Consider the following 102032-nt stretch of genomic DNA (forward strand, 5'->3'; position numbering starts at 1 on the left):
TCCGTTGCAATAAACAGTTCGTCCTCTCGGCTCCATGGGGTCTCCATGCAGGCATCCAGCAAACCTGCTTCACACTGCCCATGGCCATTTCCAAAACACAAGACTGTGTTGCAAACTCAATGACCCTCTCTTTCCTGCATTTTTATACTCCATAATACCAGATAGAGCACCAATTTGTTATTCCAGGGGGGAATAAAGCAGACTTGGAAGAACAGGACACTCCTTGAGCACTCAGGCCCCTTCAAAGAGTCTACATTCTTCCTGTTGTCCCAGTGCAGGTCAGCTGGCTCAATCTCAAAAGTTGTTATCTCTCAAACAATTTGCAGGTGAATGGGAAGCAATTTAGGCCCAAAGATTTCATTTTTTTTCTGTGCCATATCCTTCTGCTCCCAACAATACATTTCCACGCAGTGCAACCCTGCACAGCTTCTCAAGACACTGACATAACAGCAAGCTTCTCACACAAACTGCTAACCCAGGCCAAGCAAAGCTCTTTCTCACCCTCATAAGCCAAACCTCACGGTCCATAGTTCTTACTGCATTCAGGTCTTTCAACTCTGACCAGAATAGTCCATCAAGCTGTACTTACAGCACTGCAAGACATCTCTTAGGCCAAGGTTTCAAATCCACACTCCGCTTGAAAATCAGCTCCGAAAGGCCAAAGCCACACAGTCAGGTGTCTAGCAGCAACACCACTCCTCGGTACCACTTTACTGTTGCAGTCGGGTTCACATAGTTGGTAGAAATCACCCAACCAAGAGCAGCTTCTGGGAAAGAGAGGTTTATTTTGGCCTACAGACTCAAGGGGAAGCTCCACGATGGCAGGGGAAAACGATAGCATGAGCAGAAGGTAGACATCACCCCCCTGGCCAATATATGGCGGACAACAGGAATAGGAGAGTGTGCTAAAAACTGGCAAGGGAAAACTGGCTACAACACCCATACCCCCACCCCCACAACAATACACCACCTCCAGGAGGCATTAATTTCCAATTGCCATCAGCTGGGAACCTAATATTCAGAACACCTAAGTTTATGGGGGGGACACCTGAATCAAACCACCACAGGCGCTGAGGGAGTGAGGTGGGTGGCGAGGACAGAAGGCTGGGAGAAAGAAGGCGAAACAAAAAGAAAAAAAAAATATTCAGTTGCCCTTCAAAGTGTGAATAATTAAACAAACTGGTCCATTCTCACCATCGACTAGTACTTGGTAATGAAAAGGAGTGCACTATTACTACAGGCAACAATTTGACATGGTGAGTGATCTCCAGGGAATTCCATTGAGTGAAAAATGCCAATCTCAAAGTGAGGCACATCGTGTGACTCTATTTTTGTGCCAACAGTGAGATCACAGACGCAAGAGGAGAAGAGTGAGTGGTTCTCAGGGTCAGGGGTGGGAAGTGTGGCTGTCAAAGGAACGGCACATTTCAGGTGGGTATCAGGATGATTGCAGTGGCAACTCCTGACCACACATATAGCATAGTTGCATAAACCAAACAAGGGCTGTTACTCCTTTTTTTTTAACAGTATTTTTATTTATTTATGAGAGTTGGAGAGAGGGAGAGAAAACTGGTATGCAGGGCCTCTCGCCACCACTGCAAATAAACTCTAGATACATGCACTTTATGTGTCTGACTTTATGTGGGTACTGGGGAACTGAACATAGGTTGGCCGACTTTGCAAGCAAGCATCATTAACTGATGAGCCAACCCCAGTGCTGTTACCTGTTTTTAAATTTTTTGGTTTTTTCGAGGTAGGGTCTCGCTCTAGCCCAGGCTGACTTGGAACTCACTATGTAGTCTCAGGCTGGCCTTGAACTCATGGCAGTCCTCCTACCTCTGCCTCCTGAGTGCTGGGATTAAAGGCACGCGCCACCACGCCCAGCTTTATTTTTATTTTTATTTTAGAGAGACACAAAGAGAAAGAATTGGTGCGCCAGAGCCTCAGCCACTGAAATCGAACTCAAGACACTTGCACTACCTAGTGGGCACATGCGACCTTGTGCTTGCCTCACCTTTGTGCATCTGGCTAACGTGGGACCTGGAGAGTCGAACATGGGTCCTTAGGCTTTGCAGGCAAGCGCCTTAACTGCTAAGCCATCTCTCCAGCCCCATTGTTTGTTCTGTCGAGGTAGGGTCTCACTCTAGCCCAGGCTGACCTGGAATTCACTATGCAGTCTCAGGGTGGCCTTGAACTCATGGTGATCCTCCTACCTCTGCTTCCCAAGTGCTGGGATTAAAGGCGTGCGCCACCACACCCAGCCCAGCACTGTTATTTCTAACGTAAGGTTTAATGATTCAGTTGTAGTCTGACACTACCTGCAGCTTAGCCTCAGGCTTCAAAAGTGTAAGAAGTGCCGTCCCCACAGCACACACCAGACTGCTCACTTCAGGTCTGCTCATAAGTACTAGAACCCCTGGTGTCTTACATTTCTGCCCAGTTGACCCAACCCTACTTCCTAGACTTGAAGATTTGCTGGAATGGCTGGGGCACAGGGGATCTATTTCCTTTTTTATTACCTGATCTGTATCAAGGAAAAGTCAGATGGGAGAGGTGAGTGGAAGAGCAGGTGAAGGCTTCTTTGCCTATTCCAGGCATGACCCCGCTCAGCCTCTCCAGGTGTCCATCATCGTAGAGGCTTGGGGTCCTTTTACTTTTTTTAAAGATTTTATTTTTATTTATTTATTAATTACAGTCAGAGAGAGAGAGAGAGAGAATGGGCATGCCAGGGCTTCTAGCCACTGCAAATGAACTCCAGATGCGTGGGCCACCATGTGCATCTGGTTTATGTGGGACCTGGAGAACTGAACCTGGCTTAGGCTTCATAGGCATGCACCTTAACCACTAAACCGTCTCTCCAGCCCTGCTTGGGGTTCTTAAGGAGTTTCTCTGATGCTGTCGATGAGCATTGACTAACATTGGCCATGACAAGTGAACTCACCTCCACCCCCTCCCTTCTTCCCGGAGACCAGAATGGGCTCCTCATGAAAGTTCCAACTCTCGTCACTAATCAGACTTTGTCTTCCTGGTGACCAGCCTGCATCCCTGTGTTATCTAAGGTCCCCTAAAAGCTCAGGTATGTTTGAAAGAACCTTGTTATGAATTACCAAAGACATAACTACCACTTGGAATTTTAAGAGGGTTTGAGGAGCCTGTCCCACATGCTTCTCTGCTTATAAAAGGGTTACAAGCTAATAAGCCCACTGTGAGTCAAAAGAAAAGACCTGTTAAGTTAAAAATGCTTCAAAGTCGGGCGTGGTGGCACACATCTTTAATCCCAGCACTCAGGAGGTAGAGGTAGGAGGATCACTGTGAGTTTGAGGCCACCCTCCATGTCAGCTTGGACTAGAGTGAAACCCTACCTTGAAAAATGAAAAAAACAATGCTTCTGATATACCCAACCCAGCTTAGCAAACAAATAAACCACTAAGGGTTATGTGTTTCCCCCTATGATCATGTGGTTAACTGGGAACCAGGGCTCACTGCCTCAGCCCAGCATCTCTGGGGACTATTTAGACTGCTGATAATAGCCTAGGAAAGTACCAAAATCCAGACCCAAGAGATTGCTTAGTGGTTAAGATGCTTGCTGGCAAAGCCAAGGGACCCAGGTTCAATTCCCCAGTACTCACGTAAAGCCTGATATTCAAGGAGGCACATGCGTCTGGAGTTCCTTTGCAATGGCTTGGAGACCCTGGTGTGAGCATTTTCTCTCTCTCTCTCTTTCTCTACCTGCCTCTCTCCCTCTCTCTCTCTAATAAACAAATAAGAAAATAAAAAAAAAAGTTTAATACAAAGACCAAAATCCAAAAAGTACAGTTTCTACTGGAAGCTCATCATCTTCACTCCATCACAAGTTAAAATGCTATAAGTCAAGTCACAGTAAGTCAGGGACCAGCAGCACTTTCTGCAGGTACAAAACTTCCTATTTCCATGGCAACTCACAAACAAGGGCATGTGTAACTGGAGAAGCCTGAATAGACCCTGTGTAACATGGCAAGGTGGATTTCTTGCTTTCAATTCTGCACCATGGCTGTATGGTATGTTGGCGTGATTGGCATGTGCATGGGACTTCTTTGCACATTCCTTTGTAGCTTCTTATCAATCTATTATTATTCCAAAATAAATCTAAAATATAAGATAAGCAGAAGAGAGCTTGCTCCCTGCTACCAGCCTGGTCCATGCTACCACTGTCTCTTGCCCATTACTGCAACAGCTTCTGTGGGTCTCCCAGTTTTTCCATCCAGTTTATTCTCAACAGAGTCTGTTATTTGCAGAAATAACTAAACCAATCAAATAAGAAATACTATGACTATTTATTTAGGGCTTGCCACAGTAAGGGATCCCATCACGAGCATTTGTTTTGGCAGAAAAAAAAAATTTAATATTTTATTTATTTATTTATGAGAGAAAGAGAGAGAGAGAGAATGGGTACACCAAGGCCTCTAGCCCGAAGCATGTGCCACCATGTGCATCTGGCTTACATGGGTTCTGCGGAGTCGAACCTGGGTCCTTTGGCTTTGCAGGAAAGCACCTTAACTGCTAAGCCATCTCTCCAGCCCTGACAGAAAGTTTTGACTCAAAGGTAGACACAGAGTGGGAAAGCCTTGGGTCAGGGAAAAGAGAAGGCCCAGGGTGTGCCCTAGTGGAGGATGTTGGCATGCCAAAACTGGCATGGGGCACCCCACAAGGTGGTTGGCAGTGAGGAGAATGGCTCGGTCTGCTCTGGGCTTCTCTGTGCTCTGTGGAATATCAGCTTTCAGGCTGTGCTTGATCTGAAATGACTCCATTTTAGAAAGCAACAAGTTTGGGCTGAGGATGTAGCTCACTAGTACAGTGCTTGCCTAACCCTGGCTTCGACCTTCCCAGTACCTAATAAATAGGCAGAAGCATTAGAAGTTCAAGGTCATCCTTGGCTGCTACATAGGAAGTTTGAAGCTAGCCTTGGATACAGGAGACTCTGTCTCAATAAGTAACAAGTAAATAAGTAAGTAAGCAATTTTGACTTGAATTACTCCATTTCCAGGAGAAGTGACAAAAAAGAATGACTCTAGCTGGGGCTGGGGAGGTGTTCAGTGGTTAAAGGCACTTGCTTGCAAAACCTGACAGCTTGGGTTTAATTCCCCAGTACCCATGTAAAGCCGGACACACAAAGTGATGGATAAATTGTTCATTTGCAGTGGCAGGAGGGCCTGGCACATCCATATTCACGTATTTGCTCTCTCTTTCTCTCCCAAGTAAGTAAATAAAATATTTTTTAAAAGAATGACTATTTTGATTACAACAGTAAACTACCAGTTTCTTAGCCTTCCTGTAACTGCATATTTGTAGTTCTTTCTGTGAAGTGTTAATGTGTGAGCCGAGGTTACCATCAGTAGGTAAGATTTTCCAAAGTTCAGGGAAATCAGGACTACTTAGCAAGTTGCAACCAATAAAACTGATGTAGCTCATGAATTTGTGAGTTATTCACCAAATTCTGACATTTTAAAAAGACACACATGTATTTGTTTGGAATATACCACAGTCATGACGCAGGGACACACTTGGCTTTCCCTGGTTGGTCCTAAGTTGGAGCGGGGACAAAAATTAAGCTGGGTGTGGTGGCACACACCTTTAATCCCAGCACTCTGGAGTCAAAGGTAGGAGGATGGCTATGAGTTCGAGGCCACCTTGAGATTACACAGTGAATTCCAGATCAGCCTGGGCTACAGTAAAATCATACCTTGAAAAACCAAAAAATAAATTAATTAATTAAGGAAGTTGTCCCTTAACAATGCAGTCCTGGCTTATTGTTTGGGGCTAATTGTTTGTTACAGAAGCTTGTTTTGCTTTGGAGATTGAAATCAGGCTTTTTATCTCTTTCTCTTTTTTTTGAGGTAGGGTCTCTCTTATAGCCCAGGCTGACCTGGAATTCACTATGTAGTCTCAAGGTGGCCTCAAACTCACAGCAATCCTCCTACTTCTGCCTCCTGAGTGCTGGGATTAAAGGTGTGTGCCACCATGCCCAGCCCTGAAATTAGGCTTTCTGAAGTCAGGCTTAAAGCAAGTTGGCTTCCCCAGCTATTGGCTGTAGTTGAGGGGAGCGGTTTCCTGGGCAAGTGGCCTCATGCTGTGGGTCACAGTTCTACTGTGCATATTGTCCCTTTGGGTGTTCGTTTCTCCCTTGCCTCTGCTCAGACTTACTTGCCTGGATCTCCCTGTTGAACAAGTAGTCCCTAACAGGGTCTCTACTTTGGAAAACGGAACATAAAGGGACACTATAATAGACTTGGTTAGACATCCTCCTGTGCAGTCCTGATCTTCCTGACAGATAAAGTTCCAGGAATCCTTATCACAGGCCTCAGTGCAAAATGCAGGTGTTTTCTGAGGAATGTGATGACTTCTCTGTGCAATGAACTGTGACCTCCTGTACCTCTCTGTTTCTAAATACTTTTGTGTTTACATAGCATAGAATGTTTCTTGCCTCAGTTCTGCCCTCCGTGACCTAGGTAATGAAAATCTTGTGGCTTTTTTTGTAATGACCCCCCCCCCCACTCATTTAACACTAACTTAATGTAAAACTTAGTGTTTTAACTTCCATTCCGTTTTTGCAACGAATGTCTTGTGGTTTTCTCCAATACAAGCTGACACTCCCAGCTGCACCCTGAGATCCCCACCTCTGGGGTGCAATTCTGATACACCAGTTTCTTTCTTCTTTTTTTTTCCTTCCTTTTTTACCCAATAAAACTTTGCCTCACGTTCCGTGAGTGGATGGTCTTACTTGTGCCACACCGGACCCCATAACAATTTCTGGTGGGAGCCGGTTTCATTTCTCCTCTGGTGTCATCTGCAGCTCCTCACCTCTCTTCACTCCAGCCACATGGACTCCTTGTGGTTCTGAAACACGCCAGGCCCTCTCCCAAGACACTTATGACCTCCTAACATGGATGTGTTATGTGTACACATGAATATGCATGTTTGTGTGTGGACATGTGGGGGGGGCTTGCATGCTTTTGAGTGTGTGTGCGTGTGGAGGCCATGGGTAGATGTTGGATATCTTTCTCAGCTGCTCTTTATCTTTTTTTCCCCAATATTTTAGCTGGATGTGGTGGTGCACACCTTTAATCCCAGTACTTGGGAGACTGAAATAGGAACATTATTGTGAATTTGAGGACTTAGTGAATTCCAGGCCAGCCTGGGCTATAGTGAGACCCTACCTCAAAAAAACTATTTATTTATTTGCATGCAGAAAGAGATAGAGAGAAAAGAAACAGCCCGAGAGACAAAATAGGCATACCAGGGCCTTTAGCCACTGCAAACAAACTCCCAATGCATGCGCCACCCTGTGCATTTGGCTTTACATGGGTCCTGGGAATTGAACCCTAATCATTAGGCTTTGCAGGCAAGCCCTTAACCATGGAGCCACCTCTCCAGCCCTATATTATTGTTTAATTTTTATTTTTACTTGAGAGAAAGAAAGAGGAATGAAGGGAGAGAGAATAGGTGTGCCAAGGCCTCTAGCTTCTGCAAATGAACTCCAGACACATGTGCCACCTTGTGCATCTGTTGTTTTTTGTTTTTGTTTTTCCAAGGTAGGGTCTCTCTCTAGCCCAGGATGACCTGGAATTCACTATGTAGTCTCAGGGTGGCCTTGAACTCACAGCAATCCTCCTTCCTCTGCCTCCTGAGTGCTGGGACTAAAGACACGCACCACCACACCTGGCCTACCTTGTGCATCTGGCTTTACGTGGGCACTGGGGAATCCAACCTGGGTCATTAGGTTTGCAAGCTTTAACCACTGAGCCTCATATTACAGACTTAATTCCAGGATTTTCAGTTTCTGGATCACACTTGTCTACCAGCTCCCTCCCCACCCACCACCAATTTCTCCTGGCCAACCTCTGACATCTTTCCTTCCCCTCCTCTCCCCTCCCTTCCGCCAAACCCACCCAGGCCCAGGTGTAGCAAGGGTGTCTCTGTGTATGAAAGCATATGGGAGTGATCACGCCAGGTGTGCTGTTCCTCGGCCCCCTCATTTTCTCTCCACCTAAGTACCTTGGCATGCCCAGGACCATTCCTGGCCTTGAAAGCTGAATCTGGAAGGAGATAAACTGCTGTTTTGCCCAAAGCGCCACTAGATGGCGCCATATACTCAAAACTGATTTCTAGGTTTGCCCTCAGTAAACCAGAGACTGGAGGCAGGGCGCCCAGAGACTTCTGAGTACCCCTCCACAGGCTTCTCCTCACCCTCCTGCATGACTCTGGCATCTCCAGGGTGATTCGCAGGCTTTGTTTTCACCACTGTGGCAGGGCCAATAGTTTGGGTATACGTAGGGTTCAGGAGCCGACTGCAGGATCCTCAGCTACCCAGGCCACAGCTGGGATGGAGTTTGAGCAAGGGAGTCGGGGTGGAGGCAACTCTGCGGACATTTGGTCATCCTCCCACCCCAGACACCAGCCTTCCCTCCTGCCACTCCTTCCTTTTCTGAGGCCCAGGCCTTCTCTGCTTTCTAATATTAGACTCCTGCTCTGGTATCTTCATCTTTGAAAGCCCCCAATCTCTGTCTCTCCCCCTTCTTCTGTGTGTCCCACCCTTGTTTAATCTTTTTTTCAACAAATCAAAACCAGTTGCTGGGCTGGGGAGATTGCTCGGTGGATAAAGGCATTTGCTTGCAAAGCCTGCTGGCTCAGGTTCAATTCTCCAGCATGCTGATGCAAAGTGGCACGTGCATCTGTGATCCCAACATGTTGATGACAACAGGAGACAGAGCCAGGAGCATCTGAAACTCTTGGGTCAGCTAGCCTGATAGTTTTCAGTCAGGACGAAAACCATCGACAAGAGCCAGACACTGTCTCCTCACAGCTGAACCCCCCTCCAGCATACACCAACAAATCTCCCCAAAACCTACCTCTCCCCTCTCTTCCTTCGCAATTTTTGTCTGGGAGCCTTCATAGAGACACTGACCCAAGGTGGCCCATGCAAGTGACCCAATGACCAAGATTAACCCCTTCCTTTGACACTGTTTACATTCCGTTTTGAGGCAGGCTCTCAGTCTCTAGTCCAGACTGGCTTCAAACTCAAGATGACCCTCCTACCTCAGCCTCTCGTGTGCTGGGACTACACACCCGAGCCACCGTGTCCAGTTCCGTTCGTAAGAGCAGCATCCTGGAGCCTGGAGGAGGGCCTGGACTGTGAAGGCTTCCCCAGATCCTCCCATCATGTTTCCTTCCCTTTTTCACGGTTCCTTCTTCATGCATCTACCAGGACACCAGCCCTTTTCTTTCTCTGGAAACAGTCCCCAACCCTCTGCTAGCCTGGCTCCTTCCTCTCCACACCGGGTCACCTGTGCCCTGGTTGGGACATTCCCTCTGCCCAGCACCTTTGCCTCCTTCTAGTGGCTCACCCAGTGGCAATCTCAGCCCTCCCTGTCTCGTCAGGGAAGCCTTCTGACTGTTCAGGGGTCCTCGTGCCCCTCCCCTGTGGCCTGCAGGACCGGCTCAGTCCCTGTATCCCCAGTGGCTACAGCCCTGAATACTGTCCTCACCCTGGGAAGCATCCCTCCCCCCTTTACAGGACACACACTCAGATCAGTGTTTCCCCTAAAAGTTGTGTTCATTTTCTCAAGTGCACACAGAAGGTCTAGGAGTTCAGGTTCACCCCCGCTGCTGCCGCCTCCCGCCGCGCTGAGCAAGAGGGAGCCTAGCTTGGGAGGCCTGGGCTGCCTGGACGGAGTGGCTGGAAGCTGCACAGGGAGCGCATGGCCCGCGGAGGGGGGTGCGCTGGGAGCGTAGTAGCATAGAGGGAGGGGTGACAGAATGGCACCAGGGGCAGCTGGATGGCCAGTGGAGACTGGGGGAAGGCCCCGAGAGGCCCCCGGGCGAGCAGACACGGTCCCTCCAGGAGCCCACAGGCAGTGGGGCTGAGGCTGCTCCTGTAGGAGGTGCCTCAGGCTGGGTAGAGTACCTCCAGGGGGGACAGGGCACCAGCAGTTGGGTCACACAGTAAGGACCTGGTTCCAGAAAGGGAGAGGCCCAGGGAGAAGGCTTGGTGCCAGAGAACAAGCTGAGGGCTGTTCAGGCTTTGCAACCTGGTTTGATGGTTCCCAGGGTGAAAAGAAAGCCTCGGCTCTCATTTGGGGTTGGCTGAGCCAGGGCCAGGCCTTGAGCCTACATGCCTCCCCCCAGCCAGTAGGGCAACAGTGCCCTGCAGCAGGCAGCAGGGGGCAGCTCACTGGCCTCAACCCGAACATGTTACGAGCCCCGGACATTGACCTTCGTTATCATTCACATACTCACACCCTGCTTTCCTAGCAAAGCGGTTCCCCAGTATAAAATCAGCATCCAGTAACTACCCCACCCTGGCTTCTGGGCCTTTGAGACCCTCAGGAAGTACTTCAGATGTCCTGGGAGTCCCCGTCATCCTTTATTTAGTCTTGGTCCCAGCCTGCATGCAATCTTGCAGATCCCCCCACCCCCACCCCCGGGCTCCTCAGCCCACACCGCACTGCTCAGCGCAACGTGAGCACGTTTAGTCGTGAGCACGTTTAGTCGCGGGAGCACAGACCAGCAGGGCTCTCCTGCGTGCTGCCCGCGCCCGGCTCCTCAGGCGCGCAGGGCGGCCGGAGCTGGCACCTGAGACCAGGCATCTTCAGGAGCACTGCCTCTGCCCCGCCCCGGCCTCCGGGCTGTCCTTCCTCCAGCACTGCAGCGCCCTGGTCCTGGGGCTGCTGCTTCTTCCTCGCCCACCCTCTGACCCCGCAGAGCGGAGAGCCCGGGGCACGAGCGCCGGCCCTGCACCCAGGTTGTTTCTGCACGCCCTGCTTCTCGCTGGGTCATCAGCTGGGCAGGCCTGGCTCCCATCCTGTCATCACTCTGTGGTCGGCCGGCCGGCCGAGGGCTGACGGCAAGGATGGGCAAAGGTCTGTCCAGAGAACCACTGGAAAGGAAAGCGAAGGACAGCCTGACTCGACCTCTCGGGACCTCGTGGCTGGGCCTGAGCCCTCTTCAGGCCTCAACATGCGTCCTTCTAGCCCAGATGGGCGCCGTCTCCTCTAAGAAGCTGCTCCGCTCAGCAAGGCTCAGGAGTAGATGACTGCTCCCCAGGCAAATGTGCTACTTCAAGGCCTTGAGAACAGCCTCCAGCTTCATGGCCACAGCCAGGTCGCCCTTCACCTTCAGCCGCCCACTCATATAAGCCCCCAGGGGCCGCAGCTCGCGGCACAGTAGGGCCCGCAGGTCTGCCTCTGTCATCTCCACCACCACGTCAGGAATGCCATCAGGCACCCCATGTCCTACTCTGCCTTGCCCTGTGAGGGGAAAAACAGTATGAGCTGGAAGATGGCTAAGGGGAAGAGAGGGGTCAGCACGTTCTACTGGAGCAGCAGTGAGTACTGGTTAGGAGTTCAGGGTCTAGAGCTGGGGGTGTGTAGCCTCAACACAAGCAAGGGCCCCAGCGCAAAAAAAAAAAAAAAAAATCAAACCAATCAACAAAACAAGAGCGTGGGTTCTAACGCTCTGGGTTCGCATCTTACTGACGGGCTATTTGGTGGCCTCTTGCAAAGCTGTGAATGTGGAGAATGGGGATCCCTGCATCACAGGCTTGGGTGACAGGAAACAGTGCACTCAAAGTGCTCAGTGCAGAGGCAGGCACACAGAAGGCCAGCCACATGGGAGGGCTCCCCCAAAACAACTGGCAGGAGCAGGGGGTAGTCTTAAAAGGACTGTGGGGGGTACAGTCACCTCAAGTGGGAAGGGGAGGACAGGGAGGGCAGCTGCACCTGCAGTGAGGTCCAGGAAGTAGATGCTCTGGGTGCCACTGGGTAGGATGACGTGGAACTGGTAGCAGGCCCCAACCTGGCTGACCAGGGCCTCTGACAGGAAGGGCTGCAGGGCGGTCAGGAGCCCCTCGGCCACGGGCTGCTCTGGGCTGGGTGCGGCCCCAGCGTCCGCAGGCTGGGCAGGCGGCTCCACTTCACTCACCATCTCTAGGGTGTCTGCTGGCCAACGAGGTTGGGGAGGGAGGCAGAGGACAGTCAGTGTGCTGCCAAGGTCAGGATGACAGTGACCTTCACCCTTCTACCCCAGGCCTCCTCTGCTAGCAAGCTGCCCCACATTCCCAGCTGACACCCCCACACCATGTTGAAGCTACCACAGCTGGGACGCACAGCCCTCTTTCCACTGCCCCTTCCCTGCTGCCCAACCGACCCCCCCCCCATACACACAGAGGTTTCCAAGGGCCTGTGCACATGATAGCATACTTGGATTCTTCTCCCTGGTGTGTTCTAGAAACCGTGAGCTGAATCAGCTAAGCTCCCAGGGGCTTAGCTGAGGGAACAAGTAGGGCAATTGCTGGACATGAGGCCCGCAAGCACTCCTTCCTCCTCCCCAGGTTTCTCACCTGGCCCTGGGGGCAAAGCACCTCTTGCCACTGAGTTCAGGCCTCCTCCTAGCAAGTGGAGGGCCAACTGTTGAAGGGTGCTGTCCAGGCTGGGCCCAGCTGGGCTGTCCTGGGGTGGCTGCAGCACAGCCTCTACCGCCAGCTCCACACGGTCGACCTCCAGTCCCCAGGCCCTGGTCACATCATTGATCTCCAGCTGGAGTGCAACGAGAGAAGAAAGGGAAGTCACTTGATAAGGCTCTCTGGAGCATCTGGTCTGGAAAGCCCGCTATGGCCATGCGTGGGACCTGGAGATCCCACTCGGGCGCTGGAGAAGCTCCCAGCTGGGAACACAGTCAGAGGTGCTGACAGCCTGGCTGGATACGTGCTCAGACAAGGAGGAGGGAGGTGGGGCTTCCTAACAGAGCTGCAGAGGAACCTTCTGAGCAATGGGAATGGAATGTACAAAAGCCCAGGCAGGAGTCTCTGGAAAGTCTGTGGACCTGCAAGTAGCCACAGATCTACTTGGTCAGACCCTCGAGTGCGGACTGAGTGCTGGAGAGAGCTGAGAGCAAGTGTCCAAAGTCAGCTAAGTAGGTGGATGAAGGGTGCAGGAGAGCTGGCCGGAGCAGAGTGCTGCGAGAAAGCCTCTGCAGAGTGAGACGAGCCCAAGGCGAGTCAGCTCGCTCAGGGGCCAATGACAGCTTCTTCCTGCTCAGCTGGATTTGTTCTGAGGCCATAAGAAGCCCCAGAGAGGAGTTTCCATAGAGCTGCATTTTGGCAACAGATCCTTCTGGCTGTGTTGAAGAAGGCCTAGCATGTAGACATGGGGACCAAGAAAGACAGTGTTTCCCATGGCAGGCAAGGGATGAGAGAGGTCTGTAGGGGAGGAGGGCAGCAAGGCTGAGATGCACGGAGGGAGGCACGCCCTGCAAACTCTGGCAGCCTCATCAGGCCTCAGAGCTGGCAAAGCAGAAGCATACAGGGGTGGGCAGTGGTAGGCTTCTGGCAAGGGTTTCTGGAGTCATGACCATGGCGTGTGGTTGGCGCAGGCAGGGAGGGATGAGTTACTGTCACTCAGGGTGTCTGTGGGTCAGTACAGTGAGTAGCTAAATGCAGCTGGGTAAGTGGAAGTAGGAGCAGGAGGGCTGGGCCGGAGCACAGTGCAGGCAGCAACCAGGCTCAGGAGAGTGAGATGAGCCCAAGATGAGTGAGCGCTCTCAGGGAGGTCACGAATGAAAGGGGCCAATGACAGAAACCTGGTCATATGATAGGAAACAGAGCAAGGCCCAGGAGGTGAGTGGGAGGGCGGGGGTGGGGGAGGGTTAGGAAGAAGAAAAGGAGAGAAAAGGTAGAAGAAAGGGAGGAGAGATCCGAAGTAGAATGCAGCCCCAAGGTGAAGTAGGGAAGGGCTGAGAGGCATGCACTGATCCGGCAGCCGGGGAGCTTGCCGCTCTTCTTCCTGAAGGACCCAGGGACTTCCAAGACTAGCGTGTACCCGGCTGTGTCCACAGTCCCCTCGTTAGGTCTAGAGTTTGCCACAGTGGACTGAGTTAGACAGTTTCTTGGGCACAGGATCTTATTTCATGCCAGGATAGACTGGAATGATCTGAAAGAGGGAGGGAGGCTTCTCATTAAAGGATTCATAGACAATCTCTTGGAATGGGAGAGATGGAAAAGGGGTAAGAAAGAGGAAAAGAGAGAGACGTGGGGGGGGGGGAACAGAGGAATAGGGAGGAAAAAGAAGAAATAAAAGGGGGAACCTGGGGACTCTCACATCCCTGTGAGGACACACAGAAGGGAGGAAGCACAGGTTGAGTGTGACTGAGAGGGACATGCCAGTGCATGCAGGCTTATTTCTGCCCCACAGTGTAGCAGAGGGCAAGAAAGACAGATTCCAGAGTACATAAGTTTTATACACAAGGAGCCAGGGGTGTGTGTGTGGGGGGGAACCAAATGATCTACGTGTCTTTGTTCTATTCCAAACAAAGAAAACCAATATACAAAAATGCAAGCACAGCAGTCCCGAGCAGGTAGCTGGGCTGCAAGGGTCCTGTTTCTTTTGCCCACCCTGAACAGGGACTACAGAGGGCCCCTGAGACCCAGTGCTATTGTCACAAAAGCAGTGAAGGACAAAACCTCAGTCAGAGGCAGACAGCCAACAACTAAGGCATTTCTTCTCTGGACGCATGTCCAACGTGGGTAAGCTCTGGGTCACCTTTTGTTCACGGCCCCACCCAGACCCCTTTCACCTGGTTATACTCCTGGGACATATGGAAGGCAAGAAGGCCCAGAGCAACCTACTTGCTTGCTTGCTCAAAGCCACCAGGTGGGCAAGCCACCGGGCTCCACTGCCAGACCCTGAGTGCTGTCTTGAGAGAAGTGACTTACCAGGAGCTGGTCGCCGACCTTGAGCTTCTCTGTCTGGATCTCCCGCAGTGGTCTCTTGAGCAGGGCCTTGGTCATGGCGTTGAGGGCTGTCATGCGCGTGGCCGTGTTCAGGTCCTTCACAGCCATCACCGACAGCACTGGGTCCCAAATGCGGAACTGGACATCAGCTCCCACGGACAACACAGCCCCATCCTTGGAGGCTAACTGTTGGGGGAGATGGTGCTAGGCAGGAAGTATGCTCAAGGGGCCCCTGGGGGCTGTCAGGAGGTTACACCCACTGGGAAGCCCCCCCCCCCCCCCCCCCGCCCAAGCTTGATCCACTTGCCTGGAAGCTACTTCCTCAAAGGCAAAATGGTGTCCCCAAGTTGGCAGGGTCAGGTATAAGTATATGGGGTGAGGCTGGCCTCCTGGCTTCCATCCTCAACCTTCTGTCTGTTTCCTACTGCTTACATGCCAAGATCCAGGTACCCACAGTACACCTTGCACAGGCCGATTCTCTCTATGCAGGACAGCTGAGAAGCCCCTCACCTTGCAGGGAGGAACACTGAAGGCTCGAGTCCTCAGATCCACCCTCTGAAAGGAGTCGATGAAGGGCAGGAGTAGAACCATGCCAGGCCCCTGGGGAGCACGGATCCGGCCTAGTCGGAACACAATCATCCGCTCGTAGGTGGGCACGATCTGTCCACGATGGCAAAGGGAAGGGTTGAGAGCGGCATACCCAGGTTGGCTAATGCCACTTGCCCTCCCCTCTTCCCTTCACCTTGCCATGACCAAGTATCCTTAGGTTACAGGATAAAAATGAAACATCCCCTACAGACTCCTGTACATAGTGAATGGTTCCCAAGAGCTCTGATCTAGTCAATGGATTGACTGTGTAATGGATTTATAGTATGATAGAATTACCTGGAGGTGGAGCTTAGTTAGAGAAAGAAGGTCCCTGCGGTCATGTCTTTGGTTTGACTATATCTTGCCTTAGCCTCTTCCTGTTTCCCCCTTTCGCTGCTTCTCAGCTGACATGAAATGAAGGACCTTGTCTGTCAGATATGCCCTCCACCGTGACATTCTGGTCAAGTAACCATCAGGCAGACAAAATCTTCCCTTTAAATGGTTTTGGTCAGATATTTTGTCACAGTGACAAAAAAAAAAAAAAAAACCTAACATACTTAGCTGTATTTACATGAGAAAATTCTGAGAGGCTAAGCTTGGAGAGGTGCTCAGAAATTACACAGCCTCGGGTGAAAGACAGCATGATTTAGAATCCAGTTCTGAACCATTCCAAAGGCATGTCTCAGTCACCACAGAGCAACGCCTTCATCCTCAGAGGAACATCACCTGTGAGACCTAATGCTAGACATGACTCATACCAGGAAACTCTTTGCCCTAAAGGCTGGGTTGCTCTAACAGCACACCAAGCCTTGCCTGGCCAACCTCAGAGCCCTGGAGCCCTTTGATGAATTATGTCCACACTGAAAAATAAAGACCAGAGAGGAAAAGTGACTTGTCCAAGGTTACAGGGCATTGTTACAGGCTTTGTTTCGTATGATTCGGGCTCATCTGAGCGCTCCCTTTCAGGTCACACAAACCCACAGGCTTTCTAGAGATGCTGACTGCTGCCTGTGCCCACACAAAGGGGAAGGCCTGCCTGGGCTTCACCTTCATGCAAGCTCAATGCCTTTCTCATGTGCCCCACCCTACATGGGAAATGAGGCCTAAGTTCCTGCTACTCATCACTTGCTGGGCCAAGCTGGATGGTTTTCTTACTAGTCGGGCTCAACCCAAAAGGAGGATGAATCCACAAAGCTATCTTGGAGTTTGGGAAGGTCTGTCTCCTAATCCTTCCTGGCTCCCAAGGTGACTTGGGTCACAACGAGGTCTCAGTGGTTAAAGGCACTTACTTGCAAAGCCCAATGGCCTGGGTTCAATTCCCAGTACTTGTGTGAAGCCAGATACATTGAGTGGCACATGCCTGTGGAGTTTGTTAGCAATGGCAGGAAGCTCTGGTGTGCCCATACTATCTCTGTGTGTGTGTGTGTGTTTGTGTCTCTGTCTCTCAAATACATAAATCTTTTAAAAAAGTAAAAAACAAGGGGCTGGAGAGATAGCTCAGTGGTCATGGTGTCTACCTGCAAAGCCTAATGACCTGAGTTCAATTCCCCAGTACCCACATAAAGACATGTATTTAGAGTTTGTTTACAGTGGCTAGAGGACCTACCATGCCCATTCTCTCTCCCTCCCTCCCTCCTTCTCTCTCTCACTCTCTCTCTCTCTACTTGCAAATAATTTGAGAGAGAGAGAAAGGAAATGGATGCTCCAGGGCCTTCAGGCACTGCAAACAAACTGCAGACACAGGCGTGCTCTTGTGCACATGTGCTTGCATCACTGTGCATCTGGCTTATGGGGGACTCGGAGATTTGAACATGAGTTCATAGGCTTTGCAGGCAAGAGCCTTAGCTGCTGAACTATTTCTCCAACCCCTATTAAAAAAAAATGTTTTATTTTTATTTATTGATCTGAGAGTGAGGAAGAGGCAAAGAGAGGTAGAGAGAGGGGGAGAAAGAAACAATGGGCGTGCCAGAGCATCCAGCCACTGCAAAGGAACTCCAGACACATGTGCCACCTTGTGCCTCTGCCTTATGTGGGTCCTGGGGAACTGAACCTGGGTCCTCTGGCTTTGCAGGCAAGTACCTTAACCACAAAGCCATCTCTCCAGCCCTATTTTTTTTGTATTTTTTAAAAAGTATTTTTTAAGGGGCTGGAAAGATGACTCAGCGTCTGGGATTTGTTTGTAGCCACTGGAGGCCCTGATGCATCCATTCTCTCTGCCTCTCTCTCCCTCTCTTCCCCTGCCCCTCTTTCTCAAATAAATAAATAAAATATTTTTAAAACTACTTTTTAAGGCTGAAGACACAGATCAGCGGTTAAGGTGCTTACCTGCAAAGCCTAAGGACCTGAGTTCAATTCCCCAGTACCCACGTAAGCCAGACACGCAAGGTGGCACAGGTATCTGGAGTTCACCTGCAGTGGCTAGAGGCCTTGGTGTGCCCATTCTCTCTCTCTCTCTGCCTCTTTCTCGCAAATAAATATTTTTTAAAAAATTCCTTTGCTTTAAAAAATAAACAGAAAAAGAAAGATGAGAATAAACCATCCTTATTTTGCCCATTTCATGGAGATATGACAATATTTAGGGGCCAAAGTCCAGCTATAGGGAATCTATTCATCAATGCTAAAGCTTGCACTGTGGCCAAACCCCTCGGGGCTGACCTACACTGTCTTCCTTACCTTTAGAGCAAACCAGCCAGAGATGGGGAAGGTGACCACCAGCAGCAGGAACCCCAGGAAACTGATGAGGCCATGGCAGAGGCAAGAGGGCCAGCTCTGAGGCGCATCTGGGGGCAAGAAAACAGAGGCTAGTAGAGAGCAGCTGGGCCTGGCAGGATGTCTACAAGTAACGTCCTGTGGGCAGTGGGTCAAGGGTACCTTTAGCCTGCCTTCCCCCTCAGAGGATCCTGAGAATCATTCTCCCTCCCCGTCTACTATCGCCATAACTTCAGGTGGATGTGAGTTGAGGACTGTCCTATCCTCCCGTATCTCACAATCCATCTGTCTCAGGAACAACACCCGTCACTAAATTTGAGAACAAAATCTATGTCATGCTTTCCGCTGGACGGAACAACAGTCAATTCCTGGTCCGAGGTATACTGTCCACCCCTGCCCAGCACACAGCACATATGCCAGGTTGAACCCAACACGGCTAATTTAATACATTTCTCTTCTACCAACAGCCCCAGAAGTGTGTTTCAAGGGGCCCTTACAGAGGAGACGCCTTAATTGACAAAGATAAAGCAGTTAATTGCTCAGTTGGAGCGCCAGGAGAGGCTAAGATAGTCTTTTCTGGTCCTCACCCCCATTTTAATGCCCTAAAAAAAAAATGCACACTTGGATTGGAGCAGCTCGAGGGGAAGGGCTGGGAAGATGAGGTTTAAGTCAACCAAAGGCCCCTGACTCCCAGAAAACCAAAAAGCCCAGGATGCAAATGCAGCAGCCAGCCCTAGAATCTGGGATGAGCTTGTCTCCTGCTCTCTTTCCTTCCAACCCTGGACCGGAAGCGGGCAGGAAATAGACAAGAGCCTCGGTTCCATCCTTCGGGAAGCCTGTGCCTGCAGCGGTTTCTAAGTCCCCAGCGCTCGGTTTCCTGTCTGGCTCTGAAGCACGGTGGCCTCTGCAGCAAAGGAAAGGTCAAGGACAATCCTAAGGGAAGGAGGCAGGATACGGGGAATTTATCCATCACTGCCAACACCTTCAGTGTGCTCTCTCAGCACAGAACCGGGGAAAATCCAGATCCTCCGGGGACAGCCCGAGAAGTGCGCGCCAGCACAGACCCGTGAAGCCAGCCAAGGCAGGCACAATGGGTGGCCGAAGGCTTGTTTTGTGCACCTTCCCCAACAAGCAGGGAGACGCACATCTTCTCCCTGGGCTTTTTAACCCCAGGGTGATTATTGCCTGCAGGTGGGCCCGTGATGTCAGGGCCCTCCTCTGCTTGGAATTCGGTTTCTTTCTAGACACGATGGAAGCCTGAAACCTCCGCTTTTATAAGAGGGTCAGTAATGTTCTGGGGCTGCAGCCCCGGGCAAGGTCAAATTAGAAGAGGCACCCCATCAATCTGGTCGAGCCCCATCTCCGTATCGAATGCCCTAGGCGGTCCCTCCTCTTGGGACGCGAGGATCCCCGGGCCGAGGCCGAGAGCGCAGCGCAGGGAGGGGATGGCCAGTCACGCCCCCCTCCCAGAGTCCGCCAGGCCGGGCGGTCACTCACCGGGCCCCGGCCCCACGCCCTGCTCTGGGGACAAGCAGCCCTTCTGAGAGCCCAGAAAGCCGAAGCTCGACTGCTGGAAGCGGTCAAAATCCCCTAAAGGCAGCGCCCGATAGCCGGACCTGCCCAGCATGACTTCGGGCCGGGACACGCCCCGCGCCTCGCGCCGCCGCCGGCCGGAAGCAGCCCGCGCGAGCCCGGCCCCGCCCCCGCCGGCCGCCGCTTCCGGTTTCGCCCGCGCAGCCCCGGGGCCGCGGACGCGCGCGCAGGAGCCGGGGGCGGGCTGCGTGCGCGCTCGCCGGCCCACAGCGCCCCCGTGCGCCTGGAGGTGCGAACTGCGGCCGCAAGGCGTGGGGGGCGAGGTGGGGAGGAGGGGATCCCGCGGGCTCATTGACGCCTAGAAAAACCAGAGGAAATGGGGTTCCTTAAGAGGATGTTCAGGAGCTAAAATAAACCATAGGATCAAGGAAATGTTATCAGCCTTCTTAGCATTTCCTGTCCAAACTCACACATCGAGGGGGGTAAGGCCTTATTCTAGACTTCGGGTTACTCCCGGGCATGGTCAGTAAAGTTACGGTGCCCTTTTGTGTTGCCCCAACCCAGAAAGCAGAGGCTGTCTTAGAGCAGATCTCCGTACTTATTTGCTTGAATAGCCTAGCCAGCTTCACTGTGGATAAGCTGGGGCTGCAAGGGCTGAGCTTTGGCACAAGACACAGAAATTCCATGGGCATCAGTGCGTCGTTGGGGGTAGGGGTTGCAATGAAGAGGAGCAGTACAGAGCTATATAAAATGGCAGGGTCACCAGATTGTCCCAGCAGAGCCCATGAATGATCCCGACACTCTGAGGTAACTTGTTATGGATTTAGAAAAACCTGAACACAGCAACATTTACTCAGAGAAGTGTCAACTTCCGATGGGATTCTGAAGACAGTCTGGAAGGAGTCCATCTTCCAAAACAAGCAAAGAAACTAGTTAAACTAGTAAGCTTTCCCAGTCTTGCCTCCTCAGGCCTCTGTCATAGCCCACTCCCAGCTCCCTTCTGCAGATGGCTGCCTACCATATTTGGCTTGCCCCGGTTTGGTGGCCTGATTGTAGAGGCCCCGGAGTACTGGCCAGTTTGGAGGGTAAGGCACACAGTCCGTGGGATATTGGATCTCCCTTCAGTCTGTGTCTGCCCTCCCCCCCCCCCTCAAACTCTAAGTTTTACAAGAGCAAAAAGCTCTACTACCATCTGTTACATTACCTTCTTGTTGCTGGGACAAATACCCAACCAGAAGCAGCTGATGGGAGGAAAGGGTTCATTTTGGCTTCCAGTCTTGAGGGGAAGCTCCATGGTGGCAGGGGAAAGCATGGCACGAGCAGAGGCTGGGCATCACCTCTGCCACAGCAGGTGGGCAACAGAAGCAAGAGACTGAACTGAATGAACACTGGCAAGCTAGGGTCAAGAAACGATCAAGGTGGTCCTCCCCTAGCTACCCACCTCTTCCAGCAAGTTTCCATCTCCTGGATTGCCATCAACTGGGGATCAAGCACTCAGAGCACATGAGTTTATGGGGGACACTTAATCCAAACCACCACACCTCCCCTTCTATTCTATTCCATGTTGAAACACCACAGAATGGGTGTGCACAGGGGCCAGAGCAGTGTTTGGGATAGTGTGACGTTTGGAGCGAAAGGCACTGGTCCAGGGAGGCTGACAGGAACTGGAACCATGTCTTTTCCCTCCATGGTTGAGCTCAGTCCTGCCATTCATTGCTGTCACTCACCGCCTCACACTTCTCAGTCCTCCATTACTTCATATTTACCAGACTGCCTCACTGTTACTCAAGGGATCATCTTATTTCTTATCTCCCATCAATGTCACACCCACCTCTGACTCAGGTTCCCTTCTGCATCCCACAGTCACTCTCCTAGGCCAGGCCACCCATCCCCAGGTTGTCAGAGGGACACAGCTAAGCCCGTGCCCTCGTTCCAAACCCTTTACCAAACTCTGGCCGACAGAGCTGGTCCCATCTCCTGGGTTATCATTAATCTCACCTCCGCACATTCCTCAAGCATCATTTCTCATGAGTCTCCTTTGAAATCTGAAAATGGCCCAAACTGTTTTCCAAAGAAGCTCTTCTTCCATTTCAAACCTCCATTCCTTTTACACGAGCTCCTCTCTCCATTTAGAATGTCCCCACCCCCTACACACCCCCCAGTCCCGAGTCCCTGAAGAATTCCTGCCACGCCTTCCATTCCCAGCTGAGAGATGTCTTTCCAGCAAGTCTCCATTGGATCTGGGAGTTCACATATAGTTGTGCCCCAGCTCTTAGCTCAGGCGGCCACAGAGCTGTCCGTGAGAGCTCAATGGCTCACAGCCTAAACTCCTGGAATTGGGGGCCGGGGGGGGGGGTGGCTGTCTCAGTGTCAATTACTCGGCTCTAACTCTGTGTGTTGTATGCACGTGTGCATGTGACAGGATCTCTCTGTGGAGTGTGTATTCTCAGTATGTGCATGTGTGCACAGGTGTATGCCTCCACCTCCCGAGCACTAGGATTATGCATCTGTGCCAGCTTGCACCCCAGCTTGTTAGCGTGTCTGGCGTCGCGCTCTTGTTACTCAAGGGCATCAACCCCCCCCCCCCCCCCAGGACCCTCCAGCGGCTCTCTTCTCCCAGCTCGGGACGTGTCCTCACAATCCACCGCCTGCCCCTCGGCCCCTGGGCCCGCCCCAGCCCTGTCTCACTTCCTCTCCGGAGGCGGGCCTCCGGTGCGCAGGCACCTCCTCTTTGGGCTGCTCCGGCGACTTCAGCTTTCTGGCTTGCGCCAGGGGCAGGGCTTCTCCCATACACCAGGATCTCGCCCAGGAATCGAAACTGTACGGGGCACCATGCAGAAGGAGCCTGCACCCTCTCGATCTCCCAGCTTCCAGCAGGCCTCCACCCTGCTCCCCACGCCCACCGTGCCTCCCCCGGATCCCCCCTGCGATGGCCACGAACCCAGCCACAACCACAGCCCTGCAGAGGTACTAATGGGTTTGGGGATAGAGGGTTTTTTTAGGTCGTCTCGGTTTGCTCCGGTGGGGGAGTTGGGAAGAGCGAAGGCCTTAATGGAGAACGAGGTCAAGGGCCCTAAAGAGTCCCCCAGAGCAAAGGCTAGACCCCAGGGTCGCCCAGACCCTCTTGGCTGGGGCAGGCAGGGTAGGACAGGGAAGACAGAGTAGAAGAGATAACCAGAATGAGCTAGTTGGGGAGGGGGGAAGGAGCATGACGTTGGTCAGTTTCAATGGAATCTTTTCTTTTCTTTTAGCCCCTGCCTCAAACGAAGGACCTCAATTTAGGGAGTAGGACCCTCTAGCACAAGCCTGGTGGAGCTAGGCGCATGTCCCAGCCATGGGAAAACCTATATGGCCAGCCTATATGTATGTAACCCCAACACTTCAGAGCCAGAAGCTAGAACATCTTGACAAGTTTGAAGCCAGCCTGGTCTACAAAGAGAGTTCAAGGGCCATCAAGGTTACATAGTGAGGCTCTGTCTCAAAAAAAAAATAAAATAAAATAAAATAAAATAATAACAAACCAACCAACAACAAAACCCCACATTTCCAGATTGGAAGTGGAGACCTGAGGCCCAGAGTGCTGAGGTGTCTTAGCTAAGGCCTTACTTTAGGTCATGTGGTTTCTCTTAAGGAAGTTCTGTCATTCACTTAGGCACACTTTCTGGCCATTCCTCACTCCATGGGCATTTTCTAAGTTCTCCTGGAAGTTTTGCCCTCGCCTTCTCAATGAACAATGGTTACTCATCCCTAGAGAAACTACACGAGACCCCTCTTCTGTATCCCCCCAGGCCTGTTTATCCCCTTTGTGAAACCGCAAGCGACCTCATACTGCTGTAACCGTTATTGTTAGCACTTTATAATTGAAAATAATGCTACTTAATAATGCTACTGATGTTTATGAGCACTTTGAAAATTATTTATTTATTAGAGAGAGAGAGAAAGAGATAGAGAGAGAATGAGCACGCCAGGGCCTTCTGCCACTGCAAACGAACTCCAGAAGCATACACCACCTTGTGCATCTGGCTTTCATGGGTCCTAGGGAATTGAACCTGGGTTCTTTGGCTTTGCCTATTAGTGCCTTAACTGCTAAGCCATCCCTCCAGTACTTTTTTTTTTCCCAAGGTAGGGTCTTACTGACCTGGAACTCACTGTGTAGTCCCAGGCTGGTCTTGAACTCACAGCCATCCTTCTATTTCTGCCTCCTGGGTGCTGGGATTCATGGTGTGCATCACCACACTGGGCATGAGCACTTTTTATGTGCTAGGCTCTGCATTGAGCATCTTTGGGAGGCATTTCTTTTTTCTGTTGTCGTGGTAAAACACACAGCATAAAAATGACCACTTACCCATTTCTACCTATATCCACTGTATTATTCTCACCACTATTTCCAGAGCTTTTTTTTTTTCCACATGAAATTTATTTATCAGTATCTTTCAGGCAGAACAAACGCAAGATACGCCAGGTGTGGTGGCACATGCCTTTAGTCCCAGCTCTGGAGAGATAAAGATAGGAGGATTGTTGTTAGTTGGAGACCACCCTGAGACTACAGAATGAATTCCAGGTCAGCTTGGGCTGCAGTGAGATACTACCTTGAAAAACTAAAATAATACATAAATAAATAAATAAGAAAAGAGAGAAAACAAGACAAATTTTCCCTGCCCGCCTTCCCTGCCTCTCGAGCCCGGTTGCTAGAACGTGGAAGATGGTATGACGGTTTTGCACACTACGGAGTGATGGCAGAGTAAAGTCTTGAAGAAAGAAGATTAATGAGTATTTCTTAGTATTTCTGAAAGTTACTGAATACTGACTTGTGACTCCATATTTGACAAGATCTGGTGTTTCCCTGAGGCCAACCTATACATATGCCCACCCAAGGTGGACTGTTAACTGAAGATTCTTTGCTGTCAAGCCCTTGAACGGTCAATGAACTTAAACTCTAAAACCTAACTCTTTTTTAAAAAAAATAAAATATTTTATTTATTTATTTGAAAGGCAGAGAGAAAGAGAGAGAGAATGGGCACGCCAGGGCCTCTAGCCACTGCAGACGAACTCCAGATGCATGTGCCACCTTGTGCATCTGGCTTACGTGGGTACTAGGGAATCAAACATGGGTCTTCAGGCTTTGCAGGCAAGCACCTTAACCACTAAGCCATCTCTCCAGCCCTAAAACCGAACTCTTACAACCTGTGGGGCAATGCTGCTCATTTTGGCAAGTTGATTCTTCTGGGATAGATGATACAACAAGGAATTCAGTTGCTCTTGAATTGCCTTTGAGAGCTGCACCATGGTGGCTGTTAGTTCTAACCTTCTAGTAGAAAGGGGCCTTCATTTTCTTTGGTTTCTGATGGAAAGATGTTCTCACTTAGGACCCTACCTGGCCTCTGAGCAGACACTGTTGTGTTTGGCCTCTTCCTGTGGTCTCTGAGTCTTAAACCTTCCTTTCGCAGGAAGCAGCAGGTGGCTGGAGTATTGTAGTGTTCTCTCGTGTGTCTGGGGAAGTCTGCACACTCAGTTTTTGTCGTTGCTCTTGTTATCTAATCCCTCCAGAACTTTTTTTTTACCACCCCATAAGTTCTGTACTCTTTAAGCAACAGTTCTATGTTCTCTATCAGCCACTAATCTATTTTCTGTTTTCATGTTCTGAATATTTCATGTACATGGGATGATACAGTATTTCCTTTTTTATATAACATTTAAATATATATATATGTGGCAGAGAGAAAGAGGGAGAGAGGGAGAATGGGTGTGCCAGGGCCTCCAGCCACTGCAAACAAACTCCAGGTGCATGTGCCACCTTGTGCATCTGGCTAATGTGGGTCCTGGGGAATCGAACCTGGGTCCTTTGGCTTTGCAGGCAAATGCCTTAACCGCTAAGCCATCCCTCCCTTTTTTTTTTTTTTTTTTTTTTTTTGTTTTTCGAGGTAGGGTCTCACTCTAGCCCAGACTGACCTGGAATTCACTATGGAGTCTCAGGGTGGCCTCGAACTCATGGTGATCCTCCTCCCTTTGCCTCCTGAGTGCTGGGATTAAAGGTGTGTGCCACCACGCCCAGCCTCCCTTTTTTTAATATTAAAATTTTTTGAGAGATAAAAAGAGGCAGAGAGAGAGAGAGAGAGAGAGAGAGAATGGGTGAATCAGAGCCTCCAGCTGCTGCAAACGAATTCCAGACGCATGTGCCACCTTGTGCATCTGGCTTACATGGGTCCTGGGGAGTTGAACCTGGGTCCTTTGGCTTTGCAGGCAAGCGCCATAACCACTAAGCCATCTCTCCAGCCCCCATCCATTATTTCTTCTTTTGTGTCAGACGTATTTCATTTAGCATAATGCCTTCAAGGTTCATCCATATTGTTACAGGTTTAAGAAGTTCATTTCTTTTAAAAGCCTAGTAATATTCCATTACATATCCAGACCCCCTTTTGTTTATCCGTTCATCTGTTGGTGGACACTTGGGTTATTCTGAGTCCCGTGGCCAATGCTGCTATGGACATTATCTGTTTGAATCCTGTCTTCATTTTTTTCATATATATATATATATATATATATATATATATATGTACATATATATATACATATGCATATATATATATACATATATACACACACACACACACACACACACACACACACACATAAAACTGGGTCATATGGTAGTTTTATGTTTAATTTTTTGAGGACCCCTGTTGTTTTAAGCACTTTACATGAAGTTGGTATTCATATATTTACCTTCCAAATTGTGTGGTGTGAGCCACGAGGCCTAAATAAATGGTCAAGCTGATAAACTTGGGGCTTTGCATGATCTACTATCGACTGCCTGGAATAGAATGTGAGGTCTCACCCCAGCCTCCAGTTGCAGGGAAGGGCGGCCTGCCCGTGGAGGGACAGGACCCCTGCGCTGTCTGCAGACCCTCACACCTCCCTTCTGTGGCTCCCCAGCAGGCTATGGAGGAGGAGTTCCAGTTTCTGCGCTGCCAGGGCTGCCAGACGCAAGCCAAGTGCCCCAAGCTGCTGCCTTGCCTGCACACGCTGTGTTCCGGATGCCTGGAGGCGCCCAGCCTGCAGTGTCCCATCTGCCAGGCGCCTCGGTCTCCGGACGGTGATGCGCAGGCCTTGGATAACGTGTTCTTCGAGAGCCTGCAGCGCCGCCTGTCGGTGTACCGGCAGATGGTGGACCAGCGGGCCCTCTGCACCCGCTGCAAGGAGCGGGCGGACTTCTGGTGTTTCGAATGCGAGCAGCTCCTGTGCGTCAAATGCTTCGAGGCGCACCAGTGGTTCCTGAAGCACGAGGCCCGGCCCGTGGCCGAGCTCCGCAGCCAGTCCGTACGCGAATTCCTAGACGGTACCCGCAAGTCAAACAACATCTTCTGCTCCAACTCCAACCATCGCTCCCCTGCACAGATTAGGTGAGTGGGCAGCCCAGGGTGGGGTGGTGCATCCCAAGGACCAGAAGGGTGCAAAGGTGCATCTGTAGGAGTGATGACCTCAGTCTAGTTTTACTCATGTGCGACGTGGTGGGGAAGGGGATGGTAGTATTTTCCCCCTGAAATAAATAATGTAGCAGAGTCGTCCTTGCCCCTTGACCCTGTATTTTTCATTTATTTACTTACTGTTATGTGTTGATTTGTACGTGTGTGTATGGGTGCATGGGTGCGCCAGGATCTCTTCGCTACTGCAGACCCATCTGGCTTTATGTGGGCGGCTGGGAAATTGAACTCAGGCGGGTAAGCTTTGCAAACAAGCCCCTTTAACTGCTGAGTCATCTCCCCGGCCCCTTCCCAGTTATTTCTTTAGAACAAAAATTTCCCAAGTGCTAGTGCACGTGAAATGGTATGAAAACAATCACATTTTTGTGTAAGTTACCAAACTGCCCTGTAGAAGACTTTAAAAAAATACATATATATATATGTATATCTATATTTGCAAATAGAAAGAGACAGACAGAGATTGGCAGAGAATGGCCACTGCAAATGAACTCCAGATGCATGCACCACTTTGTGCATCTGGCTTTACATGGATACTGGAGAATTGAACCTGGGTCATTAGGTTTTTCAGGCAAGCACCTTACCTACTGAGCTATCTCTCCATCCATAGAAGTATTTTTTTTTAAAAAAATATTTATTTGCACACATGGTGTGTGTGTGTGTGTGTGTGTGTGTGTGTGTGTGTGTGTGTGTTGCAACAGGGTCTCTTACCTGGCTTTACCTGGGTACTGAGAAATTGAACCCAGGTCTGAAGACTTAGCAAGCCAGTACTTTCTGCTGAGCCACCTCTCTACCCCCCCCCCCAACGCCCCCTTCCTTAGAAGTGTTAGGGTGGAATTTTCTCTAAACACTGGCTAGGAATCTCAGTAGGGCCAGGTTCTAACATCAGCTCCAGATAGGTGGTGATTGTCTAAAAACTCGAAATTCTAAGGCCAGTCAGTGCTATCTGGGAATGTCTGTAGAGAAAGAAAATCAAAACAAAGTTCGCTTATAATTCTTTTTTTTTTTTATTAGATGGCAGAATTTAATTCCATTTTTAAGATGGAGTATTTATGGCTTATAAAATGTATACCAAGTAAAAGAGAGAACTGTCTCCATTTCATTCCCACCTATCTAAATTTCACCACATGACCCTCCTTCTCATCTGTAAGTAGCCACTGTGGCTAGTTTCAAATGTTTCCCTGTGAATCTATATGAGGGTGTAGGTAGCCACATCGGGTCTTCTTTTTACTCTTCTGACCAGTAAGTTAGCACAGTAAGTGAATGTTTGACCACACAGAAATAGATTAGGAATGGTTCATCCTGTGGTGATTTTGGGGGGATTGACATGCAATAGGAAGTTGTGCCTTACTGGCTACCTTACAGACCTGCGGAACTCCAGGTGGACTGTTCCTGCCTCTAGTGCCACAATGAGCTGTCCTCTTCTCTCCCTATTTCTTTTTTTTTTTTTTTAATTTTTTTTAAATTTATTTATTTGAGAGCGACAGACACAGGGAGAAAGACAGATAGAGGGAGAGAGAGAGAATGGGCGTGCCAGGGCTTCCAGCCTCTGCAAACGAACTCCAGACGCGTGCGCCCCCTTGTGCATTTGGCTAACGTGGGACCTGGGGAACCGAGCCTCGAACCGGGGTCCTTAGGCTTCACGGGCAAGCGCTTAACCGCTAAGCCATCTCTCCAGCCCCTCTCCCTATTTCTTCAACCACTTGTTATTGTTTTAATTTGCATTCCTTTGCTTGTTAAGGTTGAGTGGCTCTAAGATCCTGGTGTTTCTTTGTGCCTGTGTTCCTACGTGAACTTCTTGTGTTCTTGTCAACTATGAGGACTTGGTTCCTTTGTAAGAGCCTGTTATAGTGCAAATTTTATCATTTCACTTGGTATGTGATGTCATGTTTAAAATAACTCCATAGCTTTATGCAGTCATACCCATCAATCTCTTTTTTTTTATGCTATCTGGCTGTAATGTATCCCAGAGGAAAATCTCATGTTAATGTTAAAAATAATCTCTTTGAATTTATTTCAGTAATTACCTGGCTTGTAAAGTGGGAGTGAAGCTCAGTGGTACAGCATTTGCCTAGCATGTGGGAAGCTCTTGGGGGGGGGTCAATCCCTACCACAGAAATAAATAAAAAATTAAAACAATTTTGTGGTTTTGTTTTTATACTTCAGTCTTTAGTTCATATGGAATTTGTGTTTATGTATAAGATAAGCGTCTGTACTCTGTTCTCTCTATCTGGTTAGCTCATTCTTTGCCATGTTTATGGGATAGTCCCACACTGTGCCCATTGATCTGAAATGGCCTTTTCCTGACACACTTAAGTGCCACGTGATCACGAGTATATTTGTTCTGTGCCAATAACCTGGCTATTTTTGCTGTGGTATTGATTTGTATTCAGGTTTTCCCATGCTTTTCTCAAAACTAATTTTGCCTTTTGCTCTTCCAATGTCTAGTTTTAAAACTTCCATATTGTAAGGAAAGTGAAAGTGAAAAGCAGAGGAAAGCACCCGGCTTGATCACAACAGACAGAGAGACTGCTTATTACAGCGAGGGTCTGCTGAGGTTCAAGTTTACAAGGAAGCTGCTAAGAAAACCATACTGGACCTGGTGCGGTAGATAAGGAACTTGCAGCTACCAGTGGCCTTGCTCTTTTTCAGCAAGAATTGTCTAAGAAAGAGTGTCCTAGATGGCTTCAGTTCCTTCAAGGCCTTTTAGTCTTAGGGATAGTTATTAACTCTTTAGTTCCCTCTAGTTTTCAGGGAGAGTCATTAACCCTTCACATATTCATTGGGATTTCATTGAAATTGCGTTAAATTGGACTAATCTATAGTCATTGTTGTTTGTTTGTTATTTTGGGTACTGGGAATTGAACCAGAGGCTCTGTTATACATGATAGGCAAGCACCACCACTGAGCCACATCCCCAGATCTCTGATTGTCTCTTAGGTTTCATCGTTTTATTCAGAAAGGTCTTTAATTTATAAATAGGTAGTATTCAATAATATTGTGAATGAAGTCTGTTTATGTTATAATTTCTAATGTTACCATTAGTTTTCACCAGTGTTCTTAATTTATATGCATTAATGTTATATTCAGTCAATTTTTTTAATAAACATTTTACTTTTATTTATTTATTTGACAGAGAGATTGGGAATAGGCACGCCAGGGTCCCCAGACACTGCAAATGAACTCCAGATGCGTGCCCCCTTGTGCATCTGGCTTACATGGGACCTGGGGAATCCAACCGGGGTCCTTAGGCTTTGCAGGCAAATGCCTTAACCACTAAGCCATTTCCCCAACCCATGAAGTGAAGTTGTTTCTTACACAAGTAAATGATACACTGGTGATGTCAGATTCAAATAAAACAGCAAGTAGAATGGGTTACCCGTAGAAGGCTAGGCACAGAATTAACAGGAGTTCTGAAACAAGGGCTAAGACCAGTCAATTTTTTTTAAGGCAAGTCCAACAGATTGGCCTTTTTTCTTTTAATTTTTAAATTTTTATTTATTTATTTGAGAGACAGAGACAGAAAGAGGCAGAGAGAGAGAAAAAGAGAGAGAGAGAGAGAGACAATGGACACATCAGGGCCTCCAGTCACTGCAAAAGAACTCCAGATGCGTGCGCCAGCTTGTGCATCTGGCTTACATGGGTACTGAGGAATCGAGCCTCCAACTGGGCTTCACAGGCAAGCACTTAATCGCTAAGCCATCTCTCCAGCCCCCCTCCCTTTTTTTTTAATGAGAGGGAGAGGGAGAGGGGAGAAAGAGAGAAATAATTGGTGGTGCACCAGGGCCTCCAGCCACCATAATTGAACTCCAGATGTGTGCACCACCTTGTGTGCATATACAACCTTGTGCACTTGCGTCACCTGTGTGTCTGGCTAATAAGGGATCTGAAGAGTCAAACATGGGTTCTTAGGCCTTTGCAGGCAAATGCCTTAAGTGCTGATCCATCTCTTAGGCCATATTCAGTCATTTCATTGGACTCATTAATTTTAGTAAGTCTTCAGTTGATTTATTTGGATTTTCTGGATAAATAATTATACCACATGAGAATTGCGGGGCCTTTTCTTTCTAGTACTTACACATGTTGCCACTTTTTTTTTTTTTAGCATTGTTTCATGGCCCAGGACCTGCAGGAAACAATGGCACTGCACATGAACTCCAGACACATGCGCTACCTTGTGCATCTGGCTTACATGGGGTCCTGGGGAATTGAACCTGAGTCCTTAGGCTTTACAGGCAAGCACCTTAACTGCTAAGCCATCTCTCCAGCCCCATACTTTCCTTTTTTAATATTTATTTATTTGGGAGGGAGGGAGAGAGAGAGAATGAGAATGGGCGCATCAGGACCTCCTGCCGCTATAGACTTACTGCAGATGTATGCACCACCTTGTGCCTCTGGCTTTACATGGGCACTAGGGAATCAAGTCCAGGCCATCGGGCTTTGCAAGCAAGCGCCTTTCACTGCGGAGCCATCTCTCCTGCCCTAGCATGTTTTTCTTTCTTTCCTCTCCTACTACTTTGAGATTTAGTGGATGGGAACTTTTAGTTCCGGGTTGTTTCCAAATTTTTATGCCTTTTCTATTTTAAACTTCCTTTCTTAAGCAATTATTAAGGGGCTGGAGAGATGGTTTAGCAGTTAAGGTGCTTGCCTGCCAAGCCAAAGGACCCAGGTTCAATTCTCCAGAACCCACATAAGTCAGATGCACAAGATGGGACATGCATCTGGAGTTTGTTTGTAGGGGTGGGGCTGGAGGCCCTGGCACACTCATTCTCTCTCTCTTTCTGTTGTAAATAAATAAATTAAGTTAAATAATTATTAAGCTTCATAATCATAGTATAATTTGTTAGTCATAACCATGGACTTTTTGGTGTGTACGTACATGTTCATGTGTGTGAGTTTGTGTGTGCATGTGGAGATCAGTGGACAACTTTCCGGTGTCTGTCCTCACCTTCCACCTCATTTAAGGAAGAGCCCCATAATTCAGATGCACAAAGTGGTGCATGCATCTGGAGTCCATTTGCAGTGGCTGAAGGCTCTGGTGTGCCTATTCTCTCTGTCTCTCTCTCTCTCTCTCTCTCTCTCTCTCTATCTATCTCTATATCTCCCCTTATAAATAAATAAATATACAATTTTTTTAAAAAAAAAAGATTGGGGGGCTGGAGAGATGGCTTAGCGGTTAGGCGCTTGCCTGTGAAGCCTAAGAACCCCAGTTCAAGGCTCGGTTCCCCAGGTCCCACGTTAGCCAGATGCACAAGGGGGCACACGCGTCTGGAGTTCGTTTGCAGTGGCTAAAAGCCCTGGCGTGCCCACTCTCCCCTCTCTCTCTCTCTCTCTCTCTCTCTCTCTCTCTCTCTCTGCCTCTTTCTCTGTCATTGTCAAATAAATAAATAAAAATAAACAAAAAAAATTAAAAAAAAAAGATTGGGGGCTGGAGGGATGGCTTAGTGGTTAAGGCATTTGCCTGCAAAGCCAAAGGACCTGAGTTCATTTCCTCAGTACCCACGTTAGCCAGATGCATGAGGGGGTGCACGCGTCTGGAGTTTGTTTGCAGTGGCTGGAGGCCCTGGCACCCCCATTCTCTCTCTCTCTCTGTTTCTCTCCTTCTTTCTCTGTCAAATGAATAAATAAATAAGATTTTTTAAAATAAAGATTGGGGCCGGAAAGATGGTTTAGCAGATAAGGCACTTGTCTGCCAAGCCTAAGTACCCAGGTTCAATTCTCCAGTACCCATGTAAACCAGACGCACAAGGTGGCATATATATATCTGCAGTCCGTTTGCAGTAGCTGGAGGCCCTGGTGCACCCATTCTCTCTTTCTCTCTCTGTCTGCCTCTTTGTCTCTGTCTCTCTCTCAAATAAATAAATAAAATATTAAAAAGAAAACATTGACAAGGAGGTTGTCCAGTGCTGAGAGTAGAGCCAGTAAGTATATATGGCAGATATGTACTCCTCTCTTCTTCACAGTGAAGCTCAGGCCTATCCCCAGATCCCCAAATGGCTATAACTAGTAAATAATCCCACCTCATTGTAAGGGCCAGTGTCCCCTGACATCCAGTGTGTGCGCAGGCTACTGTTGCGGGGCAGCAGGAAGGAGAAAGGCAGGAACAAAGGCAGGGAGGCAATTTACAAGTCTCATGCTTACTTAGCCCTGTAAGGAGGAGAACGGCCCCTCGGAGAAGAGCTACGTGCGCCAGACGGGGGCGCTGGTGAGCCTAACCATCTTGGGCGTTGTGACATATGGTTTCCCCAAGGACGGGAAAGGTTAGCTGTAGTTAGACACAGAGGGGTTGAGAAGAGTTAGGATTTTATCCTGCAATTTCCAGAACATTAAACACACTCAGCTTACTTCTTTTTCCTGCACACACTTGTGATTTGAATGGCCATTGACTATACTGTACAGTGTCTCACTCTAGCTCAGGCTGACCTGGCATTCACTATGTAATCTCAGGGTGGCCTTGAACTCATGGCGATCCTCCTACCTCTGCCTCCCAAGTTCTGTGACTAAAGGCGTGCGCCCAGCTCTCCACGAAGATTTTTGATGGAATTTACCACCTTATGTAAGATATATTCAGAAAGAATCTAGAGAAGGGAAAAGAGAGTCTTGTTAGGGGACTGGGATCCACAAGAAGACAGAGGGGAGGAGTTGGGGAGACCAGGTCCCATACTGCCAGAGCCTGCAGGACCCACAGGTACCACTTAGGAGGGTCTTTCACCCATGAATGATTTCATTCCAGATTTCTCTGTGTCCACTTGTCAGATCCTAAAGTGTGGTAGGTGGAGGTGAGGGAATGAATCCAGGGCCATCAAAACCTGTAGTCAGGGCTGGAGGGATGGCTAAGTGGTTAAGGCACTTGCCTGCAAAGCCTAAGGACCCATGTTCTACTCTCCAGATCCCATGTTAGCCAGATGCACAAAGGTGAGGCAAGCACAGGGTCGCACATGCCACTAGGTGGCGCAAGCGTCTGGAGTTCGGTTGTAGTGGCTGAGGCCCTGGAGTGCCAATTCCCTCTCTCTCTCTCTTCCACTCTACTTCTCTCTCTTTCTCTCTCTCAAATAAATAAATAAAATATTTTAAAAAAACAAGATAATTCTAAACCATTAAATGCCTTCAATGGCTATAGCACAGGGTATGCACCACAAAAAAAAAAAAAAAAAAAAAGCCAGGCATGGTGGCACACGCCTTTACTCCCAGCACTTGGGAAGCAGAGGTAGGAGGACTGTCATGAGTTCAAGGCCATCCTGAGACAACATAGTGAGTTTCAGGTCAGCCTGGACTAGAGCAAATCCCTACCTCGAGGGGGGAAAAAAACAAAAGCCAGATGTGGCCACACGTGCCTGTAACCCCAGGCCCATGGGGAAGTGGAGACAGGATAATCTCGGGGCTCATTGGTCAGCCATTCTTACGGCAGGGGCAGAGGAAGCCAACAGCTCCAGGTTCAGTGAGAGATTCCCTCTCAAGGAAACAATACTTAGGACCATAGAAGAAGACAGAGAGCATTGCCTCCTCTGGTGTGTGTGCATGTGCCTGAGACACTTACACCTTCATACATCACACACACACAAGACACACACATTGAAAGGCAGCCAGACACCCCTTACAGGGTTCAAGGCAGAGACCAAGCAGAAACCAAGCCAGTGGCAAAACAGGAAAGGGCTGGGCTGTCGCTGAAGGAGGGACTTTGGAGATGCTGATGGTCCATGTAGGGTTGGGGACAGGCTGATGAACCAGGTTTCAAGGGTCCAAACTTGGAGAGCCTCACCTGCCTTGTCCTCGTGACCTCCCAGTGAGAATTGACCTGAAGGTCACAGCCTTGGTGTCTTGCTGCCATCCCCCTTTCTCGGGCCTGCCTGTTCCCATCCCTCCTCACATCCACCGTGCAGTTCTTAGTAAACCGCGTCTTATTGGGAATCAGTGGAATTATTGGGATTGCTGTTCAGGCTGATGTTCCACAAGGCTATAATGTTCAGCACAGGTCCTTAGCATCGTTCTTCCAAAATCGCATGAAGCTGTTGGTTTTGTTTGTTTGTTTTATGAGTTGCTTTTTTAAAATTGTTCATTCTTATTTATTTAGATGAGAGTGACAGAGGGAGAAAGAGTCAGAGAGAGAGAGAGAGAATGGGCACACCAGAGACTCCAACCACTGCATATGAACTCCAGACGCATGCACCCCCTTGTGCATCTGGATAACGTGGGTCCTAGGGAATCAAGCCTCAAACCAGGGTCCTTAGGCTTCACAGGCAAGCACTTAACCACTAAACAATCTCTCCAGCCCCATGGGTTGGTTTTTGTTTTGTTTTTGCCACTACTGGGGATGGATCCTAAGGCAAGTGTTCTGCCATGGAGCCACACTCTGAATATGCTGCATTTTTGTTTTGAATTTTTTGATTGAAGGGAACCTACTAAAGGGATGTTGTCAGTGAACACTTTTATTCAAGGACTTCTGTGTTCTGGTTTCCTTGAGTGTCTTGGTTTTGACATTGTCATTGGTGATTGCTCTTATATTTGAACATCTTGGGTAGGTACAATATTCCTGGTCAAACTCTAGGAATGTCATTAAATTGCTTCATCTTCTCCCTTCATCAGCTGCTCATGAGCAGAAGGCTGAGGGTGAATGGATTTTCTTTCTCTGTCTTGATGCCTAAAGATATTTTCACTCCTTTTTTGAAATTTATTTTATTTTAGAGAGAGCAAGAGAGAGACAGAAAGAGAGAATTGGCTTCTAGGTCCTCAGCCACTGAAGTCAAACTCCAGATGCTCATGCACTACCTAGTGGGCATGTGCAACCTTGTGCTTGCCTCACCTTGATACATCTGGCTTACATGGGATCTGGAAAGTTAAACAAGGGTCCTTAGGCTTCACAGACAAATGCCTTAACTGCTAAGCCATTTCTCCAGCCCTTAGTCTTTTTAACAAATATTTATTTATTTTAGAGAGGCAGAGCACGCACTAGGGCCTCCAGACGCTACAAACAAAGTCCAGACGCATGGCGCCACCTTGTGCATCTGGCTTACGTGGGTCCTGGGTCATTGAACTTGGGTCTTTAGGCTTTGGGCAAGTGCCTTGACCACTAAGCAATGTCTCTAGCTGTCCATTCTTGAAATGTATCAATTAACCATGATTTCTTGATGTTAACTATGTTGTATCAAATTATTCTGTAGGTGAATTCAAGGCTAGCCTTGGGCTACAGTGTAAGCTCCAGGTCATTCTGGGCTAGAGTGAGACCCTGCCTCAAAAAAACCAAACCAAAAAATATTATTCTGAAATCCAGCATGCTCCATTAATCTAAAAATTTCTGTTCATTTCAGTGATGTTTTCGTCTCTTTTGCCTCCTCTTTTGGCTTCCTTTTCTTCCTTCTCATCTTTTTTGTACTTTGTTACCACTAGTATTAAGTGTTTTAAGATTAGTAATATGACAATATTATGACAGGGGAACTTAGCCAATGTCATTATGAGTAACCATGGTTAGAACCGCCATATAATATATATATATAAGTGATGCTACACAATGGTGATCTTAAGCAATTTTTTTTTCTTTGGTTTTTTTTTTTTTTTTTCTGTTTTTCAAGGCAGGGTCTCACTCTAGCCCAGGCTGACCTGGAATTCACTCTGTAGTCTCAGGGTGGCCTTGAACTCACGGCGATCCTCCTACCTCTGGCTCCTGAGTGCTGGGATTAAAGGCGTGTGCCACCACGCCCGGCTTAAGCAATTTTTGTATGTGTGGGGCGTGTTTCTTTTGTGTGTGTGGGGGGGGGAAACACACGTGTGTGGATATGCGCGCACATGTATGTGGAGGCCAGAGGTTGGTGTTGTGTCTTCCTCAGTCACTCTCTACCTTATTCTTTGAAACAGAGTCTCGTGCTGAGCCCAGCTAGAAGTCACCATTTTCGTTTTAGACTAGTTAGCCAGTGAACCCTAGAAATTCCCTGTCTCCACCTTCCAAGCGCTGGGATTACAGGCATGCTCCCCCGCCATCCTCAGATCCCAACTCGGATAATCACGCTTGCATGGCCAGCACTTTTCCCACGGAGCCATCTCCCAACCTCATTTTATACACACTTAAACAAATTTTTTTTATTTGTTATTTACAGTGAGGAGGGGAGAATGGGTACACTAGGGCCTCCTACCGCTGCAAGTGAACTCCAGATGCATGTGCTGCTTTGTACATCTGGCTTTATGTGGGCAGTGGAGAGTTGAACTTTGGTTGTTAGGCTTTGCAAGCAAGCACCTTCATCAGTGAGCCATCTCTCCAGCCCAATGCACACATTTGTTGTTGTTTTTGTTTTTTGAGGTAGGGTCTCACTCTAGCCCAGGCTGACTGGGATTCACTATGTAGTCTCAGGGTGGCCTCGAACTCATGGCAGTCCTCCTACCTTTGCCTCCCAAGTGCTGAGATTAAAGGCGTGCACCTCCACACCCAGCTCAATATACACATTTTTTTATTTTTTAAAATTTTTATTAGCATTTTCCATGATTATAAAAAAATATCCCATGGTAATTCCCTCCCCTCCCCCCCACACTTTCCCCTTTGAAATTCCATTAATATACACCTTTTTAATGAGAAGTACTTGAGAATGCCAAAATAATTTTGTGTCACAAGAAGGAGTTACTGTCTGTTTTATAGATCTCCAGAAGCCATTAACATTTCATGACTAATGTCATCGTTGAATTTTGTAGCAAATTCCTGGTATGGCCAGTCTTACAATTTGGATATGTGCTCCTAAAGCTGTTAAGGTTAGTGTGGTATTTCAAGCCTGGCATAGCTAAATAGAAGAGCTGGCTATTTTTTCCATGTTGTTTAGCTATTATAGTGATATGTTGTTGTTATCTTAATTAAATGTCTTTTATTATTTGTGGACCTTAATTAATTATTGGATATCCCTTTTGCCATTTCATTTACTGAAAATGGATCAGATTTAAGTAAAAATAGCTTAAGAATCACTGTGCTTTTCTTTTTTTTTAATATTGTATTCATTTTTATTTATTTGAGAGTGACAGAGAGAGAATGGGCACGCCAGGGCCTCCAGACGTGTGCGCCCCCTTGTGCATCTGGCTAACATGGGACCTGGGGAACCAAGCCTCGAACCGGGGTCCTTAGGCTTCACAGGCAAGCGCTTAACCGCTAAGCCATCTCTCCAGCCCTCACTGTGCTTTTCTGTGTAATATACTTGCCTTTTTTCTTGCATACTGGCATGTACATCCAGATTGTGTGAGAATTCACCAGTAGTCAATGCCGTTTAATTGTCACGTATTACAAAAATGCCATGAATTTCCTGTCTTGAAAAAAACAAAAAGAAAAGAAAAAAAAAAAGCTGGACGTGGTGGCACACACCTTTAATCCCAGAAGCACTCAGGAGGCAGAGGTAGGAGGATCACTGTGAGTTCGAGGCCACCCTGAGACTCCATAGTGAATTCCAGGTCAGCCTGAGCTAGAGTGAGACCCTACCTTGAAAAGCCAAAAAAAAAAAAAAAAAAAGAGGGGGCTGGAGAGATAGCTCAGCAGTTAAAGTGCTTGTCTGCAAAGCCTAATAATCCAACTGGATTCTCCAGTACCCACTTAAAGCTGACTGCACAAAGTGGTGCATGTGTCCGAAGTTCATCTGCAGTGGCTGAAGACCCTGGCACAGCCATTCATTTCCTCCCTCCCTCTCTCCTTGCAAAGAAATAAATAAGATAATTTTTTAATCAGTAAAAATGTGCTGGAGAGATGGCTCAACAGTTAAAGGTGCTTGCCAGCAAAGCATGATGGCCTGGGTTTGATTCCCCTGTCCTCATGTAAAAGCCAGTGGTACAAAATGGCACATGCATCTGGAGTTTGTTTGCTGTGGCAGGAGGCCCTGGTGCACCCATTTCCTTTTCCTCTCTCTTTATATCTCTCTCTCTCTGCCCTTGCAAATAAAAATATTTAAATTTTTTTTTTGGTTTATTTTTATTTATTTATTATTTATTTGAGAGTGACAGACAGGGAAAAAAGAGAGAGAGAGAGAATGGGCACACCAGGCCTCCAGCCACTGCAAATGAACTCCAGATACATGTGCCACCTTGTGCATCTGACTTACATGGGTCCTGGGGAATTGAGCCTCGAACCAGAGTCCTTAGGCTTCACAGGCAAGCGCTTAACCGCGAAGCCGTCTCTCTGTTCCCAAATAAAAATATTTCTTAAAAGTCATTGAAATATGTGTATTTATGGTGCATACCATGGTGTTGTGATATGTCTACATTGTAGAATTGGCTAATTCGTAGATCCATGACTTCATTTGCATGTATCAGTTCTAGGCTTGTGAGCACTGGCCTTCAGTGGGATGATAGGTCCTGTTCTTGGAATCAATCCCACTGTGCAGTCTTTCAGCCTCATGATGGCCAGGGAAGGCATGCACGAACAGAGGCTAGAAGCCACCTTAGCCACAGCGGGTGGACAGCAGCAGCAGGAGAGTGTGCCAAATTCTAGCAAAGGGGAGCTCAGCTACGTCACCCCTAAGCCCTCCCCTAACATCTCACCTCCTACAGCAAGGCTGCACCTCCCAGATTGCCATCAGCTGGAGACCAGGCATTCAGAACACAAGTATGGGGCACATACGATTCAAACCACCACAGTGGGGGCATTAAATAGTGGAAAGTGATTATAATTTTCTTTTTGTATATTTTTGCATTGTTACATGGATGGAGGAATGGTGGTTGTAGTAGCTTTTTTTTTTTTTTTTTTTGGTAGAATCTCCCTGTAGCCCAGGCTGACCTGGAACTCAGTCTAATGTTTTATGGGTAGATCAGGTACCTTGACCTTAACTATAGACACTGAGTGTGCAGGGCGGGGGGGGGGGGGCACAAACCTAGAAACATATCATGGTGCATAGTTTATTTTGGAAGAGGAATTTGTTTATTTATTTTGTTTTTCCAAGGTAGGGTCTCCCTGGAGCCCAGGCTGACCTGGAATTCACTTTGTATTCTCAGGGTGGCCTCGAACTCACAGCGATCCTCCTACCTCTGCCTCCCCAGTGCTGGGATTAAAGGCGTGCGCCACCATGCCCGGCGGAAGAATTGAATGACAAATATTTATTTATTTATTTTTCCTACTACAATGACCACTTAGAAAAAGCTGTGGAGTATTTTATTGTTTTATTCTAAATTATGTACAGATCATAAAAGGCCACAGCAGTTTTTCAACATATAAGACACTATGAAGGACAGATAAGTATCAAAATGAAGTCCAGTAATGCGGGCGTATACCCAATGCAGTGTTCTGAGGAAAACCAAGCTGTCAGCAAGGCTCTTCGAACTCGCAGCTATCCCGTAGTTTGCTTCAGGAGCCTGTCTGAGGCAGAACAGTTGGGCCAAGTTAGCTTTTTCTTTTTCCTTTCTTTTTAAGTTGAAACCAGAATAAAATAACGAACTCAGAATGTACTCTTGATAGTTTTAGGCATTTATAGCTTCCCAGGAAGGCAAGTCACTTTCTACTTCTGCCATCCAAGACAGCAAAGAAAAATAGAAAACACTCAATATTTCAAATCCATCCCACCTTTTAGAACTTTTCTGTAGGTTTTCCCTTAAAGTATATCTCATGCCTTTTTTTTTTTTTTTTTTTTTTTTTTGAGGTAGGGTCTTACCATAGTCCAGGCTGACCTGGAATTCACTGTGTAGTCTCAGGCTGGCCTGGAACTCAGCGATCCTCCTACCTCTGCCTCCCCGGCGCTGGGATTAAAGGAATGTGCCACCACGCCTGGCTATCTCATGCCTTTTAATAATTAGCTTCAAATTCATAATACTGTACCCTTCCTGAATAATAACTCCAAAACACTGGCTTCCACTCTGCAAAAATATAAATTTTTAAACCTATAGCTAGTATCAGTAGATCAATATTTAAGAATGCAGTACCAAGCTACACTGGTATATTTCCATATCAAGAACTTCAAAGCCGGGTGTGGTGGTGGCGCACGCCTTTAATCCCAACACTCGGGAGGCAGAGGTAGGAGGATTGCCATGAGTTCGAGGCCACCCTGAGACTACAGAGTGAATTCCAGGTCAGCCTGGGCTGGAGTAAGACCCTACCTCGAAAAACAAAACAACAGCAACAACAAAAAAAAAACTTCAAAATATACTTCTCACTGAGACCACAGTCCTTGCATTAGTTTTCAGTCCACTATGAACATGTAACATGTAAGCATGTCTAAATAACCCAATTGCAGTACATAATAACAAACATTTAAAGAGAGAGAGTTAAAAAAAATAAAGGACTGGAGAGATGGCTTAGCAGTTAAGCGCTTGCCTGTGAAGCCTAAGGACCCTGGTTCGAGGCTCAATTCCCCAAGACCCACATTAGCCAGATGCACAAGGGGGGCGCATGCGTCTGGAGTTCGTTTGCAGTGGCTGGAGGCTCTGGCACGCCCATTCTCTCTCTCTCTCTCTCTCTCTCTCTCTGTCACTTTCAAATAAATAAATAAAAATAAACAATTTTTTTAAAAAAATAAAATAAATAAATCAGGAGAGCCCTAATCCAGTCCGGGCCTTGTGTGTCTGCAGCATCTATTGTCGAGGCTGCTGCAAGCCACTGTGCTGCACCTGCGCGCTCCTGGACCGCCGCCACAGTGACCTCCAGTGCGACATCAGCTCAGAGATCCAGAGGCGGCAAGAGGAGCTGGGCACCATGACGCAGGAGCTGCAGGAGCAGGGCGGCGCCTTCCAGAGGGCGCACGCGCAGATGGGCAGCGCCCTGGGCCAGCTGAGCCAGCAGCGCGCCGACACCGAGGAGCTGATCCGCTCGCGCATGCGCCAGGTGGTAGCGCACGTGCAGGCCAAGGAGCGCGAGCTGCTGGACGCGCTCTCCTCCAAGTACCAGCTGGACTACGAGCAGATGGCCGGCCACCTGGGCCGCCTGGACGCCGTGCTGCAGCGCATCCAGACGGGCGGCGCCCTGGTGAAGAGGATGAAACTCTACGCCTCCGACCAGGAGGTGATGTTCATGCACGACTTCCTGCGCCAGGCGCTGGGCCGCCTGCGGCAGGAGAAGCCCCAGGGCCTGCAAGCCCCCGTGCCCACCAGCGGCTTCCAGGAGTTTAAGGTGCGCCTGCAGGACTTCATCTCTTGCATCACCCAGGCGACAGGTAGGTGCTGGGCCACAGCCTTCCTCGTGGACAGCCCGTTTTGTCATTTAAGAGATTGTGGGCTTCACCGTTGCTCCCAGAGGGAGACTGGAGCAAGGCAGCGACATGAAGAAAACTGGATTTTTAAATATATTTATTTGACAGAGAAAGAGGCAGAGAGAGAGAGAGAGAGAATGGGTGCACCAGGGCCTCTAGCCACTGCAAACAAACTCCAGATGCGTGTGCCACCTTGGGGAATCGAACTTGGGTCTTAGGCTTCATAGGCAAGTGTTTTAACCACTTAGCCATCACACCAGCACAACAATTGGATTTTAAAAAATTACTTACTTGAGGGAGACAAACAGACAGGCAGAGAGAATGAGTGTGCCAGGGCTTTATGTGAGCATTGGGGAATTGAACCCAGGCAGCCAGGCTTTGCAGGCAGGCACCTTCAATCACAGCCATTTCTCCAGCCCTCACTTTTTTTTTTGAGAGACAGAGAGAGAGAGAGAGAATATGAATGGGCTGTCCGGGCTTTCAGCAGCTGTGAATGAACTCCGAACATGTGCGCCCTCTTGTGGCACATGTGCGCCATTGCACACTTGCATTACTGTGTGTCTGGCCATGTGGGTCCTGGAGATTCAAACATGAGTTCTTGGGCTTTGCACGCAAGCACCTTACCCACTAAGCCATCTTCTCCAGCCCGGTCCTGAAGTTTTTTATTAAGTCTCTTGTGCTTGCTTAGGTCCTAGGTTCCAGGGTGCAGAACAGGGGGAAAGGAAGAGTCTGACACAGTGTGGCAGAAGCCCAGAGGAGGCATATTCACTAGTTAAAACCCTAAGGAATAGCAGCTGTGAGTTTCTGATCCCTGAGAGACACGTGGGCGTTGAGACCCTGCAGAGCTGAGAACCAGATGTGGTGTCATTTCAGTGCCCTCCAGGAGGTTCCCTTAAGGCCCTCCATGCCCTGAAGCAGAGAAGCCATTGGGAAGTAGTGTTAGGGGAGAAGGGTGCTCAGAAAACCTGGGAGTGAGAGGTTTGCTCTAACGTGGAACGGAAGCGATCCGCTTGTTTCTAAAATGGCCTGCCTTCTGGACCAAGCTGTCACCCTCTGGGTCCTGTTTAGTATTAGGCCTCTGCAAGGTAGGAAGACCAGTTCCTGACCTGGAACATTGTTCAGTCTGACCGAGAGAGGAGCCTGGCTACATAGCGTAGCTGGAGAATTGGGTAATACTTCGCGCCGCATCAGAATCCAGGAGTCGTGGGCTGGGGTGATGGCTTCGTTGGTGACACACTTACCACCCTAGCATGAGGACCTGAGCTTGGATCCCCACAACCCAAGTAAATGCCAGGCATGATGGCCTGTGCTGTAACCCCAGCACTGGGGAGATGGTGACAGATGGGTCCCTAGGATCAACTGGCCAGCTAGACTAGATGAATCAAGCTTCAATAATAAGATGGAAGACATTAGAGGAAGACACCTAATGTCGTCCTCTGACCTCCACACTCACATGCACACGTGTACCCACACACCCAAAATCACATACACACGCATGCATTCCACATACGTATGCAATAATAATAATAATTTGGAAGTTGTAGCAGTCCCTGTGAGCTGGAAACCCCAGGGGCTTTCCATACAAAGATGGGGGAGTGCACAAGAGAGCCTCTTCAGGCTTTTGATGAAATCTTGAAACTGCACTGAGAGGTCTGAGCAGCTGGTGTGGGTGTGCCCTTACTGGAAAAGGAGAGGGAGGCTAGAGAATCTGAAGGCCCTGGGCAGAGATGTGCCAGGGCTGGAAGACTCCCACACTCCTGGAACTGGTGTCCATGGACTCATAATGAATTAATCCTAGAAGGGGCATGGTCTTGTGACTTCTTCATGTATGAATGTTTTCCCATTTCCAGAAAAGAACCACAGGGTTTAAATAGTTAGCCTTGGGCATTGTGACTGGGCAGTGGCAGAGAGAAGCTTTCTTATTTTATTTTACTTTATTTTATTTGAGAGAGAGGAGGGGAAGGAGAGAAAGAGACAGATAGAGAGAATGGCCGTGCCAAGGCCTTCAGCCACTGCAAACAAACTCCAGATGCATGCACAACCTTGTGCATCTGGCTTATGTGGGTCCTGGGGAATCGAACCTGGGTCCTTTGACTTCGCAGGCAAATGCCGAAAGCCCTAAGCCATCCCCCCAGCTGAGAGAAGCTATCTTATTTGGAGCATGAGCGATGTAAATTAGATCTTAGAACCAGGTTGTCAGGTCAGGGGGAGTATTGGAGCCGAAAGAATCACTCTCTAATGGAGCTGTCCTTACAACTGCCAGCTCTCGGTGATGGCTGGGAGGTGAATTTATAGGAAAAGGAGGGAGGCCCTCCTGCGCTGTCCCAGGCCAGGTCGCTGCTCTCTGGGCTATGCCTGACCTGCCTGTCCCTTTTTTTGTGTGTTCTCCAGATGCAGCCGTATCCAGGAGACCCAGCCCGGCAGCAGTCAGCACTTCTGGGGAGTCTTTTGATGTTGAGCTGGTGAGAGAGGTACAGTGGATGACTGGACTGGAGCTCTTCGTAGGAGTTAAGGAAGGGTCTGGCTGGCTGATGCAGGGCTCCAACACTGCAGAGTAACTCTTTGTTTCTGTATTTTAACCGTTCACCAGAATCAGGTTATTTATTTATTACTTATGGAAGAGGCAGGGAGAGAATTGGTGTGCCAGGACCTCAAGCCTCTGCGGTCGACCTCCAGACGCGTGCGCCATCTTGTGCTCATGGGTCACCTTGTGCATCTGGCTTGTGTGGGTTCTGGGGAGCCAGAGTTGCGTCCTTGGGTTTCACAGGCTAAGCACCTTAACTGCTAAGCCATCTCTCTAGCCCATAACTGGATTTTTATCGAATGGGGAAACCCGCCTCTACAAGAGTCCATGACTGGTCAGCTCCTAAGGGTGCTGGATTTGTTTGATCTGCTGATTAAAGGCAATAAGGGGAGTGGGGATAGCAGCAGTGGCCCTGTTGGGTGTGGTGGCACGTGACATCCTTGTAGACCACCTCACACCATGAGTGAGCCAGTTCCTGGGACCAGCATAGGTGGTCTTTTCCTCTTCCCCCACACATGGCTCGTGGGTTGGAACCATGGTTGGAGAGATTTGGAGCCAGAGCTGCTTTCCACAGATTTTAGAATCATCATATACACCTGAGAACCACAGTTTCTCAAAGTTGCAAGGCACCCATGTGCGATGTCCAGCTGTTACTCCCTGTGACCTGCGAGTGACCAGCTTTCACGCAGACCCCTCCAGCGACAGGGAGCCCATTCGTTGTTAGGCAGTGCTCCCAACTCGACTGCGCGGATGGGGTACTTTCCCTAAGTGGAAATGCACTGCCCCCTTGCCCCCCCCCCCCACAGTACTTGGAGCCCTGGCTCCTTTGCAGTGGATCAGCCCTGTCAGTTCCTTCCTCCAGCTGGCATCTGTCTGCCCACCGGCCTGGGCACTGATCTGTGGGTGCCTGTCCAAATCTGGGCCCAGGCCCAAGCAGACTTTCTGGTGCAGTGACCAAGCAGCTTTGCCATGGGGTGACCCCTAGGAGAAAGATTGCCGTGGACTGTGGTAATCCAGAGAGGCTTCCTGAAGGAGGCCGGACTTCGAGAGCGCATGGAGTATCAGGCCCCTTACAGAGGAGGTGATTAAGGCCCAGAGGGGAGCTGTGCCTCAAAGCCACCATCAGCAAGCTAGGGGCAGTACTGAAAGCCAGTTCTTCATTGTTTTGAAGCAAAAAGAGGATATTTTGTTGTTTGATGGATAATTCAATTATGTGTCAGAAGCCAAACCACAGAAAGCGGTAAAGGGTCTCATTCCCACCTGATCCAGCCTCTCTGTCCATTGCTAACGCTCAGATACTGATTTTTATTCATCACTTACATATCCTTTCAGGATTTCTTTTTATGATTACAGACATTTGCCCTTTTCGTTCTGTTTTGTGTTTGTTTGTTGTGGAGGTAGGGTCACGCTTCTAGCCCAGGCTGACCTGGATTCACGATATGGTCTCAGGCTGGCCCTCAACTCACAGCGATCCTCCTACCTCTGAGTGCTGGGATTAAAGGTGTACACCACCATGCCTGGCCTTCACTCTGTTTTTGCACAAAGATAGCTTAGCACCATACACACTTGCACATGGTATCTCACTGCAGGCTTTTTAACCAAACCTTGTGTTCTGTACTTCTAACCCATGTCAGTAAATAGGGAAAATTCTGGTATTTTCCTCTTATTTTGATAATAAGATTATTCTTTTAAACCCTCTCCTGCTTTTTAAAATTCTTTAATCAGCAGATAAAATGAACCCAACACTCCTAGAAGCCTGACCTACCATGGACTTTGGATGCGTGGATTTCCCTCATTCAGTAAAAACCCAGTTCCCACTGGGACTGCAGATTTTCTGTCCTGGTACTATCTTACAGGAAGGTCCATTAAATGGGTGGAACATACCTTACTTGTCCTTGTCAGTACATAAGTAGATGGCTTCACTAGCCCAAATGGATGTTATCTACAAAGAAACAAGATGAAATAATAATGGGGAAATGCCCTGGGCCCTCAGTCTGGGCTCTCTTCCATGTGCCAGTGGCTGGTTAATGAGCAGCCAGAGAGCCCCTGCTGTCTTGGGGTCTGGGTGTTCCATATGTATGTGTCGTGATAAAGCTAGGGCGGAGGTGGTTTCTTGGCATCAGTTATGAATCTGTTTGAACTTGAGCTTGGGCCATACTGTTTCTGCAAAGCCTCTTGCTTTTGGCTGGGGTCGTAGCCTGGTAGCTGGCAGTGGATCTCGGGAAGGAAGTGACAACGTGTGGGTGCAAAGTTCAGAGGAGACAGGCCTAGGAGAGTGTGGCAGTGTTAGCCCTGTCGGGAAAGGAGAGGCAGCTCTGGGCCTCAAAGGGCTGTGGTAGGAGGTTGGAACTGAGCTTTTAGTTCCCATATTGACCTTTTTTTTTGTTTTGTTTTGTGTTTTGAGGTAGGGTCTCACTCTAGCCCAGGCTGACCTGGAATTCAGTCTGTAGTCTCAGGGTGGCCTTGAACTCATGCCAATCCTCCTACCTCTGCCTCCCGAGTGCTGGGATTAAAGGCGTGCGCCACCACGTTGGCCTAAGCATTTTTTTTTTTTTTTAAATCTTCACTGAGGATTGAAGCTAGAGCCTTGCATATGGTAGACAGCACTCGGTCTCTGGACTACCTCCTCGGCCCTGTGTATAAGTCTGGGTTTGAATATTGTCGGTTCTTTGAGGATAGATTCCCTCGCAATGGGACTGATGGTTCTCACTGTTAATTCTTTGTTTCGCTTTTTTGTTGAACTGCCCTGCTTCATTTTGAGATCACACGCGCGCACACATGACGCTGAGCCTGATATGGAGCAGTAATCAAGCCAACATTTACTATTGCTCCGGTCAGCCATCACTCCACCAGTAGTGGGACAGTCAACAAGCCAGGTGGCTCTTCTAGGCCTTTCGGTGCTGTCCAAGGCACCTGTTAGGATTTGACTGAGGGGCACTGAGGCCCAGTGAATTTTAAGTGACTTATCTAATTTGGATAGTCACTGCCCAGGTAGAAGCGAGCTGGAACTCTGTCTGTGGTGGTTGTGAGGGAGGTGCTTGCTCTCAACAGTAAGCTGGCTGTCAGGAGCGTCCTGATGAGCTGTAGTCCCTGAGGTATCTTCCTTCCCTGTGAGAACGTGTGTTTGTAGTCAGTTCCCTGTTGCTGGGACAAGCATCCAACCAAACACACTTTCTGGGAGGAGCGGGTTTATCTCAGGCTTAACAGATCCAGGGGCCATTCCGCCGATGGCGGAAGAAACTGCTGGCTCCCACATATCCAAGCCGACAGACAGGCACAACCAAATGGCAGCACCCCAAATGTGAGCAGGGACCTGCCAGAGCTCAAAGGTGCCTTCTCTGCACCTTTGGGCTGGTATCCAAATCTGCCCCTAAACACACCTTAGGACTGGACTGCAGGACCTGTCCCCCCCAGGGACACCTCCAGCCAGGCGACTGGAGACCCAAGTTACAAGTTTATTATTTAGCTGTTTGTTTATTTTGGCTTTTCGAGGTAGGGTCTCACTCTAGCTCAGGCTGACCTGGAATTCACTCTGTAGTCTCAGGTTGGCCTCGAACTCACAGCGATCCTCCTACCTCTGCCTCCCAAGTGCTGGGGTTAAAGGTGTGCGCCACCACGCCCAGCTACAAGCTTAATTTTAATACAAGATCCTGAGTCTGTGGGGCCATACCTTTTCAATGTCACATTCCGACTACTGCAGTGTGTAAGGATTGAAGTGAGCCTGGGCATCAGCAGTACAGGCTTGTGGAGGGCTTGGGGAGGGATCTGTCTCCAGTGAGCTCTGAGCTTCGGACCAAACTGACTTGAGTCTCTTGTTTCCCAATTTTTCAGCCCAGTGAGGTGCAGAGGACACAGAACCAGGCCCTGGAGCTGACTGAGACCCAACCTGTGGCTGTGGTACAGTCGGTACCTGGAGTACACCCTGTGCCCATGTACGCCTTCTCCATCAAAAGCCCCTCCTACAGAGAGGTAAGCCCCCCCCCCCCCGTCTCCCCAGTCCTGCATTGCTCCAGAAGGGCCCAGACTCCAGACGGCAGTGAGGTGGAGCTGGGGGAGAATGAAGATCTTCCTAAGGTCTTCGTGAGCTAGCATCTGCTCAACACCTACTGTTGCAGTCAGGTTCTCCTTGCTGGCAGAAATCACCCAACCAAGAGCAGCTTTTGGGGAAGAAAAGGGTTTATTTTGGCTTACAGACTCAAAGGGAAGCTCCATGATGGCAGGGGAAAATGATGGCATGAGCAGAGGGTGGACATCACCCCCTGGCCAACATCGGGTAGACAATAGCAACAGGAGACTGTGCCAAACACTGGCAAGGGGACACTGGCTATAACACCCATAAGCCCATCCCCAACAATACACTGCCTCCAAAAGGTGTTAATTCTCAAACCTCCATGAGCTGGGAACCTAGCATTCCAGAACATCTAAGTTTATGGGGGACACCTGAATCAAACTACCACATTCTGCCCTTGGTCCCCATAAACTGTTAACTATCCATGATGTAAAATGTAATGCATTCAGTCCATCTTTAAAAGTCCCCATAGTTTTTTTTTGTTGTTTGTTTATTTGTTTTTTTTTTTTTAGTTTTTTTTCGAGGTAGGGTCTCACTCTGGCTCAGGCTGACCTGGAATTAACTATGTAGTCTCAGGGTGGCCTCGAACTCACGGCAATCCTCCTACCTCTGCCTCCCAGGTGCTGGAATTAAAGGCGTGCGCCACCACGCCCGGCAAAAAGTCCCCATAGTTTTTAATCAATCCTAATGATGTTCAAACATTCCCATAATCCAAGATCTTTTAAGTGAGCCATAATACCAAAAACTCCCCCAAAACACCATGATGGCACAGAATAAACATTCACACTGCAAAAGATGACATTGGGCATAGCAAAGAAATATTCAACAAATACAAGATTTAAAACAACCAGGGTAAAGATCAAACTGTAGCTCCAAGTCCAACAACTCTAACCAGTGACAAATCTCCAAGTCTGATTATTCTAACCAGCATCAAGTCTCTGGAGTTCCAATTCTGTCCCTCCAGCTAGGCTACTCACAGTCATGGAAAACTTCATCTGGAGCTGGCAGCTTTCCTTAACATCCATCTCATGGTCCTGGCATCTCCACTGAGTCTCTACTGCAACCCATAGTCTATCCTCACAGCTCCATCAGGTCTCCATTCAGGCATCTAGCAAACCTGCTTCACACTGCCCATGGCGGTTTCTAACACATAAGACCATGTTGCAAATTCAGTGACCCTTTCTTTCCTGCATTTCTTATACTTCATAATACCAGGTGGGGTGCCAATTTGTTAATCCATGGGGGAATAAAGCAGACTGTGAAGAACAGGACACTCCTTGAACACTCAGGCTCTTTCAAAAGACTCTGCATTTTTTTTCTGTTGCCCCAATGCATGTCAGCTGGCCTAGTCTCAGTGGTTATAATCTCTCATACAGTTGCAGCTAAATGGGCAGAAGTTTTGTCCCAGAGATTTCATTTTTCTGTGTCATACCTCTCTGCTCATATCAGTCTGTTTCTATGCAAAGCAACCCTGTACCGATTCTCAGGACATGGGCATAACAGCAAGCCTCTCACACAAACTGTTTCTAGCCCAGTCCAGGCAAAGCTCTTTCTCACCCCCATCAGCCAAACCTGACAGTCCATAGTTCTTACTGCATTCAGGTCTTTCAAATCTGACGAGAATAGTCCATCAGGCTGTACCTTCAGCAGTGCAAGGCATCTCTCAGGCCATAGTTTCCAATCCCTTCCACATTCCTCTTGAAAATCAGCTCCAAAAGGTCAGAGGCACACAGGCAGGTGTCTAGCAGCAATCGACACCACTCCTCGCTACGAACATCTACCTTGTACTTGGCTGCACCTGCAAGAAGCTACCTACTAAGCTTGAGCCCCATCCAGCCTGGCTGGGACTACTGAAACAGTCAGTGTTGTGAAGCAGGCGGACGTTGGTGGTCAGAGGCCAGGAGCAGTATGATGGGCAATCTGGGAGGGCTTCCTGTTTGCAGAGGCACTGTCTGCATGGCAGAAGGGCCAACAGCAGCAAGGGCGCGGCCGTAGCCCCTCTCCCCCACAGCCAGCGCAGGCTCTCAGCCCAGCAGTGCCGGGAATAACATGACCCATCCCTGTGTTGCTCTCTCCCCTGTGCAGGAGGCCTCCCAAACCCCCACCCTCATGAAAAGGAAGAGCTGCCAGACCCAGTGCTCCAGGAAGATGATCAAGATGGAGACTGAGGAAGAAAGGTTGGCGAGGTTAGCCCCAAGCTCTCCCGAGCAGCCCAGGCCAAGCACCTCCAAGGCACTCTCACCTCCCCACCTGGATGGGCCCTCTAGCCCCGAGAGCCCCATCATAGAAAAGGAGGTCATCCCACCCACCAGCAACCATGTGACCAGCAACACAAAGGAGGCTGGTAAGGAGATGGGCCACAGTGGCTGAGGCCTGCCTGCAGTTCTTGGGGGTCTGGGCTGTGGCTCTGCATTCTGATGCTATTCTGGGAGCTTGAAGCCAGTGGGATTGTCCTGAGTGCCCTGCTCTGAGCTGTGGTTGAATTAAGGCAGCCTATACAAATTGCCCAGGTGTAAAAGAGACCAAACAGATTACCATGTCCTTGGCTGGGGTTCCAGTGGGGGAAGGTTGAGGGGCTAAATCAGGGTTCTGAGTTGTTTTCCTAAAAAGTCCCAATGCCAGCACCAGATAAATGATTCCTAAGAAAATCTTTTTTTGCTTGTTTGTTTTTTCGAGGTAGGGTCTCACTCTAGCCCAGGCTGACCTAGAATTCACTATGGAGTCTCAGGGTGGCCTCGAACTCATGGCGATCTTCCTACCTCTGCCTCTCGAGTGCTGGGATTAAAGGCATGCGCCACCACGCCTGGCCTAGAAATTCTTTTTTTTTTTTTTTTGAAATTCTTTATTATTATTATTGTTTAATATGTTTCTTATTTATTTGCAAGCAGGGAGAGAGAGAGGGTGCTCCGGGGCCTCTAGCCACTTCAAAAAAACTCCATATATATGCACCACTTTATGTGGGTACTGGGGAATCAAACTCAGGTCTTTAGGCTTTGTAGGCAAGCACCTTAACTGCTGAGTCATGTCCCCAGCCCCCTCAGAAATTCCCCAAGACAACTTGAATAAGTCCACACTCATAATTTTCCTCAGTTCTTCTGCACAGACCACTAAGTGTCTCACCTGTCATCTCGAGCTTTGTCCTCATGAGGTATCTGTTATGGACATGGCCGTACAGGGAGACTGAGTCTTGGGTATGAGTGAGGTTAGCCCAGAGAATACTGGAACAAGAGAGTTCTCTCTGTATCTACCTCAACCAGAGTCTAGCTTTGTTCCTTTTTTTTTTTTTTTTTTTGAGGTAGGGTCTCACTGTCACCCAGGCTGACCTGGAATTCACAACGTAGTCTCAGGGTGGCCTTGAACTCACTGCCATCCTCCTACCTCTGCCTCCCAAGTGCTGGGATTAAAGGTGTGCGCCACCACGCCTGGCTTGGCTTTGTTCCTTACATGGGTGCCAGACTAAGCCTGGGCCAGAGCGTACATGGAGCCCTCCCTGCCAGTGCTTACTGGTGTATTTTACTAAGATGGGGAACAAAACCAGTGTGATTGCAAAAAGGTTCAAAGCAGGTAATGGCTGTTAGGCTTCCTATATGGTGAACAGAGTCTGGATTCAGGGCCAGTAGCTCCACTGAGTTTCCACAGAAGAGTCACAAGAATAGCAATTGAAATCTAAACCCAGGGCTGGAGGGATGGCTTAGCAGTTAAGGTGTTTTCCTGCAAAGCCAAAGGATCCAGGTTCAATTCCCAAGGACCCATGTTAACCAGCTACACAAGGGGGCGCACGCATCTGGAGTTCGTTTGCAGTGGCTGGAGGCCCCGACATACCCATTCTCTCGCCCTCTCCCTCTTTCTCTGTCAAATAAACAAATATATAATAAATAAGAAATCTAAACCCAAACCAGATCCACACTGGTACATGGCGAATATTCGGCCATCACTGGCCTCCAAGGATTCCCCTTGGATAAGCAAGCACCCCTCACCTCAGCCAGGGCACACTTCAGGCTGGACCTAATATGATACCCCCCTTGGTTTCAGAGGAACGCATCGTGGTGATCAGCAGTTCAGAAGACTCAGATACTGAGAATTCGGTGAGTGGCTCCGAGTTAGGCTCAGGATACCTGCCTCCCCTCATTCCAGGTCCTAGAGGTTACAGCCATAGCAGGTGACTCTCAGGTTTGCCTTGCACCTGGGGAGGTTTTTTTGTTTTTGTTTTTGTTTTTTCCCCAGCAAGGTATTAAAAGCCTAAATTGTCCAAGTGCCGTGTCTGGAGCTGCCCGGCCCTCTCACCACACCCGCGCTGGGCAAGAGTCTTCAGCAGCGGTGGCCGTGTTTATGCCTTGGAAATGCTTGTCAGAACGCTGCCTTCCAGAAATCCATCTCTCCTTTGGAATGTCTGAGCCCTTGTGTAAAGCTTTCTTATTGCATTTTCTGCCTGCTAAGTCCTCCAAGAGGCCATTCCCTGGTCAATCATAGCCAAGGAGGACCAGTAAAGAGATGGGGTGTGGCCCTGTGTGAGCATGGGATAGCATATAAAGGACAGCTCAGAGGCATTTTTTTTTTTTAACTCCATGTAAGAAGACTTCTTAACAGTGATCTCATAGATAGGGAGTGTGACCCTTCTGTCCCTAGCGGTATATTATTAGAGGTTGGACTATCACCCGCCCAGGCAAAAGAGAGTCTGAAGAGAATGGAAAGTTGGACAGGGTGTCCCTAAGGTCCTTTCCGGCTCTCAGTCTGAGATTCTGTATTGGAAAGTGTGCAGAACCTTCAGAGACTGCTGAGCCACCCTCCTGGCCACCTCACTCCCTGCTGAGAGGGCGGAAAACCTCCCGCCCCCGCTGGGCCTGCAGTCGGCCCCGAGGAGGAGGCAGCACCTGTCGCTCCCAAGCTTGGACTCCCTTCCATCCCACTGAGCAAGCCGCCACCCCCGACCCCGGGTCTCCCAGCAAGCCCACAGGTCATCAGGAGCGCACTGCCATCCTCCGTGGGAACCGCGTCTGCTCACGCAGGGCACCAGGAGTCACCCGCCTCCACCACATCCTTCGCGTGTCTTCCCATGAGATCATGCCCCCACACAGGTCTCACCCTGTGATCCAAGCCGCCGCTCCTGCCACCATAGGGGCTCCCCGCTTCCCTGCCGATGGCCAGGCCTATCCTGCCCGCCTGCAGAGGGTCCTCAGCGCATCCCGACGCAGGTGCAGGGCTGGCTGCCTCCGCACAGGCTCTCCCCATTTAAGACAGTGGCTCGACCACTTTTTTGCCCTCCCTATTTCCACAGCTTCTCAGCTTACTGCCACTTCCACTGGGGGTGCATATGTGGGAGCCCCCTCCAAAGGCCCCATGGAGAACCCTTAAGTTCAAGGTCCGCTGGAAGCTTTTCCTATTTCTTGCCCTCTCAAGGGGCTCTCCACCAGCCCAGGCTTCCCTCAGACAGACCTGTGAAGGACACGAGTGCCTCCCTTCTCCATGACTGCTGGACACCCCCAGCCTACCGTCTGCAGCCTTGTGGCCAGATAACCATGGACGTCTCCTCCAGCCCACGCACACAAAAGGCCAGCACAGACGAGGCTTTTATTAACTTGGTCAAGTGGCCAAGAAAGGAATGAAGGGCTTGGTGGACCTCTGGGCTGAGAGACTTGAGTCGTCTGTGGCTGGGAGGGGGAAGGCCAAGGCCATGGGTACAGCCGAAGTTCAGGCCACTTGTTCTCAAAGGCCTCTTTGCCTGACAGAGAAGCTTCTCACACTGCGCCCTCCTGAATTCCCAGCTCCGCCTCTACCCTAAGCCTTTCTCCCCTTAGACTCTGCCACCATCTGAGTCCATGGGTGTAGGGACTGTGACCGTCCCAAGGCCTACACAGGTGTGGCTGCTCAATAAATACTTGTTAAATGATCTCCTTTGTGAGCTCTTATTCCCCAGCCATCAGAGTCCCCGCACGGTCGTGCTCTTCCCTGCAGTGGTTTTTGTCTCCATCCTCCCTGCATGTAACTTCCCTCTCGTCTTCCTCCCATGCTGGAGGAAGGACAAGGCCCTCTGTGCCTGTTGGACTGTTCTAGCACCTCTCTTGGTGGCTTTGAAGTGCAGCTCTTGGGAAATACCCTAGTTTCCTTAGCTTACCTCAGACATCCACCCACTTTGCCTTTGTGGAGGGAAGATGGGACCTCCTAGATTCTTTCTTTCCCCTCGGGCCTTACCTTCTTCCTGGGTGACTTCCGCACCCATCGCCCTGGCCCCTGCCTCTGTCCTTCACCTCTCAAGGGTCCTTATCCCATTGCCATACGGCCACCTTAGGTGCCTCAATAACATCTCTAAACTGGCCACTCTAACCCGACGCAGATCTCGGTTCTGCCGTCGCCTACCTCCGGCTGTTCCTCTTCCCGTTTCGGTCATGGTCCCATCAAGACCTACCAGGTGGAAACAACCCTCTGTGGGGGTTGTAGCAGCCTCTGCTTTCCCTTGGAGACCCGTTGGAGAAAAGCCACACGGGATCTCAAAGGACAAAGGACTATCTGTGGCCTGATAGCCCTCCTCCCCTGCTGTCATTGCTCCCTAAGGATGCTTCTTCTCTGGGTTTTGTCCTTACGTTCCTTGTCAGCTGGTGACTGCTCTGGGTCACAAGCAGGAGCCCTCTGGGTGCAGGAGAATGGTGGACATGCTACCACCTCTCCATCATATCCCTTAACTTACCCCTTTGGTCAAGGTGGAGGGAAAGTCTACTTGCCTCTAGAACTCAATCCTGGGTCCTGGCCTAGCCCCTGCCCTATGGGTAGCCTCGCTGCATCTAATATTTGTCCTCCTGTGTTTCTTTTTTTTTAAAATATAGTTATTAGGTTTAAGTTTATTGCACTAGAAGACAGTAAGTGATCAAATATATACAGCAATAGGGATGACCCTGTACCCTTTATGGTTTGTTTGTTTATGAGAGAAAGAGGGGAGGAGAAAATGGGTGGGCCAGGGCCTTCAGCCACTGCAAATAAACTACAGATGCATGCGCCACCTTGTGCATCTGGCTTACGTGAGTCCTGGAGAAACAAACTTAGGTCCTTAGGCTTCACAGGCAAGCGCCTTAACCGCTGAGCCACCTCTCCAGCCCTGTTTGTTTATTATTGAGTGTAAACTTTACTGTATACCAATACTTCCTCTTCCTTCCAAATGTAACACCCTAAAAGACGCCTGGCTCGTCTCCTTTGCCCCCTTCCTCCTTCATGCTCTGTGCTGCTCCTCATCCTACTACCTCCACATGCCCACCATGCCAGAGACCCTGCCTGCCAGTACCAGGGACACTCCAGGCCTTTGAGGACAGTGGTTCTATTCAGTCCTTAGCATTCTTGGTCAGGTCAACCTCTCTTGGGAGACTGTTCCCTCTGCAGCTCTGAGGACTCCACCCTCAGGTCTTTTTGCCCTTGTAAAAGTCGGCGTTCTTACCGTTTGGGTTCTAGGATCTCCTCTCCCCTTAGTCTATGTGGTGTCCGGGTGAGCACAGCCCCCTCTGACTCTGGTTATTACCTATGAGTAGCTAATAGTTATGCATGCTCCTGCCAGCTGAATCAGCATGGCAGAGCCTTACGATCGCTCCACTAGGCTATCCCATATGTACCTCACACATCTCTGCCTCTCCTCTCAGGTGGGCATCAGCTCACCATCTGCTCGGGTACACAAGCCAAAAACTCCAGGGCACCTCTTTTAATTATATTCCTCGCACCCAGCCACTATGGAGTTTGTACCTTTTCATGACTTATATTCCTCTGCTATGTGGACATTGCTTTCCATCCGGTAACCTGATAAAGCTCAAGCTAGCAGGGACCCTGGGTGGAGATAAGAATCAGGGAAAAAAAGGTTGAGCAAAGGAGAGGAGTTGAATATAGGTGGTGTGACGAGCAGTGAGCAGGGGAGGACAGGAAAGGGATCCAACTCTGTTATCAGTGGAGACATCAAGGTCATCAAGGGGAGGAGGGAGGTCCACGGTACAGGTTAGGAAGATGTGACAAATCAGAAGCCGTTGACCTGTGGAGTAAGCCCAAAGGAACAAGAGAGCACCAGGGGCCACTGCTGGTGTGTGTATATGTAAAACTTAACCATTACGGGAGTTTCAAACTTTCCTGTCATGCATGTCTCTCCCATCTTATTTTGTTGTTGTTTTCTAGAGGTAGGATCTCACTCTGGCCAAGACTGACCTGGAATTCACTATGTATTCTCAGGGTGGCCTTGAACTCATGACAATCCTCCTACCTCTGCCTCCCAAGTGCTGGGATTAAAGGCGTGCACCACCACACCCGGCTTTGTCCATCTTCTTTTATAAGTTTTTGTTTTAATTTATTTATTTGAGAGAGAATGGGCATTCCAGGGCCTCTAGCCACTGCAAACGAACTCAAGGCGCATGTTCCACCTTGTGCATATGGCTCATGTGGCTACTGGGGAATCAAACCTGGGTCCTTGGGCTTTGCAGGCAAGTGCCTTAACCACTGAGCCATCTCTCCAGCCCTCTCCCATTTTCTTGATCCCTTATAAGCGCCTGAGGCACCTAGGGTACCTACACAGCACCCCCACTGAAAATCTATACCCCCCTCAACTTGGAAGGAGGGGCGCAGTGCTTGAGCCGGCATCCCAGCCGCACGTCCTCTCTGTCAGTGGCCTTTGTCCAGCCTTACAGAGGGCGAGAGTTGTACAGAGACTGCTAGAATGGCGCCTTTTCCAAGTGGCCCAGTACATGGTGGGGCCTCAGCATGGGCTGCAGCTGTCTGCTAACAGACCTCCCATGTAGGGGACCAACGGAGCAAGAGGGACTATCCCAAGAGAGTTCATCCTTGCTGGAAGAAGGTAGTGGGGTCCCAGACTTCCGTGGTAGGCCGGATCCCTGGGGGTGAGGACTAGGTTTAAAACCCGCAAGGACGTGTGAACAATGCCTCTAGCTAGAGCTAGTCTCACCTACTTCTGTGACAGACGACCGCCTTCTCTGCCTTGGCAGCAGCAGGATCAAGGAGAGCAGGAGAGGGTCCAGCCAAGGGGGCAGCCCACGGCCAACGTGACATGGGTGACGTGGCAGAGAAAAGGAGGCTGTGGGCAGCAGCAGGTCCAGGGGAGGGACCATGGTACTGGTGAGGTATGCGTAGCAGAAAAGGTGATCCCAGTGTCTGGCTGAGGATGTGGGAGCTGTTGACCAAGGAGTAGTGTTTCTTTTGGAGGGGTTAGAATAGCAAGTAGGCAGGTCACAGAGGACACAGGCCAGCCAGTGGGATGGGTCTGGTTTGCTGGCACCCGTGTTGTGGCTGCAAAACCCGGAGGTGTCTTGCTAAGCCGAGCCCAGAGGCAGCTAGAGATTGGATGCTGAAAAGTTACTCAATAGCTCAAGGACTCTTGCTGTCAGATACTAGATTGATTCTGGAAGCTAGGAGAGTTTTAACTGGTGTCTTTCCGGCTGATGATCAAGCTTGGAACGAATCTATACTTAAACCAGGTTCTCAAGCCTGGCTGCGCGCTGGGGAGATGAAAAAACTGCAGGTTCCTGGGTGCCACCCACAAAGGTTCTGATTGAACTGTTCCAGGTGCATTCTGGGAGCTTCTCATGCTACTGACGCCTAGCCCAAATCAAGAAGCACTGAACTGAGGAAGTCAGTCGCACCTTTATGTCAGGGGAATATTCAGATGAGTGTATGTGCGAAGAGAGAGAGAGAGCGCCTTGAATGAAGTGAAATATTTATACTGTGTGATACAGCGAGGGAGAGGAAAGACATGACCTTCCCAGGTATTTGCCTCTTTCTAAGAACAGTCAAGGGAATATAGCTTTATAACCCACAGTGTCACCAAAATCCCACATCCTCCCTTTCCTTGAGTGCTCATTGCCTCATACTCCATAGTTCCTCAAGCTCTTCCTCACTCCTTCCTTCCCTGTTCTCACCCCTGGGCCAGCACCCCTTTTCTTAGCCCCATTGCCCTCTGCCTCCACGTCCCTGACAAGTATTTCCCCCCCACATCTTCCTTTGGCTTTTTGCAACGACTGCCCCTCTCTATGCCCTCAGTAAGCTTGCTTTGTGGAATTAGGGGAAGAAGTCAGATGTGACTGAAGGCTGTCTTGGTCAACTGGAAGGAAAAGCTGCCTGGGACTGGGTCCTCTGTTGCTCTATGGATGTGTTCCAGGACTTAAGAGTTGGGGGCAGATTGGGAGCTTATAGCTGACTGGCTTAAACGCATGCTGTTCAGTGAGTCCAGTTGCCTGCGGGTGGCCATACTTTATAGCGGTCTCCAAAGGCAAGAGGAGGACGCATGTCAGAGCTGAAATACCTAGCCTTTCCTCCAGCTACAAGCTTGGGAAGGGAAGGAAACATCTGTTAATGAAGTGCGTACAGCTTCCTTCAGAGAAGACAGCCTCAGGAGCCCAGACTGTTGAGTTGTTGATGGCCATCTTAAATGATCTGTTGAAAAGGCTGAAGGTGGAGGGCTCTGTGGCTTTCCAGAAGCCCTGCTCTGGAAGAGGCATGAAGGGACATTGCTAGGTGAAAGCGCTGGGGACCACAAAGAGGCTTTCACTGTACTGTTTGGAACAACAGCAACAACAAAAAAAAGACCACGGGAGAAATAGCCTATCCGCCTTGTCAGTGGCTGGCAGAATGGACTGGGCTAAGCAGACGGCTCTTCAGCTGCTGGCAAGAGAGAGCCAAGGCTCAGCTCTGTCTGTGAACCCAAGCACAAGAGCCCTGTGGCCTTGAAAAGGGACATAACCTGTGGATAGAAAACAACTGGATTCTCCCAAAGGGAAGAGGGGGAGAGTTTGCAGACTCTAGCCGGCAACGAGGAAAAGGCCTCCGAACAGGCAGCAGCGTGTTATTGCTGGGTGCAGAATGGACCGGGAGGCCATAGGTGAGTCTGGTGCAGGACTATGAATTGTAAATGAAATGAAAACCAGCCCTCCCCACCCCATATGAAAGCTCACCCCATTCTAACTTGCTGGTGGACCGTCACAACTGTTCTATTGGCCAGAGTTTTGTGGAAATCAAACATTTCAGCTGGAGAATGGGAAGGACCCGGTCAGTTCTACACTAACAGGCTCCCAGGTCAGAGTGAATAGAGATTTCAGGCCCAGGAGACACCAACTCCCCAAGCCAGGACAGACCCAACGCCTGTTCTGAGCAGCGTCCCAGGAATGCTCCCAACTGGACCAAAGACACTGATCATTTTCCTTCCTTCTGGACTCTGGCTTATGTCCAGAAGTGGGCATTCATGAAAGGCTTATCAAAAACTAAACATCTGGGGCTGGAGAGATGGCTTAGCAATTAAGGCACTCGCCTGCAAAGCCGAAGGACCCATGTTCGACTCTCCAGATCCCACATAAGCCAGATGCACAAGGTGACGCAAATGCGTGCAAGGTCGCACATGTGCACATGGCGGCGCACGTGTCTGGAGTTCAGTTAACAGTGTCTGGAGGCCCTGGTGTGCCGGTTCTCTCTCTCTGGCATTAAAGTAAGAAAAACAAAACAAAACATCTGGCTGTCACAACAGTGCCGATAAGCAGTTAACACTATATTATCATCAGAAGCTTTGGGCCTGGGGCCTTTACCGGGATGGCCTTGATTGATGCTGGAGGACAGAGCCTCAGTGTGAGCCTGCAGGCCCCAGAGCCCCCTGCTCCTCTGTACAGCTAAGAAGGGAGTGTGGAAGGCCAAGGTCTCTAAGCTCTGAGGCTCTGGGCTGTTCCTTCTACTACCGTGCCACGGGCCAGGGACTGTGTCCGCCTAGATGGGTCAAGCGGCCCTCTCCTTTCCCTTTACGTGAGAGGCTGGGCATCCGGGCTGGCTTTTAAGACCAAGAAGCCCGGGGCTCCTGCCTCTTCCAAAATAAAAGCCTCACCTAGGAATTCAGGTGAGGCTCCTTTCTCCTGTCCCCGTTTGCGATGTTTCCTCCAAGTCTTTACGCAGACATGAAATTAGGAGTGGATACCTCAGGCCCTGCCCACCACAGCCATTGGCCCCTTCCCTCAGCCTCTGTAAGCAGCACTACCTGCCCTTGCACGCGCCTCCTCCCACACCCTCACACACCGTGTTAACACGGGCTCCTAGATTCACACCCTTTCATGCATGCACTCATACTTGATGCTCAAATCCGTGCCCACAGACACACCCGTCCACACCGATGCTTGCCTACGTGGGCTCACCCTCTCACACCTGCTCCCTCCCTGACATGTGTGCCCTTCACAGGTAATACACATACCTCACACCTGCACACGCATTCCCAAATAACAAGCCCCCCCCCCGTGTGCACAGACGCCCTGTGTGTACCAGCTTGCTCATGTTCCCACACACTCCTGCCCGTATGCACACTTGCTCCTGGGCACAGACTCACTTTGCCTCGGGCCGTGTGGCCTGTGAACCCCTGACCTGTTGGCTTTTCTGTGTTGCAGTCCTCCCACGAGCTGGACGACAGCAGCAGCGAGTCCAGTGACCTCCAGCTGGAGGGCCCCAGCTCCCTCAGGGTCTTGGATGAGAGCCTCGCCGACCCCCGAGCAGAAGACAGGCCCCTGGTTTTCTTTGACCTCAAGATTGACAATGAAAGTGGGTTCTCCTAGAGCCATCCCCTGCCCCTTTCTAGCTTAGTGTCTTGAGTCCCCAGGAGAAGTACAGGCAGAACCATCTGCGAGGCCCTGCCTAGCGGACTCTGGCCCACCCGGCTCCCAGAGTTTGCTTGGCATTTCTACACGGATGTCTGCCTGGACATGGGAGGAAGGCTCACGCCTTCACAAGTGCATCTCTGACCAGACTACCAGAAGCCTAGGAGCACCCAAAGAGGACAGTATGGGGGCTCGCTGCTGACCACTAGCTCAAGCTCAGCCTTTGGCTGTGAGTGCATGTTTCCCAGGACAGGGTCCATGCCACAGGTAGATAGATGCCCAGGGAGGCCAGCAGAAGCCACATCACCGATACCTTCTGGAAGTCCCTCAGCTCCATCCCCTTCACTCTTGCCTTAGTCCTGTAATGCCCGTTCCAGAGCCAGCGGCCCTGGGTCTTGACCTGTGGTCTGTGCTGAAGGCCCAGCCAGCCTTCAGGGGGAAAAAAAAATGTTTTTATGTATACAAGAGCCACGTGCAGACAGCAGCAGGAGGCTTCAGGCCGCACTCCCAGGGATATGCATGCGTAGGGTGCGTCTGCCATCTGGGTCCCGGGACTCTGACCCAGTTGGGAGGCTAAGCTAAGTGACTTGATGGGATTGGAGGTGGAAATCGAGCCGGAAGTGGAGGGCCAGGAAAAACAATGGGGGTGTATTTTGGGGTGGGGAAAAAAATCCTCTGGTATAGTTGGAAGCTGAGAAAACATAGGTGAAACCAGAGGCCTAAGGGCTGCGCTACCTGTGGGGCAGGTGGGATAGAGCCAGACCCCTTAACAGGTACACAAGGAACTTGGAGGGCAGCTGACCTCCCTCTTCTAACCCCTGTCCCATCAGAGCCAGAGCAGAGCTGCGTTTGGAGGCTGATGTTTGGTTACTTCCAGCAGGCCCCAAGGTGGGATCTCTAGATGGGTCAGTAGCCCTAGAGGACTCCTTGTACCCACCCAGCCCCTCCTGTGCCCTGGAGCCTCACCCTGCCCTTCTCTCCCGCCCAGCCCAGAAAATCAGCCAGCTAGCCGCAGTGAACCGAGAAAGCAAGTTCCGAGTGCTCATCCAGCCTGAGGCCTTCAGCGTCTACTCCAAGGCTGTCTCTCTGGAGGTGGGCTTGCAGCATTTCCTTGGCTTCCTGACCTCCATGCACCGCCCCATCTTGGCCTGCTACAAGCTGTGGGGCCCCGGGCTCCCCACTTTCTTCCGGGCCCTGGACGACATTAACAAGCTGTGGGAGTTCCAGCAGGCCATCTCGGGCTTCCTGTCCGCACTGCCCCTCATCCGGGAGCGCGTGCCTGGGGCCAGCAGCTTCAAACTCAAGAACCTGGCCAAGACCTACCTGGCAAGAAACATGAGTGAACGCAGTGCCCTGGCTGCCGTGATGGCCATGCGAGACCTATGCCGCCTCCTCGAGGTCTCCCCGGGACCCCAGCTGGCCCAGCACGTCTACCCCTTCAGCAGCCTGCAGTGTTTTGCTTCCCTGCAGCCCTTGCTTCGGGCAGGAGTCCTGCCCAGGGCCGAGGCCCGCCTCTTGGCCCTCAACAACGTGAGCTTTCTGGAGCTGCTGACCGCGTACCGCGGCAACCCCCAGCAGGCCTTGAAGAAGTATGGCCGCTACCTGAGTCTGCAGACCACCTCGTCGTCCGTAACCCGGCCCAGCCAATACCTGCGGGCTCTGAGCACTTACCTGGACGCCCTGTCGGAGACACCTGCCCTGGCACAGGCAGAAGGCATCTCTACCCGTCTCACTGGCCACAGCGTGGTCCAAAAGGCTTCCCCGCAGAGCTGAGAGGGGGAGATAGCTTGCCTAGGATCTCGGTAGACCAAGACAGGTGTGGTGGGGAGGGGTCCCCGAGCCAGGCCCCACCCATCAGAGCATTCCCAGGTTCTGGTCCCCAGTACGCAGCTGTCATTTGGTCCATCGTCAGTGCCCCTTCTCTGGGACCAAACCCTGTTTCTCTAAAATTCCCACCATGGCAGCAGCCAAGAGCACCTGGACCACCCAGGCTGTCCTTCAGAAGCCAGATCCAGGAAGGTCCAAGGTGAAGAAGGCTCTGTGCCCTAGTTGTCCCCCCCCCCCATACTGCTCTCTACATGCCACTACCATGGCGGCCTTGCAGCTCTTCCCTGACACCAGTCACTGCCCCAGGTGACCTGCTGATGGCTCCCGTGGAGAGCACTCTGAAGTGATGCTGGCCACTCACCACCACAGGTACCCAAAGTGCCTTTTAAACCAAACTGCCCCTCAAGAATTTAGGTCCTCTTTAGCCCTTACTTGTTCAGAGGCCAACTCTGTTCACTTCCTTTTTAGAGCACTTTTCATCCCAAAGGGGCCCCGGATCAGAGAGAGCTTGGTAGAGACCGTTGCTCCTTCAGCCATGTCTTCCACAATCTGACCCTTCAAAGCTTCCTTGCTTCCTCCCAGCCATGAAAATTCCTTCCTTTCATCAACATGACTCCCCCCCCCAACTCCCTGTACTGGTTCCACCCTCAGCCTTCCTGAGGGAAGGGTCCGGGTCTGCATCAGCATCACTAAGAGCTTGGGGTAGTTAGTGGGCTCTACCTTGGGCCTCTGGGATTCAGGCTGTCTGGGGTTGGGACTCCCAGTGTTGACAGGTTCTGCCAGTGATTCTATGCCTGTTCCAGTCAGAGAAGCCTGGCCTGTCATAGACCACCCCTCCAAGGGAGAAGTTGAAGAGCAGAGAAAGCCCCTGGCTGTGTGCATTGTGTGTGACTGGGCAAAGACACCCTGCCCTCACTCCAAAGCCCTAGTGTCCCCATCTATGAACTAGGCTGATTGCTCTGCATTGTCTCAGAGCCCGCAGTCAGCTGCGGCATCCTGGGCTTTCAGGCACGGACAGCAGGCCTCTCCCCCGCCCCCTACAGCAGCAGATATAAATATCTTTACCCTTGAACCCTAGTCCTACTCCAAGCCTAGTCCTCAACCAGAGGTCGGTAACGGAACGTTGCAAGGTCAGGGCTGTTGGCTGGGATTAGCGAAATTGCTGCGCTTTGCCCTCACTCCATTCTTACTCCCTGCTTCTAGAGTGCTTCCCAGAGAGCCCAGCATGGCAGCTTTGGGTCTGTGGGAGCTTGTTTCCCCACCCCAGGAGAGCTAGCTCCAACAGGGAACTCAGATTCCAACAACAGCCCGCAGCCTAGCGCTGGGCTGATCGGGGCCCCCCAAGTCCCAGCCCCAAGTAAGTTGGATGTCTTCACTCACAGTTGGCCATGGGTTTTGTGATAAAGGGGTGCCCTTTGCTGTCGCTGCCATTACAGCCTTAAGTAAAGATGTGAACCTCGAAAGCCTGATGTTCTCTTCAACAGATCTCCTCAGCCCTCCAACACAGAGGAGCCAGTGAGCTGCCTCTGCCTGGTGGGGAGGAGGCTCTCCCTGGCATGGGGAGGGGGGCAAGCAGGCACTTGCCCAGTACGCCCATGCTTTGTGAGGGTCTTTCAGGGACTGACAGGGCTGAGAGCCCCCTTGCTCGGTATTGATCTCCTTATTTCAAGTAGGGAGACCCGGATTGAGTTAGCCTCGGGATCATTTTTATTTATTTGAGAGAGAGAGAAAGAGGCAGACAGAGAATGGGTGCGCCAGGGCCTCCAACCACTGCAAATGAACTCCAGACGCGTGTGCCCTCTGGTGCATTTAGCTAATGTGGGTCCTGGGGAATCAAACTGAGGTCCTTTGGCTTTGCAGGCAAATGCCTTAACTGCTAAGCCATCTCTCCAGCCTCCCCCCCCCCCACCGCCCTTAGGAGCTCGTAAGGCCACATGGAGGGAAAGAGGCACCAACTTCAAGAATTGCCTCCTAGGAGGAGCCAGCAAGAAGGGACCGTAGGAACTTCGCCATTGGGTCATCTCCTTTTGCTTTTATGTCTCCAGTTGACAGTTGGTAAAATCCTAAAAAAATAAATAAATAAAACGGAGCTGGGGGAGGCAGGGGAGTGAGATGCCTGGGACGTTGACAGGACTGCCTTGGAAGTGTCCAAACAAAATTTACATTCGTACCTTCAGCACTTCCCATCGTACAGCGTTCCAGGGATTAAAGCAGGTGATGGAGTTATCAGTGCCACCTCCATTAAAGCCACTTCCTGTCCTACGTACCCAGATTCCATCCTGGGGCTCACGTTGATCCCTTGATCAAAAACAAAAAAAAAAAAAAACAAAAAACCAAAGTCTAAACATACTGTGTGTGCTCCATCTTTGTGTGTATGTCATAGGTCGGGATTTACATGTCAATCAACCCTGGCGGGGCTGGAGAGATGGCTTAGCGGTTAAGTGCTTGCATATGAAGCCTAAGGACCCCGGCTCGAGGCTTGATTCTCCAGGACCCACATTAGCCAGATGCACAAGGGGATGCACATGTCTGGAGTTCGTTTGCAGTGGCTGGAGGCCCTGGCGCACCCATTCTCTCTATCTGCCTCTCTGTCACTCTTAAATAAATAAATAAAAATGAACAAAAAAATTCAACCCTGGCCTTGGTAGAAACAGGACACTATGTTTGCAGGCACCACTTACTGGTCTGTGGCTCTTGTCTGGATCCCTTAACTCCCTGATCCTCGGGCTTCCTTCCTGTAAAGTGGGATAAATATGCATCGTTTGCTTCATGGGATCTTTGTGTGAATCATGAGCAAATGTTTGGGAAAATAGCTTTTAAATGTGTACGAAATCAAACAGATTTAAGATCTTATTTCACCAATAGCTAACAATTACTGCTTTATAAATTTTAAGAAAATAGGGCCAGGCATGGTGGCGCATGCCTTTAATCCCAGCACTCGGGAGGCAGAGGTAGGAGGATTGCTGTGAGTTTGAGGCCACCCTGAGACTGCATAGTGAATTCCAGGTCTGCCTGGGCTAGAGTGAAACCCTACTTCAAAGTACACGGCCAGAGGCTGAGGCAGGATTGTGGGTTTGAGAACAGCCTGGGCAACATGGTGAGAGCACCTTGTCTTTAGGAAAAGAAAGAATGTGATGCGGGCTGGGCGTGGTGGTGCACATCTTTAATCCCAGCACTTGGGAGGCAGAGGTAGAAGGATCACCATGATTTCGAGGCCACCCTGAGAATACCTTGTGAATTCCAGGTCAGCCTGGGCTAGAGTGAAACCCTACCCCGAAAAACCGAAAAATAAAATAGACCTGGGTCGGAGCAGACAATGGTGGGGGGTCCTGGGTGAACCTGGAAGATTGGAGGGGCCACCTTGGAATGACAGAGTAGCAGATAGCTCTGTGTTCCTGACACCAGATGGGAGATAGACCTGGTACACAGAGAAGCCTTCCTAGGGTCACTTAGCCCAGAATTGTCCAGTACCTCCTCTAGAAACCTTTATGAAGATCCCTTAAAAGTCTGCACAAAGGGCCTGGGGAATAGAGCTCGGTTGGTAGAGTGATTGCCTAGCGTCCTTAAAGCTCCAGGACTACACACAGCCGGGCCTGGTGGCCAGCCTGGTATACTAACAACCCTATCACAAAAGGGGGGAAAAAGTCTGCTTTAACACAGCCCAAAGTTTGCTCTTCCGTCTACAATAGCCAGCTGCCACCCTGGAACCTGACCCGGCCATGGGTCCTCCACTGGCCGCGATCTTGAGCTCTCTTCGGGCCTCAGCCTAACCTTAGCCACATGCCTCCCAACACACTCCTTGCTCCCAGCACCTACACTGACCCATCCTGACCCACAGCCCAAGTGTGTCCGGCTGCTCTGCGTAAAGGGGTCCTGTCTCACTTTGCCCCCACTTCACCATTAATGCAATACCACAGCTAGTGAGCATGGAGCCCCCTACTGTGGTGCACTAAGTGGTCAGGTCTGAGAGGACCGCGGACCTGCCTGGCAGAAGGGGAGCCAAGCTCCGGATGCTCCTAGATTTCGCCAGCAGAGGGCGCAGCAGCACCGGCCTGGCGTGAGGCTGCTGCTTGATGGGCCTGTGTAGGGATGGCTGGGGCTGGTGGCTTAGGTTTAGGTTAACTAAATCATTTGTAATGTGTGGTATACACTTCTAGGTCTAGGAAAGCTAGGCTTAGGTAGCTGGTTCATGGAGAACAGTTTTTAAATGTTAAACCTTTTATATTTGTATACCTATTAGGAAATATAACTAACCTAGCTGGGCATGGTGGCACATACCTTTAATCCCAGCAGAGGTAGGAGGACCGTGAGTTTAGGCCAGCCTGAGCAGTGAATTCCAGGTCAGCCTGGACTAGAGCGAGACCTTACTTTGGAAAAGAAAGAAGGAAGGGAGGAGAAAAATAGAACTAACCTTGCTGATTTCTGTTGCTCAAAATGGCATTAATCTAGACCTCTAAAGACACACTTAGGACAAATATTAAGTAACTGCAAGTCCCCTGTGAACAGCACAATAAATCTGTGAGTATGGAAGTGATCTGAGTTTGGAAAATATTGGGTTATTAGTGGAATTAGGATAAAGGCTATGGAAGAAAGAGCCAAGGTTAGGGCCCATGGTAGAAGGAGGGGAAGGGCGAGGTAAGAGTCCAGTTGAGGGCTAATATCTAAATGAGGATAAAGGGTAGGATGTGAGGTTAGATCAGACCTAGCCTCGCTTTTGGTGATGAAGGTTAGGAATTGAGTTAGAAGTGGAGTTAAAGTCCTCCTGTCCCCTTTTAGAAGCACCTGACAGAGACTCTACCATCAGCTCACTGAGCCAGTGTGGTCAAGGTCTTCCAAACAGATAGCAGAGTAGTGGGCATACCTCACCAGGAGTGAGAGTCCAGGACAGGCAGGTGCTTAAAGCTCCCAGCTAGCATGCTGTAAGAGTGACCACGTGCCGGGCATACCCTCACCATTTAGCAAAACTATTGTCATTTAATATGCCACATCCTGCCAGCGAACACAGTGGAAAGAAAGCAAGACTGAGAATCTTGTCCAAGGGCATTGTCGTTGCCTGTGACAGAGGAGAGATTGGCCCACAGGGAACCCATGTCTAGGTGGATACCGTCTGCAGCTCCTGCTTTGGGCTGGTGGAACGGGGGGGGGGGGGGGGGCGGGGGGCGGATAAGGCATTTTTCTGGTGTCACTTTCCAGTGGCGTCCTGGTTGTCCAGTCTTAGTTGATGAGAGGTTCAGGTCCTGAAAAAGCTACCCCTGAGCTTCTGGTCCCACTGTTAGACCTTACCCTAATTCTGCCCTAATTCTGGTTGTTTTTATTTGGGCGGGGGGGTTAGTGCAATATTCTCAACTTCTTTTTGTTTCTCTACTGCCCCGCCTCACAGAGTCGTCTTAGATAATTTTTCACCTAGTTTCATTTCCTTCCAGAGAAACTTTAATGCCACAGACACACAGTAGATTCCTTAGGATTTTCCAGACACATGATCATAACATCTGAAAATACAGATTTTTTTCTTTCACACATAGAGGTACTTATGGTCTGTGATCCTTTAGCTGTCTGCCAGCGACCAATTTTCATCCCTTGTGACATGCTGTTGCCCTGTTGAGGATGTATGATCTGGAAAGGCCCCAGTTACAATGCAAACAAGAGGTGGTGGTTGGAGGGGACGCACTTCTATCCGTGGAGGTGGGGTCAGCGTGGGACCATCTAGAGAGAGATGAAAGAGAATGCAGGTGGGATCTCTGAGGACAAGCTCCCTTGGAATGGCCTTGGTAAACGACCTAGGCCACATCAATCCTGGGACTTAGGAAATGTGGGCTTTTACCATCGTTTTCTTTTGTCTCTGAATCCACGTGCTGACTCGCAGATGCCCGTTGAGAGAAGGGTCTTGCATTTCCCACTAACTCTCCCCATCATCAAAATATATAAATAATAAGACAAAACAAAACAGTGACAGGAAGTTTGAAAGTCTCTATCCAACCCATATAAAATGTGTCTTGCTGTCGAGTGAGGGAAAAATTCCTTCGTTCTTGGCTCAAGGAACTTCCTTAAACTCAGCTCAAAGGAATTCTCTAAAAGGATCAGCTGCCCGGACTACGCTACAGTCAGTTTTCACTTATTATAAATATCCCCCGCAGGATAGCCAAGGCGATGACAAAAGTTAGCTAGCTGACCGCAGAAATTTTCCAAAGAGCCAGCCAGTCGGGCAAGTGTGATAGGAAACATTGCGAAATTGAAGTCGAGTGGCCTGTCTCCTTGTCTGAAACTTTATCCATTCTTATATGCAGATTAAGGGTGATAACACACGGCACAAATCGTGAGGATTGAGTTAGATAACGCATATAAGGTACTAACCTTAGCAAACCGACAACGAGACGCCCACCATCCTTCCTAGAGGAAAATGCCCGTGTGCTGACTGCCAGGGCAGGCTTTTGCCCCTCAAGCCTCTCTGTCCTCCTGCCTTCCTCTTAGTCTCCCCCACCCTTCTCCTCTCTCACTGTCCCCTCTCTCTTGATATTGATCCCTTTAGGCTGTAGGTGGCTCTATCCCCAGCTGCTCCTCAGTTCCTGCCTCCCAAGCTTTCTGGGCTACATCCTTCACCCCAACGGGGTCACCCCTGGGTGGCAGGCTGGAGGGATTTATAACACTCTCCTCCTCCTCCTGGCCCCCACTTGGCTAGCCATCTGCGGGAAGGTCACTTTCACACAGCACAGGCAGACTGGTGGGTTGGAGAGACACCCTTCCCCCCCCACCCCTCCCTTGCACACCCAAGAGCAAATAAATACATCAAGTTTCCCAGCTGGTTCTGTAGATAAGGACTCTGGGAGATGAGGCCGTTCACAGATGCTAACCACATGCAAGTGTCCCTTTGCCAGCATTTTGCTGACTTCCCAGCAAAGCTCATTTGGGGCACTTGAAAGTAGGCTGTGTGTTTTCTGGAGGTGGTCTCCTGGGAGGCACAGGTTTGAGGAAGAAAAGAATCGCAGACCAGAGCCTACGCAAGCCAGTGGGCCTCGGGGATATTCAGCACAGGAGAAGAAACTAAGGCCTAGAAAGAAGACATTTTTTTTCAAAGCCTCACAGGAAAGCCAGTGTTTCAAAATGTAGGTTCAAAGCTGGGCATGGTGGCACGTGCCTTTAATCCCAGCACTTGGGAGTCAGAGGTAGCTGGATAACCATGAGTTCAAGGCCACCCTGAGACTACCTAGTGAATTCCAGGTCAGCCTGGGCTAGATTGAGACCCTACCTCAAAAAACTAACCATTCCCTCACAAAAAAAGTAGGTTCAACCTCTAAACTCCTTATGTCCTGCCCTGGAATCCTTGACATTCAACTGCATCTGGTTATTTCCAGGATGTGGCCATTAGAGCCGGCCTTGCCTGGGCTGGAAAGATGGCTTAGTGGTTAGAGTGCTTGCCTGCACAACCAAAGGACCCAGGTTCGGTTCCCCAGGACCCACATAAGCCAGATGCACAGGGTGGCACATGTATATGGAGTTCGATTGCAGTGGCTGGAAAACTTGGTGCACCAATTCTCTCTCTCTCTCAAATAAGTTAAAAAATAGATAAATAAATATGAGAACTGGCCTTGCCTGGGTTGCAGAATTGGCGGTAGTCTGCCCCATGCCAATCCAGCTTAAGGAGGCCTCTCCTTCCTTCGCACCACACCTCTGTCCAGCCGGGAAGTGAAGTGGGGGCACTGGATCCATCCAAAGGTAACCTTCCATATCGCTGAGTAGGCCTCATCTATGCAAGAGTCTCCAGGGCCTCGTAAGTAGCCAGCGCATCCAAGGCCACCAAGCTTGTCATATCCTTGATGCAGACTACCCCAGCAGAGGGGGCATCACTGAGATCCCCACCTGCTCTGCATCCTCCCTGACTCGGTCTCCCTCCCCTGCAGTGAAGAGCGGGGAGTGGGGACCTCCAGGTCTCAAGTTCTGATGGCACTTCATGACACTGAGACTTGTGAGCTGCAGCCGTGGCTCCCTGGTGGTCACTCTAAGGTGCCACAGGCCCCTGCCAGACGTTCCAAGCTTCTGGAGTTGTGTTTGGGCACAGAGAGAGGAAGTGCCCGGAGTTCCTATCCCCCATCAGCAGTCCTCAGCCAACGTCTGATGCCACGCCTTGGTGGGATCCCAGCTCCAAGCAGAAACTTCGAGGGGCCAGTTTTGCCCAGGAGCTCTCTGGGACTGGGCTGACCACATCATTGCTTCGCTTTTTCCTCCTCCTCTTTTGATTCCTTTTCTTCCTCCTTAGTCATTTCTGGGGGAGAATTTCTCATGCCAACCACTTGTATACAAAACCCAGCCGGGCGTGATGGTGCATGCCTTTAATCCCAGCACTCGGGAGGCAGAGGTAGGAGGATTGCTGTGAGTTGAAAGCCAGCCTGAGACTCCACAATGAATTCCAGGTCAGCCTGGGCTAGAGTGAGACCCTACCTCGAAAAGCAAAAAAAAAAAAAAAAAAAAAAAAAAAAAAAAAAAAAAAAGAAAAGGAAGGAAAGAACCCAAAGAAAAATAAAAGCATGAAGGGTTGGAGAGATGGTTTAGCAGTTATGGCACTTGCCTGAAAAGCCAAAGGACCCAGGTTTGATTCCCCAGGTTGCATGTAAGCCAGATGCAGAAGGTGTGGCGCATGCATCTGGAATTGATTTGCAGTGGCTGGAGGCCCCAGCATGCCCGTTCTGTCTCTCTTTCTCAAATAACTAAAATAGGAAAATATTTTTTAAAATAACATATATATATATATATATATATATATATATATATATATATATATATATATATATATATTGGTTTTTCAAGGTAGGGTCTCTCTCTGGTCCAGGCTGACCTGAAATTAACTATGTAGTCTCAGGGGGGTCTCAAACTCATGGCGATCCTCTTACGTCTGCCTCCTGAGTGCAGGGATTAAAGGCATGTGCCACCATGCCCAGCTAATATTCTTTTTTTTTTTTTAAGCATGAGGCTACCCTGAAGGAGATTAGGCTTTATGCCATCTTTCCATGTGCCCCACTATATGCTTTGGTGGGCTCAGTGGATGAGAAGGAGCTTTGAGGCCAGGGGATGGAGAAGAAGACCCTCAGATGCATGCCTTGGGGCATCTTCCAGGGCAGGGGTCTGAGCAAATGGCCCCTCTCCAGGCGACCTGAAGCTCCCAGCAAATGCAGAGTTGAGGGTGGCGGAGCAGAGGGAGGCAGCCCTGTTCTCCCTGCCTTGCCCCATGTCTACTCAGTGACCAGATTCTCACCTCCAGGAATGCTGCCCCACGAGCTCTGCAAAGTGCTTGGAAGCAGCAGTTTGGGGAAGGGTTAAGCTGCTGAGGCCCAAGTGCGCAGATGACCCTGAGAGACGAGAAAGACGGCAGTGTGGGTGGCAGGGGAAACACCGACTCTGCCAAGGGCAGAGGACAGGGCTCTTGAACTTGCTCTGCACAGTGCCCCGAGGAAGCCCTTCCAATGACAGCCTGCTGCTCCCAGGAAGCCCAGCTCAACCTGAAAAGAGCCACAGCGCCCTCGGACCAGCTCGCGGAACAACAGCGCTGAAAGGGCCTCAGATGCTAACTTACCAGTCCATTCCCCTGCGATGGTGAATGTGGAAACCCAAGAGTGTGGTCCAGAGAGGCAGGTGAGAAGCGGCAAGGAGGCTTTAGTCCCGGCGCTCCAGATCCAGAGAGCTCCTCGCTGCTTTCTGCCGCTGCCCTGCTCTTCTTATCTTTAATGTTTCTGTTTACTTTCGGTGGTTGTTGTGTTTTTCGAGGTAGGGTCTCACTCTAGCCCAGGGTGAACTGGAATTCACTCTGTATTCTTAGGGTGGCCTCGAACTCACAGCGATCCTCCTACTTCTGCCTCCTGAGTGCTGGGATTAAGGGCATGTACCACCCCTCCTGGCTCCTTCATTTTTTTTTACATTTATTTATTTATTTTCTGGTTTTTCAAGGTAGGGTCTCACTCTAGGCCAGGTTGACCTGGAATTCACTCGGTATTCTTAAGGTGGCCTCAAACTCACAGCGATCCTCCTACCTCTGCCTCCTAAGTGCTGGGATTAAAGGTGTGTACCGGCATACCGGGCTATTTTTTTATTTTACCCTTTAAAAAAAATCTGGGCTGGGGAGATGGCTCAGTGGTTAAAAGTGCTCACTTGCAAAGCCTAGGTTTGATTCCCTGGTACCCACATAAAGCCAGATGCACAAGGTACTTGCTGCATGCGTCTCGGTGTGAAGTTTGTAGTGGCAAGAGGTCCTGATGGGCCTATTTTTTCTCTCTCAAACAAATAAAAAATAATAATTATTTATTTTTTCCATCGTTGGCATTTTCATACACAGATATATGTGACCAGGGGCACATTCTTCCTGCCTCCTGTTTGGCACGTGATGGTGTAATTGTGGCGACACTGTTCTGCTCTGGACTGGGTGACATGTTTAGAATGTGAAGTCATGCAGGGACATCTTCGAACTCATAAGCAGATCTTGCTCATAAATATACAACGTCTGCTGCTCCCAAAATAGCTTTGGATTCCAGGCGCAGGCATTTCTAAGAACAGGCTCTGGTCCTTTCAGGAATTCTGGGAAAGCAGAGGCTCCTGTGGTTCGAGTGCTCAGGAGAGAGTTCTCCAAACTTCCCTGACCCGGACACCTACCCGCAGTCTGATTGTCATCACAGACAGGCTCCTCATCTCCATGTAAGCAAATGCCAGACCCAGTTCCTTATAGCTCACGTCACTCATTGCCGTTCATTTCCACACAATCTTAGGTTACTCAGAGCATCTAAATGCCAACTCTTCTAAGTATAGGGGGTGGGGTTCTGCTTTCAGTGAATTTGGGAATTGACTCAGGATTAGCTGACTCTGAGCCAATCAATCCATCTATCCCCTTGTCCAGGGATTGGTTCAGAGATGGGGTGTCCTAATCTACCATGTACCATCAAGAACAAAGAAAGGTGGTGGCTTTAGGAGAAAGAACCCAGTTTTCTATCCACTAGCCCAGGACGTCTTAAACTTTTTGTCACTCACCACCTCTTTTTGCCCAAGAAATTTTAGTTGTTGTTTTGTTTTTCAAGGTAGGGTCTCACTCTAGCCCAAGCTGACCTGGAATTCACTATGTAGCCTCAGAGTGGCCTTGAACTCATGGTGATCCTCCTACCTCTGCCTCCTGAGTGCTGGGATTAAAGGTGTGCGCCACAACGCCGGGCAAGAATTTTTTTTTTAATAAAGAAAGCTGATTTTATATATTTAAATTTTATTTATTTATTTATTTGAGAGAGAGAGAGAGAGAGAGAGTGAGAAAGAGGCAGATAGATAGATAGAGAAGGAGAAAGGAGAGAATGGGTGTGCCAGGACCTCTGCAAACGAGCTACAGATGCATGCACCACCTTGTGCATCTGGCTTATGTGGGTCCTGGGGAATTGAACCTGGGTCCTTTGACTTTGCAGGCAAGTGCCTTAACCACTAAGCCATCTCTCCAGCCCTTGCCCAAGAATGTTATTTTCTTTTTGTGGTGCATGTCATATGTGCTATATACAGGTCTGTGTGTAGATATGTGAACTCCATGTGCATATGTCTGAAGGCCATAGGAAAACATAGGGTGCATAGTAGTAGACAGTACCAAAATGCTGGGATGAACATCCAACCAATCACAACTTATGGGAGGAACCGGATTTATTTCAGTTCAGATCCAAGGAACATTCCATCAGTGGCGGGAGAAGTTGGCTCCCATTTGTAAATCCCAGCAGAGAGAACAGGAACTATCATTAGCCAGCAAACACCACAAAACAACAAGCACAAATGAACCCAGCAACAAGGAGGACCCCCCGCCCAGAGCTCACACGTCTCTGCACATCTTTGGGCTGGAATTCAGAACCAACCCCAAACACACCATTGGGCTGGATCCCAGAATCTGCCCTCCAGTGACACCTCCTCCAGCCAGGTGGCTGGAGACCCAAGTTACAAGCTTAACTTTTGTGTGTGTGTGTGTGTGTGTGTGTGTGTGTGTGTGTGCTTCCAAATGAATTTTTGGGTTGTTTTTTCTATTTCCATGAAGAATGCCATTGGAATTTTGATGGGGATTGCATTAAATGTATAGATTGCTTTCAGTAAGATTGTCATTTTCACAATATTGATTCTTCCGATCCAAGAACAAAGGATGTCTTTCCATTTCCTAGTGTCTTCTACAATTTCTCACTTGTGTGTTTTAAGGTTTTTATTGTAGAAATCCTTTACTTCCTTGGTTAGGTTTATTCCAAGGTACTTTATTTTCTTTGATGCAATTGTAAATGGGAATGATTCTCTGATTCCATCTTCTGTGTGTTTGTTGTTAGCATATAGGAATGCTACTGGTTCTGTGTATTTATTTTGTATCCTGCTACATGGCTGTAGGTGTTTATCAGCTCTAACAGTTTGCTGGCAGAGTCTTTAGGGTCCTTTATGTACAGAATCATGTCATCTGCAAATAGTGATAACGTGATCTCTTCCTTTCCAATTTGTATCCCTTTTATGTGTGTCTTTTGCCTTATTGCTATGGCTAAGATTTCTAGTACTGTATTAAGTAAAAGTGGGGACAATGGGCACCCTTGTCTTGTTCCTGATTTTAGTGGGAAAGCTTCAAGTTTTTCTCCATTTAGTATTATGTTGGCTATAGGCTTGTCATAAGTAGCCTTTATTATATCGAGATATGTTCCTTCTATTCCCAGTCTCTGTAGGACTTTTATCATGAAGAGAGGTTGGGTTTTGTCAAATGCTCCAGGGGCACAATCGGTTAGCGTTTGGTACTTATACAAGCTTAATTGTTAACACCCGAGTCAATGGGGATGTACAACAAACTACCTCACACAGAGTGTCTTCCTCGATTGTTTATCTGCTCATTTCCTGGAGACGGTCTACCACCAAACCTGGACCTGCTGTTTTTCATCACTTGGGCTGATCAATGAGTCTTGGTGATTGTCTTGTCTCCACCCCACCTCAGCACTAAGGTTGCAGGAATGCATGGCCATACCTGGTATTTTAGGTTAGTGCTGAGGATCTCTGAGCCTTGGAGGATGCGACAGAGCTGTCTCACTTAGTGCTGAATGCACCACTGTCCCTTCTCAGCACTTTGGTGAGTGTTGAGTCATCCAACTGGTCACCACCATTTGAAAAGGGAAGCTTATCTAAAATTAAGAGCGACATTAATATATGGACACAAACATAAGTATTTAGGGGGCAGATTGGTGGGTATAATATATCTGTTTAGCCAGAAAACAGTAGTAGCTTCCCCTCCCCCTATGATTTATGACCTCCCCATTCATAGGCTTTTTTTTTTTTTTTTTTTTGCTAAGGACACAACGGGCAGAAATTCCTTTCCATGGATGGAATGGGCCTCAAGTCAAATTAGAGAGCAGTTGTTTTCCCCCATAATAGATATTCCACCATTGCACCAGTTGTTACATTTGGCCTGGCTGTCCAGCCATAGAACGTACAGGGTCCACTTCTGGTTAAGACCATTGGTGACCTTTCTCCCCCCACCAGGCTGCGTAGCTCTTTCTAGCATCCTGACAACTAGTCAGCAGAGGAGAGCTCTTCCAGCTGAGCTGATTTCCCAGTGACCTTCAGCCCAAGCATGTAGAGTCTTCATCAATCAAGTCTTACCATCTAGTTCTGCCAGGCCACCAAAAGCCTTGGCAATAGCCCGTAGTGTTTGTGAAGCATCAGGACCCCCCCCCCCCCACCCCGCAACCAACTCACTGGTCAAACAACAATTTTCAAAATCAAAATTCTAACAGAACACAAGCCACGCGATCCTTGCATGCTGAGGAATGACGGTAGGAAAACATTAAGGCTTTGTTTTCCGTCATTAAACCATTATGTTTCTCGGGACCAAGGCTGCAGCATGGCCCAGTACTGAGCACCTCAGGTTCACTAAAGGCAGATATTCATTTTTTAAAAATTTTATTTCTTTATTTGAGAAAGCGAGAGAGGGAAAGAGGCAGACACACACGTGGGGTGGGGGGTGTGGAGAATGGGTGCACTGGGGCCTCTAGCCACTGCAAACCTACACTAGCCTCATGCACCACCTTGTGCATCTGGCTTACATGGGTTCTGAGGAATCGAACCGAGGTCCTTTGGCTTTGCAGGCAGATGCCTTAACCATTAAGCCATCTTTCCAACCCAGATATTAATTTTTAAAGAAAATATTTTATTTACTTATTGGCAAACACACACAGAGATTGAGACAAAGAGAGAGAGGGAAAGAATGGGTGTGTCATGGTCTATAGCCCCTGCAAATAAACTCCAGATACAGGCATCTCTTTGTGCATCTGGCTTTATGTGGGTAGTGGGGAATCAAACCCAGGTTGTTAGGCTTTGCAGGCAAATGCATTAACTGCTGAGTCATCTCCCCAGCCCCTGATAGTAATTTTTAGTCACCACACATTCAGAAGCCATTGCTCGCCAATGTTTCTGCACCTCCCACATTGTTATGTGACTCCATATCCTACAGTTGAAGAAACTGAGCACTGGCCCATTAATGTTATGTTGTCTCTGCTGCCCCCGAAGTTTTCCTACATCAGTGGACACAGCCTTAGTCCTGCTAAGGAAGGCAGAGGAGAACTAAAGAATCTGGGACTGCTGATGTCTCTGAGATGCTAAACCAGCCCTGAAGCCAGCCTTGCTTCTTGTTTTGTGAGAGGACACATGTACTGGTCTCAACACTTTGAGGTGGGACTTTTTAAAAAAATTTTAGATTAGTTTTTATTTGTTGAGGTAGGGTCTCACTCTAGCCCAGGCTGACTCACTGTGTAGTCTCAGGGTGGTTTCAAACTCACAGGGATCCTCTTACCTCTGCCTCCGGAGTGCTGGGATGAAATGCGTGCACCACCATGTCCAGAGAGGTGGGACTTTTGCTATTGACAGATCATACATGATAACCCCCCAGCATCACTTATTCTTGCTCTTGGTTACAGTGAGGCCTAGGAAGCAGTCTGCCTGGGTTGGGGTGGGACAGCTATGCACACTGTCCCTTGCATGAAGAGTTCTGCCCCTTCCAGGCAGGAGTCCCCAGCTTCAGCGACAAACAGAGATACAGATAATTACCGGCACTGCCGCCAGAGAGCCGTCGTTAATTCTGATGGCAATAAATGGCCTTGCCAGCACGTTAAGCTAATTTCATGAAAGCACTGGGAGGAAGGTCATGGGCTGAATCTGGGATTATTAATAATGTCAGGCTTCATTTGAACCATTCCAGAAATTCCTCCCAGTTGCCTCCAGCTACCTGCCACAGGTTGTTGCTATTTAGTTCTGAAATCAGCAGTCTTCCCATGCACAAAAGTAGATGTTTTGTGTGTGTGTGTGTGTGTGTGTGTGTGTGTTTTTCCCCAAGAAAACAATTAAAGTCCCAGGGCCCAATAAATACTTAAACAGAATGTGGTTTTAATTAAAACCTTTCTGCCAAGGCTGCAGCTGCAGGCTTCTCTTCCCAGGCAGGCAGACTGGCGACAGTCACAAGCAACAGAATCTGTGTCTAAGGCTCTGAAAGCAGAAACCTTTACAAACAAGAACACCAACTCTGATCGTGCGTGTGAGGGAGCAGGTGGCGAAGAGAGATGTCTGAGGGCACAGCCAAGCTCCTCTCCCTGCGGGGGAAGCGGGACACAAGCCACGCAGGGGTGCATGTGGCCAAACGTCTCATTATACCAGTATCCAACTCTGCAAGGCAACAGTCGTGGGTCCTTCTCTGCAGCTAGTGTTGAGGGGGAAAAATATGTTATAGCTACTTCACAGAGCACTGGGCGCCATGCACTAATTGCTTTGCCATGACTCATTTAATCCTCACAGGGACCCCCAAGTCATAGATACTCTCATTTACATGCGTTTTTCTAGAGCCCTGGAGAGGTTAAGTAATTTGGCCAGGGTCCCACAGCTAGTGTATGGTGGAGTCTGGTGTTAGGAGGAGAAGTGGTGGTGATAAGGGGTGTGTGTGTGGGGGGGGGGTAGAAACAGGTTTTGACTTCCTAGAGGAGTGCTTTTTCTGATGGAAACTAGGAAAGGAAAGCAGGGGAGGATACTGGGGGAGCACTCGTGTGTGTATGGGGGGGGGTATGGGCTCATGTATGTGGTGTTTACCTTGCAAAGGCTATGAAGGGTGAGGTAGTGTTCCCGAGCTTCTGGCTGGAGGCTATCTGTGGAGAAGCTCTCTAGAGCCAGCCGTGGTTGTTTGATGCACATCTGGGCTCTTTCTTCTTCTCTGAGGTCCATCCCGCATCCCCAGGCAAATCTGTATAATATCCTGGTGCCACATTGAAATACAAGGGCACATGTGACTCTGTAAGCAATTGTAACAGGATCCTTTACACCAACGTTAAGTGCCCTGAATGTTTAGTCAAACATCTATTACTTCAAAATGTGCAGTTTTGTTTTCCCCTCTCAGGGCCAACAGATTTTTGTCAGGGACACTTAAAAGGCCAGACAGCCATGAGATTCAGGAGCAAGCCTGCAAGAGAAGGTATTCCCTGGGGGGGCGGGGAAGGGAGAGAAGTATACAGTTCTCTCGTTTATTTTTCAGAACCCACATCGGGGCCCACGTCCAGGAGAATTCAGGGCGGTGGTGGGAGCCCTGTTGTGTTCTGGGGTGGGGGGCCCACCCTGGCACACTAAACAGCTGAAGCTGTGTTAAAGATGAAAAGTTTGTGCATTCCTTGGGAGTGTCGGCTGGCAGCGGGGGGCGGGGGGGCGGCGAAGGAAAGCTGCAGGGTTTGGGATAAGCGCGCTCCATTGGAGCATTGCGTGGCGAGCGTCGTGGCATCCCTGGCAGTGTAGACCGTGGTCCATACCTGTAGCAGCTGACCCAGGCCTTGGTTGACCACAGCCTCGCCTCGGCGCCACGCAGATTGCGGCCAGCAGAGGGCGAGCGCGAACCGGCGCTGGGCGCCAGACCCATGGACACCCAGCCCTGAGAATAAAGTCCTGCGAGCCGGCGGCTTTCAGCTCTGCCCAACATCACGTGAGCTCTGGGTCCTCCAGGTTGAAGATAGCGGTCAGTCCGCAAATGGGTGGGTAAGTGATGGTGGTGGTGGTGGGGGGGGGGGGCCGTTGGATTTGAGGTCCTGTCCCCTGAGCCTGTCTGGGATCAGGATCCCTGTTTACCTCCCCCCCCCCACCCCAGCATAGTGGAAAACTTACTCTGCATCTAAGCTCTCTGAGCACGGGCATTGGAAGTTTGCGTCCCTCCTTCCTATTCCACACACCTCATTAGGTGCCTGTTTCTTTAACGATCAAAGACGTAGGCGGCGGCGGCGGGGGTGGTGGCTTCGCTCCGTGGTTCCTGGGCCCCACGGTAACCGTATCGTTATCAGCATGATAAGCATTAGACCTGCTCTCGCGTGTGGGGCGGCGGCGCTCCGGCGGTGCTGAGCTCGGTGGGCACGGAACCCGGAGTCGCATCTCCCAACCCAGGCTCCCCGGGACTCTGCCAGGGGGCAACTCACCTTCCCACCACCCTGCCAGGACAGGCCTTGAGCTTCCCAGAGTCCAAGACAGGACTCCCACCACGCCACCACCACCACATTGGTACAGAGTTGGGCAACAGAAGCTCTTGGCAAGAGGAGGGGAGGCTGGGTGGGAACCGCAGGGGACCTCGGGAATTCGGTATAGGCGTGGCCCTTAGTCACCCCCACAGATCGTCAGGACACCTTTTATCTCCACCAAATCCACACACACCCCCCCCCCCCCCCCCGCTTTGGCATCCTCAGCAAGAGACTTCCCTAGAACTTGCTGGGCTGCTGGATGGGCATGTCCCCAAGGTCCAGGGCCCGGGGAAGCTTTGGACGTGAAGGTCGCCACCCTATTCCGCCTTCCAGTCTCCAGACGGACTCTCGCCTTCTCGGTGAAAACCCAAAGCAAACAAAATCCCCACCTAGCGTAGGAGTGCGCAGCCTGGGAAGTGGCGTCCCCTAGCCCTGGAGTATCTTCGCCTCGGTGCAGGGAATGCTTGTAGAACTCGCCATTGCAGAACAGAGCCGAGCCTCAGTCCCTCCCCTGTCTTCCCCCACCCACTGCCCCCTCAAGGTTCCCAAACCCCGGACACCTGCACCATCTGTATTGCTCCGCAGACAAAGAAGTCGGTGCCAGGGTAGTGGCCTGCGCCACTCCTGACCCAGCCTAGGTTAGGGTCCCCGCTCTCTAGGAGAACCCCACTTGCAGGGTGGCAGGCGCGGACCGGTCACAGAGTTCTTACCCTGTGGGCTGTTTTGAAAACACCTTCTCTGGAGGGCAACCTCAGCCCCTTCTTCCCGAGTGGCCTGAGGAGACTCCAGGCCACAGCGGGTGCAGTGAAGTTCTGGCTCCCGAAATTTGGCAGAGCGAGAAGATACGTTTTGGTGAGCCGCCTCTGGCGGCAGCAGGCTTGGGAAAGACGAGGGATTCCCTGAGTGGGCAAGCACCACCGCCGTGCTCCAGTTCAATTTACAGAGGCAACTCGGAACCCAGGCGGGTGGTCTCCTTAGTTGCCGGGACTGGCGGTCTCTCTCCACCACCACCTCCTTCCCAGCTCATTAAAATGCTAACACTCAAATCGGGGTATCGATCACCCGCACAGGCCCCAAACACAGGCCATCGACCCACCAAGAGAGACAGCTGTCCCCACCCCCCTGCCCGGGGTGAGAGCTGGGGGACCCCCAAGATGACAGTGTCTTCAGTAAGGATGGGAAATGGGGGAGGATGCTCTGTGTGTCTCCCAGAGCCTAAACCCCCTTTCGAGTTCAGGCCAGCAGCCGCTCTGCCTCCCGAATACCATAGGCAGGGGACCCTAGGCAGGCTAGTCCTTGACACCCCTCCGCCTCCCGCCTGTCGCTGAAGGAAATGTCAGGGTTTCTCCGGAGATGGGGAAAAGCGAGGGACAGAGAGCCCGTGCGTCTGCTAGCTGTTGTGTGAGGGTGCGAGACAACTGGGCGGCTTTGGCATATCGTGGGAGGTGGAGGGTTTGGCGGGATGCTTGCAAGAGAGGCTGAGAGGGTCCTGCTGTAGAAAATGGTAGGTCTGAAATCTCTACCCCACCGTGCTGGGGGATGGATGCTGTGGAATCAACCATCCCTGATCCTGCTGCCGCGGGAACCTCGGCACCCTATTCGCCTACAGCAAGGAAGGACATAGAGTGAGACTTCTGGGTGAGCCCAGGCTAGCCGTGGGGGGCAGCTGCGGCTGACACCTGCGTGGCCTGCCCCACCCCGCGGCGGTTTTGCTACAAAAGACCAGACGTTGTGGTACAAGCTTACAGAGGGTGGGCTGGGGAGGAGGGTGGGCATCCTCTTCCTCCACGCACCCTGCACGGCGGCTGTGCGTTCTCATCTGCCCAGTGAGACTTAGGAGGGGGCGGGGGAGACCAGGGCTTGTATCTGCCCAGATCTAAGAAAAAAAAAAAGAAAAGAAAAAAGAAAAAAAAATGGCAGGGAGGGTGAGGCACTCTGCTAACACTATCAATTATGCATCGTGTTGAACGTGGCTCGGGGAGGAGGCGGCAGCAGGCAGCCGGGAGCTGGAGCGAAGAAGGGTCGGCGCGGCGCGCGGCTCCCTCCGCGCTGGTCCCGCTGGAGGCCGTTCTGCGCCACCGCTTGCTTTGCAAAAAGAACTGTTTAAAAGCAGCGACACGCCCCCTCCAGTCCGACGCCTTTCTTTCCCCCCACCCCCCAAATTCCTCAAAGATGGTTTGCCTCACGTGTTGCAGAGCGTAAAAAATAAATAATAATAATAACCGGCTGGCATTCAATGAACAGGGAAGCTCACAGGCGCTGGCGGGACGGGCGCACCAGGGTGAGCGAGCGTGACTGTGTGCGCGCGCGGTATCTGGGGGTGAAGGTGTGCTTGTGAAAATGTGTGTGACGATAGCCACAACTCGGCCCGATGGCGCGATGACTGCGCGATCATGAATAATTCCAACGTGTCGGAGTGCCTGCGTGCAGTGCCAATGTTTTTGAATTTGGGGGGGGGGGCATGATGAAGGATGTCAATGAGTCTATCATTGTAGGGGAAGATGGGTTTTGGAGGGGGAGTGCCATAGGCTGGGAAAAGCTAGTCCTAGGGCGTAGAGCGTGGATCACCCCCGGTGACCGATGTGACTCGGCCTGGGGAGGGGTCTCGATGGCTTCAACAAATGTAGACGCTGCAGGAGGTGGGAGAGGCTGTGCGCATTCCCGCCGAGCCCGGGAGCGCGCGTGCGTGCGCACGCGAGGACACTCTCTCTCTCTCTCTCTCTCTCTCTCTCTCTTTCCAACCTGCAGCCTGCTAGAAGTGGGGCGAAAAGATAGGAAAGGGAAAATTGGAGTGTGAGACTTCGGGGGCCAGGGTAGTCCTCAAACTTACCTATCCTTTCCCCGTTTTCTCCATAGCAACAGCAACAGATGCAGGAAGCTTTCTGAGGTTGTCCCCCGAGTCTGGAGAAGGGGTTGCAGCCCCCAAGCCTGCACACTGAGGATCAGCGAGCTGCAGCAGGTAAGCAGTGGAGACCCTTTAACCTCATTCCGGGGGGTGGCAGGTCCAGCTTAGATTCCCCCCAGGAGCTGACTGACAGGAAGTGGAAAAAGAGGCGCCCTCCCCAAGGAGCAATGGATAAAAAGGGACCCAGCATCCCAAAGACAGTGTGGGAGGGGCTCTGCCCAGCCTGCAGGCGCCTGATGTGGGGGCGGGGAGTCTATGTTAATGTGTCTGTGTGGCTAGGGGTGAGGTTTGTGGGGGGGGGATATGCTCAGGCGTGGTGGGGCTGTGTGAAGAAAGGTATAGAAATCTTGAGCCTACTCCGAGTTTATTAGCCAGTGACTGTTCCCCTAACCTGTCATCTGGGGACTCCTCCCTCCCCACCCCTCATGGGAGCCACCTGGGTTCTATGGGACTGGAAGGGAAAACTTTAGTGACTGTCCTCACAACGCACTTGGTCCAGGCATGGTGGTGGGGGGGGAGGGTTTTCCCACATGGAAGGTTGACTGTGTCTCTCTCCATGGTGTATGGGTGTATGGGGGTGGGGAGGGTATGCTGCAGCCCAGGACAGATATAAGGCTGGAGAATGGTGGGCGGCGGTTTATCTAGAAGCCATGCCATAAGCCACCCTCCACATGTTCTCCATATTTACTCATCCGCTCAAGTTTGTCTCAGAGGAGGGCTGTGCGCACACCTTCGTTTGCGCCCCTGTCCCCATGTGTGGGTCGCGGTTCATCTAAGGACTTGTGTCCCCAGTGTCCGGCGGTTCTCATAGGAAACAGGAAAGTGCTTTTGCAGGGTGGTGACCGCTGTACCAATGCTAGGTTCAACTGAAGGAACAATGGGGTGTCCGGGGCGTGTTGTGCAGGTGGTCTGGGTGCCTGGGCTTTTGTGTCTTTGCAATGCCTTGCGAACCTGGGGATAGAGTACTGGGTCCTTGTAATTGGCAGCTGCGTGTGGCGCTTCCGCTCCTGTAGGCATTGTTGCGCGCCTGTTTGGGGGTGTGTGCAAATGCTGGGCATGGGACAAAGGATTCCAGAAAGTCTAAGCTGTCACGGATGAAACGACCCTTCCTGTGAGTCCAGTTCACTAGGTCCACCAGAGACAAGAAGAGAGGGGTCAGTGTGAAGACCTCTGCAGACCGCAAACAGTGGAGTCAGTGGAGGGTCAACTCCAGAGTGAGGGAGTAGGTAGGGGAAAAAAAGATGTACGGTCCCTGTCTTCTGGAGAGAGATGACAGCAAGCCATCCATTGAATCCCTAGATTTTTATTGAGCTCCACCCATGCCCAAGAGAGAGGTTTCTGGACATAGACGACTCCGGAAACCTAGGCTAGATGGATTCGGGATATAGGGCTTGTTAGAGGAGGGAAGCTGGAGTATGTCACCTCTTTCCCTCGGTTTGCATTTGCAGGAGACATGATGGCGCCCCTTCGAATCCTGGGCTTGGCCTGGGCGCTGCTAGGAGTGGCCGCTGCGTGTCCTGAGCCCTGCGCCTGCGTAGACAAGTACGCTCACCAGTTCGCGGACTGTGCCTACAAGGAGCTGCGCGACGTGCCCGAAGGACTGCCGGCCAATGTGACCACGCTGAGTCTGTCCGCCAACAAGATCACGGTGCTAAGGCGTGGGGCCTTCGCCAACGTCACGCAGGTTACGTCGCTGTGGCTGGCGCACAACGAGGTGCGCACGGTAGAGTCCGGGGCATTGGCCGTGCTCAGTCAGCTCAAGAACCTCGACCTGAGTCACAACCTCATCTCCAGCTTCCCTTGGAACGACCTGCGTAACTTGAGCGCGCTGCAGCTGCTCAAAATGAACCACAACCGCCTGGGATCTCTGCCCCGGGATGCCCTCGGGGCGCTGCCGGACCTGCGCTCCCTGCGGGTCAACAACAACCGGCTGCGCACGCTGGAGCCCGGCACCTTCGACGCCCTCAGCGCGCTGTCACACCTACAACTCTATCACAACCCTTTCCACTGTGGCTGTGGCCTTGTATGGTTGCAGGCCTGGGCCGCCAGCACCCGCGTCTCTTTGCCCGAGCCCGATTCGATTGCGTGTGCCTCGCCTCCTGCGCTGCAGGGGGTGCCCGTGCACCGCCTGCCCGCCTTGCCCTGCGCGCCGCCCACCGTGCGTCTGAGCGCAGAGTCGGCGTCGGAGGCTCCTGGCACCCCTCTGCGCGCCGGCGTGGCTTTCGTGTTACATTGCAGCGCAGATGGCTACCCCACGCCCCGCCTGCAATGGCAACTTCAGATCCCGGGTGGCACTGTAGTCTTAGAGCCACCGTTCCAGAGCAGGGAGGACGACGGAGACGGGGCAGAGGACGGAGAGGGAGACGGGGACCTGCCTACCCCGACCGAGGTCCCAACCCCGCCTCCTGCGCCGGCTTGGCCCGCGCCCCCAGCCACTCCGCGCTTCTTGGCCCTCGCCAACGGCTCCCTGTTGGTGCCCGTGCTGAGTGCCAAGGAGGCAGGCACCTACACATGCCGTGCGCACAATGAGCTGGGCGCTAACTCGACGTCGGTACGGGTATCTGTGGCTGCAGCCGGGCCTCCAAAGCATGCCCCCGGCCCTGGAGGAGAAGCTGCCGGGCAGGCCCCGACCCCCGAGCGCAAGGCCACAGGCAAGGGCCGGAGCAACAGCGTCCTGCCCTCTAAGCCTGAGGGTAAAACGAAAGGCCAAGGCCTGGCCCGAGTCAGCTTCTTTGGGGAGACGGAGGAGGAGCCGGAGGAGACCAGCGAGGGAGGAGAGTCCCCGGAAGATCAGATCAGTGCGCATCCTGGAGAGGAGAAGCGCTGTGGCCTCGGGGACCCGTCTCAGTACGTGTCCAACCACGCGTTCAACCAGAGCTCGGAGCTCAAGCCGCACGTGTTCGAGCTGGGCGTCATCGCGCTGGATGTGTCGGAGCGAGAGGCGCGGGTGCAGCTGACGCCGCTGGCCGCGCGCTGGGGCCCTGCGCGGCCGGATGGGGCCCCCGCCGTGCAGCGACCTGGACGCCGGCCCCTGCGCCTGCTCTACCTGTGTCCAGCCGGGGGTGGCGCGGCCGTGCAGTGGTCCCGCGTGGAGGAGGGCGTCAACGCTTACTGGTTCCGAGGTCTACGACCCGGCACCAACTACTCGGTGTGCTTGGCTCTGGCTGGAGAGGCGTGCCACGTACAAGTGGTGTTCTCTACCAAGAAGGAGCTGCCTTCCCTGCTGGTGATCGTGACCGTGAGCGTGTTCCTCCTGGTGCTGGCCACCGTGCCCCTGCTGGGCGCCGCTTGCTGCCATCTGCTGGCCAAACATCCAGGCAAACCCTACCGTCTGATCCTGAGGCCGCAGGCCCCAGACCCGATGGAGAAACGCATCGCTGCGGACTTCGACCCACGGGCCTCCTACCTTGAATCGGAGAAAAGCTACCGGGCAGGCGGCGAGGCAGGAGGCGAGGAACCAGAGGAGGTGCCCGAGGAGGCGCTGGACGAAGACGCCGAGCAGGTTGACCCGAGCGGGGACCTGCAGAGGGAGGAGAGCCTGGTGGCGTGCTCCCTGGTGGAGTCCCAGTCCAAGACCAACCAGGAGGAGTTCGAGGCCGGCTCTGAGTACAGCGACCGGCTGCCTCTGGGCGCAGAGGCGGTCAACATCGTCCACGAGGTTAATGGCAACTATAAGCAGACCGCGGGCTGAGCCCCTGGCACTACTGGCTGGCCCATTTCCTCCTGCCGCCTTGGGTACCTCTGGCAGCTACAGTAGCCTTGGGCTGGCAGGACTTTACCCACCCCTACCTACCCCACCAACCTTCACCTGCTCCGCACCCCCAGCCCTCCCCAGCCTTCACTGCTAGGGACTTGCGATAGAAAAGTGGGCCGAATTCATGCCTGCCCCCCACCTCACCCCACCCCCCACCCAGCCGGTCATGGTCATGCTCTGGGTGGGCTGAATCCCCCCCAACACCCCACACCCAAAAGCACAGTGCCGAGGCTCCGAAGTTCCCTCTAATCAGTCACCATTCTCTGCAGGCCAGACAGTCTAGGCCCCTCCATTCCCAACCTGGGGCCCGGAAGCAGGGGCCGTGGGCCACATCTGGCGGTGACAATGGTTGGTTCGGGGACTGGTCCCCGATGGTCAGGACATGTCACCGACCGCGGACAGTCGTGGCTTATCACCTGGACCTCGGCTCTAACCCTTCCCGGTTTGCATGCGTCAGAAGCTGACCTAATTTTTTTTTTTTTTTAGTCCCAAAGCCCCCTCCCAACAGCGGTCTACAGCCTTGTGTCCCTCCATCCGCCCTCACCCTCTCCCCACCCCACCCCCGTTTCTGTACAGCTGGAGTCAAACCGGGTGCCTGGGGCGCCTTTCAGCTCCACACTCTGATTTTTTTTTTTTTTTCCTCCTTATTTTCGTTGTTCTCAAAGACAGCGACGTTCTGGGTCTGGTGCTAATAATCCCCTCCCCCTCCCCCCGCCACCCCCCCCCGACATCCCCAACTTCCCAATTCCTGGGAACCCGGGTGTGCAGGTGTCAGGTGTGAGAGAGGGGGAGCATCCGTTTATTTTATTATTATTTTATTCCCTCCAATCTCTCTCCTAAACTTAAAAAGCGCGCGGGACCGCGTGCCCCTTTGCCCGGGGAGGGCGCCCGGCTGGGGTCTCGGGCCAATTGCGCTGTCTGTCCGGTGTCTGTCCGGTGGCGGCTGCGCGTCGCCGCGGCGGCTGCCCGGATCCCCCCCCCCCGCCTGTGGCCCCCGGGACGTGGCTGCTGGCGCCCAGCGCGTGGCTGCAGCGGGACCCGGAGGGTGGGGTGTTGGGGTGGGGGGTCCCCGGCCCCACCCACAGTGTTGTCCCTGGCCGAGCTTAGAAGTCGGTGTCCTGTAAAGTGTGACTGTCTAGTGTAGGGGGCGGGAGGGGAAGGAGGAGGGGGAGGACGAGGGTGGGCGCGGCGCGGCGCGGGGGGGGGGGGCTCCGACGGGGTCTGGGCTTTTCTTTCTTTCTTTTTTTTTTAAATGAAAACGTCGAGGGTGGGGTTTGGGCTTCGAGACCAGCCCTTCTCGGCTTCAGTGCAGCACAAGCGTGGCCCCTGGGCACAGTTGCCCAGGGAGCCCGCATCCTTTTCTAAATAACTTCTGTATGTAAACAGTCAATAAAGCAATCGATTTGAAACTGCGCTCCTTGGCTTTTTTTGGGGGGGGGGGGTGCAGGGGTGGGGGACCACGGTGACAGGAAGCTGGGGATTGAAGGAGGAACTCAACAGAAGGTAAAAGGCCCCTAGGTAGCCTCCTCCCCCATTAGGGTCTTTTGTGTGATTTCGTGTTTGCCTGACCCGGCCTGTTACTGCGCTCTAGGCCCTCTTCTGGATGCTTCCAAATCAGGGGTGGAGAGGTCACATCTCTTGAGATGTGGGGGGCGGGGGAGTGTTGGAAGAGGGGGAGAGCACCCAGTGATTGCAGACCAGGAACACCCGGGTTTCTCAGGAAGGCTATGCACACATGCAGTCTCTTTGGGCTGAGACTTTTGGTGTGATGGGGTGTGGCGCTCTCTCTCTCTCTCCCCAACCCCCCTCTGGACTATCTACTCATTGATTTTCAGCACCAGCCTCCGAGTTTTCTCAGAACCCTCGGTGGGATTGGGTGGGGGTGGAGCTCTCTGGCCAGGTTGCTGTGGCATGCATGAGTGAAGTCCCAACACCCATTTTCACAGCAGGCAGATGATAGCGGATAAGGGGGGAAAGTGGCCAATTGTTCGCTCCACAGGACCGGCTGACACATTAGCTTCAGCTCAGTGGCGTGCCTTGGGAGTGGGTAGCAGTGCTTCGTGGGCGATGCGTGGACAGCTGCCAGGGTGCTGAGGTGGTGCAGTAGGGAGTCAGCGTTGAAAGCGCGCTCATTTGACTGTCCTAGAAATGGGGATCAGGAGAAAGGGGCATGAAGAGTGGGTGCTTTGTTCCTGACCAGCCAAAGGACTGGGGCTGGACTCCCTGGAAGAGAGACAGGAAGCAATCAGGAAGGGAAGTGGAAGAGAAGCGAAATGAAGGGAACGTATAAAAAAAATCCATCCTAGAGTGGAGTTTCAAAGGGAAAAGTCGGGGGAGGGAGGGAATTACCATGGGTTATTGTCTATAATTTTGGAAGTTGTCAATAAAAATAAATTAAGGGCTGAAGAAATGGCTTAGTGGTTAAACTCTTGTCTGTGAAGCCTAAAAACCACCGTTTGGAGGCTCAATTCCGCAGTACCCACCTAAGCCAGATGCACAAGGGGGCACATGCATCTGGAGTTTGTTTGCAGTGGCTGGAGGACCTGACACCCACATTTTCTCTCTATTTATCTGCCTCTTTCTTTCTCTGTCTGTTTGACGATCTCAAATAAATAAAAATTTAAAAAAGTTTTTAAAAATCCAACCTAAACTGGGCGTGGTGGTGCACACCTTTAATCCTAGCACTTGGGAGGCAGAGGTAGGAGGATCGCCGTGAATTCGAGGCCATCCTGAGACTACAGTGAATTCCAGGTCAGCCTGAGTTACAGCAAGACCCCTACCTGGAAAAACAAACAACAACAACAAAAAAAAAAAAAACAAAAATCCAACCTAGAGTGGAGTTTCAAAGGGGAAAGTAGGGGGGGGGGTGTCGGATTACCATGGATTATTGTGTACAATATTGGAAATTGTCAATAAAAAAATAAATTAAGGGCTGGAGAGATGGCTTAGCAGTTAAGGCGTTTGCCTGCAAAGCCAAAGGACCTCGGTTTAATTCCCCAGGACCTCCGTAAGTCAGATGCACAAGGGGGCACATGCATCTGGAGTTTGTTTGCTGTGGCTGGAAGCCCTGGCACACCCATTCTGTCTCTCTCTCTCTCTCCCGTCTTTCTCAGTCTCTCAAATAAGTAAATAAAATTGAATATAAAATAAATTTGAAAATCCATCCTTTCCCTCCCCACTTCCCCTCTCTGTTTTTTCGCTCACCCTTACTGTGGTACCAGGTCTCGTCTAACTGAACCAATGTATGGTTTAGGAACAAGCCCAGGTCAGAGGCTGCACATTCGATCCTGGCTACAGGCCTTTCTCCTGGCTGGGACACTTCTTGGTGCCTGAGCCCAGGTTCCCTTCCCACACCAGCAAAGCTGTTTCAAGGAAAAATTTCTTCTGCCGGCCACAGCCTGAATTCTGCCCTAGGTTCTAGCCGAAACCCTGCCCAGAAGCTCTGTTCATTGCCAGAAATACCAACCTTTAGGAAGACCAGTCCTGCCCATGGGTAGGGGGCAGGGACTGGCTTAATTCCTGGAGCTGGTTCAGGGAACACACACATACACACACAGGATTGTACCTGTTTGCATGCCTGGCTGGGCCAGTGTGTGCTTAGTGGTTTGAGTCCCACCAGATCTTCTGGCCATGGGTCTCCGGTGGGCAGAAGGGCTCCTTCCTGTCCCTCCCTGTTCTAACAAGGAAGCCTTCATGAAGCATCCAGGAATTTTCAGCGCTCACTGGGGAGGAAGCAGAGGTTGCTGAGAGTTCAGCCTTTTCTTTGCCTAGGATTAAACTTCCTAACAGAAGAACTGACACTGCTCAGCTAGACTCTGCGCTCCCTGGATGAGACCAGGCCACAGGACAAGACCAGGCAAGTGAGGACCCCAAGGACACAGGTGCCCAGGCTTCTGCTGACCATGCGCAAACATACCAACCCTCCCAGGAGCTCTCTGGTTTCTGTCTAAAGGTTTGCACACGCTCAGAGTGGCCCCTAGCCTCTGGCTTTCCTTCCTAGCTCCATATAATTAAAAAAATTTTGTCCTCTTTTTTTTTGCTGTTTATTTGAGAGTGACAGAGAGAGAGGGAGAGAGAGAATGGGCACGCCAGGGCCTGCAAATGAACTCCAGACGCGTGCATCCCCTTGTGCATCTGGCTAACATGGGACCTGGGGAACCGAGCCTCGAACTGGGGTCCTTAGGCTTCACAGGCAAGCGCTTAACCGCTAAGCCATCTCTCCAGCCCTCCATATAAATTTTATTCCTTCATTTCCTCTTCTTCTTTGCTCTCTGCAGTTGTTTCAGTTTAGCTCCCCAGTTGAGGTTCAGTTCTTTGTGATGGTGTGCCCATCCCGCGATTATTTCTTTGACCTGTACATACCCAGGGATGGAGGGGTCATTATCCCACTACCATCACCAGTCAACTGTTGAGAAGCTGCAAGTGTGTCCCTTCCGTCACCTCTGGCCTGACCCTGCCACTAACTTGTGCCCTGTAAGAACCTTCAGGGGTAAATAAAAATATTAAAAAAAAAAGAAAAGAAAAGAAAAGAAAAGAAAGCCCTTTTAGGGCTGAAGGGATGGCTCAGTGGTTAAGGTGTTTCCCTACAAAGCCAAAGGACTCAGGTTCGATTCCCCAGGACCATGTTAGCCAGATGCACAAAGGGGGCGCACACATCTGGAGTTCATTTGGAGTGGCTGGAGGCCCTGGTGCGCCCATTCTCTCTCCCTGTCTCTCACTTAACTTAGCTTTCCCAAGGGTGTGTGGTCTTAAAACATTATGTGATCGCTACACAGGAATGGAGTCTAATGAGCTGAGGACTATGTCTTTGAGTATCTTATATGTCTGTGTATGCAAGCATGCATGCAAGTGTGTGTGTGTGTGTGTGTGTGTGTGTGTGTGTGTGTGTATCTAAATGTGTGTTGAGAGACCTGGAAAATGGTCAGAAAATGCAACATGACAGCAGTGGCCTCAGAACTCAGAGCAATGTGTCAGGAGCAGTAATTCTTTGAGCTATAGAAACCAGATGCCCAGGATGTGGCCTTGAATCCAATCAGAAACCTGTCTGTAGAAAGGTGATTTGAAAGGAGAGCTTCCCTGCAAATATTTCTAACTGACCAGCTAGCATGGGAAACATCCTGAGGACCACTGGAGACAATCCATCTCAAAGGAAGGCCGGCTTCTGTGAGAAAGCAGCCGCAGGCGTGGACGGCTTTGCTGCCGGGACTGGTGTCTAGACTGCGGCCTTCTGCCTGTGACAGCCACCTGACAACTACTGCCGTCCTCATCTCCAAGACCAGGCAGGGCGGAACACGTCTGGACTACCACTTCCTGACAGCCATGCCAATTTCAGTTTTCCTCCCCGGTTCTCAGGGCAAAGCACGTTGGCAGGCAAGGGGTAGGGTGGCATCTTGCGGCAGCTTTGCTTCAGAGCCCCAGATGTGGAATCCACTCCAGGGAAAAGAGCTGCCATGTGTATGCAAGACGCACGGCCTGCAGAAACAGGACCATGACCACACGAGCGCTGAGCAGGGGAAACGAGCTGACCTTGTCCTCTTGAGAAACTAGGGCGCAGGGGGCTGGAGAGATGGCTCAGCAGTTAAGGCGCTTGCCTGCAAAGCCAAAGGACCTCAGTTACATTCCCCAGGACCCACGGAAGCCAGATGCACAAGGTGGCACATGCAGTGGCCGGAGGCCCTGGGGCATCCATTCTCTCTCGCTCTCAGTCTGCCTCTTTCCCTCTCTCAAATAAATAAATAAAAATTCAAAACAAAATCTTTAGAAAAAGGGAAAACTAGGGTGCATACCTAGGAGAAAATGAAGTCTAGGCATCAGAACCAACACTTGACTTGACAAACTCCTGTACCTTACATATCTGCAACACAATGATATTGACAAGAAAAATCAAGCTAGAAAACTAGGGCTGGGCATTCCAGTTGTAACATGTCAATTAATTGACTATTTGTAACACACCTACTCACACCTAAATGCTCAATGACAAGATTTTTCCTTAGGGTTCAATAGGGAATAGTTATGTTGAAAATGAAAGATCTCATGTGACTGGCATATGGAACAGAATGAATTATAAAATATATTGCAATATTAATATTTAATTCAAAATATGACCAATATTCTTTGTTTTGTTTGTGTGGGGGGGGTTCCATCACTCTCATGTGTGGAAGTCAAAAGATAACCTTGTGGTGTAAATCCTCTACTGCCATGACTTTTTTTATTTTAGAGAAAGAGATAAAGAGGTAAACACAGAGAGAGAGAGAGAGAATGGTGTGCCAGGGCCTCAGCCACTGTAATTGAACGCCAGATGCTTGCGCCACCTAGTGGCCATGTGTGACATTGTACTTGCCTCACCTTTGTGCATATGGCTCAAGTGGGATCTGGAGAGTTGAACATGGATCCTTAATCTCAGCATGCAAGCACCTTAGCCACTAAGCCATCTCTCCAGCCCCTGCCATCGTTTTTTTGAGATATAATCTGTCTTATTTCTGCCACTGAGGGCAAGCTAGTTTGCCTAGAGAGCTTTGTGAATCTCCTGGTTTCATCTCCCATTGACTTAGCTGCACTGGCATTACAGACACATGCACCACTTTGCACCCAGTTTTACCTGGGAGCTGGGGATGTGAACTGTCAACTGGCTTGTGGAGCAAGCACCTTTAACCACTGAGCCATCTCCCTAGCCTCCAAATATGACTAGTATTCTTAAAATGATTTGATACAGATTTTTTATTGTTGCTTTTTTGAGGTAGGGTCTCGCTTTATCCCAGGTTGGCTTGGAATTCACTATGGTCTCAGGGTGGCCTTGAACTCATGGTGATCCTCAGCCTCCCAAGTGCTGGGATTAAAGACATGTGCACCACACCTGGATCCTGATATAGATTTTTTTTTTTTAAGCCAGTCAAAGACCTCACACTAAGTAGAAATAGAAAATCAATCTGGTTGAATTAAATCAGTTAGAAAGATGTTATAGCACCCCTTGGATGAATAAGTACTCTGAAGATGCTATGATTAAAAAATTGTGCTAATTGTGTATGCTTTGTTTAGACATGGAACTGTAAGTTTAATAATTAAATTTAAGTCCACATGGAACAAAGAGAATTAAAGTACACGCACACACACATATATATATATATATATATATATTATCAACTGTTTATCAGTTAAACATGTCCCCTTGTGTATTAGGAGTTAATTTCATTTTGGCAAATTGGATGCATTTTCCCTTAGCAACACTCTAGCAAACTGGTCCTTAAATTGAGTCTAAAAGCCATTCAAGGCCTATAAAGCATTTCAGGAAAAAAAAAAAAAAACTGCCATGATCACAGAAATTAGAGAGGAACTTCATAAGAATTGATCAGTGTGGAAATGGGGAAAGAACAAGAATGGGAAATTAATTACCAAATATATTCTAATAAAAGTGACTTACTAAACATTCAGACTTGTTATTCTAATGTCCCTTCCTAATGTTAACACAAGTCATCAGCAATAGTAGCCAACATTTGTCAAATTTTTTTTTTTTTACTGACAACTTCTATACTTAGAGATAACAAACCATGGTATTTCCCTCTTCTCCCCCACTTTCCCCTTCATAACTCTACTCTCCATCATACCCCCTCCCTCTCCCCATTAGTTTCTCTTTTAATTTGTTGTCATCATCTTTTTCTCCTATTATGAGGGTCTTGTGTAGGCATTGCTAGGCATTGAGAGGTCTTGGATATCAAGGCCAATTTCTGTCTGGACAGTTGTATGTAAGGAGTTCTACCCTTCCTTTGGCTCTTACATTCTTTCCGCCACCTCTTCCACAATGGACCCTGAGCCTTGGAGGGTGTGAGATGTTTCAGTGCTGGACACTCCTCCGTCCCTTCTTCTCAGCACTATGTTGCCTTTTGAGTCATCCCAGGGGTCATCACCATCTGAAAATAGAAGCATCTCTAACTAGAAGTGAGATTAGCATGAATATATGAATACGAACATTAAGTGTAGTGCATTCAGGGCAATTTGGTGGGTGAGTAATATATGCATTTATCCAGACAAGAGCAGGCTTTATACCCCTAAGGCTCATGACTTCCCCTGCCATAGGCTTTTGATTCAGTTTTCAATACTAGGCATGTATTACCTCCCATGGAGCAGGCCTTCAGTCCAATTAGAGAGAAGTTAGTTTCTCCCAGAGCAGACATGCCACTATTGCACTTGTTCAGTCATTTGGCCTGACTGGCCAAACTTGAGGCTTCCAGTGTCCACTGTTTACACTGCTGATGACTTCTGTCTCCCATAAGGCTACTTACAGTGCAGCTTTCTCAAGCTTTCACTTGGCTGGGCTACAGGGAGAAGGTTTTCTGCTCAGCACCAGCTTGGTTTCTCAGTGACTTTGCCACTCAGGCATGCGAAGTCTTCAGCAATAGGGTCTTACCATTTCTTTCTCACGGGAAACCAAGGGCCTTGGCAATAGCCTGCAATGTTTTGGAGGCAACAGGGACCTCCCTGGCACATTTGTCAAATTCTTGGTACACTCTAAACCTGTATTAGACTTCATAAATAGCATTTGACTAATCCTTATGTGATCTGTGAGAGCTAACGCAACTATGATTCCAGTTTCCAGTGACTTGCTGAAGGTCACATGCCTGGTGATGTGCAGGACTGAGGAAGCTTGTCTAGTTCTCTGTTCCCATGACTGAACTCTTAGCCATCAAGCCAAACCACCTCCTGATTCCTCTATAAGTCAGACTTTCTGAAGGATAATATGTCCTGTACATTATTAAGTTTGCTGGTAGCAACAGAGTTCGTCCAGAAAAAGGAGATACTCTTGTTGTCTCTTATTTCTCAAAATACCATTATTTCCCTCATTATCAAAGGAATGCATGCTTAAGTCTAAGGCAGGAAGATTATGAATTTGAGGCCAGCCTGGACTACATAGTGAAACCTTGTCAAAACAAAACAACTTCCCCCCCCCACAAAAAAAGCAAAAGAAATGCTTGCTTAAACTAGGGGCTGTCTTCTGTTGCTATTGGGAATGTAAATGGTTGTCGCCACACAGGAAAATGTTTGGTAGGATACAAGAGTTAAAGGTACATATGCCTTAAGTCTCACCACATACACCCAACAGGTATGAACACTTAGGTCTGTTGAGAGAAGAAAATCTTTTGGTGGAGATAAGCGAGGCAGGCAAGCATAAGAACAGTTTGCCAACCTGGGACTCCTCTTGGCTTGTGCTACACGCACACATGTTTCCTAACAAAGCTTGGCAACCTGGAATCCCCACTCTGCACAGAGCTATACGTACGGCCCTTTCCAAACAATGGAACGTTACCCCCCTTACCAACTCCCTGTTTCCGTTCAATCCTGTGCCAAATCATATCTGGGAATGGGGAGACAGGGGGCCAATTCAGCTTGAGCCAGTTTGGGGTGCATGCTTAGTTAAGACAAATTGTGTCCTCTGAATGAACTTTTAGGGTAAAACCTCTATTTACCATCTTGGACCTATGCACGAGTGTAAGTGTATATTATTAAAATCAACTATGTCATGAGAAAGGACATGCGTGGTGACAATAAAGGCTTACGTCACCCAAGCCTGCCAATCAAAACAGAGAATCCCCCCATACCTTGAAGAAACCAGCTGCTTCTCCTGGACTCCACAGAAAGACCCCAGGAGCCCACTGCTCTTTCTCAGAGTGCCCCAGGTGCACTTTTCTCTCTAATAAAACTTCTTGCTGCCTGGCATGTGTCCTCATCTTCAGTTCTTTGAGCCAAAGGCCCAGAACTTGGGAACACACAGGGCAGACAAGACCACTGCTAAGGTCAGCATGAGAATGTTCGTGGCAGGCTTACCAGAAATGGTCTCAAAGTGGAAATACGCCAAGATGTGCACAAAGAGTGGGATGGAGGCAATAACGGTGGCCTACAACGGAGTACTACAACAACAACAAAAAAAAAAAAAAAAAAAGAAGAAGAGAAAAACCTAACCATAGCTGTATGCAGAATGGTACACAGCTGTGTACAGTGCTCAGTGCAAAAGCCAGCCACAGAAGATATGTCTTCCATGTTGTCATTCACAGCACGTTGAAAGACAGGAAAGATAAATCACTGAATCAATGATGAAAGAAGTCAGAGTGGGACTGGAGAGATGGCTTAGCAGTTAATGTACTTGTCTGTGAAACCTAAAAACCCAGGTTCAATTCCCCAGGACCCATGTAAGCCAGATGCACCAGGTGGCACATGCATCTGGAGTTCCATTTGCAGCAGCTAGGGGCCCCAGCATGCCCGTTCTGTCCCTCCCTCCCCCTCTCTCTCAAATAAATTTTTAAAAAAATTAAAAAGAAGTTAGAGTGTTGCAGAAGGTGCTGATCAGAACTAAGGGGGGGGGGTCTAAGGAGTCACTTGGGGTGCTAGAAATGTTCCAGCTCTTTTTTCTTTTTTAAAAAATCTTTTATTATTATTTTTTTTAATTTGAGAAAGAGAGAAAGAGGCAGAGAGAGGGAGAGAGAGAATGGGCGTGCCAGGGCCTCCAGCCACTGCAAACGAACTCCAGATGCATGCGCCCCCTTGTGCATCTGGCTAATGTGGGACCTGGGGAATTGAACGGAGGTCCTTTGTCTTTGTAGGCAAATGCCTTAACCATTAAGCCATCTCTCCAGTCCTTCTCCCCCCGCCCCTTTTTAATGAGAGAGTGAGAATGAGAGAGAGAGAGAGAATTGGCATGCCAGGGCCTCTAGCCACTGCAGTCAAACCCCAGACACGTGCGCCACCTTGTGAGCATGTGTGACTTTGTAAGCACGCATCACTCTGTGCATCTGGCTTACATGGGTTCTGGGGAGTGGAACTTGGGTGGGTCTTCAGGCTTTGCAGGCAAGCACCTTAACCACTGAGCCATCTCTGCAGCCCTGCTTCAGATCTTGACCTAAGTATTTACCAGGCTGCGTGCATATGTCAAAACTCATCAAGCTATGTACTTAAGATTTGTGTCCTTGGTTGTATTTGTTACACATCAAACTTTTTCTTTAGAGTAACCTTTAGGAGGGCTGGGGAAGTGGTGCCGTGGTTAAAGGCGCACTCACAAAGTCTGCCAGGCTGAGCTCAATTCCCCAGTACCCATGTAAAACCACACGCACGCAGTGTGGCGCATGCAACTGGACATCAAGACCCTGGGGCGTCCATTGTCTGTTGCTCTCTCAAGTAAATAAATAAATAAACATTCTAAAACTAACCCTTGGAAATAAGACAACAAAATTATACATGCTGATTATAGATTTGCTCTGTCCAAGACAGCAGCTATCAGGCACGTGAATTTTTTTTAAAAAAAAACCTTTTAGTTAATTAAAATTAAGTATATACATTCGAAAGTTTAGTCCTTACATCACACTAGCCACATTCCAAGAGTCTAATAAATACATGTAGCCAAGGGCTACTGTGTATGAGGCAGCAGAAATATAGATAGCATAAAAGAACCTTCTATTGGGAGTGCTGTTACAGAAAAGGGGAATATACAGAAATGTATTTTTAAAAACTATTACTTTGGGGCTGGAGAGATGGCTTAGTGGTTAAGCGCTTGCCTGTGAAGCCTAAGGACCCTGGTTCGAGGCTCGATTCCCCAGGACCTACATTAGCCAGATGCACAAGGGGCCACATGCGTCTGGAGTTCGTTTACAGTGGCTGGAGGCCCTGTCACACCCATTCTCTCTCTCTTCCTCTCTCTGTGCCTCTCAAAAATAAATAAACAAAAAAAAAAGAACTATTATTTTAATTCCCCTAGTCAATGAAAACCATAGTTAACACTTCATATTGCTTCCAGTTTCTAAGATTTTTTTAAAGTTATTTAAAACATATGTTATGTCTATTTATTCATTGATGAGACAGAGAGAGAGGCAGAGGGAGAATGGGCATGCCAGGGCCACTAGCCACTGTAAACGAACTCCAGATGCTTGCGCCAGTACATACATCGGGCTTATGTGGGTTCTAGGGAGTCGAATCTGAGTCCTTAGGCTTCACAGGCAAGGGCCTTATCTGCTAAGCCATCTCTCCAGCCCCTTTTCATTGTTATACATGCAATATATAAATGTAGTATTGTCCTAAAATAATTAAGTATCAATACATTGAAATGTCCCTTGACCATTACTTGCAACTCCAAAGCTCTCTCAGTGGTGACTGACCACTCTTAGAATATCATTTGTCTTGGGATGATGAGATAGCTTAGTGGTTAAGGTGCTTGCCTGCAAAGCCTAAGGACCCATGTTCTACTCTCCAGATCCCATGTTAGCAAGACACACCAAAGGTGAGGCAAGCACAAAGTCTCACATGCCCACTAGGTGGCATAAGTGTCTGGAGTTTGATTACAGTGGCTGAGGACCTGGTGTGCCAATTCTTTCTCTGTCTCTGTCTCTGTCTCTCTCTCTCACTAAAAATAAAAATAAATATGATATGTATTTCAGACCATGTTTTGCCTGTACTCACACGCATGCAACCCAACTCAGAGAGGTCTCCCAAGGACGCCTAGAGGTCCTTATCCCTACTATCCACATCCTACCAGATTCCCGGGGCTGTCCTCCTCATCTCAAACTACTACAGTGGCCCCGGAATATTGTGAGAAAAATCAGGCAGGAAGCAGTCACAGAACGGACAGGTGCTGTTCCCATAGAGTGGTGGTGTCGATGAAATGACCCCCTGTGGGGGCATTCGTGTGTTTGGAATACTTGGTCCTCAGCTGGTGGCAATTTGGGAAAGCTGTGGGGCCTTTGGGAGGTGGAGCATTGCTGGAGAAGGGATGTCACAGGGGCGGGCCTTGGGGTTTTATAATCCACTCCTCTTACCAGTGGCAGCTAGCTCACTCTCTTTACTGCTTCCTGCTGCTGTGTGGTACTGTGAGCCAGGTTCAGGCTCTGCCGTGTTTTCCTCACCATGATGCAATGTGTCCTTGACGTTGTAAACAGGAATAAGCCCTTTCCTTCCACAGGCTCCTTCTGGTCAGGTGTTTTGTCCCAGCAACCAGAAGGTAGCTGCAACACCAGCTAGGTATTAACTGTGAATCCAGGAAAGTTTTCGTGAGACAGGATCTCATTAAGTAGCCCACATTGGCCTTGAACTCTTGACCCTCCTGGCTCCTGACTGCTGGTATGATAGGTTGGGTGCCACCATAGCCTGCTTCAACAGCCTTGGCTCCATGCAGGTGGTATGGGGAGCTAACCTGGCCCCTGTGGACAAGGGCCCAACTGACTGGGCCTCTTGCCAAGATGAAGTCTGGAGTATCTACAGTCTTTCCCACAACCCACTGGGTGGGTCCTTTGCTGCCCTCGTGAACATCACAGGGGAGCTGGAAGTCTTGTGAGGACACCCTGGCTCTCACTGTACCCCCATGACATTTCTCTCAAATCAGACCAGTTCATCTCTCCATGTTTACCTTTTATAATTTTTTTTTATTAGCAAGGGGAAAGAGAGAGAGAGAGAATGGATGCACCACTATGCATCCAGCTTTTTGTGTGTACTGGGGGTCAAACCCGGGTTGTTAGGCTTTGTAGGTAAGTGCCTTAACTGCTGAGCCATTTCTCCAACCTTCCATGTTTATTTTTTGAGCTCTGTTCTTAATTCATTAATTTTAAACCCTCTTCATTTTAACACATGCCTTTATAAATATTACATGTTCTGTAAGTACTACTTTAACAGATCTTTCAAGTTTTGATAGGTGGTGTTTACACTGTCATTTAGTTTTGAATATTTTATTTCTGCAAGCTTTGTTCTTGGGATCATGAATAATGCAGACACATGTTTTAATTTTTTTAATGTATTTTTTTCTGCTGCTTTTATTGTGTTGGGTTATGCTGGGAGGGTGTTGTAGGGGTGGGCAGGAGGGAACAGAGTCTGATGTAGCCCAGGGTAGCCTCAAAGTTGCTATGTAACCAAAAATGACCTTGAACTTCTTCTTAAAGATATATTTTTAAAACTTATTTGCAAGGAGAGATAAAGAAGAGAATCAGCAGGCCAGCGCCTCCTGCTCTTGCAAACAAACTCAGACATATGAGCTACTTTGTGCATCTGGCTGTACATGGATCCTGGGAAACTGAACCCAAGCCATCAGGCTTTGCAAGCTAGTGTCTTTAACTGCTGAGCCACCTCTCGAGCCAATGATGCGGTTTTAATTGACATTATCATGAAGACCTTTGTCATTAGTTATGTGGCTGTGGTGGTTTGATTCAGGTGTCCCCCATAAACTTGGGTGTTTTGAATGCTGAATTCCCAGCTGATAGAGATTTGGGAATTAATGCCTCCTGGAGGCAGTGTATTGTTGGGGGTGGGCTTATGAGTGTTATAGCCAGCTTCCTCTTGCCAGTGTTTGACACACTCTCCTATTGCTATCGTCTACCTGATGTTGGCAAGGAGGTGATATTCACCCTCTGCTCATGCCATCGTTTTCCCCTGCCATCATGGAGCTTCCTCTCAAGGCTGTAAACCAAAATAAACCATTCCCCCCCGCCAAATCTACTCTTGGTTGGGTGATTTCTGCCAGCAATGCGAACCTGACTGCGACAGTAGCCATATGTGTTTTCTTCCACGCCACCTGACACCCCGGCCTGGCTTCTGATGTCACGTCTCTAGCTATCTTTTCATACCTCGTCCACCTTTAAAGACCCTTGTGATTGCATTGATTCCACTCAGGAAAACTGGGATACTCTTCCCATTTCAAAATCAACTGATGAACAAT

The 102032-nt window shown here is 50.0% G+C and overlaps 3 protein-coding genes across 16 annotated transcripts; 2 read left to right on the plus strand and 1 right to left on the minus strand.

The window, feature by feature from the left end:
- Positions 1–10460: 10460 nt before the first annotated feature.
- On the minus strand, positions 10461–19727 carry Stoml1 (stomatin like 1). 7 transcript variants are annotated; one of them, XM_045161110.1, is made up of 7 exons: positions 19556–19590; positions 18023–18129; positions 15272–15381; positions 14744–14880; positions 12374–12569; positions 11754–11972; positions 10461–11282 (listed from the first exon to the last, which is right to left on the minus strand). In XM_045161110.1, exons 4-7 carry the CDS (start codon positions 14867–14869, stop codon positions 11089–11091), a joined length of 735 nt encoding a protein of 244 aa, XP_045017045.1. In that variant the 5' UTR covers positions 14870–14880; positions 15272–15381; positions 18023–18129; positions 19556–19590; the 3' UTR covers positions 10461–11088. The 7 variants fall into 7 exon arrangements, with proteins under 7 accessions (XP_045017045.1, XP_045017042.1, XP_045017043.1 ...); XM_045161107.1 differs by lacking the exon at positions 19556–19590 and adding an exon at positions 19395–19418 and having other exon boundaries at positions 15272–15421; XM_045161108.1 differs by having other exon boundaries at positions 10462–11282; positions 14744–14947; positions 19556–19584.
- Positions 19728–22299: 2572 nt separating this feature from the next.
- On the plus strand, positions 22300–85184 carry Pml (PML nuclear body scaffold). Of its 8 annotated transcripts, none has more exons than XM_045160959.1 (10): positions 22300–22558; positions 26525–26991; positions 41581–42161; positions 44589–44668; positions 48553–48690; positions 50876–51134; positions 52823–52875; positions 73763–73884; positions 83553–83655; positions 85050–85184. In XM_045160959.1, exons 1-10 carry the CDS (start codon positions 22424–22426, stop codon positions 85056–85058), a joined length of 1947 nt encoding a protein of 648 aa, XP_045016894.1. In that variant the 5' UTR covers positions 22300–22423; the 3' UTR covers positions 85059–85184. The 8 variants fall into 8 exon arrangements, with proteins under 8 accessions (XP_045016894.1, XP_045016892.1, XP_045016889.1 ...); XM_045160957.1 differs by lacking the exons at positions 73763–73884; positions 83553–83655; positions 85050–85184 and adding exons at positions 61177–61327; positions 62214–62271; positions 62372–62585; XM_045160954.1 differs by lacking the exons at positions 73763–73884; positions 83553–83655; positions 85050–85184 and adding exons at positions 61177–61327; positions 62372–65548 and having other exon boundaries at positions 44589–44659.
- Positions 85055–88494, plus strand: Islr2 (immunoglobulin superfamily containing leucine rich repeat 2). Its single transcript, XM_004666695.3, has one exon. The coding sequence runs from the start codon at positions 85055–85057 to the stop codon at positions 87290–87292; it is 2238 nt and encodes a 745-aa protein (XP_004666752.2). The 3' UTR covers positions 87293–88494.
- Positions 88495–102032: the final 13538 nt, after the last annotated feature.

Source organism: Jaculus jaculus, chromosome 10 (assembly GCF_020740685.1).
Source record: "Jaculus jaculus isolate mJacJac1 chromosome 10, mJacJac1.mat.Y.cur, whole genome shotgun sequence".
In the NCBI taxonomy this organism is placed as follows: Eukaryota; Metazoa; Chordata; class Mammalia; order Rodentia; family Dipodidae; genus Jaculus; species Jaculus jaculus.

Excerpts from the sequence above, each read along its gene's own strand:
- Stoml1 (XM_004666698.2), bottom strand. The coding sequence starts at position 19,685 with ATGCTGGGCAGGTCCGGCTATCGGGCGCTGCCTTTAGGGGATTTTGAC. Across the intron at positions 18,130-19,555 it reads GGGCGTGGGGCCGGGGCCCG|ATGCGCCTCAGAGCTGGCCC; the intron begins GTGAGTGACCGC and ends TCTTGCCCCCAG. Across the intron at positions 14,948-15,271 it reads TCAGTGTTCCTCCCTGCAAG|TTAGCCTCCAAGGATGGGGC; the intron begins GTGAGGGGCTTC and ends CTCCCCCAACAG.
- Pml (XM_045160953.1), top strand. The coding sequence starts at position 22,424 with ATGCAGAAGGAGCCTGCACCCTCTCGATCTCCCAGCTTCCAGCAGGCC. Across the intron at positions 42,162-44,588 it reads TTGCATCACCCAGGCGACAG|ATGCAGCCGTATCCAGGAGA; the intron begins GTAGGTGCTGGG and ends TGTGTTCTCCAG. Across the intron at positions 48,691-50,875 it reads AAAGCCCCTCCTACAGAGAG|GAGGCCTCCCAAACCCCCAC; the intron begins GTAAGCCCCCCC and ends TCCCCTGTGCAG.
- Islr2 (XM_004666695.3), top strand. The coding sequence starts at position 85,055 with ATGATGGCGCCCCTTCGAATCCTGGGCTTGGCCTGGGCGCTGCTAGGA.